Genomic DNA, 144,179 nt, shown 5'->3' with positions numbered 1-144,179 from the left:
CATATGGTTGGGTTATGTTTTCTGATCCATCCCCCCACCCTGTGCCTTTTGATGGGTGAGTTTAAGCCATTGACGTTTATTGATATTATGGATTTAATGTATTGTAGTGCTATTGTTCAAAAAAAATTTTTGTTTGCTCTAATATATTGCAAGTATTATAGTGATGTTCTTGTTTATAAGAGGTCTTTTAGAACCTCTTTCATGGCCGGCTTGGTGACAGTTGCCTCCTTTAACTGTTGTTTGTCTAAGAAGGTTTTGATCCCTCCATCTAGTTTGAATGAAAGTCTAGCAGGATATATTATCCTTGGTTGAGACCCTTTTTCATTCAGGGATCGATAGATATCTTGCCATTCCCTTCTGGCTTTTAGAGTTTGAGTGGAGAAGTCTTCAGATAATCTTATGGGTTTTCCCTTGTATGTGACTTTTTGTTTCTCTCTTGCAGCCTTTAGGATCCTTTCTTTATCCTTACTCCTTCTCATTGTGACTGTGATGTGTCTTGGTGTCTTCAGGTCTGGGCTGATTCTGTTTGGTACTCTCTGGGCCTCTTGAATCTTGATTCAAGAGGAATCAAGGAAGTTTTCTTCTATTATTTCCTCTAGAATGTTTCCTTCCCCTTCCTCTCTTTCCTCCTCTGGCAGGCCAATTATGTGAATGTTACTTCTTTTGAGATCATCCCATATGTCTCTGTTGTTGTTTTCAGTGTCTCTCAATCTCTTTTTGAGCTCTTTCACCTCTTTCTTCATTTTCTCTAACTCATCCTCTGTCTGACTAATTCTGTTTTCTGCTTCTGTTAGTTTGCTTTCCCTTGCCTCAGCTTCTTTCTTCATTACAGCTATTTCAGCTTTCAGTTCTCTAATTGCCTCAAGATAATCATTATTTTCCCTGGGGGTCTCAACTGTTGTTTCCCTAATACTGCCATTCCTTTCCTCCAATGTTGTTTTCATTTCTGTGATTAATAAGTTTGTTATTGCTTGCATACTTTTCTTATCTATGGTTACTTCTGGCTGATTTGTAGTTTCTTCTGGGCTCTTGTCTTCATTCATTGGAGTAGCAGTTTTATTTGTTTTTTATCTACCCATTTTTTTAATTTATGTGTTTCTCTCTTTTTTTTTATGCTCTGTTGTTCCTCAGTTGTTGTGTCTTGAGTACAAGTAACACTGTACAAGATACCCTTATGACAATTGCACTCACCAACCTCAGGAATTACAGTAGCTACTGAAGCAAGTATTGAAGTAGTTTGACCACTACCAGTTAGCCAAGCAATTTCTCCAGTCCGTGAAAAAATAGTAACCAAATCCCAGTGAAGAAAGAGAAAAGAAAGAAAGGATAGCAAGAATAGACAGTTATGCAAATCTACTATCCACTGTATATTCTAGGGGTAACAAGAGGTGAAAGGGAACTAGAGCAGAGATACACACATAGAGAGTCCACTCTGAGTCAGATTTCTTCTCCAAAATAATTCACAAATTCAGAAAGGCAAAGAAGAAGGAAGAAGTGTATGACAAGATTAAAAAAATTAATAATAAGAGAGAGACAAGAGAGAGAAAAGGGAAAAGATAAGAAAAAGAGCTGTAATTAAAGAGCAGTGAAAGGAAATTCCCAAATGTGTATCAGTGAATTCAAAAAAGCACAGTTTGGTGGTGTGGGGGCTTGGGGCTGTGACTTTGGAAGCTGTAGGATTAAGGAAGAAAGGATGCCAAAAATGAGAAAAAGAAAAATAAAAAAAAAGAAAGAGAGAGAGAAAAAAGAAAAAGATAAGAAAAAGTACAATCATAAAAGGGCAGTGAAAGGAAAGCATTTTTTTTTAATGTATTTATTTTTAATTATTTAATTAGCTATGCGGGGTGAGGTGGGGGGGTTGGCTGCTTAGAAAGAAAAAAGGCCAGAGGTTTCAGAAGGGTATAGACTTAGAATTAATGATACTCCCTGGTGGGACAGGAATTTGGTAAAGAAAAGGACCTCCTAGCAGGGGATCCTGCTAGGAGCTGGTCCCCAGGGACTGGTTATGGGGGGTGGGGGGCGGGAAGGAGGTATGCTTGAAATTTAAAAGGAAGAAAAAAAATTTTTTCCCCTTTTTTCCCTACTCTAATTCTTAACCCAAATTAAGTTATAGTCACCTCCTTGGTGTCACCACTAGGACCTCTTATTGGCTGGCCTGCTAAAGGCAGAAAATCCTACTGTTTCCAGGAGATGTGGTCAGACCTCAGCCACTAGCAGCTTCTCAGTCTGCCATCTTCCCCAGTGTTTCCTTCTTATAAATAAAAAAAAAGTGTCTTTTTTTTTTTTAGAAAGAACTTTCAGCAACATTGACAATTTAACACAACAAAAAGTGAAATGAGTTGGGTAAATTCAAAATAGTGAAAACAAGATATGAAGTAGTAAATATCCTAACATCTTTATGTTCTTAGTTATCTAGGATTAAAATGTAACCTGGGTCCATATTCCCAGAGAGTTAAGGAATAGGAAAGCTATCAGAAGAGGGGATAGGATACGGAGTTCTGGTGGTGGGATTTGTGTGGAGTTGTACCCCTCTTATCCTATGGTTTTGTCAGTGTTTCCTCATATGATAACTGTCTTGTTAATCATTATTTTTCAATAAAGTGATCTGAAGAAAAAAAAACAATTATTATTTATTTTCACTGGGGTTTTCCCTGGGGCTTCACATGTGCCCAATCCTAATTCCACCACACTAGGTGAACCAGGACCCCAAGGTTCCACCCCCTCCTTCCCCAGAGTCCTTTTCGTCCATGCAATAACCATGCCCAGTTTATGATTCACTTTGTGTCTTCCTTTCCTGTCCCTATGTATTAAGTTCCTCCTATAAGTAGGATCATTCATTATTTGGCCTTCTCTTTTTTGTATATGCTACGTTTTCTCAGATCACTAGGTTTTCTGGTATCTTATTGGAAGCTCTAATATTTTTAAGGTGAATTTTATAATGATGTACTAACAGATGTTGATTGACATAGACAAGTGGGGAGGCAGTGCTGCAGGTCTCTCTCTTTACATCTCTCTCTCTCTCTAGATTTCTTGCTGTCTCTATCCAATAAATAAGTAAATAAAATATTAAAGTATTAAAAATATATGTATTCATTCTAGTAGCAACTTGAACTTTAAAATAAAGAAATGGGAATATTGATACTAAATGCAGGTGCTTATATAAAAGTTTATTTCTTTTCAATTTTCTAGTTTCAGAATTTATCAATATTTTTCAGAGGCTATAACTAACTATAAAAATATAATTTAAAAATCCCCATCAGGACAGAGGTATATAGCATAATATTTATGCAATGAGACTCTTGAACCTGAAGCTCCAAAGTCCCAGGTTCAATCCCCCACATCACAAACAACTAAGTTTAAGATGAGGAAACTCAATTTTGAAGTAAAAGAGAAACAGAAACCAGAGTTGAGCAGTGCTCTGGTTAAAATAAATAAATAAATAAATAATAAACAAATAAATAATCTCCACCTGCAAATCCAGTATATCTATGGTAACTACATTATTACAGTTGATTTAACTTAAAAGTAATTCCCAGAAGAGTTATTAGTTACCATGGACTGTTAGAATAGTGATTTCATGTGTCCTAGAACTAGATGTCCTATAATTGCTGCTAGGTAGAAAAATGAGTCTTGTGTAATTCTTATATGCTTTAATATTCAATTTGTCATTAATTGTATTCTCTCAAAATAAAATACCAATAGGCTAAATTAGTTTAAAAATATTTCATTTCTATTCATCTGCAAACACATAGTTTTTCAAGAATGTGGATGACACAGTGGAGGTTCACACATGCACTTACATGCCACATTATACACACAGCTCAATGTTGACATTTCCAAGAGGGAATACATATACCTGACAAGCAGATTTATTTCATTTTAACTATTTGGTGTTGCTTCCATTGGAAAGGGCAGAACATTAGTTTCTGAAGGCACATTAAGCAAATCAAACATGAAAGCAGTTGAAATAGGTACAAAGTCACACATTTTCTAATTCACTCACTTACTTCACTACCAGAGTAATTCAGTTTTTGTTGTGGGCTCAGACTTTTAACTGGTATGCTCGACATAAACTCATGTATGTATTCCAAGACTACCTTTACAAAACATGCAGGCATACCTGGTAAATATTCATACCATATAATATAAACAATTTTCCATCTTTACTGAGCTTCATTGTTTTTGCTTCATTCATAGTTAACCTTTGTGGCAGAAGGTTCCTTATAAGATGGGTTATTGTATAGAAAAATTTTCATTTTAAATATTTTATCATTTCAAAAGACTATTTTGAGTTATCAGGGAGATTTCTAAGGAAAGCCTAAAACCATTATTAACATGTACACGGATACCTAGTTTAATATTTTCTTGAATGTTGGTAACTTTCAAGACTATAAGTCAACAGTGCTTTGAAAAGATACTATCTGGGTATAAAATATACCCATTAGTCATAGAATCTTTGGAAGTTGCTCTCTATGTTTTTCACAACAATCTTAGTCAGAAAAAAAAAAGCCTAAACGGAAACCAAAAAAAAAAAAAAAAAAAAAAACCAAAAAACACTCCCTAATATGGAAAGATACAGACCATAATCAAACAGAGAATAACATTTGTTTTCTTTCCAGTCGTTTGGAATGATCTAACACTTCTTATTTCTGGCTCAACCACTGGAGAGATCATCCAGAACTCTCTGAAATGAAACCTACTGTCATACTTTCCACTGGGGCAGAGTTTCCATATAAGCACATTGTTTTGCATTTAAATATATATTGCTTTTAAATTTTAAATGGTGATATGAGTGAGAACCCTTGGCAGCACCGAAATTAGATTGGGAAGTCAAGTGAGAAAACAAGAGCAGGCGAATATATTAAAATGGGTTTTTTCATTTGTTGTGTCTCAACTACCCACCTGGAATCCAGAATGTCTCTGCAGCTGCCTGATAGCCAGCTTGATGCTCTCGTGAATGTTGATGTCTTTCAAGATGGTAAGCTAGTAGTGTTTTCAAAACACACTCTCTGGGAACAAAAGGAAAACAAATAAAGTCACTAAAAGAAAAGCTGAAAATCTTTCCATCTGAATAATATCTTAGAATTACACCAAGTTGGGTGAGGCAGCTCATTTTCAGTTCTCTGTCATAACAAGTTCTCTTTGATAAAATTAAGAAATTGAGAACTTGCCTCTACTTATAAAATTTTTAAAAATCAGTTCATCTGAGATATATACAGAAGTTGAATCTTCTCACATGTGAATAAAGTTCCATTCTAAGCTAAGCTGGATAATGTACCATCTTTTGCATAGTGGAAAGCAGATGGTGTGTGTGTTTGTGTGTGTGTGTGTGTGTGTGTATGTGTATGTTCTTCTGGTTCATGTATGTGTGTGTTCATACATTGTCCTTTCAAAATGACATCCAGGCTAAATAAATATCAAAGGAAATTAAGCAGACTATTCGGTGGAAATGACAGATGAGGAAAATGTGAGAAAGCTGAATATATCTGCCAGAAAAATGATATTAGCAGGTCAGGAAATGAAAGCATTACATAAATACCTATATACTGAGCACAAACACAAGGTCAAATCAGGTCCTCAGAAACTCTGAGCTCCCACTCAAGGAAAATCTGTACTGAGAGCAGAGCACATGCACTTGAAGACACAGCTCAGCCTTAAGTAGCTGAGAGGTGAGAAGAAATATTTATTTTGGACAGAAAAGGCCAAACAACTAAGTTTAAGATGAGGAAAACTCAATTTTGAAGTAAAAGAGAACCTTTTTCACCATGAAGAAAAACAGATGCTGAAAGAGCTTGTCTGATGAGGTCATTACAGTAAACAGTAGGCATGCCTAATTTAAGATTAATTAGGCTGGTAGATGTTTTATGTTGACCTAGTTGGGGAATGCAAACACCCAAGGATCCTATTTCCCTCAAGCTAACTCCAGTGTGATAATATTAATCACTCTTCTGTTATAAAAACCTTGGAATACCTCTCACTTTCTCATTCTGGATACATTTGTGTTTGGTTTAGTTTTATGACTTAGAATATTTATATGGTCATGGGCTTGAAAAAAATATAGCACTAAAATAAAGTTTGTTGTTGACTAGATCTCAAAATGCAAGTGGATAAACTGATCTCTTCAACACAAGAATTCAGTCCATGGAAGAGTATTCTTTCACTGGTAGAGAAAGAAGGCTTCTCTTCTGAAAATCAGAAGAACTTGAAGGAGATTGATGGTCTGGTTGTTAGTATGGTTGGCTCCAGAGCCTGAGGAGGGAGAAAGATTCCAGATCACTGTACGTAAGCTCTTGCAGCTAGATTTCACTTGAGGACTTGAAAGGTGATCAACAATCATCACTACTTTACATTTCCTGTCATTTATGAGGTAAGGAAACTCCCTGAAGATCTTTGCAGAGCTGCTGGTGAAAGGTCCAGAGGTTTTCCATACTCATCAAAGATGAGGCATATTATTGAATTCATTGACATCTTTATTTTATGCACTGAGCATAGAATATCCTCTCCAAGTAGATGTAATCTACTGTTTTTACAATGTGTAATGGTAGGCAGCATAATTTTTTCTAATCCAAGAGAATGTAAAAAATAAATGGGCCAAGAATGAAGTTATTGAATTTAACATATAAACTGTGGCTGGTCACTAAGACCCATCTGTGACTTGTCAAAGAAATGTATGAACTCACAGGATCATGTTCCCACTGGTAGCCATCTGGTCATGTGCACAGAAATCGAGTGTTTCTGATTGGATTTATGAAAAAGAAAGAATTTTTAAGAAAAAAAATTTTAGCACTCAAAATACTAAAACAACAAAATTGAAAATTCCAGCACTTGCTTTCGCCCACCACTTCTTCACATAGCACAACACTTCTATAAGGCTCAAACTGCTTCTGAGGCAAGATTGATATTTACTTATTTAATTTTATGTGATATGACAGAGATAAATTGAAAGGGAGGGGAGATTGGAAATAAGAGAGAGAGAAGACAGAAAGACACCTGAAGCACTGCTTCAGTACTAGTGAAGCTTCTCCTACCCCACACCCCACACATGTGCAGATTAGGGGCATGAGACCAGGTCCTTGTGCATGGCAAAATATACACTCAACTGGGTGTGCCACCACACTCAGTATCAATATTGTTTAACAAATGAGGAAATTGTGGGGTAGCAAATAATGACTTCCAGATCATTTAGCTATTCTGACATAGACCTAGGAGAATGGAGATACCAGTTTCCTGTGTTTCTTCTGAAGCACAGTGAGATAAACAATTTACAGATTCAGAATTTCTACTTCAAAACTCACAGACTTTTTTTCCTGAAATTTTAAATTTTTGTTAGTGATTTAGTATTGATTTATAAAATTGTAGGGGAATAGGGGTATAATTGTGTACAATTTCTATCACCAGAGTTCTGTATCCTACCCCCTTCACTGAAAACTGTCGTTCTCGCAAGGTCCCTAATATGGGCTGATTCTGTAACTATCATTCTATATCTATGTGTTAAATATATACTTTACCCATTTTTTTTTCCAGTGGTCATTCCTTCATTTCTTTTCGAGTTCACCTACATTTATTACTACTCCCAAGTATCTTTCTTTTCTACCCCTCTTTCTTTCAGATAAGCAAAGCTGTGCCTGGATTTCTCTGGTGTTTTCAAGACTTGCTTCCCTTTCATTGATGGTATAAAAACAAGACTGTAGTAGGAAACACTAGTGGTCCTAGTGGAATGAGGGTTCAGAACCCTCTGGTTTACTTCCTCTATTATTTACTCCTCTGGGACCAAAATTCTTTATGGGGTACAGAAGGTGGGTCCCAGCTTCTGTAACTGCTTCTCTGCCAGACATGGGCATTGGTAGGTAGATCCATAACTCCAGCCTGTTTCTATCTTTCCCTAGTGGGGAAAGGTTCTGGAGAGGTGAAGTTCCAGGACACATTGGTGAGGTCATCTGCCCATGGAAGTCTGGTTGGAGTCATGGTAGCATCTTAAACTCAGTGGCTGAAAGGTAGAAAGATATAAAGCAAATTGTTCAATAAACAGGCACCTGGAACATGATAGCAGAGGAGGACCTAGAGGGAGTTGAAATGTTATGTGGAAAACTGGGAAATGTTACGCAGGTACAAACTACTGTATTTTACTGTCAACTATAAATCATTAATCCCCCAATAAAGAAATATAAAAAACAAAACAACAAAGAACAAAACAACAACAAAAAAAAGCAAGAAAATGCATCTAAAGGTAGGAAGAGCAAATGAAACTAGGGGTCTTCATGTGGAAAGAAGCTAGGAAGTCTATTTTAGATATGTTTCATGTGGCCCAGGGCTTTAGTAACTTTTGCCTGAGCCTGATAGCTAGAATGCAGGTGGACTAAAAGTGTTGTCTGGGAAGAGGGTGTCAGAGTTGAGAATAGGACTAGAAAGTTGGATAAGGGCAGAGAGTAAATTCCAAATATGAGGAAGTTATATAAATACCATTAAGTGTTAACCCTATCGATCTAACCTAAGGCCCATATATATTCATATTCAGCATAGGAGCCTAAGCACAGGTTTCTGAGATCCTGTCAGTATGAGCTCACAGTCCATGGTCACAGCTGGGAACATTGTAGGCTGCACTCATTTCAGAACCAGTCTTCCTTGAGTGGCAGAGTAGGATGACTCAGCTTCCCTTTGGAGAGTGAGGCAGTCCCTACCATTGCTAATCTACATTGAGGGCAAGGTCCTGGAGAAGTCCAGAAAAGGGCTTAGGATGATGTTCCTGACGGAAGTGACCAGTGATGAAAAAAGTCCACATATTTCTTACCCACCATCCAACAGGCTGCCAACCCATGTCTGGACCTAATCAACATCTACTTACTCTATAGCCAGCCTCCTAAGTATATGTTCTAGTCATAGCCGGTAATTCTGATGTGTCTTGTTCATCTTTAAAATGAGGAAGCTAAACTATAATTATCATCCACAAAAATCCTTGTTCAGATAAGAACAGAGCTAGAGAGGAGTAAGAGGGAGTAAAAAGATATTCACTAAATAGATTTTTTTTTATGTGCTACTTCTCCCAAGGCAAGAGAAGGGCAATAGCTAGGAAATGGGGAGGAAAAAAAGTAGAAATAATTTTCAGGTTAGGGAAACACAGCATAATGGTTATGCAAAAGATGTTCATGCCTGGGGCTTTGAAGTCCCAGGTTCAATCCCCAGCACCACCATCAGCTAGAGCCAAGCAGCATTCTGGTCTCACTCTCTGTATTTTTCTCTCCATATCTCTCTCGGTTAACTAAAATTTAAAAATAATATATATATTTTAAAAATGAATTGCCTTTCTCTAGCAGCATGGCTTTATTTATTTAGTTTTAGTATCTCCAGAGCATCACTGCTCCAGGCTGATTTTTTTTTTCAGGTTAAGACAGAAAGGCAAAGAGAAAAAGAGAGACATAGGCCACAATATTGAAACTACCTTCAATGTGATATGGGCTGGGCTCAAACCTGGGTCATGGACATGATACAAAAGCACACAATCCAAGTGAACTATTTTGCTGGCTTTCACATTTTGGTTTTACAGCATCATAGGTCAGATCAGGCATACTGAGAACTCCCCTGGCTCCTTCAGATAATACTATAATCCTGACAAGCTGCTTCTCCTCTACCTTGTTCTCTAGATGCTCTGCTCTAAGCCAGTAGTCACAAACAACAGTCCCTCATATCTACTTGAAGAATTTTTTGATGGTACCTCAAAAGACCTATTAAAGCTACTTGGATTTTAACAGCACTCTTGAAGATGCAATGTTACCCAAGAATCAAAGGAATATATCAGTGAACCTGGGGTTACACACACTGAAGACTATAGAAACACTATAGGTGGGGAGTCGGGCGGTAGCGCAGCGGGTTAAGCCCAGGTGGCGCTAAGCACAAGGACCCGCATAAGGATCCTGGTTCAAGCCCTGGCTCCCCACCTGCAGGGGTGTCACTTCACAAGCGGTGAAACAGGTCTGCAGGTGTCTATCTTTCTCTCCCCCTCTCTGTTTTCCCCCTCCCCTCTCCATTTCTCTCTGTCCTATCCAACAACAATGACAACAATAATAACTACAACAATAAAACAACAAGGGCAACAAAAGGGAATAAATAAATAAAAATAAATATTTTTAAAAAATTTATTAAAAAAAAGAAACACTATAGGTGGGGGTTGGGAGGTAGCGCAGCAGGTGGCGCAAAGCGCAAGAATCCTTGTTTGAACCCACGGCTCCCCACCTGCAGAGGGACCACTTCACAAGTGGTGAAGCAGGCCTGCAGGTGTCTATCTTTTTCTCCCTCTCTCTGTCTTCCCCTCCTCTCTCGATTATTCTCTGTCCTATCCAACAACAGCATCCATAAGAACAGTAATAATAATCAAAACAAAGATAAAAAGCAGCAAGGGCAACAAAAAAGGAAAAAACTAGCCTCCAGAAGCAGATTCATGGTGCAGGCATTGAGCCCCAGCAATAACCCTGGAGGCAATAAATAAATAAATAAGTAAATAAATACCCAAAGGTAGGACTAGAACAAATGAAACTAGGGATCTTCATGTGAGAAGAAGCTAGGAAGTCTTTATAATAGAGGTGCTTTTGTCCTAGCAGTTGAGTACACTGGTCAATTTAGATATATTCAACCCATGTGGTCTAGAGGGGAGGCTGCTCCAAACTCCAGAAGAACCTGTGTGATAAACACCCCAGGTTCTCTTGCTGAGGCAGTGAGTTCAGGACTGGGTTCAAATCTATGTCCATGAAATCAGAATGAATGTGATGTCAGTCTTACCCATTTGACTGTATTTGAAAAACAAATAAACAAAACACAAACAAACAAACAAGCAAAAAGAGGCTACAGCAAATGTAGCATGTGGAGCTGTAAATGACATAAACCTATGTACCCCAGGCCACAGAAAAAAAAAAAAATCCCAGTTCAGAGGATACCATTTCAAATCTGTCCTTCTACCTGAAGGCATAGTTGGTCCCAGACTTTCTACTAAAATAACCCAACATATTTCCTTTTTAAAAGTTGGTTTGGGGCAGGGCAGATTTGAGACAGCTCGCATAGGAGGGTGCCTGCTTTGTCAAGTGTGCAGCCCAGCTTTGAGCTGCTTGTCCACTAGAGGGACATATTAAGGCATTAGGGCAACCTCAGTACTGTGTGTTCTCTGTCTCTGTCTCTTTCTATTTGAAAACATCAATTCAAGGCATTAAAGCACCAGAAACTACCAAAAATAAAAAGTTTATTTAAACCAAGTTGACATGGGCTTTTTGTCACATTCAAGTGAACAACTCCTGCCTGATACTCTATGCTACTTTAATACATGGACAGGTGGTTTGATGTCAGGCTTTGCTCCTGTCCCAGGTATGATGCAAATAAACTTCCTGAAGACCTGATAACCTGCTCCTACAGAAGAGAGGCCTCATACTGATGCAATCTTCTTGTTAGGATTTCACCTCTCCAGGATGACTTATGTAGATAGATAAACAGAGAGAAAGGAAAGAGACAGAATGAGAGTGAGAGTGAGAGCAAGAGAAAGAGAGAGAGAGAGACTACAGCATTGAAGCCTCCCCTAGTGTAGGAGGGGCCAACTTGAACCTGGGTCACGCATATATGGCAAAGCACACACCTTTCCAGGTGAGTTAACTTGCCCCCCCCCCACATTTAGTCATTTCTCTCCTTTTAAAGGAAGTGTACTGGTGACAGGGGGATTGACTGACCATTTGTTTCCCCAACATTTTAAAGTTTGTCACATATAATCTCAACAAACAGTTGAGGAAAGAGCATAATTTTCAGGGATTTTAAACGTTATTCAGGAACGTTGAGAATGGCACATATTAAGCCAAGACAAAGAGAAAGAAAGGAGCCCTTTACTCACATATCATTGGAGGCCTATCTAGGCAAGAGAGTAAGAAAAAAGCAGAGAGAGAGAAGTCCCTCAGAGCTCTCTTACTCACATGTTGACCCCGGGCTCACCTAACAGAAAAGAGTGAAAGAGTGAAAAGCAACTTACTCACATGTTGACCTAGGTAGAGAGAGAGCAGCAGTGCCCACAGGTCTAGTTTTTAACACCCAAGCCCCGCCTTCACCTTTCCAAGCCACACCTATCACCACTCCCATTTCCAGGGCGGTACCCTCCAGGTACTTCCTGTCTTTCAACAGACCATTTACTATTTTCTTAGCAATATCCTCCTTTTCAGCTGGCTACTATGTGCTCTTTTATCAACTCATATTTCAACTTTGCTGTAATAAATTCCATCTTACCTAGGTTACTCTTTCAACTTTCATCTGAGGAATAAGTTTCTCCTCCAACTGTCTACGATCTTCTAACATGAAACCTTCTTGCTGTATTTGTGGGAGGGAGTCCAGCTAGGGAAAATACTAATTGATCCTTAAAGAGCATGAAAATTATTTCGTCACACTCTCTTGGAGCTAGACTTGTTTTCAAATAGATTGGCTTTTTGCTTCTTCTCTGTTCCCTTTCAGAAACAAGCAAGCAAACCAGCAAAGTGTGACCCTTCTGTCCTTGTGATCTAATTCCAACCTCACTATTGTGCTATTAGGCAAAAGCAAATATATTTTTAAGTAAATGTCACTTGCCATAAGAGACTTTCTTTCTTCCCAGAGAGCTCATGGTCCTGTAGCTAGGAGAATATTTTAGTAGTACTTACAAAACATTCAGGAGGAAGACAGGAAAAATACTTTCATTGTCCTACCCTCTAAATTTTCAAGTGATTTCTATAGAAAAGAAAAAAATGGTAGTAAGTATATTAGGGATGAGTGTCATAGTTTTCCTGTTTTACTACACTAAGGTAATAAAATATTAATAATAAGCACTGTTTTCTTTCCAAGGAGGAAATATTTGGCTGCAAACATTTTAGATGGGCAAACATTTTAGAAAGCCTTTAAAGTATAAAATAAACACAACAATTTTCTTTCTCAGGAAAGGTTATTTGATAGCCTTCTTCTTCCCCATCTCTGCATATTCTTTTTAATGAGGTAATACTGTCTGTTCATTTCCTGTCTGGGGACTTTGCACAGAGATAGATATATTCCAAGCATGTTTATTTACCAGCTACCATTACTTTCCTCAATTCCCAGCAGTATTTTTTCTTCCACCCAAGACTATAATAAAGAGGAAAATTTGTTTTAAAAAATACAACTTGTGTGCTTATAACCAGAAAGAAATTATGTTTATATATTTGCTTTGGTTAAAACATTTTTTACTAGCTGATTTCCTGAGTCCTCCTTCTGCTAGATTTAAGGCAAAGAAAAGTTCTGATTCCACATCATGTGATAGAATTTTCTCACTCAGCTTTCCAGGAAGAAAAGTGCAAACGTTTTTTTTTTTCAAGGGAGGTGATTTTTCTTTGTGAGTTGCCTCTTGATCAATCCTGAGTCTTTTTTCTTTGCCTTTCCTCTAACACCATTTTTTCCTTGTTACCACAAAATCCCAGAAAACCTATTGTTCATCGTCAGGTCAACAAGGAGCCAAATTAAAAACTAACAGCTTTTGAATTTCAACAGCCAAACAAAGTGAATGTTGACTAAGAAGAGGGGGTGGGGGGTGGAGGGGGGAGAGAGAGAGAGAGAAGAAGAAGGAGGAGGAGAAGGAGGAGGAGGAGAAAGCTTGCAAAGAGGGGGAAAGGCCTTAAGGAAAGAAAAGGCCAGCTGAGGGATTTGGAGGGCAGGCTCTGGAGAGGCAAGACAGCCTCCTTTGATGTGGGAGGTCTGCGCCCCACCTGCTGGGATGCTGGCTGGGACATCTCATTAACCATGTCATCAAAGCCCCCTCAGGTCCAGCGAATCATAACATTATCTCTGACATTACCACACAGATACAAGGTTCCTGAGGCAGTCTATAAACATGCCTGTACTAACCAATTCATCGTAGCTTGACACCCCAGCAAGGACTCCCTGAATTGCCCCAGTCATTCATCACAGGTTCTTGGAGTGCATTTCACACAGCATTAAATTTAATTAAAGCAACATTGGCTGCATTGTGAGCCTTGGGAGGCTCTTTGTCAGGAGATCAGCAACACTTTCGACTGGAAATAACTATTGTTTGCTGGAAGTTTTCCTTGGTCTTTGGGTTTAGGGTTGGAACTTCTTGTTTAAAGGCAAGCTATCTGAGTGAGACTGGAGAAGTAGTGGTGTTCCTTTTATATCCTTTTTTCCTTTTATATCCTTTTTTTTTTCTTTCCTTGAAGGCTTCTTTGATTGCTGCTGCTGCTGCTGCTGCAGCTTCTTCTATAGATTAACTTTCAGAAATAAATGCAAAAACCTGAGATTGCATTATTGCCATAGTTTTGAGATAATGGGTCAGTTAGGTGAAGTAACCCTGATCCCACAATGCCACTGTACACATTGTGAAGAAGGGAATGGGCGCCTCCCACCTACCCCCACCCCTGGCCACTCAGAGACATGACCATTGCTGCAGTGAAGAGGAAAGCCCATCCCAGAGCTGGGAGGCCCCAGGAAAGCATTTCCCTTCAGCCAGAAATGCTTGGTATACACTCCTTTCAATCTGAATGTCATGCAATTAGTGGTTAACTGGACATAATTCTCTTAGTCACTTGGTGTCCTTAGTGATGTTTTCAAATAAAAGCCCTTGGTAGGTGGAGACAGAGAAAAAAATGAATGTCCTTTCTTTTCATCAGCACAGAAAAGCCAGTGGCAAGGAGAGAAGAGCATACCCAAGCAAGTCAATGAGCTATTCTAATATCCTTTATTGCTTGTATGGTGGTTGAGTTATTTATGAGTGTGCAAAGCCCTATGTGAGTATGTGGTGTGATGAGGGCTAGTTAGGCAAGAAGAGAGAGGAAGGGAAAACTGAAGAATAAAATGTAACTTATGGGGAATTTTAGACAAGGTCTTTATCTGGTTATATTGTGAAAAGAAATGTATGCACAGGAATGCTTCTTTTTCTTTTCTTTCTTTTTTTGAAATATTTTTTAAATTATCTTTATTTACTAGATAAAGACAGCCAGAAATAAAGAGGGAAAAGGAAGATAGATGGGGAGAGAGAGTAACACCTGCAGCCTTGCATCATCACTTGTGAAACTTTCTCTCTGTGTATAGGGAGCAGGGGCTTGAACCTGAGACCTAGCACACTGCAGTGTATGCCCTCAACTAGGTACAGCACCACCTGGCCCCAGGAATGCTTTGTTTTCTAACCTACACTTACACAACTATGCAGAAAACTCCAAGGCTTAAGGTCAAGAGACACACTTTACATATGGTGATTCGGGGGCCTGTTACCTGGTTTCATCGTGATCAGGTTCGTCTCATTGCAGTTATCATTTTTTTGATTCTCTTTTCTGAGAAGACCCACACTGTTTTGTTGGCTCTCACTTTTGTGTGCTTGGATTCTGCTTGATTTCTTCACTAAGCTTCCATATGTTTGTTTCTATGAATTCAGTGAGTGGGCTGTAGCAGGAGTTGTAGTGTTAAGTGACATATGACAATCTATTTCTCAAGCAGAGGATAAGCTAAGTAAATTTACGTTTCACTTTCCTTGTGTAAAAAAACGAGGGAACTAAAAACTGGATTATTACTCCATCATCTAGGGCCCTAGTCAGAGAATTCTGGAATTTCCACATAGATATGATGGGCCTAGGCCTCTGACAGATCCCCTCTCTCTACCATCACTAGTTATCTCCATCAGAAACATCATAAACCCTCTTGTGGGCCTCTACAGGACCTTGCCCTCAATGTAGAATAACAGTGGTAGAAATTTCCCCATTCTACAAAAGGAGGCTGGTTCAACATACTCTGCCACTTCAGAAAGACAGGTGCTGAGATGAGTACAACCTGTAATGCTCCTAGCTATGATCATGGAATGCAAGCGCAGACTGACAGGGGCTCAGAGGTTACCCAGCCAGGCTCCCGTGCTGAATATGAATAGACATGGGCCCTAGGTCAGATTGATGGGGTTTAGAGTTAATGGTATTTATATACTTTTCTTATATCTGGGAACTACTCTCTGCCATGATCTAGCTTTCTAGTCCTGTTTCCAACTCTGACTCCATCTCCCCAGACAGTATCTTTAGCCCATCTGTATGTTAGTAGATAAAGCATTATATTCTCAAGCATGAGATCCAGAGTTCAATCCCTGGCAGCACATGTACCAGAGTAATGTCTGGTTCTTTCTCTCTCTCCTCCTATCTTTCTCAATAAATAAATGAAATATATTTTAAAAATTAAAAAATAAAATTAGTAAAGTCATGGGCCCATCAGAATACACCTAAAATAGATTTCCTAGCTTTTCCCAAAATGGGAACCCCAAATCTCATCTGCTATAGTATTACCTTTAGGTTCCTGATTATTAAACAATTTGCTCTGCTTTATGTCTTGGAAGGCAGCTATACTCACCACTATACCACCAACACCTCCATTGCTTTATATCTTAATGCTTTTCAGACACCAAGTTGGCAGATTCTACCATGACATCAACCTGACTTCCCTGGGCAGACGACCTCACCAATATGTCCTGGAACCTCACCCCTCAAGAGCCCTGCCCCACTATGGAAAGACAGAAATAGGCTGGAAGTAAGGATCCACCTGTCAACACCCATGTCCAGTAGAGAAACAATTACAGAAGCCAGACCTTCTACCTTCTGCACCCTGTAATGATCCTGGGCCCATACTTCCAAAGGGATAAAGAATAGGAAAGTTTCTAATGGAGGGGGTGGGATGTGGAGTTCTGGTGGTGGGAACTGTATGGAATTGTAACCCTCTTATGCTACAATCTTGTCAATCATTCTTAAATTTAAAAAAAAAGGATAATAGGAATTTAAAAAAAGAATTGGCTTGTTGAGGTCCTAAACACATTGTGATGATCATTAAAAAAGGTGTGTGGAAATTCTCTGAATAGAATATAATTGGAGAGATTTCAAATAAAATATCAGCTAATAAAAATAATGACAAATTTTAGAATTTTTTTAAATTACAAATTTTCTTAAAAATTCTCTAATTTTTTTTCTAAATTCTGATGAATGTTTTGGAATTCAAAGCTTTGAATTTTATTTTCTGAGTGTCTATCATATGGTAATGAAAAGGAGGTGTAGGAGGGAGTGAGAATAGGATACGAAATTAACTGAATTTATTTTGGGTCCTAAAGGAAAAAAAATGTAGATTTTACATCATATATCTATGTAGTGAGAAAAACAAGAGAACAGAAATAAAAAATATTGTTTTAAACTAAGCACATATTGACTTCAAAGAAACTCAAGAAGCAAATCTGCCTTGGAGTTAAAAAATACTTTCTCTGATTCTAAGTTACTGCAGATAGTTTATTCAGTATTACAGGAATAAACATAATCCAGCGCATAAGGCTTAATGTTAGGCAGGCCTAGCTGTAGACATTTATGCACTTTGTTTAGAGTTTAGAGCCTTGACATAAGGTCAGCTTGAAAATCACAAATCAACTTTATCATTTTTTGAACCATGAGAGTGTATTTCCCCAAGTACCCAATCCTCTGTCCAGGATGGCAGTGCAGTTTCACAAAACTTTTAGGTACACATTAATGGCATGTGGGAAAGTTACTGCCCTCTGGGAGTGTAGTAAATAAAATTAAAAGGACTTTGACTGCAGCAGGTAATGGCTTCAGCTGCGTGGCAGCTAGGAGTGGGTTTAAACAAATCAAGGTTTATTGGAGTGGAACATGGCTAAATAAGCTCATAAACCCACTAATTAGGTATCAGAATTGAGCCCCACGAGATAAACAATTACAAGTAGAGGCATAGGTTACTCATGGCTGTAGAGGACAGTCTTAAGAGTTTGCCGGCTAGCTGAGTCATACATGTTCAGTTCCCAGGAGTGGCAGCCATGGCGGGGACCACGAACTGCTTCCACCAAGTTGCATCTATCTGACCATGAGAAGAAACAGCAGCCAAAAAGGCCGCACTTCCAACTGGCTATGCTTTTAAGTCTGTTCGGTCCACCCACAATGCTTTGTGCGTTTGCACAGACCAGTTCTACCCACAGTCCATTGTGTGTTTGTGCAGAACAGATCATTGTTAGGCTCTGTTGCCAGGGATGAGATCATTGTATGCTCTGTCACCAGGGCTGACGTTAGCCAAGAGCTGTGTACGACTTCCTATGGTTGGGTATATTGAGTCACAACATGGGAGCTACTCACACAGAATGGATCAAAGCAAAGATATGTCAATATCATGGAATGAAGGTAGAAAGACACTTAGGCCTGGGCTGAAAACACTGGCATTACCAGAAGCACAGAATCCTCTCTAAAAGGAAGATATTTGGCATGGATGTTGAGAAAAGAGCAAGTCACAAAGGTAAATATTATTAATAGTTCTTTTTTATTTATAAATAGTTCTTTTAATATTTCCTGAATGACAGCTCTCTCACAAAGCCACTTACTTAAAGTATATCTGGTTCCTGTCAAGAGAGGAAGGGTCTCTATGGCACATAGATTTTTAAGGTCATCTTAGTCAAAGCAGTTCCATATCCAACTGCCCCTACACCCATCTCTGATGCCATAGATCTGGTGATGTGAGAATAGCTATGTGCCAATCATGTAGACTTTGATTATTTCTTTTTTTAAAAAAATGTTTTGTTATCTTTATTTATTGGATAGAGACCCCATAAATTGAGAGGGAAAGGGGGTGGTAGAAAGGGAGGGAGACAGAGAGATAGCTGCAGCCCTGCTCCACCACTTGTAAAGCTTTCTCCCTGCAGGTGGGGACTGGGGGCTTTAACCTGGGTCCCTGTGCATTATAACGTGTGCTCATCCAAGTGTCCCACCACCTGGGCCCAGACTTTGATTATTTTGAGTGTGTGTAATATAATTCTCTTACTGTCTATTGGCATTTCTTGTGTTTCCATGAATTCTTATGCTTTTGAGACTCAGGTCACTCTTAGTACTTTTGACATATTTTCTTCCTGTCATACTGAGGGATAAACTTACACAGATATGGCTTAACTAGAATCAGGAAAAAGGAAGACATGAGTGAAAGGGTTTTCTAAACACTAAGCAGAACTTGGGCTGGAGTTGGTGTATTGCACCAAAGTAAAAGACTCTGGGGGAGGGGGAGGGTAAAGGGGGAGGTTCAGGTCCTGGAACATGATGGCAGAGGATCTAGTGGGGGTTCTATTGTTATGTGGAAAACTGGGAAATGTTGTGCATGTACAAACTATTGTACTTACTCTTGACAGTAAAACATTAATTCCCTAATAAAGAAATTCTTAAAAAGGGTTTTCTATAAGAAAATCAGCATATAGGCTGGGCAGTGGTGCACCCAGTTAAGTGCACCACTTAACCAGTATGTAAAATTATGAAACTGGTGAGGCAGGTCAAGATCCACAGGGCAATTTATTGGGGGAAATGTAGACTAGAACTCTTGGCCCGAAATACAGCTGCTATCTACAGGCAGAATTCCTTTGATATTCAAGGAAGTGTCAACTCTGCTCTTGGGCTCTCCTTACTAATTTGGTCATACTCACCTAAACTCTTTAGGGTAATCTCTCTTATGTAAATTCAACCGACTATGGAGTTTATCCACATCTATAAAGTATCTTCACAGAAACACCTAAATGATATTAGCATTCAATAACTGGAAGTAGTTTTATTTGGATGACACCACTGGGATGACTCAAAACAGTCACTGGTAACTACCATGTCATTAAACACAGTGGGCATTTAGAATTCATCTAGAAGCAACAACTATCCCCATTGACCATTTCTTCCTTTTTTTTTTCTCACCAGAGTTATTACTGGAGCACTGTGCTTGCACCACCCACCATTCCCAGGGGGACGGGGCAATTTTTCCTTTCTCTTTTCATTTTGATGAGAGTCCAAAAATAGAGGGAGACAAGAAAAGAGATGCTTGCAGCACTGCTTAATCCCTAAAGGTGTGTGTGTGTGAGGGGGGACACCTTGAAACTGGGTTCTTAAATATGGTAACATGAGTCCTCTACTTTGTGAGTCACTACCTGACCCTTATCCATTTTCTCTTCCATTAGTTCTTTTTGTATCATATATATTTTTTCCTCATCCATACTACACTTCTGCTGATTCTCCACCTCCTATTATTGCTTATTTTTCTTTTCACAGAGTTGAATAGTTGGGCTTTTTCACATTTATTGTGAATCTTATTCTGGTTCCTAGGTCCAATTATCCTTATGTTGATATTTATCTGACTTATCACATTGGTTATGTCAATTAGAAAAGATTTTGCTTGCAAGAATCCCATCTGTCACAACAAGATAAACACAGACTTAAAGTGAAAGGATGGAAAACTATCATACAGGCTAACGGACCACAAAAAAGGGCAGGAACAGCCATTCTCATTTCAGACACGATAGATTTTAAATTAAATAAAGTAATAAAAGATAGGCAAGGACACTACATAATGATTAGAGGATCAATCAGCCATGAAGACTTAACAATCATTAACATCTATGCACCCAATGAGGGACTATCCAAATACGTCAAGCACTTACTGAAAGAATTTCAAAAATACATCAATTTTAATACAATAACAGTGGGAGACTTCAATACCCCACTCTCACACTGAGACAGATCAACAAAGCAGAAAGCCAACAAAGATACAAGAGAATTGAATGAAGAGATTGACAGACTAGACCTCCTGGACATTTTCAGAGTCCTTCACCCCAAAAAACTGGAATACACCATCTTTTCAAATCCACATAACACATACTCAAGGATAGACCACATGTTAGGCCACAAAGACAACATCAATAAATTCAAGAAAATTGAAATAATTCCAAGTATCTTCTCAGACTACAGTGGAGTAAAACTAACATTTAACAACAAACAGAAAATTATTAAAACTCACACAACTTGGAAACTAAACAACATACTCCTTAAGAACCACTGGTTCAGAGACTGAACCAAGCAGGAAATTCAAATGTTCCTGGAAACAAATGAAAATGAAGACACAACCTATCAAAATATTTGGGACACAGCTAAAGCAGTACTGAGAGGGAAACTTATAGCCATACAATCACATATTAAACACCAAGAAGAAGCTTAAATGAATGACCTTACTGCACACCTCAAGGACTTAGAGGAAGAGGAACAAATGAACCCTAAAACATCCAGAAGGACAGAAATCACTAAAGTTAGAGCAGAAATAAACAACATCGAAAATAAAAGAACCATACAAAAGATCAATGAAGCCAAATGTTGGTTCTTTGAAAGATTAAACAAAATTGACAAACCCCTAGCCAGACTCACCAAACAAAAAAGAGAGAAGACTCAAATTAATAGAATTGTAAACGATGGAGGAGATATCATAACTGACACCACAGAAAACCAGAGAATCCTGTGAAACTTCTATGAAGAACTATAGGCCACCTAGCTAGAGAATCTGGAAGAAATGGAACAATTCCTAGAAGCATATGCCCTTCCAAAACTGAGCCAAGAAGAACTACAAAATCTAAATGTACCAATCACAGACAAAGAAATTGAAACTGTTATTAAAAACCTCCCCAGCAAGAAAAGTCCTGGACCAGATGGCTTCACAAATGAATTCTACAAAACTTTCAGGAAACAGTTAGTACCCATACTTCTTAAGCTTTTCCATAAGATTGAAGAAACAGGAATACTCCCTTCCACTTTCTATGAAGTCAGCATCACCCTGATACCAAAAGCTGATAGGGACAGAACAAAAAAGGAAAACTACAGACCAATATCTCTGATGAACATAGATGCCAAAATATTAAACAAGATCTTGGCCAACCGGATATAGCAACATATCAAAAAGATTGTTCATCATGACCAAGTAGGATTCATCCCAGGAATGCAAGGCTGGTTCAACATCCATAAATCAATCAATGTCATTCACCACATCAATAAAAGCAAAGCCAAAAACCACATGATTATCTCAATAGATGCAGAGAAAGCCTTTGACAAAATCCAACACCCATTCATGCTCAAAACTCTACTGTTGTTTGGTGATTAGTTTGTCTTAGTTTATGAATTGTTGTTCCTGAATAAAGAAATACAGCTTCCCTGCCCAGCCGTTGTCTCCGCGTCTCTGTTACCCGCCCGTGAAGCTAGACCGGCCAGCAAGAGCCTCCGAAAATTTAACAACAAATGGCGCCCACGTGGAACTGACCTGCGCATCTCTCAGATAAGTAAAGACAATTTGGCTACCTATGCACTATGGCCTTCTCTTCTGCTTGTGAAGAGATCTCCAAAGGCCTCTGCTCTTTCTTCACGAGACTGTTTTGCTGTTTCTGGAACATTTATCTCTGGACCACTCTGTGGTTTCCACTGGCTCGGGCGAACTCAGAACAGCCAGCGGAAATAGCCAGCGGGCGGGAGGCGAGGCGCGGAGCTGCTTTTTCCACCTGGTTAAACAGCCAGCCAGCCGGCTGCGCCCAGACAACCCCGCGCACCGCACCCGCAGCCTCGCAGCCCCTCAGCCCGCAGGAGGCTGACGCCAGCACGCAGGAGCCCGATGCCACCACGCAGGAGCCCGATACCACCATGCTGGAGCCCGACGCCAACACACAGGAGCCGACACCAACACACAGGAGCCCGATGTCAACATGCAGGAGCCCGATGCTACCACGCAGGAGCCCAATGCCAGCACGCAGGCCAGCCCACAGGAGCCGGCTCTCCACCGCGTGGCGCAGGGCACTGGACGCATGATCCCTCCACGCTGCTCGGCCACTGCGAGCAGGGCAGCAGACATGGCAGGGCCATGGGGCAGGGCCACGGCGGCCTATCATGGCCGCCACCCCTGGGCACCTAGGCTCATGCTTTCTACAAAGATGGCCTGCCTGCCCTCTTTCTATGAATTCTGGAACCATCCCGGGCCTCCCGGACCCCCGGGCTCCCTGCCGAAACTGGGCACACGAGATCTCCAGCCGCTGGTCCGGTCTGAAGGCAGACAAGCTGGAGTACGCAGAGACTTGTGCAGAGATTGCAACCTGCAATTCCTAGAAGTGGAGCTGCTCGGGAATGGAGCTGCGTGGGAAGCCACCTCCGAATGGTGACCCCCCCCCCCCAACCACTAAGACAGTACAGATTTAAATTCGTGTTTAAAATGACATGTCTTCGTAACAAAGGTTTCTCTCCTTGTGTATTAATGACCATGTTTATGTGTATGTTTAAAGTTTGGTAAACAGTAGCTTTAAGGCTAAATTCTTACTAGTCAAAGTTAAATGAAAAAGGTTTTCAATGTAATTCTCATAAAGATAAAATTAACTTACATTTAAAGTCTAAGGTAAAAATTAGTTAACAATCAATATATTTTAACTAAGTTAGTCTAAACAAAAGGTTAAATAGACTTGTTGATATGTAAAACACTACCTTCTCTATTAGAAATGGTAGATCGCACAATGGCTATGCTAATTATTCTCATGCCTGAGGTTTCCTCTCCGGCCCACACCTAGGGTGTGTCTCCATCTTGAATGGGTGTAACAAAAGGTTAAAAGACGTTTTTGATATGTAAAAGTCTCAAATTCCTTCTCTATTAGAAATGTTAGATCGTGCAGTAGATATGCTAATAACAAGTTTTGTTTCATAGTAAGTAAGTTGCAGCCAGCTGCCTTTGGGACCCTAGGCCGTTCCCCGCCCCCTTGCAAATGTCGAGGCAAGTAGCCCCCGAGAGGCAGATATGGCCCCCTCAGGCCTTCCCTTGGCAACATGCTGGGTTTTGTTATATATGTTTCTGTTCACCCCACACCCTTGATACTATAGTCATTTAGTTAAAAAGAAAAGGGGGAGTTGTCGTATGCTTTACATTGGTTTGTTCTAGCCCTCCCCCGCCAAGAGAATTGGATGAGTCCTGTTAATTTCGCGGACCTGCTTGGCCCCGCCCCAAGGAACCCCGGGAGAGGGTTCCTGAGTTCGAGAGTGAGAGAGTTCCTGAGTTCCTGAGTTCGAGAGTTTCAGAGTTACAGAGTAAGAGAGAGTTCCACAGTGGAAGAGTTTCAGAGGGTTCCCCAGTACGAGAGTTCCAGAGTTCCAGAGTTGGAGAGTTCCTGAGTTCGAGAGTAAGAGGGAGTGCTTGTGCCGCCGCAAAGAGACAGCGGAGTTCTGTTTGGTGATTAGTTTGTCTTAGTTTATGAATCGTTGTTCCTGAATAAAGAAATACAGCTTCCCTGCCCAGCCGTTGTCTCCACGTCTCTGTTACCCGCCAGTGAAACTAGACCGGCCGGCAAGAGCCTTCCCGAAAATTTTAACAACACTCTACAAAAAATGGGAATAGATGGGAAATTCCTCAAGATAGTGGAGTCTATATATAGCAAACCTACAGCCAACATCATACACAATGGACAGAAGCTGAAAGCATTCCCCATCATATCGGGGACTAGACAGGGCTGTCCACTATCACCGTTACTCTTCAACATAGTATTGGAAGTTCCTGCCATAGCAATGAGGCAAGAGAAAGAAATCAAAGGAATACAGATTGGAAGGGAAGAAGTCAAGCTCTCACTATTTGCAGAAGATATGATAGTATACATAGAAAAACCTAAAGAATCCAGCAGAAAACTACTGGAAGTTATTAGGCAATAAAGCAAGCTATCAGGATACAAAATCAATGTACAAAAATCAGTGGTATTTCTTTATGCAAACACTAAATCTGAAGAAGAAGACATCCAGAAATCACTCCCATTTACTGTTTCAGCAAAATCAGTCAAATATCTACGAATAAAGTTGACCAAAGAAGTGAAAGACTTATATAATGAAAACTATGAGTTGCTACTAAAGGAAATAGAAACTGATAACAAGAAATGGAAAGATATCCAATGCTCATGGATTCGAGGAATAATTATCATCAAAATGAATATTCTCCCCAGAGCCATATACAAATTTAATGCAATACTCATCAAAGTTCCACCAATCTTCTTTAAGAGAATAGAACAAACACTACAATAATTTATCTGGAACCTGAAAACACCTAGAATTGCCAAAACCATCTTGAGGAAAAGAAACAGAAATGGAGGCATCACACTCCCAGACCTTAAACTATATTATAAAGCCATCATCATCAAAACACCATGGTACTGGAACAAAAATAGGCACACAGACCAGTGGAACAGAATTGAAAGCCCAGAAATAAATCCCCACACCTATGGACATCTAATCTTTGATAAGGGGGCCCAAAAGATTAAATGGAAAAAGGAGGCTCTCTTCAATAAATGGTGCTGGGAAAACTGGGTTGTAACATGCAGAATAATGAAATTGAACCACTTTATCTCACCAGAAACAAAAATCAACTCCAAATGGATCAATGACCTAGATGTCAGACCAGAAACAATCAAATACTTAGAGGAAAACATTGGTAAAACACTTTCCCACCTACACCTCAAGGACATCTTTGATGAATCCAACCCAATTGCAAGGAAGACTAAAGCAGAAACAAACCAATGGGACTACATCAAATTGAAAAGCTTCTGCACATCTAAAGAAACTATTAAACAAACAAAGAGACCCCTCACAGAATGGGAGAAGATCTTCACATGCCATACTTCAGACAAGAAACTAATCACCAAAATATATAAAGAGCTCAGCAAACTTAGCACCAAAAAAGCAAATGACCCCATTGAAAAATGGGTAGAGGATATGAACAAAACATTCACCTCAGAGGAGATCCAAAAGGCTAAAAACATATGAAAAACTGCTCTAGGTCACTGATTGTCAGAGAAATGCAAATTAAGACAACACTAAGATACCACCTCACTCCTGTAAGAATGGCATACATAAAAAAGGACAGCAGCAACAAATGCTGGAGAGGCTGTGGGGACAGAGGAACCCCTTTACATTGCTGTTTGGAATGTAAATTGGTACAGCCTCTATGGAGAGCAGTCTGGAAAACTCTCAGAAGGCTAGACATGGACCTTCCATATGATCCATTAATTCCTTTCCTGGAGTTATACCCCAAGGACTCCATAACACCCGACCTAAAAGAGGTGTGTACTCCTATGTTCATAGCAGCACAATTCATAATAGCTAAAACCTGGAAGCAACCCAGGTGCCCAACAACAGATGAGTGGCTGAGAAAGCTGTGGTATATATACACAATGGAATACTATGCAGCTATCAAGAACAATGAACCCACCTTCGCTGACCCATCTTGGACAGAACTAGAAGGAATTATGTTAAGTGAGCTAAGTCAGAATGATAAAGATGAGTATGGGATGATCCCACTCATCAACAGAAGTTGAGGAAGAAGATCTGAAAGCGAAACTAAAAGCAGGACCTGACCAAATTGTAAGTAGGGCATCAAAGTAAAAACTCTGTGGTGAGGAGTAGACATGCAGCTTCCTGGGACAGTGGGGGATGGGAGTGGGTAGGAGGGATGGGTCACAGTCTTTTGGTGGTGGGAATGGTGTTTATGTACACTCCTAGTAAAATGTAGTCATATAAATCACTAGTTAATTAATGCGAGAGGGGGAAAATTAATTGTATGTCTCGAAGTTTTTCAAAACACAAACTGAATCTTTTCAATATATAGGCTTTGTAATTGATATGCAGACTCTCTCAAAAGCCTAGACCAAGTAGATCAGAAGCAACCAATAGCACAGCTATATATACAAGATACTGAGTACTGTACAGCAAACCCTAACAAAAGGACTTTTCAAAGTTAACCCAATTACCAAATAATGTCATGATCACATTAACTATCGATTGTCTTTTGGAACCCCAAGACAGCAGGAACCTCACATCTCCACTATAGAGCCTCTACTAACCCAAGTCCTGGAACCCTTGGATAGGGCCCACTTTCCCATATGCCTCTCCCAATCCATATCAAATAATATTGCATCTGCTGATCACAACCTAACCAACGCAATGATTGCCACCTCAACATGCTTCACTTCAGACTGTGTCCAGAGACTTCACGTGTGGAATGACAACCCTTCAACTTCATTACTCGGGTGAGACCTTCCCTTTCATAGTATACTCTAATTTCATCTCAGGTGGTTCACTTTCTAACAAAGTTCCAAAACCTAGATATACACCAGTTTCTGTGAGAGAGAGTATATGTTCACACCTATCCGTAAACTACTGCAAAATATATGCCTGAAAGCAGAAGTGCACTAGTGTTTGCAGTGAGTACCCCCATAACATTTCCTCTCCACTATTCCAAGCTTTGGGTCCATGATTGCTCAACAATTTGTTTGACTGCGTATGTTAACTCTCTTTTCAGTCACCAGGTTCCAGATGTCATCAGGATGCCGGCCAGGCTTCCCTAGACTGAAGACCCCACCAATGTGTCCTGGAGCTCAGCTTCCCCAGAGACATACCTTACTAGGGAAAGAGAGAGGCAGACTGGGAGTATGGACCTACCAGTCAATGCCCATGTTCAGCGGGGAAGCAATTACAGAAGCCAGACCTTCTACCTTCTGCAACCCACAATGACCCTGGGTCCATGCTCCCAGAGGGATAGAGAATGGGAAAGCTATCAGGGGAGGGGGTGGGAAATGGAGATTGGGTGGTGGGAATTGTATGGAATTGTACCCCTCTTACCCTATGGTTTTGTTAATTAATCCTTTCTTAAATAAAAAATAATAAAAAACATTTGTGGATGTTAGATAGATAGATAGATAGATAGATAGATAGATAGATAGATAGATAGATGATAGACAGACAGGCAGACAATTATAGAAACTATAGTCATTCAATATCTATGACCTTGGGAGAACCACTGTAGTGGTTGTGGGAGTGGTGTAGAATTGTATGCCTGTTAATTTGTAATTTTGTAAATCACTAACAAAATAAAATGAAATAATTAGCAAAAAAGAAAAAGAAAAGAAAAGATTTTGCTGCAATTAATATTGAGAGAGTAACTTGGTGTAGTGTATCACATCAAAGTGAAAGACTCTGGAGAAGGTGGGGAGGAAGGGGATGGACATGGCATTGGGGTCCTGGTGCATGACAGTGGAGAAGGAACTAAATTGGAAATGATTGTGTTTTGTAGATGGGGATGAGAAATTTTACCCATGTGTCAAAAACTGTACTCTAATCCATTAACCCTCCCCCAATACAGTAATAAAAAATAAGGAGTAACTGAAATTAATGTAGTTTTGCTTCATAAAGTCTAGATGTGGTTTTGCTGCCAAGTTTAATCATCTCTGTGGCATCATGGTTGAAATTTTTAGGATTCTTTTGTCTTTTTTTCTTATGGAAGCAATTTGACTACTGGAGTTATAGCTGTTATATTCATATTCAAAGAGATCAAATAGTAAAGAGGTAAGATAGTATCTTGCAGTGTGTGTGTGACAATTCTCTGAGTAAACTCAAATTTATGTTTATGTCACATTGACCAGATCCATCACTTGACCATTCCTATATACAAAAGAGAAAAGACACAAAGTCTTATCTGTCCAGTGTATGTGAGGCTGGCAAATGTGAAAATAATTGGGAGTGAGTGAAGGGTAAGTCAAGTTATAGTTCTTTCATCTGTTGTCATACCTTCCAATGGGCTTCAAATGGTCTCTCCACTTGGATGTTTCCAATACATTTCAAAAGCAACATAACAAAAATGTAAGTCACAATATGTCATTCTAGAGGTAGCAATTACTAGTGCTATCTCAAGAAACCAAACTGTCATTCACTCAGATATAAGTTAATAATTTTCTGTTAATTATCCTTCACAAAAGCAAACACAAGTGCTTCTGATACACGACTATGTTCTACCAAGGTAAATTTCTATGTATTTTCCAAATATACTCCCTCCCTTTGGCTTTTTGCACTACCACTCCTAAGTACAAACTAACATCAGCCCCTTCCTGGACACCATCCTCTTATGCCCTCCTCTATCCAGTTCTCAGTGATACTTTCATAAGTAACTTTTTCCTAATCTCTTAACAGGACTTTAAGCTACTCTTAAAATTGAAGGGCTTAAAATAACTAGGAGGAAGCCAGAAAGAGAAGGATGAATATAGGATGATCTCAATCAAAGGCAGAAGTTGAGAAGTAAGAATATGAGGGAAAACACAAAGCGGAACTTGAACTGGATTTGGTGTATTGCACTTAAGTAAAGGCTTCTGTGGGGGTTCAGGTCCTGGAGCATGACGGTGGAGAAGGACCTAGGTGAGGGGTTAGAAGTGTTATACAGAAATGTTACACATATACCGACTACTGAATTTACTTTTGACTGTAAACCCTCAATGTCTCCAAAAAACAAACAACAACAACAAAACTAGCAAGGCCCAAAAGTTGTACCTGATTTGATAACTGCCTCATTTCTCACTCACATACCTGTGTCTTAAGCGCCACAACTCTGAGGAACATATTGCATCTTTGCACTGGAAGATCTTTATTCTTTTATTTTGTTTTTATTTTTTGTTTTACTATTATTAGCTGGAGTTCTCTGTTACTTCAAGCCTTTGATTCCCATTTACCTTCACATCTCAGCTCAAATATCACTTCCTTGGAGAAGATATTCCTGATACCTAGATCAAACTACATCCTCTTGTCAAAGTCAATATAAGTTTCTGGTTCATTTCTTTCATGGCCTGTATATCATTCTTTGCAACTAGAAACCTAATAGCATAACTATTTTACTAATGTCAGGTTTCCCACTAGAATATAGGTACATGGATATATATACAGAATTGTGTCTACTCATTGACAGATTGTAATTAAACATAGACATATTGATTTTCACTATGTACCTAGCACTATGATAAACACAAATAAAAAAGAACCCAAGAATTTGAAAAGGCAGAATTTGCTAATCCTCAGTTATGCATAACCTCAGAATATGCCTTTTGAGGGTCTTTGACATGTGTCTCGTGTCACCTGTTGATGAAAACTGGGAGATTTTAGTTTAAAACGAGCACATTCATGGCAACTTCTGCCAAAGGGTAGAGAGATGGTACTTGTTTATAATTCTTTTTAAAATTCTTGCTTTTAGGGGCCAGCTGGTGGTGCATCTGGTTGAGTGCACATATTACAATGCACAAGGATCTGTGTTCAACCCCCCAGCCCCAAGTCCCTAGCCCCCACCTGCAGGGGAAAATCTTCATGAGTGGTAAAGCAGGGCTACAGGTGTCTTCGTTTCTCTCACGCTCTAGTTGCTGCAGGTTCTCAAACTTGAAGTCTTGTAGGAATGAAAATTTTTAAAATTTTTATTTATAAAAAAGAAACACTGACAAAACCATAGGATAAGAGGACTACAATTCTACACAGTCCCCACCACCAGAACTCCATATCCAATCCTATCCCTTCATAGCTTTCCCATTCTTTATCCCTCTGGGAGTATGGACCCAGGGCCATTATGGAGTGAAGAAGGTGGAAGGTCTAGCTTTTGTAATAGCTTCCCCACTGAACATGGACATTGGCAGGTTGATAAATACGCCCAGCCAATCTCTCTCTTTCCCTAGGGGGCAGGGCTCTGGAGAAGCAGGGCTCCAGGACACATTGGTGGGGTCATCTTCCTAAGGAAGTCCAGTTGGCATCATGGTAGCATCTGGAACCTGGTGGCTGAAAAAAGAGTTAACATATAAAGCCAAACAAGTTGCTGACTAATCATGAGCCTAAAGGCTGGAATATTGCAGATGAAGATTTGGGGTCTGTTTTGAAAACAGCTAGTAGGCCTATTTTAGTTATAGTCCAGTGGGCCCATGACTATAGAAGTTTTTTCCTGAGCCTGACATCTGAACCACATTTATATCCTTAAATAATTGGGGAGACGTGAGCACTGCCTATCCAGAGAATGATATTGCTCTAGTTAAATTTTCAAGAACCTTCTAGTGTGTGCGTGTACATGTATTCATACGTATGTTACCAGAGTCATGAGCATGAGTAATTTCACTGATCCAAAATTTTCGTTCTTTTTATTTCAGATAAAGATAGAGAGAGGAGGAAGGCACCACAGCACTAGAGTTGTTTCCAATTTGGGGACTTGCTTTCAGACCACCGACATAAGTAGGTCCCGCCTTACTAGGTGAGCTACCATCTTGCCCTTAGAGCACCTTCTAGTAATGATTCCCTGCAAGACACTGGGAACTCAGAAGCACTTTTGCAAGAAGTTGTACTCATGAGGTCATACCTTGTGTATGTGAATGGGAAAGGAATTCTCACAGAAGAGAGTAAAAGGAGAGTTTATATTGTTAAAACTACCCAGACTGGGAGTTGGGCTGTAGCACAGTGGGTTAAGTGTAGGTGGTGCCACGCAAAGCACAAGGACCGGCTCCCCACCTGCAGGGGAATTGTTTCACAAGTGGTGAAGCAGGTCTGCAGGTGTCTGTCTTTCTCTCCCGCTCTCTGTCTTCCCCTCCTCTCTCCATTTCTCTCTGTCCTATCCAACAACAATGACAACAATAACTACAATAATAAAACAACAAGGGCAATGAAAAGGGATAAATAAAATAAATATTTAAAAAATAATAATAAAAACATTTTTAATTAAAAAAAAAACTACCCAGACTGTGTCTTTGGCTCTTGGAGTAGACTGAGCACAAACAGATGAGAAACCTGTTGTGTTTCTGAGGGAATGGCATGACTCAGGTGACCACAAACTCCATCTACAAATGTCTATCCAGCACCTAGAGGAATCACTAGGCTCTAACACCTGTATCAGCAGCAGGCAAGATCTAAAAACTGTAACACCCCAATACCCACTGCAGAGTCACCTCAAACACAGGCTCAGAGAAGAATGGAAGTCAAGGATGACTCAGGCTGCAGAACCAGAAACCACAGAGGAAAAAGGACAAAAGAGAGCTTCCCAGGGTCCAGCAAGGGGACATCCAGATTAGCTACCCAAATTATTTCTAACTCTTGTCCAGAGGGGCTTCACCATTGCCAGGGGCCAGTGTCTTTTGTGTTTCCCATTGTCCTTCCAAATACACTTCTTATCACTGCTGTTAATTCTATTTCATAATCATATTTGTATGATTGTGGTGGTGGTAGTGTGTTAATAAACAATAGGTACAGGTCTTCCAACTTTAAGTCCTTAAGTTTTTTTTTAACTTTTGACATCTTTTCAGACAAGAAATTTGCTATGTCAAACATACTTATTGGTCCACTATGCATAAAGCAGCGAGAGCATAAAATGGATTTTTTTTCTCTTTCTATACATAGCAAGTTAGTTATGTGTGGTAGAGTTAACTTGCTACTGTAAATGTGAAACAAAAAGAGAAAGCAAAAAAAAAAAAGAGGTTCATGAAGTTAAAAGTCTTGCATTCCATTATACTGTAGATGACCCCCTGCTGCTCTGAAGGAAAACACTCAGCACTATATTCTCTTCTCCCTTGGTATTAGCTTCAGTTTCCTTTCAAGCACCTCAGACATACAATAAGCTTTTGATTATCAAGATTTCAAGTGTTATCCTAAACAGCCAATGTGTATGTATGAATGGAGCCACTAAAGAAGCAACTCGACTCTGTCAAGGGAACAGACTCAGCAAGTCCTGAGCGGCTCTCTGTGACTGTAAAGGAAGCTGAAAAGAACCCCTTGGCCTGATTTTCACAATTGTGTTAGTGTCTCCAGGGATTGCACAAAGGTATTGCTGAGAAATGTATTATACATTGCTTATTTATTCAGATGCCATCTTATTCTACGGAGAATATACAATGGCTTAGGAAGATGTGTATGATAACATAAATTCACAAAAAGGTAAGAAAGTTAAGACAAAATAAAATGTGTAATAAGGGAAGATGCTACCAGGAATAAGTTTAGCACACAATCTGTGTCTATGCCTCTGGTGCACACTGCTTTTGTTGCTGCAAGTGGTCACTAGTTCATCTGATTTTTAAAAAATATGTTATCCAATGGGGCCAAAACCATTCAATGGGGTAAAGAAGGTCTCTTCAACAAATGTTGCTGAGAAAAATGAACAGCCACATGTAGAAAAATGATATTTGACTACAATTTAAAACCATACATAAAAGTCAAATCACAATGGATCAAAGATCTGGATATTAGGCCCAAAACTGTAAAATTATAGGAGAAAATGTCAATGGAATTTTTCAAGATCTTCATGTCAAAGATGTATTTGGGACTTCCAGAGGCTGTGCTATGGAGCAGCAGCAACTGTATTTCTCTCCTCTCTTTTCCTGGGACAACTAGGAATACCAAAGGAGACCACCTGGGACTGTAACAAGACAGGACTATAAAGACTTCAGGAACCCACCAAATCACTGCTGACTGCAAACATGTGTGTCTTGTGGACAGAGAGGAGGCCAGGGAGACATTAAGTTGTGTTCTTAGCTGAGCTAAGAACAAAACTAGCTGAACAAGCTAAAACAGTATCAGAACAGGTTAACAAGATAGATGAACTCCAGAAAACAGTAGAGGGGAGAGAGAATAGACTAAATGAGGCTGAAGATGGAATTAGCAAGATCAAGGATGAATTAGAGACAACTAAAAAAGAAGTAAGAGATCTCAAAAAGAGATTAAGAGATACTTAAAACAACAACAGAGACCTATGGGATGATTTCAAAAGAAATAATATACGCATTTTTGGCTTACCAGAGGAAAAAAGATAGCTGAGAACTTCTCTAGTCTAGACAGCATCAAAGACATAAAGGTTCAAGAAGCCCAGAGAGTCCCTAAAAGAATTAACCCAGACTTAAAGACACCAAGACACATCATATTTAGAATGGAAAGGGATAAGGATAAAGAAAGGATCCTGAAGGCTTCAAGAAAAAAAGAAAGACAAAAACCCATAAGATTAGCAGCAGACTTCTCCACACAAACACTACAGGCCAGAAGAGAATGACAAGATATCAAGTGCTCAATGAGAAAGGCTTTCAATCAAGACTACTGCATACTGCTAGACTGCCATTCAGACTAGATGGAGGCATCAAAACCTTCTCAGACAAGCAATAGTTGAAAGGATCAGCTATCACCAAGACTGCCCTGAAAGAAGTTCTGAAAAGACTCCTATAAACATCCAGACCACCATAAATAGGCCATGTATCAGAATACTCTGAATGGTGTTAAAATATCTTCAATCTTTGACATCAATAAATGTCAATGGCCTGAATTCACCTATTAAAAGGCACAGAGTAGGAAGACGGATTGCCGGGACGGCATCTCCAGAGAGAGAAGAGACCAGGAACTCGTGATGGAGCAGGAACATAAATCTTTATTCATGCGTGTGTTCCAGAGTCAGGTGTGAACACGGTGGGTTTTGGCCATGTGAAGCTAGCAAAATGGCCAACTCCTACTATGCATGCCAGCCCTTTTCCAGGTCAGGACGTGGAAGAGAAAGAGAGAGAAAGCAGAAACAGAAGTGACTTTTATAGGAAAATTCCAGAAGTGGTAAGTCGGGACAGAATTGGTTAGGAAAGCAGGTGGAGAAAATAAGGCACTCTGGGAAGGTAGAAAGCTTCCATAGCAATGGTTGCTAGGGTTTCAGTTGGCAGGAATGGTCGATACCCTGAGTGGGTAATATGGTGGTGGAGGAGTCATTTTTAAAACAAGGCAGAAGACTGATACGTAAATACTAATACTCACATGGAAATACAGTGGTTTGTGAGTCCTGCCTAACTCAACCACATCTGTACAATATCCCAATACCTCCCCCTTTCTTTTTATCTAGTGGCCATAGTATCAGGAAATTTAGAGTGGAGCAGGCTTAAATGTTTTTTAAGGAATGCCGGGCTCCAGTGGGAAGATGCAGGATGTTTTTGTGGGGGAGGGAAGACTTACATAGCCACCAACATTGTGAGATTTATGTGCCCCCCTTTTTGCTCAATCCCTCTGTAGAGAAAGAGAGACTTACCTGGAAGGACTCATCTCATAGGTTAAGCTCTGCCAGGCTCCACCATCTCCTCACAATATTCCTGCATCTTTCCCTTGTCTTCTTATCTAATTGTCACATTTGGGTCAATGTCTGTAAAAGACTCCATTTCTGTCAGGGGAATAGCAGTGTAGGGGTGAACAGAAACCTTTTGGGCAGAAACCTGAATGATATCATGCAGATCTGTTTTTTTTTTTTTTTTAAAGGACTGGAATAAGACAGGGAGTGATAAGTAAGAGTAGCAAGAGACAGCGTTAGACTGAAGAGAGGCCTGGTAGGCAGAGAGGGGGGCTGCCTGATGGGTGCAAGGGGGCGCTGCCTGATAGGCGGAGGAATGGGGGCCTGATAAGCCAAGGGGCGAGAGGGGTGATCTGGCATTGCAAAGTCCTGAGACAGCTGGCTGCAAGGTCCATGGACTGCTACAGTCAGTCCTCAAGAAGTCCAGTAGTGTAAACAGAGTATCCAAAGGTATACCAGCAAATCTGATAGAAGCGTTAGTCCAATGCCAATGACCAGGGGAAGAAATGCCACACGTCTATCTCGATGGGGGAGGACAGCACTGGAACTTTGCTTCTCTGTAGAGAGTGAGTTGGAACCACCAAAAGAAGACAGGTGAAGCAGAAGCAGGAAGGGCAGACAGCAATGGGCAAGAGAAAGGAAGTGAGAAAGTTCTGTCCTTGGAGTCTGTGAATCAGGTTCTTCAGATTGTGTCAGGTCATATAATGGGTTTCAGGGGGTGCACTGTAGTCCTGCCATATAGTGGGTGATGTCAGAGGACAGGGGTCCAGATGGATTTCCAGGGATTCCTGTCAAAAAAACACAAACAAATCTGCTTCCCATGGTTAGCAGGGCATCTGGTTTAAATTTTTATAAATATTAGAGGAGTTTTAACGTAGTTGGTGCCTTAGCCAACTGAACATTGGGAGAATTTCCATTTTTCTTTACTTAATTAGGTGTTGGGCAGGCTTTATCAACAACCATTTGTCTTTGGGGGTTGTAAGATGTCTGTGATATGGGTGATGTTATAAAGGGAAAAAAATCTTTAAATCATTGGCTGACAAAGGCAGGCCTATAGTGGCAAAACGAGATGCACCAGTTAAGTCTAGAAAAATATGTGAATGTTGTTGTTAATTTACATAAGTTGTATATGGGGGAACTTCTTATATAGTTTAATATATTACCATATTAGCAGATGCTTTTTCATGTGAAGACTTGACAGTTGTAATTCACTTACTTGTGAGAAAAAAAATTAAACAAGTTAGAAGTTTACTACAATTGATAACTCGATGATTATAATTGGTTTAAATATATATATTAATTTTGTTTAAAGGTCATTTTATGTGACCTTGTGTAGCAGTCTCTGTACAGCAGGATCTTCAGACCAAATTTAGTTAAAATATATTGATTTTTAACTATTTTATACTTTGGACTTTAAACAAACTCAGGTTACTTAGAGAGTTAACACATTAGTGACAATTTTTTTTAGAACATTTACAATGTCAGATTGATGCCAGATTTGTTGTGGATTAGTTTTCATAAGACTAGTTTACAGGGCATTTTGGGGGGCCCTCCAATTTGTATTTCAATTTGTATTTGTATTTCAATTTTGGAGATGATGAATTGTTACATTGAATATTTAGACTTTTACCTTAAATACTCAGTTACTTTAGCAAATTAGTTTTACCCTACCTGGTAATAATGTAGCATCAAAGTTACACTTTTAATGTTAAGTTAATATTTACCAAACTTCAAACACACACATAAACATGTAGTCTTTAACACACAAGATGAGAAAAACTTTTGTTATGAAGACATATCATTTTAAACACAAATTTAGATCTGTACTGTCCTAGCTGAACCATTTCTACTCACACAGTTTAAGAGTAAATGTTTCACATTTATACCAAGATGTAAAAAAAAAATTAAAAGAGGAAAAAACAATTTTTGGGACTGTTTCTGGATGTCTCCAGAAACTATGGCTGTGTCCAGCATATTTATATAAAGTCAATTAAATTTCAGAGTACTCTGAGCAAAATGGGTCATACAATAAATTTTGGTCATTCAACTCACTCAAAAATTATTATTATTATTATCTTTAGTCATTCACTCACTCACAAAACACAAGTGGCCAGTCATAGCATAAGATAATCACAGAAGGGGGGAGAAGAGAAGGCTCTGAGAACCAGATTTTTCAGATTCCACCATGTCATAATATGGGTCCTGGGGTGCATCCTGCAGCCAGTCCTCTTCAATGTTTCTTGTTCCTCAGGGATAGAAGCACCATTATGCGGGTATTGCTGGACATGGCAGGCAGGAAGCCACACAGGTTTTGAGTAATCCTGCAGCAACACGCATGCAAAACCCCTCCCCATGGTCAATAGTGGTTCAGGCCCTTTCCAAATGTTATTGAGTAGGTATTTCTATTTGACCTTAATAGCTGGGATGGTGGCTGGTGTTTGCCAATGAAGAATAATAGGAAGTTGGTTCGAGTTTTTGTAAATATTAAAGAGGTTTACTGTGGCTAAGGTTTTTGCCAGCTGGATATTGGGGGGTATATTCCTCCTTTTTCTTTATTTAATTGAGGCTTAAGGGTTTGAAGGGCCCTCTCAACAATGCCCTGCACCTGTGGATTATAGGGAATGCCTGTAGTGTGAGTAATGTTCCAGAGGGAACAAAAATCTTTAAATTGTTTGCTGGTAAAAGCAGGGCCATTGTCAATTTTAAGTTGAAGATGAATTCCCATTACAGGAAAATAGGAGAGCATATGGCTTATAAGATTTTTTGAGCTTTCTCCAGTCTGAGCTGTTGCCCCCATAAATTTAGAAAAGGTATCAATTGAGACAAAAACATATTTTTGTTTGCCAAAGTTGGGTGAGTGACATCAATTTGCCAAAAAGCATTGGCTTTTAAGCCTCAAGAGTTAACCCCAAGAGTTTGAATAGCAAATGTCTTGATTAGACCTGCACAGGAAGAACATGTAGCAAGAATATGTTTCAACTGTGCCAGAGGAATATCAGGAAACTGAGCTTGAAGATTTAAGATTAACATGGGTTAAGGAATGAAAGTCAGCAGGATTAGAGATAGAGGCTAGGAGAATTCCACTGGAGGCAAGGTGGTCAGTTGCAGCACTTCCTTCAGACAGGGGACCAGGAACAGGGCTGTGGGAACAAAGGTGTTGAACATACAATGGTTGAGTTTGAGAAAAGAACATAGAGGCAATTTGAATTAAGAGGGGAGAAAGTGGGTTGTCATCAATTCTCACATAAGAACTAGCAAGCCATGAAAGTAGGTTAACAGTATAAACACTGTTAGAAAAAAGGTTGAAGGGTTCTGGTACAGATTTTAATGCCAGGAAAACAGCATAAAGTTTTTTTGTACTGAGGGGAGTTATCAGGAAGCTCAGTAAAGAGAGATTTTGGATATTGCTTGTCTGGGTAATATACAAGGGCAGCAGCTCCCCTTTTCCCACCATCAGTGAAGACTGTAGGAACAGAGGGGATGGGATCTCAAGAGAAAAGCTTAGGTACTAGTAGAAGCAAAAGAAGTAAAGAAACAATCAATTTATTAGAAGGAAAATGATTATCTAATTGTCCTGTAAAACCCATTAAACTTATGGCAAGACAAGAATGGTGGCATATGAACCACTCTGTATCTCTGAGAGAAAAAGGAAAAATAATTGATCTGGCTTCTTTCCTAAGACCTGGGTAGACTTGCTTCACCCTTGGTGAACCATTGACGCTAAGGCATCAATCTTGGTAAGAAGTCTTGGTGCTCCCCCTACTGGTGTGTTAAGCCATTCAAAAACACCATGCTTCTGCCACTATGCCCCCACCACCGTGGGGGTGGAATTAAAGATTAGAAGATTTACTGGAGATGAGGGGGTGAACTGAATTAGATGCATGTCCTGGAGAGCCTGGTTAACCCTTTCCAGCGCCAAGGAGGCTTTGGGGGTTAACGTACACTTTGAGGAGGGCTGTTTGTTTCCTTTTAACAGATCAAATAGTGGTTGGAGGCAGCTAGTAGGGAGATGAAGATACTTCCCAAGCCAATTTAAATTTCCAAGAAAATTTTGTAAAGAAGCAAAAGTGAGATTAGAAGGAAAAGTAACACAAGGTTTTAAGGGACGAATCTGCATTAGAGAAGTCTCTGAGCCTAAGAAAGATATTAGAGGAATTATCTGTACCTTCTCAGGAGCTACATTAAGGCCATTTTTGTTTAAGGCAGGGATAAGAAAATCACATAGTGCAGAGAGATCTGTATCTAATTCTCCTCATATTAAGACATCATCCATATAATGAAAAACCTTAAGGCCCTTATGAACATATGGAAAAAGGGCAGATTTAACAGCCTCTTGACAAATAGTAGGACTATTGGCTATGCCCTGGGGTAGTACCACCCATTCAAATCTATCAGAAGGGTTGGCATTATTAATAGAAGAAACAGAGAAGACAAAGCATATACAATTTTGTGGGTGCAAGGGAATAGAGAAAAAACAATCCTGTATGTCAATAGCTATGATTGAAATTCCTGTGGAAAACACAGAAGCAAGAAGCAAACCCCTTTGGGGAAGCCCCAAACCTGCATGGTTTTATTAACTGCATAGAGATCTTGGAAGAGGCACCATTTTCCTGTGCACTTTTTAATCACAAAGACAGGAGTATTCCATGGGCTCCTGGAATGGTGGATGTGTCCCAAGGACAACTGCTCTTGGATGAGCTCTTTTAAAATTTCTAGCTTCTCCCTAGTCAAAGGTCACTGATGCACCCAGACAGGCTTGTTAGAAAGCCAATCTAAGTGGGAAGTTCTGTTACGAACAGTGGCAGTTAGTATTGTGGGTGCTGTGAGTGTGATGCCCTGCATAGCTGTGTAAGGATATTACCACAACAAGAGATTCCAGAAAGATTCTGCCCAATAAATTGGTGCTAATATCAGCTATCAAAGTACAAAAGCATCCAGTAGTCCCTTCCGGGTCTTCCCACACAAGCAAATCTCCTGTGAGGAAATCTTGTGTCAATCCTCCAGTGCCATGTAGACATGGTCCTGGAAGGAGTTCTGAACTCTGGGGAACCTTGCTTGCCTTAAAATTGCCTTGTCTGCTCCGGTATCAATCAAACACTTAAAAGTAATTTTTCTAATCCTTACTGTCATAGTAGGGTGACCCCTTTCTAAAACGGGGGTGGTCCACAAAATCTCAGGCTCTGAATCCTTGCTGTTTGCTTGCTAGAGCAGGCTATTTTTATGCTGGGTGTTCCCACACACCGTGTGCTCCTCCTCCCACTCACACTCTGCCGTTGTTACATAGCATGGTGGGTGGAGTGATGGGTTGGGTTTCAGCTGGGCTCTTGTTTATGGATAAAAGGTGAAGTGCCAAGTGGGTGACCACTTGACTCCCTCTTGAAGGCGGAACTGAGGGATACCCTGCACCTAGTTTAAATCCCTGTTAAATGGCAGGGGCGTGCTATTTCCATGAAACTTAGACCAACAATCTTTCCTCAAATGAAAATCTTTCAGGCATCTAGGACAAAGTGTTCAGGGCCTCTGGCTCCCTGACTGGAAGCGGGCTCACAGTTTATTTTCTGAGCATTACAGAAAATAAATAATACAGTGTGGTTACACCAAGCCCTTGGCAACCACACTGAAAGCAAGCCCCCTTTTGCTTATCTAGGGAAGCTGCAAAGGCCTGTGTCATAATGGTTGTCTGATATGAGCTTGATACAATCTCCTATGTTGCTAAAATCCAAGTGTCTGGCTGTTCGTTTTTAAGACTGATGCATGCCTGATGGAAGTCAGGAAGCATGCCATCCCATACAATAGAAAGCTGTAGGAGAAAACGGGTGTCAGGATCATAAATATTTCTCTCCAAACCTGTATGGACCCTGGTAATGAATTTAGCTAGGAATTCATCAGGTGAAGGGAGAGAATGGGAGCTGAGGCCACTCCCATGGGGGTTGTTAACCTCTCCCACGCTTGTAATGCTCAGAGGTGTACCTGATCAAAATAACCGGGTGGAAATTTGGTCTCTCCTGTTGAATTCTGGTTCCCAAATGACCAGTTCTAAAGAGTCTCAAAATCCTACTCAGGCTGATTCTGGCTATTTCTCCAGGATTGCTGTAAAACATTCATCTCTAAAAAATGCCTCCCACTGAAGGAATAGCAGGCTTGGGAATGTAGTGTGAGCTATGTACCTCCAGTCTTAGGGGGTATTAAGGTTCTGGAGAAGGCCTTGTAAAATGGATCTGGTCCATGGATGATGAACTCCTTCCTCCTTAATTGCCTGACGAAGTTCTAAAAGATCTGTGGAGGAATACGGTAAAACACCTGAGGTCTCTGTGTATTGAGGGTAACATTTGCTGGGAATGTGTACACTTGCTCCAGAGGAAAAGCTCTGTCACAAAGCCGACAAAGGTATTTGTCAGATAACAGCATAGTGGCGGTGGAAGGGTTGCAGAAGTGGTGGCAGTAGCCAGACATGTGCCTGCCAAAACAGGAGCCTCTGGGCAAAATGCAGACAGCTTAGGGTGGGTCAGGATCAGGGCAGGCTTTGCTTTCTCTAGAAAGCATGTATAATGCTGGGTAAGCAGAATGACCATCTACTTTAACTCTTGGATTCAGCTTCAAGGTCCCTTAGTGTTGGTCTGCTTCTAAATTCTGCTTCTAAGACCCCTTCTGTTTCATTGGTTTAATCCCCCCTGTTTAACAATGTATTCTATTTACATAACCACTGTTAACTAAGTACCGCCCTGCCTCCAGGGCATTGGTTTAATCCTCACTGTTTTGCACGTTTCTTCCTTCTCCCCACCCCCTATACTACATACATCCTCTTCAGACCTGACACTTCCACCTCAGGATATATATGGACAGGATTGTACTTAGAGATAGCTTAGATTGTGCTGCATTCCACATGAATAAAGACTGAACTGCATACCACTCAGCCATGAGTCCCTGGTCATCTCTCTCTACCACCCGTGAAGCCAGCCCAGCAAAATGGCACCCTGAACAGGGACTGGCATACGGTGCAACAATGTGAGACCTAACCTGCCCATCCCCCAGATAAGTAAACTTGGCTACCCATCCACTATGGGCAGGCTTTCTACTTATGAAGAGGTTTCCCAAAGCCTCTACTGTTTTATCATGAGACATTTTCTCTGTCTCTGGAACATTCTGCTCTGGGCCACACTTTGGTTCCCTGACCAGGAACTTTGGTTCCTTATGACTGTGATGGTAGAGCTTGGAAGATGCACGGAGATTTCTCCTTGGACTTTCTGGATTCCCTCTCCCATGTTTCCCAAGTAGAAGGACTACAGTTTGCTCCAGGCCACACTTTGGTTTCTTATTATTGTAATTGTAGAGCTTGGGAGATGCTCAAAAATTTCTCCTTGGACTTTCTGGACTTCCTCTCACATGTTTCCTGCAGAGAAGAACTACTCTAACTTGAAGAGCATTCTCCAGAACCCTGGCAGTCCCCAAGAGTGGAGGCACGTGGTTAGTTCTACCCTCCTGATTCGATTCTTTCTCCGATGGAAAGATGTTTTTAAAAATAGGTGCATGCAGCAATCTAGCAGGAAAAATCAGAAGAATCCTAAATGGAATTTTGAGGAGCTTTTTGGACTAGAACACCCTCCAGGGAACTCATGATGCTACATGGTGAGATCTGGATAATCTGGTTCAAGGTGAAAGAAGAAAAAACTGCCTACCACTTTTCTCTCGATTTCCCCCTCATTGTTCTCTCAGAATATCTTAAGTTTGCTGTCTGCTTTCAGTTGCGTTTCATGAGAAAGTGATTTGAATGACTGAAATTTTGTATAACATTGACTTTAAAAAAATGCTGGATGCAGCCATGATTTCTAAAGACATCCAGAAACAGTCCAAAAAATAGTTTTTTTCTCTTTTGATTTCTTACGTCTTGGAAACATTTAATCCTGAAAACTTTATGAGTATGGGCGGGGTAGAAAAAGAGCAATGGTTATGTTAATGATTCTCATGCCGGAGGCTTCTAACCATGGTTCTTTTATTGAGTTCAAACTGTTTAAACAACCTTAAAATAAAACTAGAAAGGACTTGCAATAATAATGGAGTTATTAATTATAGTAAACTTCTAATCTGCTAATAGTTTTGTTTGACAAGTAAGTGAATTTCAGCTGTCAAGTCTTCACATGAAAAAGCATCTGCTCAAATGAAATCCCCGGAAATCCATTTGGACCCTGTTCTCTAACATCGCCCACAAGATGGCACTACTACAGCAGTCTACCCCCCCCGAAACCAATGATGTGACCTGGCACAACCTGAAGAAACTGATTCACAGACTCCAAAGCTCACTTTCTACAGAAAAGTGGAATTCCAGTGGCTGACCTTCACCATCGAGATAAACGTGCAGCATTTCATCCCCTGGCATTTCTTCTGTGGTCATCTGCTTTGGACTGACACTTCTTTTGGACTTACTGGTACACCTCTTGGACACTGCACAACTTTATAGCAGTTTCCCTTTATGCTGCTGGGTTTCTCAACGACTCACCGCAGCAGTCCATAGACTTTGCTGCCACCAGCCTTGGGGACTACAGGCTCTGTCCCCAGAGTCATGAACACCCCCCCCTTACTAGGTCATGCTTACAGAGGCAGGAAATGCCCTTTGAGGCATGAAATGCCCCCAGAGGCAAAAGATGCCCATAGAGGCAGGAAATGCCCTTTGAGGCAATAGATGCCCCCAGAGACAAGAAATGCCCTTTTGCCTGCTAAGCCTTGCCCCTTGAGGCAGGAACTGCCCCCTTCAGGCCTCCCATTTGCATCACACTAGTTCTTGCTGCTCTCTTACTTGTTCCTCCATGTCTTCTGCTAGTTTTTTTGAAAATACCTGTACGATATAGTTTTCTATTCACCCCACACTACTGATACTATGGCCATTAGTTAAAAAGAAAAGGGTAAATGTTGGTCTGCTTCTAAATTCTACTTCTAAGACCCCTTCTGTTTCATTGGTTTAATCCCCACTGTTTAACAATGTATTCTATTTACATAACCACTGTTAACTAAGCACCACCCTGCCTCCATGGCATTGGTTTAATCCTCACTGTTTTGCATGCTTCTTCCTTCTCCCCACCCCCTATCCTACGTACATCCTCTTTGGACCTGACACTTCTGCCTCAGGATATATAAGGACATGATTGTGATTAGAGATAGGTTAGATTGTGCTGCATTCCACATGAATAAAGACTGAACTGCGTACCACTCAGCCATGAGTCCCTGGTCGTCTCTCTCTACCGCCCATGAAGCCAGCCTGGCAACTTAGCCTTTTGGGAGGGTCCACTGTATATCTCCTGAAAGCTGCAACCATGGTCAAGAGGATCCAAGGTGCGGCCTCGAGCAAAATGTCCCAGAGATATAAAAACTGTCTAAAGAAAAAAAAGTTGTGGGTTTGGGAAACCTCTTCCAGAGAAGGAAGGAAGGGCGCCTATAGTGGGGGACTCTCAGAGAAATAAGAAGAGGGAGAAAAGGAACAGCAGTGCCCTCATTAAACACAAGGCTGTAGAGACCCAAGTGGTTGTATGCTTATCTGGGGGCTGAGCAGGTTAGGTCCCACGTTGGTGTGCCAGAATGCCGGGCTAGGGTCGTGGTGGAGCGGGAATGCAAATCTTTACTCATGTGGATGTCCCAGAGTAGGGTGTGAGCACAGCGGGTTTAGGCCATGTGGAGCTAGCAAAATGGCCAACACCTGCTATGCACACCATCCCTTCTCTAGTTTGGGATGCAGAAGAGAAAGAGAGTGAGAGCGGAAACAGAAGTGACTTTTATAGGAGAATTCTGGAAATGGCAAGTCCGGACAGAATTGACTAGGAAAGTGGGTAAAGAAAACAAGGCACTCTGGGAAGGTAGAAAGCTTCCATAGCAATAGTTGCTAGGGTTTTATCTGGCAGAAATGGGCGATACACTGAGGGGGTAATATGGTAGTGGAGGAGTCATTTTTAAAACAAGGCAGAAGATTGAGATGTAAATAATAATACTCTCTTGGAAATACGGTGGTTTGTGGGTCCTGCCTAACTCAACCACATCTGTACAATATCCCAACAATGGATCAGAAAACACAACCCAACAGCATGCTGTCAACAGGAAACCCACCTAACTCAACAAGACAAACACAGACCCAAAGTGAACGGATGGAAAACTATCATACAGGCCAATGGCACACAAAAAAGGGAAGGAACAGCAGTTCTCATATCTGACATGATAAACTTTAAAATAAGAAAAATTAAAAAAGATAGGGATGGACACTACTTAGTGCTGAGTGGATCAGTTAATCAAGAGGACTTAACAATTATTAACATCTATGCACCCAATGAAAATTCATCTAAATACATCAAACATCTACTGAAAGAGCTACAGCAATGTATTAACAGCAACACAGTCATAGTAGGGGACTTCAACCCCCCACTCTCTCAACTTGATAGTTCACCCAGGCAGAAAATCAATAAAGACATGAGGGAGCTAAATGAGGAGATAGATAAACTAGAACTATTGGACATTTTCAGAGTCATTCATCACAAGAAACTGGAATACACATTTTACTCAAGTCCACATGGGGCATTCTTAAGGATAGACCATATGTTAGGTCACAAAGACAGCATCAGTAAGTTCAAGAGCATTGAAATCATTCCAAGTATCTTCTCAGACCACAGTGAATTAAACTTAACAACCAACAAATGATTAGTAATGGTCCCAAAATGTGGAAGCTCAATAGTACACTTCTTAGCAACTATTGGGTCAAAGAGGAGAAATAAAGGAAGAAATCAAAAAGTTTCAAGAGTTCAATGAAAATGACATAAGCCATCAAAATATTTGGGACACAGCTAAAGCAGTACTGAGAGGGAAGTTCATAGCCATACAAGCACACATTAGGAGACAAAAAAAAAAAAAAGCACAAATAAACAGCCTGATTGTACATCCTAAAGACCTAGAAGTGGTCAGGGGGGTGGTGCAGTGGTTAAAGCACTTGACTTTCAAGCATGAGGTATTAAATTCAAGCCCAGGCAGCACATGTTCCAGAGTAATGTCTGGTTCTTTTTCTCTCTCCTCCTATCTTTCTCATCAATAAACAAAATCTTAAAATTAAAAAAAGACCTAGAAGAAGAAGAAAAAAAGTCACCCTAAAGCAACCAGAAGGACAGAAATCCCTAAAGTTAGCAGAAATCAATAACATTGAAAACAAGAAAGCCATATGAACAACTATATGACACCAAGCTAGAGAACCTGGAAGAAATGATGATTTCCTAAATACCTACGAACTTCCAAAATTAAAGAAAGAGGAACAAAATAATATGAACAGACCCAACACTGCTAATGAAACTGAAACAGTTATCAAAAACCTTCCCAAGAATAAAAGTCCTGTCCCAGATGGTTTTACAAATGAATTTTACAAAACCTTCAAGGAAGAATTAATACGTATACTTTTAAAAGTCTTCTAGAAAATCAAAGACACTGGAATACTCCCTTCCAGCTTCTATGAAGCCAGTATCACTCTGTTACCAAAGGGACACAACCAGAAAAGAAAACTACAGATCAATATCTATGATAAACATAGATGATAAAATATTGAACAAAACTCTAGCCAACCGGTTACAGCAGTATATTAAAAAGATTGTTCATCATGACCAAGTTGGGTTTATTCCAGGGATATATGGTTAGTTTAATATATGTAAATCAATCAGCGTGATCCACCACATCAGTAAAAGCAAGACCAAACGCCACATGGTCATATCAGTAGATGCATAGAAAGCCTTTGACAAAGTACAACATCCCTTTATGATCAAAATACTACAAAAAATGGGAATAGATGGGAAATTCTTGAAATTTAATGCTATCTCCATCAAAAACCCAACCACAATTTTTAGGAGAATAGAACAATTGCTACAAATATTTATCTGGAACCAGAAAAGATCTAGAATTGCCAAAACAATCTTGAGAAGAAAGAACAGAACTGGAGGTAACACAACCACAGATCTCAGATTGTATTATAGGCCATTGTCATCAAAACTGCTTGGTACTTGAACATGAATAGACACACTGATGAGTGGAAAAGAATCGAGAGCCCAGAAGTTAACCTCCACACCTATGGACATCTAATCTTTGACAAAGGTGCCCAGACTATCCCATGGGGAAAGCAGAGTCTCTTCAACAAATGGTGTTGGAAAAAAATGGGTTGAAACATGCAGAAGAAGAAACTGAGCCATTATGTTTTACCAAATACAAAAATAAATTCCAAGTGGATCAAGGACTTGGATATTAGACCAGAATCTATCAGATACTTAGTGGAAAATATTGGCAGAACTCTTTTCCATATAAATTTAAAAGACATCTTTAATGAATGAATCCAATTACAAACAAGACTAAGGCAAACATAAACCTACGGGACTACATCAAATTAAAAACCTTCTTCACAGCAAAAGAAACCACTACCCAATCCAAGAGACCCCTCACAGAATGGGAGAAGATCTTTACATGCCATACATCAGACAAGAGGCTAATAACCAGAATATATAAAAAGCTTGCCAAATTCAACAACAAGAAAACAAATAACCCCATCCAAAAATGGGGGAAGGACATGGACAGAATATTCACCACAGAAGAGATCCAAAATGCTGAGAAACACATGAAAAAATGCTCCAAGTCTTTGATTGTCAGAGAAGTGCTAATAAACACAACAATGAGATACCATTTCACTTCTGTGAGAATATCATATATCAGAAAAGGTAACAGCAGCAAATGCTGGAGAGGGTGTGGGGTCCTGCACTGCTGGTGGGAATGTCAATTGGTCCAACCTCTGTGGAGAACAGTCTGGAGAACTCTCAGAAGGCTAGAAATGGACCTACCCTACTACCCTATGATCCTGCAATTCCTCTCCTGGGGATATATCCTAAGGAATCCAACACACCCATCCAAAAAGATCTGTGTACACATATGTTCTTGGCAGCATAATTTGTAATAGCCAAAACCTGGAAGCAACCCAGGTGTCCAACAACAGATGAGTGTCTGAGCAAGTTGTGGTATATATATGAATATTAGTCAGCTATAAAAAATGGTGTCTTGACTGTTTTCAGCCTATCTTGGATGGACCTTAAAAAATTCATGTTGAGTGAATTAAGTCAGAAGCAGAAGGATGAATACAGGATGATCTCACTCTCAGGCAGAAGTTGAAAAAAGAAGATCAGAAGAGAAAACACAAGTAGAACCTGAACTGGAATTGGCATATTGCACTAAAGTAAAAAAAAAAAAAAAAACTCTGGGGTTGGGGGTTGGGGGAAATACAGGTCCAAGAAGGATGACAGAGGACCTAGAAGGGGTCTTATTATTATATGGAAAACTGAGAAATGTTATGCATATACAAACTATTATATGTACTGTTGAATGCAAAACATTAACTCCCCAATAAATAAATTTTTAAAAAAAGATGTATTTGGACACTCAACCCCATGAGCTAGCAGAAATTAAAAACAGAAAAACAGTAAGTAAATGGTATTATATGAAATTAAAAAGTTTCTATACATTGAAAACCAACTACAAAAGTATAACTGGGCAGCCTAGTAAATGGGAGAAGATATTTACAGATCACACATACAACCAGCAACAAACATCTACACAGAATTGGCACAGATCTACAAAAGAAGCAAAAATAACTCAATGAAAAAGTGGGCCAAAGAACTAAACAGAAAATTTTCTAAAGAAGAGGTCCACATAGCCCACAGACACATGAAGATGCTCTACTTCACTAATCATTAGAGAAATGTGAAGTAAAATCATGCTGAGATACTATGTTACACCTGAGAGAATGGCTTATGTCAGTAAACCAGGAAATGACCGGTGTTGGAAAGGTTGTAGAGAAAAGTGAACTCTGCTACATTGCTGGTGAGAACGCAAATTGGTACAGCCTCTTTGCAAGGCTGTATGGAGAGTCCTTAAACAAATAAAAGTAGAAGTATCTTATGATCCAGCAATACTACTGTTAGGCATTTATCCAGTGGACACTCAAGCACTAATTAGAAGGGACATAAGCACCCCTACATTTATAATTGCATTATTCACAAGAGATAAAGAGCTGAAGTAGCCTAAATGTCTATCAATGGTGACTGGCTAAAGAAGTTATGGGATATATGTTCCATGGCATACTACTGTGAAATCAAAAAAAAAAAAAATGATATTGTGTCCTTTGAGACAAAATGAATGGAACTGGAGGTGATTAGGCTTAGCAAAACAAGTAAAGATATGAAAGACAACTGCCAGATGGGCTCACTCATGTGAAATCTATGGATATGATTTAAATGAACTTGCCAAAAAAAAAATTCAAGCAAAACAGAAGCAAGCAAACTGTAAGGCTTATGATAACTAAGGTTATCTTTAGGAGATTGGAGGGTGGGGATACAGAACCTTGGTGGTGGGTGTGGTGTGGAACTATACATTGTAATCTTACAATCTTGTAATAAACTATTAATAACAAATACAAAATTAAAAAATAGTAAAACAAACAAACAAAAAAAACCTGCACTGAGATACCATCTCACACCTGAGGAAATGGCTTCCCTCAACAAATTGGGCACTGATAGGCATTGGTGATGTTGTGGAGAGAAAGGAACTCTGCTTCACTACTGGTGGGAATGCAGACTGGTGCAGTACCTTTGGAAGGCTGTATGGAGAGCCTTTAAACAAATAAAATTGGAATTACCTTATGATCCGGCAATACTACTCTTAGGCATTTATCAAGTGCACACTCAAAACAGTAATTTGAAGAGACATATACACCTCTATGTTCATAGCTGCACTACTCACAATAGCCAAAGTGTGGAAGCAGCCTAGACACCCATCAACAAATGCCTGGCTAAAGAAGTTATGGGATCTATATAGTATTGATCAATACTATGCAATCAGAAAGATGATATTGAGTCCTTTGGGGAAAAATGGATGTGACTATGTTTAGCAAAATAACTAATGAAAGACAACTACCAGATGGGTCCACTCATATGTGGAATCTAGAGATCAAATACACATGAACTTATTAAAAAAAAAACCAGAAGCAAACAAGCTATTTGTTTTAATATTTGTGAGAACTATGATGGTTATCTTTGAGAGGTGGGAGGGGGGGACACAACTCTGGTGGTGAGTGTAGTATGGAACTATACACTGTAATCTTATAATCCTGCAACCTATTATTATCCATAAATTCAAAAAAGAAAAGAAAAAATAAAAAGATGTTATTGATTAAACATTCATTGTGCTTGTATGACAAAAACCAATCACTGGCTCCAAAGAAGTACAACTATTTCATTGAGGCCTAGGGCTCCTTATGAAATGATGTTCTGAGTTTGTTTCACTTTAAAAAAAAATATTTATTTATTTATTCCCTTTTGTTGCCCTTGTTGTTTTATTGTTGTAGTTATTATTGATGTTGTTGTTGTTGGATAGGGCAGAGAGAAATGGAGAGAGGAGGGGAAGACAGAGAGAAGGAGAGAAAGACACCTGAAGACCTGCTTTAGTGCTTGTGAAGCGACTACCCTGCAGGGGAGCCGGGTGCTCGAACCGGGATCCTTCCACTGGTCCTTGCTTCGCACCACATGCTTGATCCGTGGGGCTACTGCCCGACTCCTGGTTTCACTTTTTTAAAAATCTTTACTTATTTATTTGATAGAGACAGCCAGAAATTGAGAGGGTAGGGGGAGATGGAAATCGGGAGAGACAGACACCTGCAGCCCTGCTTCACCACTCGTGAAGCTATCCCCCTACAGGTGGGGGGTTTCACTTTTTTAAGACCATTTCTTATACCACTCCCATTATAAAATGATGAAATCATTCCACAGTACATTTAATTATGTAGTTGGTGGAAAAATTTAGAAAAGTATTTAGAACAATGAAAAGACGTGTGTTTTTGTGACAATCATTTTGTTCCCTCACAGGAGCTGAATGCCTATTATGCGTAGACTTTAGTGTTAAACTCAGGAAACAGAACCCTTGAAAGACTTAGCATCTATCTCTGTATCCAAAGATGACAGATGTTAATTGAATAATCTCAAGTGTAGAAATGTAAGTGTTAACTAGGATAAAAAGGTCAATGGGAATACCTATACAGCGAATAGCAGTTAGAGACAAGCCAAGTAGGATTTACCCAGACACAGAAGGGAAGGAGAGGATCATAGAAGTGGAGGGGTTCCCCATAGGACCTTGCTCTCAAAATAGGACCTCGGATCAACAATGGTATCGAATGTTCCATCCTCCAAAGGGAGGATGGACAACATACTCTATGCTACACCTGAGGAAGATGGGTCGATATTGGGGCAGCATGGAATGTTCCTACTCATGACCATAGAATGTAAACTCAGATCTACAGGGATGCAGAAATCACATAGGCTCCTAAACTAATTATGGGTCCCAGATCACATCAAATCAGTGGGGTTTACAGTCAACAATATTTATACACCTTTCCCATATTTGGGAGCTACTCTCTTCCATGATCCAGCTTTCTGGTCCTTTTTCCACCCATGACATCATCTCCCCAGACAATAATTTGGATCTACCAGCATATCAGATTTCAGGCTCAGGGGCAAAAAGAAAAAGGAAAAAAAAACTAGTATACCCACAGGCCCTTTGGAATTTAACTAAAACATGCCTACTAGCTATCTACAAAATGCAGGACACCCCCCCCCCCTTCATCTGCACTATTCTAGCCCTTAGGTCCATGATTGGTCAACAAATTGGTTTTGTATGTTAACTCTCTTTTCGACCACCAGGTTCCAAATGCTGGCATGATGCTGACCAGACTTCCTTGGACAGACAACCCCAACAATGTGTCCTGGAGCTCCGCTTTCCCAGAGCCCTTTCCCACTAGGGAAAGAGAGAGACAGGCTGGGAGTAAGGATCAACCTGTCAAAGCCCATGTTCAGCAGGGAAGCAATTACAGAAGCCAGACCTTCCACCTTCCACAATGACCTTGGGTCCATACTCCCAGAGGGTTAAAGAATGGAAAAGCTATCATGGGAGGGGATGGGATACAGAGTTCTGGTGGTGGGAACTGTGTGAAGTTGTACCCCTCTTATCCTATAGTTTTGTCGTTGTTTCCTCTTTATAAATAAAAAATAAATAATAATTAAAAATAAATTTTAAAAAGAAGGGGAGGGGTAAAAAAGCAGTTGGGGGACCAGGTGGTGGCACACCCACTTAAGCACACATAGCCATAAGCATAAGGACCCGGGGTTTAAGCTCCCACTCTCCACCTATAGTGGGGATGCATTACAAGTGGTGAAGCAAGTCTGCAGGTGTCTATCTTTCTCTCTCCCTCTGTATCTCACCTTCCTCTCTCAATTTCTGTCTTATCAAATAAAATGTGGAAGAAAATGAAACAGGAAAGGTGGCCATCAGGAGTAGTGGCTTCACCTGGAAGCAACCCAGGTGTCCAACAACAGATGAGTGGCTGAACAAATTGTGGTATATACTTACAATGGAATACTACTCAGCTATTAAAAATGGTGACTTCACCATTTTCAGACCATTTTGGATGTACCTTGAAAAATTCATGGTAAGTGAAATAAGTCAGAAATAGAAGGATGTATATGGGATGATCTCACTCTCAGGTAGAAGTTGAAAAACAAGACCAGAAAAGAAAACACAAGTAGGACCTGAACTGGAGTTGGTGTAGTACACCAAAGTAAAAGATTCTGGGGTGGGTGGGTGTGAGAATATAGGTCCAAAAAAGATGAGAGAAGACCTAGTATGGGTTGTATTGTTATATGTACAAACTACTGTATTTACTGCTGAATGTAAAATATTAATCCCCCAATAAAGAAATTAAAAAAAAAATTTTAAAAAAAGGAGGCAAGGGAGATAGCATAATGGTTATGCAAACAGACTCTCATGCCTGAGACTCCTAAGTCCTAGGTTCAATCCCCCACAACACCATAATCCAGAGCTGAGCAGTCCTTTGGTATTTCTCTGTCTCTCTTTGCTCTCTGTCTCTCTCTCTCTCTAAATCTCTCTCAAAAATAAAATAAATAAAATTTTTTTTTTTAAAAAGGAGCAGTGGCTTCATAGTGTCAGCACTACATCCCAGCAATAACCCTGGAGGCAAAAAAAAGAAAGGAAGGAAGGAAGGAAGGAAGGAAGGAAGGAAGGAAGGAAGGAAGAAAGAAAGAAAGAAGTTGGCAGGGCAAAGAACATATATGAAGGCAGTTGCTTGGTATAGAGTGGAAACATTTGAGTGCACTGAAGAGAATGACCAGACGGACTGGGAAGGGAGAGGACAGAGGTCAGCACTACACTGATTTGGTAGAACAGGAAGAAGACTTTAGTTTTTAATCTAAGAATAAGAACAGAAAGCTATTGAAGGCTTTTAAACAGAGGGTGACCCAAACAGATAGGCATTTCATCAAAATTGCTCAGGGCAAGGTGTGGAGGCTGGAAAGGTTAGGATAGGGGTAGTGTGGAAAGAAGAGTTAGAAAGCTTGTGAGATTTCCCACCTGCAGGGGGAAAGCTTCATGAGTGGTAAAGCAGGGCTGCAGGTGTCTCTCTGTCTGTCTCCCTTTCTATCTCCCCCTTCCCTCTATATCCTAAAGAAGGAAAGAGAGAGAATAAGAGAGAGAAAGGAAGAAAGCAAGCTTATGGGATGCAAGGTCATCATGGCTAAGGCTATAGCTCTGTCATGGAAATGAAGAGAAGATATTTGAGAAAGCCCTGAGAGTTTCCATCCACTGGCACAGCCTTTCCACTTTCAAGGGCCTGAAATAGTCATTGATTGACAGACATTTTGAGAAGATATTTCCAACCAAGTCTTTGACATGCAGTTATTTTATGTGGCAAGTTAACAGCAGAGCCATGTGCCTTAAAACCCAGCTCTTCTGGGGGAAGAATGAATCAAAGCTAAGCAACTGTGGATAGAGGCCACCTCATCTCGTTGAGGAGGAGTTCAGACCAGAGACAGGGCCAACATGGTTTCCTAGAATTTACCTAGCAGCAGAACCAATCAGGAAATTACTGATGTGTTCTGTCTTTGGTGTCAGTGGGGAGAATTTAAATGGGTTGTCTACATAAGCATTTTCTTCTCTTGTGACCATTACACACGTCTCGGTACTTGACCAGTTCTCGTTGTACTTTTGTGCAGCATCAAGTGACCTCAGCAAAAGGGGCAGCACAATTGTCCTTCATTTCTAGAAGTACAATTTTTAGAAGTACTACAGAGGTTAAGCAGATTGAAGCTGGGGTGAGTTTGCCGAGAATAATGACTTTGCTTCGGGAGGAGTTGGTTTTTAGATCTACAATTTAGCAATAACTAGATAGCAGGGCCAGTTGTTAAGATGACACCTAGTTTGTGACCCTATAATTAAGCCATCACACTTCACAACTTTTTATTACAAGGAATCTTTTTTTTTTACTTTTTAAAAAATATTTATTTTCCCTTTTGTTGCCCTTGTTTTTTAATTTTTATTGTTTTAGTTATTATTGTTGTTATTGATGTCATTGTTGTTAGATAGGACAGAGAGAAATGGAGAGAGGAGGGGAAGACAGAGAGGAGGAGAGAAAGGTAGATACCTGCAGACTAGCTTCACTGCCTGTGAAGCAACTCTCCTGCAGGTGGGGAGCTGGGGGCTCAAACTGTGATCCTTAAGCCGGTCCTTGCACTTTGTGCCACATGCGCTTAACCTGCTGTGCTACCGCCCGACTCCCATGCAGGAATCTTTATTGAGCTCAATTTCCATGGAACTTGTGCACGTGTGATTTCACCACCTGAGAGCAGAGTTTTCATTCAAACTGAGAGAGATAGAGACAGAGAGAGGGGAGAGAGAGAGAGAGAGACCACAGTTCCAGAACACCCTCCAAACTGTAGTGATACTCCCATGTGGTGCTAGGATTTGAACCTGGGCCATGTGCATGAGAAGGCAATCATCCTAGTTAGTGAACTCTCTTTCAGAGATTAAATTCCACAATCATTGTTTAGAATAATGCTGATTGCTATTCACAGAATCAAAAGTTGTAGCATTGAGATGTCTAGTCCCACCTCTGTCACATCCAAGAATGGCAGCTAAGATTTGTGGAAAATGATGCTAAGAACACTGTCATAAGAACATTATCGAGCTGCAAACTCAAGTTATTTTACAAATGAGACAGCCCTGGCACATAGTGTATTTGTGTCCCAGGTCACACAAAAAGAGTGCCATTGAGTAAGAGGTGAGCTGGGCTGTCTTCTTGGGGATTGTGCTAAGACATTGCTCTCAGATCCATGCTCAAGCAACAGCCAGTCAGAAACATGTAGCAACATGTCCCATTTGATTTCCCTCTCCTTCCCTCAATTTCAACCCTGGGTGGTGGTGGGGGAAACAATACTCACTTTGTTTTGGCAAAAGACAACTCAGTGAGGCACCACCACACACTGAGAGATTTCACACAACTCACTCATGATCAAGCTTAAAAAGGAAGATGGGACCCTTTCTTCCTGGGAACTTCTGTCATTAATTTTGCTGCAACGAAATATGACAGAAAGTTGGCAGAAGATTTAATGATGCTTCTCATCTGTTTTGAAGCTTTATTCAAATCCCAACACAAACTATTCAGACAGTGTCACAGAAAACTCTCTTATGCATAAATCAAGTAGCTATAGGTCTTGAGCCCCACCATGAAACAAGGCAGAGTCTTGAGCCTCCTCAGAGGGAACTTCACCCCCAGAGTGCCTCCCAGGTGCCTCAGAAAAGTCTGTTTGCATTAAGAAGCCAACATCTGCCTGGGGAAAAATGAAGACTGTTGAGGAAGAACTCTGTTTCTATTCTCCATTGCAAAAATCTATCTGTATTTCCTGTCCTTCCAGTCTCAGGAGGTTTCTATAAGATGAGCTAGGCATTGAGGGCCTGCTGATGCAAGAATAAACATATAAATGAGGCAGGAAGAAAGTCTACATGCATGGGGGGGGCAATGGCACACTGATTAAACACAGATAGGACTTGTGCGTGGATTCCAGTTTGAGCTTGCAGCTCCCCTCCCTATCAGCAGGGGTGTCGCTTCACAAACAGTGAAGCAGGTCTGCAGGTGTCTATCTTTCTCTCTCCCTCTCAATTTCTTTCTGTCCTATCCAAAAAAAAATGAGAAAATGGCCACAGGAGCAGTGGAGGCAAAAAGGAAAAAAAAATTACAGGCATTCCTGAAGCATAAAAATAGATAAAATGTATGTCTAAGCACTTATATTTAATTCCATGTGATTTGTTTATAATTATGTAAAGTAAAAATAATCATGCCCTGTAAAGCTTGTGTTCCTTTTTTCAATGTTTTATTTGTGTGTTGGATAGAGACAATTTCAGAGGGAAGGGGAAGATAACGAGAGAGAGAGAGAGAGAGACATCTGCAACACTGCTTTATGACCTCTTCACCACTGCAGGTGGGGACTGGGAGCTTGAACTTGGGTCTTTGTGCATTGTAACATGTGTGCTCACCTAGGTATGTCACTGCCCAACCCCCTAAGCTAGTATTTCAAACCGCTAGAAGCAGATATACACTACCTTGTCTCTCTTGTATATCTGAATATACATTTGGCCCTGTGAGTGGCCTTATTGAGCCCAACCACCCACACAAGATGAGGATGAATCTGGAAAAATCCCGGGAATTAAGGAAAGTAATATACAATAAACATTACACTGAACAAGAACGAAATATGAAGTAAATAATAGTAATAATAAAAACAACAGCAAAGGGCCATATTCAAGATGAATTTCCAAAGTTTGAAAGGGTCTCCATATCATTATTGTTTTAGTCATCTTATGAGACTTCACTCAACTCTTCCTTCCCCCATAGAAAACATGAGACAAGGAGGCAGAGAGAGGAGGGAAACAACTGAAGTTTCCTTTTATGCAGAACCTGGGTTGAGCAGATGGCAAAATAGCACACTATCAAGGCAGGCTTTATTTATTTATTTATTTATTTATTTATTTATTTATTTTTGTGGCCACCAGGGTTACCACTGGGGCTCCATGCTAGGACTACTAATCCACCATTCCCAACAGCCATTTTTTCCCTTTTTTTTTTTTTAGATTTCATTTTATTTGATAGAACAGAGAGAAATTGAGAAATTGAGAGGAGAGGGGAAGGAGGAGAAAGAGAGAGAGAGAGAGAGAGGGAGACAGAGAGACCTGCAGCCCTACTTCACTGCTCCTAAAAGTCTCTCTTGTAGGTGGGGAGTGGGAGTTCAAACCCTGTTCCTAGAGTTTGGTAATGTGTGTGCTCCTACTGGATGTGCCACCACTGGGTCTCCTATTTTAACCCACTGCATTACCGCCCGACCCCCGTTGGGTCTCTAATTTTAATGGCAAGAAAAAGAGAGGCCAAAGCAATGCTCAGCTCTGGTTTACTAGTGGTGTCAGGAGTTGAACTTGGGATCTCTGGGGCCTCAGGCTAAAAAGAACATGAAATCTCTCCAGCCTCGAAAAATATTGATACTCTTTACACTGCCATAGAACCAATAGAGCTGTGACCGGGTAGCCACAACCATCATAACTGATTTCATGTCAGTGATTTTCATATCACTGGTGGGACAATGAATCTCTGCCTGGACCCTGAAAAATGACACTGTCACTCAGGTGGGGCCCTAAAAAAGTGGGGGTGGGAGGAGAGTTCTATTTACTGCATCTTGTCACACCCCCAGCTTTAGCCCTGCCAGCCTCCCACTTGGTTCTACTCTTTTTTTCCTAAGGAACAACGTATAGACAAAACAACTCCTCCCTGGGCAGAAGTGCTTCCATAGAGATGCTAAATGAATCCTTTGAGCCACCCGCTCCTCCCAGCCCTCTCCCTCAGGCACCCCCACCCCCTTCCTCACTCTGCAGCTGCCCAATGACTGCTACATCCCCTGTCATTGTAAGTGACCAGACTAGGCAAATAGGAAGACGGATGGTTGGTCAGGGAAATTTGGGCCACCGTGATGGGAAAGGTGCAGAGGAAAACATTATGGCCGAGTCCCTTTGAAATCTTTGACACTTGACAGATGAGCAGCCATAAAATGACAAAGGCCTCCCTGTATAAAGGAACTTGCCACCAGTGCTTCTAGCTGGGAAACTAACTGCCCTCAACTGTCAGTGAAAATATTATTTTTTTTCCTGGTCATTATTTCTGTTCCTGTTTCTCTAAACACAGACTCACCCGTATCTTGCATACATGGCATCTCTCAGTTCTGGTGATGGCAAAGCCCTTACCCCCAACCCCACCCCCAACCCCCTCTCAGAACTATTTGTCCTGTTGATTCATTAGCTGTAACCAGGAGAAGAGTAAACAGAAAAGTGTAACCTGCTGTAGGACCTAGATTTCGTTTCCAGATACATACTGGAAGAATTCTAAGATTTTTTTCTCTCTGTGTAAGCACTATCAATGATTCTTAAAGGGTCAAGAAAATTATCTGCATGCATATATAAAGCTTCGCATCAGCAGCAGAAAATGGGTGCTCAAAACTGAGCTGGATACATCCTGCCAACAGCCCTGTTAATGGGACTGTGATTGCTTATTCTGTTGGTTTTGTCTGTCCCGTGCTTTCTGCAACCGAGAATGTCAGTCAGGGAGGGAAGGAAAGAAGATAGGGGAGCCTGAGCAGGTTGACTAGTTAGACAAATTATGGTCACTCAATAATGAAATAAAGGGGGAAACCTTCCTTTCTGCAGGGTCCCTTCATCTTGGGAATCCTCCCAGGCATCTAGCTGCAGGAGGTCTTTTCCCATTTCAAGGCCAGCTTTGGATTCTTAGTCTTCTTGATCTTTTCTTCCCTTGGTAGTAGTGATACCTAATAGGGTTTTCTGTGATGAGAGAAATGTCCTTTCTCTCTGTGTGTCAGCCAATAGCTGGTCTAGTGTGGCTATTGAGTACTGGAAATGAAGTTCATGTGACTTAGGAACTAGATTTCCAGTTTCATCTCATTTAATTGCTTTCACTTTGAATTTAATCTAGCACGTGTGGCCATAGATGATGCTGCCGGAGACCTCCCTTTAAGTCCAACTCATTGTTGCATATGAAATAGCCAACTGCCTTGGGAGGAAATGTCTGAGAGGTGCTCAAAACTAGACATAAAGCTAACTTGAAGTACAAAATCTAACAAAATTTAAGCCAGCTAACAAAAATGCTAAGGATTGATGGAGACATTCAAGAGATGCCATACAGTCGAATAAGACTTTCTGGCCACAAGTCTTATTCATTTTTACATTTTATTGGGGGTGAGGGTAATGGCTTCCACTACAATTGTTGAAATGTGGGTATCACTTCCCATCTCCTCCTTAAGAGGTGTTTACAAAATATCCACACACCCCAACTTGGGTCCTCTTCCATCATCATACATCAAGACCAGCCTAACATCCCTCCCTCCACAAGAATCCCCCCCTCAGGCCCCCAAAGTCCATTCCCTTCTCTCCTTCTCCAAAGTCCTTTGCTTTATTAGTGCAATACACCAAACTAAACCCAAATTTAACTACTACAAGCTCTTTTCTTAAGAACTTGGCACTGGAATGTTTACTTTTGCCCCCAACAAACTGAACTCTACTTCAGACATCTGTCTTGGAGAAAGAGAGTGAATCCTTTACTGTTTGGGAACCAAATGCATTTTCATAGGCTAAAAATGAGAATGTCCTCCCTTTCAATTACCTGATTCCCCCAGCCTAGTCAGTGACTGCAGGTTTCTGAGTCAAGGACATGCCTGACTAGTTTTTCTCAGCTTCACAATTTGACCTCCATCTTGATTAGTGGTATCAGCAGATCTTTCATCTCTCATCTTCCTGTGTTTTTTCCACCTTCCTGTTCTTGCTCATCTGGTTTTACACTTCCACCTGCCTTCTGTTTTCCTCCTTCTCTCATCTTGATTGGCTTTTTACATGCTCTAGAATCCGAGTCATGCATGTAGAATGATCTATTTCTTGGGTGGCTTCAGGGTTCAAGTGCACGCTTTGGTTTGTGATAGAAAGCTCCTTTCCAAGTCTCTAGTGCTGCTTGCTCACAAATTTTTACAAATATTTAACTCCACCACTTATATTTTTCACATTTGCTTCCAGTCTTCAAGGTTGTTTTTCAGGTTACTGCTGTCTCTGAGAAGATATTACCAATGGTTTTCTTCTTTTTTTTTTCTTTGTTTTTATTATTATTGCCTGACCTCCCCCAACATTCACACAAACATACATATAAATAAATATTATAATAATTCATTAAACCATAATATAAACCCAGTGGACAAAGGCTGTTGTTTTAAATATTTGTGCCAAGGGCTGGGGAGAGAGCATAATGGCTAGGCAAAAAGACTTTCATGCCTCAGGTTCTGGATATCCCAGATTCATTCCCCAGCACTACCATAAGCCAGAGCTGAGCACCAGTCTGGTCTTTCTGTGTTAATTTGTCTCTCTTACTCTCTCTCTATCTCTCTCTTCTCTCTTTCTCTCCCTTTTTCTCTCCTATTTTCCTCTCTCTCTCTCCTCTTTTTTCTCCTTCTCTCATCTCCCTCTCTCTCTCCTCTCTTTCCCTACCTTTCTACTCTCTTTCTCTCTCTCTCTCTCATTAAAATAAAATATTTTTGGCTCGCTTTCTCTTTCCCTTTTCCCTCTCAATCACTGTCTCTAGCCAATAAATAAGATAGCAAACATTTATTCAATATTTAATTAGAGATATTTTATTAGTACATTATATATTATGTATATGTATAAAATTTGTGGTTTTCTTCAAGCCCACTTATTTCTTTTGACTTCATTGATAACAGTTAACTTTTGACTTCACATCTATTTTATAAATAAAAAATACATTTCCAGTCATTGCATCTTCAGAGAAAGGGAACATTTTACACTAACAAGATAAAAAGAAATTTTAGCTAAAAGTCTACAGGGGGAAAAAATCTAAATGAGTCTATTAATGACAACTAAAAAGTCCAGTCCATCTCAAATGGAAAAGGCAAGTAAACAGTCACATGTAATGAGATCTAGTTAAGGAAATAAATCACTCTCTACTTCTCTTTTCCCCAATGTCAATGTTTCATGACTAGGTTTTGGAAACCAAGTGTTTGGAGATAAAGTTAATTCTAAATGTGGTTTCTCACTATTCAAATAGCAAGTCTTTCTCCCACGTTTACTTAAATGCACACACAGAGCCGCATGAAGTCCAAACACTGAGTGCTTTATATACTAAGATTATGCAGTATCAGTGCAAATGAGTCTATGTGATAAGGAACATCATGCTTATTCCCCATCTTAATCATCTGTCACATGATTAAACCCAGGGTCTCACACATTCAAAGTGGGTTCTGCATCTACTGAGTTACTACTCAGGCCTTCCCATAAGTTAACTTTTTAAAAAAAGTTTAATTTTTTTTATTGGGAAATCAAGGTTTAACAATCAAAAGTAAATACAATAGTTTGTACATCATAACATTTCTCAGTTTTCCACATGACAATTCAACCCCCACTAGGTCCTCCTTCACCATCATGCTCCAGGTCCTGAACTCTCTCCCCCAACCCACCCGACTTTTTTACTTTGGTGCAATACACCCACTACAGTCCAAGTTCTGCTTAGTGTTTTCTCTTCTGATCTTGTTCCTTAACTTCTGCCTGTGAGTGAGATCATCCCATATTCATCCTTTTGTTTCTGACTTATGTCAGTTAACATGATTTCTTCAAGCTTCATCCAAGATGGGCTGAAAACACTGATGTCACCATTTTTAATAACTGAGTAGAATTCCATTCCATTGTGTATATAGACCACAACTTGATCAACCACTCATCTGTTGTTGGACATCTGGGTTGCCTCTAGGTTTTGGCTATTACAAATTGTGCTGCTATGAACATAGATACACACAAATCTTTTTTGGATGGGTGTGTTTGGTTTCTTAAGATATATTCCCAGGAGAGGAATTGTAGGATCATAGGGGAGGTCCAGTTCTAGACTTCTGAGAGTTCTCCAGTCTGCTCTCCACAAGGGTTGGACTAATTGACATTCTCAGCAGCAGTGCAGGAGGGTTCCTTTGTTCCCACAAACTCTCCAGCATTTGTTGCTACCTTTTCTGGTGTATGACATTCTCACAGGATGAAGTGTTATCTCATTGTTGTCTTTATTTGCATTTCTCTGACAAACAGTGACTTGGAGCACTTTTTCATGTGTTTGTTGGCCTTTTGGATGTCATCTTTGGTGAATATTCTGTTCATGTCCTCTACCTATTTTTGGATGGGGTCATTTGTTTTTTTGTTGTTGAGTTTGGCAAGCTCTTTATATATTTTGATTATTAGCCTCTTGTCTAATGTATGGCATGTAAAGATCTTCTCCCATTCTGTCAGGGGTCTCTGTTTGGGTATTGGTTTCTTTTGCTGTGCAGAAGTTTTTAGTTTGTTGTAGTCCCAGTGGTTTATTCTTGCCTTAGTTTTTTTTTTTTTAATTGGATTTGTATCATTGAAATGCCTTTAAAATTTATATAGAAGAGAGTTCTGCTGAGCAGAAAAGAAAACACAATTAGAACCTGAACTGGAATTTTGTATTGCACCAAAGTAAAAGACTCTGGGATGGGTGGGTGGGGAGAATACAGGTTTAAGAAGGATGATAGAGGACCTAGTGGTAGTTGTATTGTTATATGGAAAACTGGGAAATGTTATGAATGTACAAACTATTGTAGTTACTGATGAATGTAAAACATTAATTCCCTAATAAAGAAATTTTTAAAAAAGTGTTCTGCCAATATTTTCTTCTAAGCATCTGGTAGTTTCAGGTCTAATACCTAAGTCCTTGATCCACAACTTAACTTTCTTACAGTTAAATTAAAACAAAGCTGACAATTAGCATCTCACACTATAGATTGGAGGTAATATATAATATATATATATATTCATATTTAGGTCATTTGGAAGCCATTTTTTCCCTAAAGTTTAAAAAATATCCTGCATTTTCATTAAACAAATATTTATAGAATGTTTGTTAAATGCCAGTTGATTTTTTCTTTTTTTAATAATTCCTTTTAAATTTTTTATTATATTTATTTATTGTATAGACAAAAAGCAGATATTGAGAGGGAAGGGGGTGGCAGAGAGGGAGAGAAACAGAGAAACACTTGCCACACTGCTTCACCATTCACAAAGCTTTTCCCCTGCAGGCGAGGACTGGGGCTCAAATTTGTGTTCTTGCACATTATAAGATGTGCACTCAACCAGGTATGTCACCACCCGGCCTCTGCCAGTTGCTTTTTAAAGCACTAAACTGTATCTGTGAGAAAAGGATAATATTTTTTAAAGTGGATGGTAATAGGAGGAAATGGTTTTTTTATTTAATAGAAGGAAATAATTTTAATAAGAAGGAAATATTTATTATTTAATAGAAGGAAATAAATTTTGTGGGGGGTTAAAGCTTTACAGTGCAGTCATTGATATATGAGTACAATTTCATTATATACCAGGATCCCACAGTTCTCTTCCATTGCTCCCTCCCTTTTTTCCCTCCAAGTCCTTTGCTTTAATGCAATACACCATACCCAGTCCATGTTCATTTCCTATTCTTCCCCCGTTCCTATTTATTAAGTTCCACTTATAAGTGAGATAATTTGGTATTTGTCCATCTCTTTTTGGCTTATCTCACTCAACATGATGTCTTCTAGATCCATCCAAGATAACTCAAAGGCAACGACCACGCATCTGATGTTTGGTATCTGGGTTGCTTTCAGTTTTGGGCTATTACAAATTATGCTAATATGAATATAGGTGTACACAGATCTCTTCTGTATTTATTTTTTCATCAATATCCCAGTGATACCCATAGAGAAAAATGTGTTTTTCCCAGAGATACAACTAGTTTCATGAAGTGAAGTTTCTTCCCTAAGGCCTCACAGATACAAATGTCTATCATTCCTGAAAACATTGTTTTCAGTGTCTCTCAATCTCTTTTTAAGCTCTTTTACCTCTTTCTTTGTTTTCTCTAACTCATCCTCTGTCTGAGTAATTCTGTTTTCTGCTTCTGTTAGTCTGCTTTCCCTTGCCTCAGCTTCTTTCTTCATTACAGCTATTTCAGCTTTCAGTTCTCTAATTGCCTCAAGATAATCAGTATTTTCCTGGTGGGTCTCAACTGTTGTTTCCCTAATACTGACATTCCTTTCCTCCAATGTTGTTTTCATTTCTGTGATTAATAAGTTTATTATTGCTTGCATACTTTTCTTATCTATGGTTACTTCTGGCTTATTTGTAGTTTCTTCTGGGCTCTTGTCTTCATTCATTGGAGTAGCAGTTTTATTTGTTTTTGATCTACCCATTTTTTTATTTATGTGTTTCTTTCTTCTTTTTTTTATGCTCTGTTGTTCCTCAGTTGTTGTGTCTTGAGTACAAGTAACACTGTACTAAATACCTTTATGACAATTCCACTCACCAACCTCCGGAATTACAGTAGCAACTGAAGTAAGTATTGAAGTAGTTTAATAGTTACCTGTTAGCCAAACAATGTCTCCAGTCCGTGAAAAAATAGTGACCAAATCCCAGTGAAGAAAGAGAGGATAGCAAGAATAGACAGTTATGCAAATCTACTATCCACCATATATTCTAGGGGTAACAAGAGGGGAAAGGGAACTAGAGCAGAGATACACACATAGAGAGTCTGCTCTGAGTCAGATTTCTTCCCCAAAGTAATTCACAAATTCAGAAAGGCAACGAAGAAGGAAGAAGTGTATGACAAGATTAAAAAAAAAAGAGAGAGAGAGAGACAAGAGAGAGAAAAGGGAGAAGATAAGAAAAAGAGTTGTAATTAAAGAGCAGTGCAAGGAACTTCCCAAATGTGTATCAGTGAATTCAAAAAAAGCACCCTGTTTGGTGGTGTGGGGTATGCTGCTAGGAGCTGGTCCCCAGGGACTGCTTATGGTGGGGGGGGGAGGTTTGCTTGAAAATTAAAAGGAAGAAAAAAGAATTTTTTTCCCCTACTCTAATTCTTAACCCAAATTTTGTTATAGTCATCTCCTTGTCACCGCTATGATACCTTATTGGCTGGCCTGCTAAAGGTAGAAAATCCTACTGTCTCCAGGGGATGTGTTCGGAGCTCAGCGGCTAGCAGCTTCTTAGTCCGCCATCTTCCGGGAACCCCCCCCCCTCCAGACTTTTTTAAAGGATTTCTAGAAAATGAAAACTAGCTCCAAGTCCTTTGATCCAATGAGAGCTATACTTAAGAAGTCTTTGGATCTGCTCTCAGGGTCACGGTGGCCCCTGGAGACTCCCAAGAGAAAGCCCCCGAGCTACAGTGCTCCCTCTGGGTCCTCTGCGGCTGCCCAGCAGCGCTCTGCAACTGGCGGAGGAGCCACCTTCCCGGGCGGAGGACAATGCCCATCGCACCCGCCTTGCCCGCCGCTGCCTGAGAAGTCTGGAGCAGCCCACCCGCTAGTCCGTGCCACCTTTACTCTAATTCTTAACCCAAATTAAATTATAGTCACCTCTCTGGTGACTATGATTATTGACTGGCCTGCTAAAGGCAGAAAATCCTACCGTTTCCAGATATGATCAGAGCACACGCTGCTAGCAGCTTCTCAGTCCGCCATCTTCCTGAATTCCTCTGTTCTTTATTCTTAAGTTCCACCTCTAAGTGAGGTCGTTCAGCATTGGTTGTTGTCTTTCTGGATTGTCTTACTCAACATGATCTTTATGATTCACCATCTACCTTACTGGATCAGCATATGGATTTAATGATCATGCTCACCAAATACAAAACACAAACCTTGGAACCTTGCAGACTATCCCTTCCTTTTTCTTTTATAGTTTTCTTGATAAGTCATTGCATTTAATGTATATGTATAGCTGTTAGCTAACCTTTTATGATTTACTTGACAGACGCTTTTTCTTTCCATCACTAATCAGCTGTCTTTGAGACTGGTAATGTATTTCTTAATTTTTATGTGAACCTGTGAACTGCCTTGTTCTTCTACCCTTTCTTCTGCCATTTTTTCTAAACACATTTGTACACCCATTTGTTTTGTGGGTCCTGAGAATGTTCTTTTCATATCTGTGAAAACAGCAAGCTGACAAGCTTCTCCCATGGCACAACACAGCATGTGTGATTCTATGTCCTGTCCAACAGACTTTGTTCATAGTTAATTTGTAAAATTCCTTGAGAGAACAGACATGACGTTCCCCACTGAGTGATCAGCACAGCTGAGGAGCCAGCAGCGACCAGACGGAACCCAGTGTGAAGTGTGTATGTACAAATAGCAGTCATGGCTGAGCCCCTCAATGCTTTTTTTTTTCTTTTAAGAAAAACACAGAATAACTCATCCTGGAACCCACATAGTTCATGGATCTTAGGGTGTGGAAGATGTGTGATTGTGAGGGATTAATAGATACAGACAAACAGAAGGAGACACCCTGGGATAACTCCACCTATCTCTATTCCCTAATTTCTTCTCCTTCTTCTTCTTCTTTTCTTCTTCTTCTTTTTCTTCTTCTTCTTCTTCTTCTTCTTCTTCTTCTTCTTCTTCTTCTTCTTCTTCTTCTTCTTCTTCTTCTTCTTCTTCTTCTTTTTCTTATTTTTTTCCCCCTGATATTTCCCAACTCCAGATCTCCTTTGATCTTGGCATGGTGCTTCTTTGACAATTAAGTGCTGCAGGCTGCCCCAACAAGTCATTATAAAGGGAACCAGTCTTTAAAAAGAAATAAACCAAATCTTAAGTGCCACTTCTCATGAGTCAGAAGAGATTGCATGTTACTATTTTGTCTTAAGTGGACTAACATGAAAGTGTGTGCAGAACCCTCAGGAAGCAATCCTAATAATGTTCCCTCCCCAGCTGAGATTATGAAGGGCTACTTTTGTCAAAGCTGGCCTGTGTAATGAGCATGGGGACCTGAGTTCAAGCCCCCAACCCCTGCCTGCAAAGGAGAAACTTCAGGAGCAGTGAAGCAGGACTCCTTGTATCTCTCCCTCTCTATCTCCCCTGTCCTATCAAATAAAAGTAATTTAAAAAAAAAAAAAAGATAATCTATAACATGCCTCTGAACAAAAGCAATGGTAATGGATCTGAAAGAAGAAATGTCATAATATTTGGAATTTGGAGTGGCCAAATATGGGGACTGACAGTAGTATAACCAATGTTGCAAAGGACTGAAATTGACTCCATGTAATCTGGAAGGTGGAAGAGTGGATAAAGCATAGACTTTCAAGCTTGAGGTCCCAAGTTCAGTCCCCAAAAGCATGTATCAGGCAGTGCTTTGATTCTCTTTTTCTCTTCTCCTATCTCTCTCAATAATAAATAAATAAAAATATTTTTAAAATAAAATAAAAGTAAACTAACTCCATATTTTTGGCCAGTCATCTAGGGTATTCAGTGATGCTTTTACTGAAATGGGGACCATAGAAGGAGAATCAAATTTCAAATGGAAGACAGCTGGCTTGGCTGAAAACATACTAAGTGTAAGAAGTATGTGAGACCCACGAGAATTTTCCTTGGAGTTAGGAAAAGTCCATGGTTTCAGGGATTTAGGAGAGATGTAACTATCAGCTAACAGCCTGGGTGAAGATGCCACCTCTGAAAGAATGCTAGCCAAGACAGGAGCACCCTTAGATCTAATCCCAACACCCACAACTCTCTCTATGAACAATGTTGCCATTACCCAAAGGTAACATCTACTTATTTTATTTTGTTTTGTAAGAGCACTGCTTAACTCAGGTTTATGGTGGTGCAGGAGACTGAACCGGTGACTTTGGGGCCTCAGTCATGAGAATTTCTTTGCATAACCATGGTGCTATCTACCCCCCCTGCCAACATCTACTTATGATTATGCTGTTTTTGTATTTGTTTTTGTTTTTTTTTTTAAACCTAGAACAAAATTTCTCTTCATCAGTATATCCAGAGATCCTAGCTACTTTTCAACCCATGTGCTATGTGCCATACAGGATCCCCCAGAGTGTTAGAGTCTGCATTGATCTATTCTTACCCATCCTTCAAGTCAGTCATCCTTCAATCCCTCAAATATAGCACTATCAACCTAGACACACCTTGGAGGATCTTGCAGAGTTACAGAGTCCAAGGATAACTGTTATGTGACCATTTCTTAACTCTCTCCATGAGTAATTTCACCACTTTCTCTATAATAATTCTTTTTTTTAGATTGCATTTATTTATTCATGAGAAATATAGGAGGAGAGAGAAAGAATGAGATATCATTCCGGTACATGTGCTGCCAGGGATCGAACTCAGGACCTCATGCTTGAGAGTCCAATGCTTTAGTCACTGTACCACCTCCCAGACCACTTCTCTAATAATTTTATATGCAAACAATCCATACTTTTAAAAGGCAGCCCATATATTCATTTGATAGAAAATTTTCCCTATATCCAGACCTGTATTTTAAAATTTTATTACTGATTTAATAATGATTAACAAGCTTGTAAGATAATGGGGGCATAATTCCATACAGTTCCCACCACCAAATTTTCATGTCCTATTACCTTCATTGAAAGCTTCCCTATTCTCTATCCCTCTGGAAGTATGGACCAAAATTCTTTATGGGGTGCAAAAGGTGGAAGGTCTGGATTCTGTAATTTCTTCTCCACTGGATATAGTTGTTGGCAGGTGGATCCATATTCCCAGCCTGTTTCTGTCTTTCCCTAGTGGAGTAGGGCTCTGGGGAGGTGAGGTTCCAGGTTATGTTGGGGAGGTCTTCTGTCCAGATAAGTCAGGATGGAATCATAGTAGCATGTTCAACTTGGTGGCTGAAAGGTGGCAAGCTGTAAAATAGAACAAATTTTTATATCCACTTTGATCACTTGACTCCACTTCTGGCTCACATGGCAGCCCATCAGTTCCTTGCAGACATTTATCACGTAAATATTTTATTATCCTTCCAGGGCTAAGCATGCTCAGTTCCTGAAACCGGTTTTTGGTTTTGTCCATTTCCTCACCATTCTTTCACTTCGATATCAAATCACTTTAGATTATCTACATGCCTCTGAAAATGTAATACTCAAAACCCAACCCAGCAATACAAACGTGACTTTAACCGTCACCAGCCAGAGCAAAACAGTGTGGTTAGAGCTCAATAAATGTCACACCTTCAAACTGGCATTGCCTGGGGTAGTTTTCTAAAATGTGTTTTCCTTTAAAAGTCACAGCTGAAACATCTACCCATGTTGTTTGTAATTGAATAGGAAACTTTTGTTGAGTATGCTTGATTTAAAAAGGGGGCTTATTGAAACAATGTTCTGTAAGAAAAGATGAACTTTAAATTTGAATGTAGACTGCATTTTTTCCATGACAAATTGGAATTGATGCCTCAGCTTTTTGAGTAGCCAGCCCAAACTCAGCTTTTATTTCTCTGAATTTATAAGGGCCCTGTCTGTCTTTTTCTATAATTAGTTTTGAAGTCAGTGAGGAGTATGCTCTTCTCATCTGTCTTCCTGGGAAGACACTTTCTTAACACAGAACAGAATTATGGCAGAGGAATTGTCCTTGGGTTCCCAAGAATAGGAAAACTACAGTATTCAAAAGTAGGATGCAACGCACAATAACTTGGGGGTCAAAGACTCAAATGAAAGGAATATATTTGAGTAATTGAAGAGTGTTTAAACATGAATGTAACTATTCATGTGCATCTAAGTGGAAATGAAGAATATGATCATATTTTACCAAACACAAAAGTAAATTCCAAATGGATCAAGGACTTGGATGTTAGACCTGAAACTATCAAAAACTTAGAGGAAAATATTGGCAGAACTTTTTTCCATATAAATTTTAAAGGCATCTTAAATGATACAAATCCAATTACAAAGAAGACAAAAACAAAAATAAACCAATGGGACTATATCAAATAGAAAAACTTCTGCACAGTAAAAAAAAAAAAATCACCCAAAGAGACCCCTTACAGAATGGGGAAAGATCTTTTCATGCCATGATTTGAGCAAGAGGTTAATAGCCAAAATATATAAAAAGCTCACCAAACTCAGCAACAACATCAAAAAAAAAATGACCCCATCCAAAAATGAAGAGAGAATATGAGCAGAATATTCACCAGAGAAGAGATTCAAAAAGCCAACAAGCACATGAAAAGGTGCTCCAAGTCATTGATTATCAGAGAAATGCAAATAAAGACAACAATGAAATATCACTTCACCCCTGTGAGAATGTCATACACCAGAAAAGATAGCAGCAACAAATGCTAGAGAAGTTGTTGGAACAAAGGAAGCCTCCTGTACTATTGCTGAGAATGTCAATTAGTCCCAACCCCTGTGGAGAGCAGACTGGAGAACTCTCAGAAGGCTAGAAGTGGACCTACTGTATGAGCCTAAAATTCTTCTCCTGGGGATATATACTAAGGAATCAAACACACCCATCCAAAAAAGATTTGTGTATACCTATATTCATAGCAGCACAATTTATAATAGCCAAAACCTGGGAGCAACCCAGGTGTCCAAGAATAGATGAGTGGCTGAGTAATTTTTGGTCTATATACACAATGGAATACTACTCAGCTACTAAAAATTATGAATTCACCTCCTTTACCTTATCTTGGATGGATCTTGAAGAAATTATGTTAAGTGAGATCAGCCAGAAAGAGAACTCATAGACAGAAGTTGAAAAATAAGATCAAGTGGTCCAGGAGGTGGTGCAGTGGTAAAGCTTTGGACTCTCAAGCATGAAGTCCCGATTTCAATCCCAGGCAGCAAATGTACCAGAGTGATGTCTGGTTCTTTCTCTCTCCTCCTATCTTTCTCATTAAAAAAAATCTTTAAATAAAAATAAGATCAAAAGGGAAAACACTAAGCAGAACTTGGACTGGAGTTGGTGTATTGTACCAAAGTAAAAGTCTCTGAGGTGGGGAGGAGGGTTCAGGTTCTGGAACACGATGGTAGAGGAGGACCTAGTGGGGGTTGAATTGTTATGTTGAAAACTGAGAAATGTTACACATGTGCAAACTATTGTACTTTACCATTTGTAAACCATTAATCCCTAATAAAGAAATTTTAAAAAATAATCTTGTGTTTATCTATAATGAAGAATCCCAGATTGCCCATTTTAAAAGCCACAGCATGTCTTCTACGCTGAGACTTTAAGTAAAGATTCCATTCCAGACATCCTTACCTATGTGATCTCACCTCCAAGAACTAGCAGCACCTAATACTGCAGTATAGAGAGGTGGCTTTTAATTTCTTCTACTCCTAAAGTTTAGATTCTTTACCTGTGTTGGACTTAAGATCATCCTGACCTGTCTTCCAACCTGGTAGTGTAGGCAGAATAAGCCATTTCCATTTTGTTTTCTGTACAAGTTACTCCGTGTGCAATCCTTGAGACAAAAGTTTTTGTTAAACACAAAGGTAATAGATATTTTCCAAGCTAAACTGCTTAGAACTTGAAGCCAAACTGCCTAAGATTAGCCTCTTCATTATATTTTTGGGCATTGTCCTGGGGAGGTAGATGAGCATTTGAACACTGATAGACACTAGGACCAGACCAACCTTCTTTCTGCATCTAAGTTACACAATGCAAATTTCAATACTGTATTTACTGCACAATTTTTGTAACACTTAGAAATATTGCTTCCTATAAGCCCTTCCCCTTCAGAAATTTTGGAGTCCTCACTGAACTTTTCAGATTCAGTTAGAGATAGGTGAGGGACTTCTATTAATATTATAATGCTAGTTAGCAATAGAATCAAGTATTGGTATAATTGAAAGGCTCACATGAGAGTAGGCTGAGTCTTGGTCTCTTTCTATCACCTTTTCTAATATGTAATCAGTTCACATTAACATCTACCGGGTTCTCTGTAAGAGATGGATGAGTGGTCATACCTTTGTGATATGAATACCTTGCTATTTCCCAAATGAGGAAATGAAGTATTTATTTGCTAAGCATTCACTCTTCTGCTGTATGTGAAGCTTCCTGTTGGCTAAGTTCTTCACATTCATTAACTCAATTTTCTAGAAACCTCTTTTAATGAATGTAAAGTCAAACATTTTTAGAAGTGTCACAAAGTCAAATCCAAATAAGGACAAAAATTTTGAGCAGACAGTAATGCCTCTGAGTTTTAATGCCACTTTTGCCTTTAGTGGTCGGAACACCATCTCCAAGAATGAATCAGTAATTTGCTTGTGATACTACAGTGCTAATTGCCAAAGACCCCTTGCTTATAGGGAGGTGTTGGAATCAGAGAAGATGATAAAGATTAATAGGAAGATCTAAAAATAAAGAGTGATAGCAGCATGAATATGTGTATTGAATAACATAGCAGATATTGATATGTATGTGTCAGACACAGGGTAAGGCACTGGGATTTTAATGGTGTAAAACAAACTGAGTTTTGGCCCTCAATGAACTTACTATAGTAAGTGATCATTAGACACAAAGTCATAAAGACCTGGATTCCAATCCTGGCTTTGCATCTAGTTACCTTCTCTGCTAGCCAACAGGTGAATTGGCTAATGTTAGTTCTTCATTGATTTGCAGTCCTATGGATTTTACTTTTTTCTTCTGAAAAATGATTTTGTCTTTCTGGTATTTGGTGCCTTCCAGATCTTTGACCTTATAATTTGATGAAGTCTTTCTGTTGGAACTTCTTCCTAGTAGATAAATGTTTCCATGTACAGATCTTCTTTATCTCTTTTTTTAAGAGTCTCTAAGAGAAGTTTAAGGACCTGGCTGCTAATTAAAATAACTCCTACTAAGTTTATTCCTATGGCATACCAAGTTTTTTTGGTCTAGCCTTGCATTCCAGTGTTCTTAGCTATAACTCCTAATTGATTTTAATTAAATATCACATTCTATGTCTAGCCAAACAAAAGCAATTTGAGTGCAAAATATTCATGATACGTAAGGTATATGTTTATATTACTATCTGAAAGTCATCTTATTGTATGTCTAAATTATGAATTCTTTGATTTTGCAGTTTTATGAGATTTAATAATTTTAAAAAATATTTATTTTCCCTTTTGTTGCCCTTTTTATTGTTGTTGTTATTGATGTTGTTGTTAGATATGACAGAGAGAAATGGAGAGAGGAGGGGAAGACAGAGAGGGGGAGAGAAAGACAGACACCTGCAGACCTGCTTCACTGTTTGTAATGTGACTCCCCTGCAGACTCCCCTGCCGGGGCTCGAACTGGGATCCTTAAGATGGACTTGTGTTTCACGCCACGTGCGCTTAACCTATTGTGCTACCACCTAACTCCCGAGATTTAATAATTTTTATTGTATTTCCTTATCAAGTATTCTAGTTCCTTTGGGTCATTTAATGACTCTAATGTACATATAGTGACAAAAATCATAGTTTTCAAATTCTTTTCTTGAATTTGTTTATATTTTCAGTTTCCCATTCCCCTCTCTTTGCCCTCAATAAACCTCAGACTTTTTGAAAACAGTATTCTTCAGGTTAGTAACTTCATTATGTCTTCACCTTTGGACTCGAAAATGTCACCCTGATTTATTCAAGTTTCTAGGCATTTTTTTTTTATCTGCATTATATTAATAGCTAGTTTTACAAGGTCTTCATTACTTCCTAATTCTGCAAATTCCATTTCCTTATTTATCTTGCCAAAGACATAGTTGAAAAAGGAGTTCATTATCTCAGCTCTTTTAGAGTCATTATTAATTTCACTCCTTTCCTTATTTGTTAATGGCTCTACATATGCTCAAATATTTCTTTCCCCTGGTACAGTTGTAAAATACCTTCTCATTCTCATTAATGTATTTGGCTAGCATCAGCTCATTATTCCTTTTGGCTGTCCTTTCCATTCTGTTCCTGGGAGTCCTGAGAGGACTTTTTTTTTTTTTTTCTCTCATCATCTGACAGCAGATTCAGGTCAGTGAGGCACCTTACTAGAAAAGATTATAAAATCAAGTTTAAGTGTACTTGTTATAAGCAAAGCTAGTAAGTATAATAAGTATCAGAAACATTTGAAAAATAACCATTACTACACATAAATTAAATGACTAAAAATGTAATAGGGAAGAATTACCCTGTTTGCCCATCTCTGAGCCATAAAGTCAGCTAGCTAGAGCTATTTTTACCTGTGTATTTATCATTCTTGATCAGAAACCACTTATTTATATCATGTCTATATCTAAGCACCTAAACTCTTTATGGAGTTTTAAATCAATCCTACTAAAATCTGGTTGTGGTGACTGAAAGGCCTGCCTCCCCATAATCTTGTTGTGGAAATAAGTGCATAAGTGTAAATTGGAGTTTAGGATCCCCACTACCCACTTTACTAGGAATGACTGCTGAAATGTAGATGGGGTTCTTTTTAAATTTTGTTTGAGATGTAAATGCTTTGGTAAAGGGTGATGGTTTATAGGGAGAGGAGGCGAATATTCTACAGTGCTGACTAGCTGCATAGTTCAGGCAAATCCTCCACAATAAGAGGGATGGGGCTGCTTGGAAAGAGCTCTCAGCAACTTTTGTCTTATGCTTCTCTCAGGGAAAAAAAAAATCATGCAGTGCTGATGATGTCCATATACTTGGGGTAGGACAGACCAGGGACATCTTTGTTCTGATTAAACAGCAAATGCAGTTAACAGCTGTGCCAAGATTGGTTAGGACCAACTACAAACTAATTTGGGCTGTACAATGTGCATTTATCCAACTTCTTGTTTTTTTTTCCTGAGAAGAAAATAAGTCTTCTCTTCAAAAAGGAAAAAAGAAAAAAAAAAAACCCAGTTATTTTCTGAACTAATTGCTTAACATACTTCTATAGTACTTTCTTCCCTGCCTTTTTGGCTACATACTCTCCAGTTGTCTACTCATATGTCAATGATTTTCCAATTTATTGGGTTGCAGAAATTAGCAAGTACAAAAACAGGATGTTTCATTACATCACAAGTCAATGCAACATTAGGAACATTTTCACTAGTAATTTTTATCTGAAATTCAAAATAACTGGGCATCTTGCATTTTATCTGGAAACTGATAACATTTTCTAGAAAATAATAGAAAAGTATGTTAGTTTCTCCTCTGTAATAGTCAAAGAATTTTTAATTAACTGTCAGTCTACTTATTTTTTTAAATTTTATTAGTGACAAAATCACATATCAGCAGGGGTATAATTCCATACCATCCCCAGCACCAAAGTTCTGAACCCCTAGTCTCCCTACTGCAAGCCACCACAGTTCCCTTTAGGTTGTAGACATCTCTATAACTGTCCGTCTACATTTGCACATAATTGTCTCCTTTTTTTTTTTGGACCCAGTCCTCTCTTCCCCTCTAAACCACTGTGACACCATTACTACATCCAACGTCCCTCTCCTTTTCTTCCTGTCTCTCCAAGTACTGATAGAGCTAGAGTTCAGAGCCCTCTTATTCTCTTCCTCCTATCACTTCTCCACTGGGAGTATGGATCAAGATTATTTTTGTGGTACAGAAGGTGAAAGTTTTGGCTTCTGTAATTGCTTCTCCACTGGATTTGGGCATTGGTACATGGACCCATATCCCAGCCTGTTTCTATCTTTCTCTATTGGGCTAGTACTGTGTGAAATTATAGGGTCAGCACTGAGCCCCAGCAATAACATTGAAGGCAAATATATATAATAACATAATAGTAATAAGAAAAACCATTGTGCTACCAATTACTGAGCATTATTTAATTTAATCCTCACAATAAACCAGTGAAGTAGAAGTTATTCTCCCCATGTTATTCCCAGGAAACTGAGACTGTGACAGTTTTCTCAGTCATGAACACAAGCAGTGATTTAAACCTTTAAATTCCATGCTTCAGTAAGCTCACGGTGAAGCTGGATGTGGAGTGGGACTGGTCATTTCAAATATATAAAATTGCTAGTTTAGAAATTTGTTGACAATTCCTGCCTTCTCAGAAAGAAATTGGCACTTGATTTGGAACAGATCTTTTTTCATGCTCCTCAGCATACAGGGACTGTAGAACTTTGAAGCAGGAGACATATACCTCCTACAGTGGTCTTTAATTCTAGTGAAAGAGCCTAACTGTAGTTTATCATACTAGGATAGTAAGAGATCTCTTTAGCAACATGACTTAGGGGGTTGGATAACTCACTTTTGAAGAAGGCCAACATTTTTATTTTATTTATTTATTTAATTTATTTATTGGGGGACTAATGGTTTACAGTTGACAGTAGAATACAATAGTTTGTACCTGCTTAACATTTCCTAGTTCTCCACATAACAATTCAACCCTCCTCTGCCATCATGTTCCAGGGCCTGAGCCCTTCCCCCATCTCCATCCCCCCCACCCCAGAGTCTTTGTTTTTCTTTTATTGGGGGATTAATGTTTTACATTCCACAGTAAATACAATAGTTTGTACATGCTTAAAATTTTTTAGTTTTCCACATAACAATACAACCCCCACTAGGTTCTCTGTCATTCTTTTCCAGGACCTGTGTTCTCCCTCCCACCCACCCCAGAGTCTTTCACTTTGATGCAATACACCAAAAAAAAAAAAAAAAAAAAAGCAAGCCTACTTGATAAACAGAGGCAAGGAATAAGGGCTGTCTAAAAACAAATGTAAGGTCCTGAAAACAAATGTTGGCCTACGGAAGTTGAAAACAAGATCAGAAAGGAAAACACTAAGCAGAACTTGGACTGGAGTTGGTGTATTGCACCAAAGTAAAAGACTCTGGGGTAAGGGGGTTCAGGTGCTGGAACATGATGGTAGAGGAGGACCTAGTGGGTGGGGGTTGAATTGTTATGTGGCCTCACTTGTCACTGTATTTGGTTCTCCTAGCACTGTCTGAGTCCTCTTGCTCTGGAACAATGGGTCAGGGGTGGGGTATTTTTTTTTACCTCCCCTTACTAAGAGGTGCTCACATGGTAACCAGTCTAGAATTGTCTATAGCTTTGAAACCCTCAAAATTCTACTTAAAAACAGAAGGATTTTAGTGTAAGAAGGAAGAATATTATAGAGGTAGAAATGAAGCAATTCTGACATGAAAATAGGTGACTGCTATTCTTGTGGGGGAAAATTTGTATGATAGGGCTTCTGTTAAATTAGACATCCATTTACTTTTTCAGATTATCTTCTTATTTGCTCATTTGTCTACAAGAGTCTGGACCCTACGACCAAATCATCAGGGAGGTTGCACAGGCCCATATTCTTTACATAACAATGTTATTGGATTCAGACTGAGTTTAAAACAGTATGATCTAGATCAAAATACACATATGGAAAATGTCAAAATGTTAAAACTTAGCAACCAAAATTTAGAGAAAGTTATTCTATTTTAATTGTACAATTCTTTTTCTTTTCTTTTTTTATATTTATTTTATTTATTTATTCCCTTTTGTTGCCCTTGTTGTTTTATTGTTATAGTTGTTATTATTGTTGTCGTTGTTGGATAGGACAGAGAGAAATGGAGAGAGGGAGGGGAAGACAGAGAGGAGGAGAGAAAGGTAGACACCTGCAGACCTGCTTCACTGCCTGTGAAGCGACTCCCCTGCAGGTGGGGATCCTTATGCCGGTCCTTGTGCTTTGCGCCACCTGCGCTTAGCCAGCTGCACTCCCAGTTGTACAATTCTAAGGCAAGTGTCTAAGAAACAATGTACAATGATATCAAGTTTTTTAGGTAGAGAGCTGACTGGCTAGTGTACCCTTAGCCCTTATAAAGTCAAGTTTTCTCCTAGAAGGAACATATCTGCTAATTGTCAATCTTCTTGTGACTAGGTTATCTTTAGGGCAATGTAGCTTGGATTTATGGAAGGGAGAGCTTCAAGAAGCTCTTTCTCCTCGCCGTAGGGTAATGGGGATGGAAGTTTACTGGGGGTCAAACCAGAAGCTGACACACACATGTTCCTTCTTTGCTGTAAGCATGGCTACCCACATGGGAGATGACTCTGGCTAAGGTAGGTGATGACATCCTGCAAAATCAGCAGCTTTAGGAGAAATACAGATGATGTTCATCAACAACAGAGACAACCATGCAAGATGTGGAAGGTAAGAACAGAGAGATGTGAAGGGTAGCTTTCTCAGTATAGCCTTCTAGGAAATTCAGAAATAGAAAATGAAGCTTTCAAATGAGTTTTTGGATAAGGGGCAAGGAGGGGCTCTGAGAGAAAATAAGTATGAGTTTGTTTTGTATGCAAAAACTTCTTAAATGACCTAACCAAAGTAAAGCAATTGAAAGTGGCTGGCTCTTCTCTCAGGAAAATCCTTCTGTTCATTTTTGGGGGGTATTCTATATTTATAACAGTAAAGTGACCCTTCTTTCTCTGTGCCCGTATATCTAGCTATCTGATTTCATTTTGGATAGGTCATTTAAGAAGGTTTTCAAGTAACTAGATTCAGTCGTGTTCAATTCAAAATGCTTACCTGGGTTTCTCTGGAGCATGCTGAAGCGGCTTATTTCCTCACTAACTTTAAGTAATCCTTTCACTGCTCCTTCCTCAAAATCTTCCATGCCAGCAAGCAAGCACTACTCTTAACCCACTGTGTGCAGGAGGGTGGAGATCATCAGCTGTGAATCAGCAAAAACAGACAAGATGGCTCTTGTTAAGATCCTCTGCCTATCAGTTGGATAGTGCACTACTTTGCCATGCACATGACCCAGGTTCAGTCCCATGCTCCACAGGTTGTGCTGTGGTCCAACCCCCCTCTCTCTCAATCCCTCCCCACATCTCTATCTTTAAAAAAAGAAAATAATACATGAATAAAATTCTCTTACTTGACCAGATATAGTGCCCCCACCACCACCACCCCACCACCCCCCACCCCGGTTCTCCTGTGTGGATCACAGGAATTAAACAAACTAACATAAAATTTGAATTGGAATCATGGACAAGTTGACTAAGAACCTATATAAATCTGGAAATAGGCTCAGACCATGTGATTCGCACGGGTAAATGTGGGTGGATATTGTATTTGGCTATAGGTCAAAGGTAAGCAGTCCAGTCATTCATCAGGTAGGTTTCTGCCATCTTGTCTCTTTGCTGAGTCATTGTTCATGACTTCTATCATCTTTGGAACAGTCCCATAATCTCTACCATCTTTATATCTGCCTCCATGGGTACTGCACTAACACTAAGCCATAGTTTTAAACTTGAATTAATATGGAGATTGTGTTCTTTAATCTTGAACTGTGAGTTGGTTATGTGGCTGGTATTATTTTTTTTTTAAGGAAAGTAAATGAAACTGACATTTTCATTCTTAGTATAACTAGCTTAGATTACTTTTTTCAAATTAACTCTCTGCCTAGAAACTCTCATTGGTAAACTAATTCTTCATTTATAGTAATGATCATCACACACAGTGTTTGAATTAATATTTACAGAGTTCTCAGGTGCTGTATTTATTTTTTCTTCTTCAATATCCAAGTGATGCCCATAGGGCAAGATTTCTTATTTTTCTCAGTGACACAACTAGTTCAATGAAGTGAAGTGTTTTCCCTAAGTCCACACAGATGCTAAATAGTGTTTCCAAGTCTTTGGAATTCCTATTCTATTCTCTTTTCATTAGGTTCTCTTTTTTTCTACCAAGTTTTTGTTGGTAGCACTTATTTGTAAGTGACAATAACCTTATCATCTTATAATGTCAGAGATTCTATTTCTGCTTCTTTAATTTGATCATCACCTAGACTTCACTGCTCTGGGATGAGTTTTTGAGAGAGACAGTGCATGAGTGAGAGCACCAAAGATTCCTTCAGTACTGTAGTACTCCCATGTGGTGTACCTGAAAAACCAACTGGGGTCTAGTGCACATTAAAGCAGATGTCCTCCCAAGGTGAGCTATCACCAACCCCAGAGATTTCATTTTTTTTTAAATTTTTTATTTAAGAAAGGATTAATGTACAAAAACATAATGCAGGAGGAGATTTCATTTTTAACAACACATGTGATTATGTACAGTACACTTGTTTTTGCAGTCAACCAGGAATACCTTTGTGTCCTTGGTTTCTAGCACAGTGTTTTCCATATAGTATGTAATTAGTGCCTAGAAGACTTTAATGCAATCTGATTCCCATCAGGAGAGGAGAGAGAGAGACTGAGCTATAAGAAAATTAACCTTTCTTTGAACAGGGGCCTGGGAAGACAGCATAATAGTTCTGCAAAAGACTTTGATGCCTGAGGCTCAGAGGTCCCAGTTTCAGCTTCAGCAACACCCACCCCCAACCCTTGTAAGCCAGAGCTGAGCAAACTCTGGAAAGCAAAATATAGGAGAAAGAAAAAAAAGGAAGAAAAGAATTTCTTTAATTAGGAGTGCAGATGGTCATTTAGTGAGCTTTGTATCAGAATTTATGCTTTTTATGTCTTTCCACAGGCCACAGTGATTTTGTAAGTTAAGTACAACTAGATTTTTATAATTTTAACATATTTATAGCTAAAAAACTTGACATTTTGATGATTAACGATGCTTTTATGATTAATAACATACTTCTTTTAAAAATATTTTAAATTATCTTTATTTACTAGATAGTGACAGCCCAAAATCAAGTGAGAAGTTGGTGATAGAGAGGGAAAAAAGGAAAGTTACACCTGCAGCACTACTTCACTACTCATAAAGCCTCCCCCCTAAAAGTGGGGAACAGGGGCTCGAACCTGGGTCCTTGCACATTGTACTATGTGCACTCAACCAGGTGCGCCACCACCCAGCCGCATGACATATTCCTTTGCAGCTTTTTTTTTTTTATGTCCAGAACTTCATATAAATCTAGATCTTCTATTGCTTTCTTTCTTTTTTTTATTTTTTAACTTATAAGAATATATTTACTTGATAGAGAATGCTGTTTTGATGATGATGGCTTTATAATATAGTTTAAGGTCTGTGAGTGTAATGCCTCCATTTCTGTTTCTTTTCCTTAAGACGGTTTTGCCAATTCTAGGTTTTTTCAGGTTCCAGATAAATGATTGTAGTGTTTGTTCTATTTTCTTAAAGTTGGACTTTGATGGGTATTGCATTAAATTTGTATATGTCTCTGGGGAGAATATTCATTTTGATGATATTTATTCTTCCAATCCATGAGCATGGGATATCTTTCCATTTCTTGGTATCAGTTTCTATTTCCTTGAGTAGCGACTCATAGTTTTCAGCATACAAGTCTTTCACTTCTTTGGTCAACTTTATTCCTAGGTATTTGATTGATTTTGCTGAAACAGTAAATGGGAGTGATTTCTGGATGTCTTCTTCTTCATATTTAGTGTTTGCATAAAGAAATGCCACTGATTTTTGTACATAGATTTTGTAGCCTGATACCTTGTTGTATTGCCTAATAACCTCCAGTAGTTTTTTGCTGGATTCTTTAGGTTTTTCTATGTATACCATCATATCATCTGCAAATAGTGAGAGCTTGACTTCTTCCCTTCCAATCTATATTCCTTTGATTTCTTTCTCTTGCCTCATTGCTATGGCAAGAACTTACAATACTATGTTGAAGAGTAATGGTGACAGTGGACAGCCTTGTCTAGTCCCTGATCTGAGGGAGAATGCTTTCAGCTTCTTTCCATTGAGTATGATGTTGGTTGTAGGTTTGCTATATATAGACTCCACTATCTTGAGGAATTTCCCATCTATTCCCATTTTTTGTAGAGTTTTGAGCATGAATGGGTGTTGGATTTTGTCAAAGACTTTCTCTGCATCTATTGAGATAATCATGTGGTTTTTGGCTTTGCTTTTATTGATATGGTGAATGACATTGATTGATTTATGGATATTGAACCAGACTTGCATTCCTGGGATGAATCCTACTTTGTCGTGATGAACAATCTTTTTGATGTGTTGCTGTATCCGGTTGGCCAAGATCTTGTTTAATATTTTGGCATCTATGTTCATCAGAGATATTGGTCTGTAGTTTTCCTTTTTTGTTCTGTCCCTATCAGCTTTTGGTATCAGGGTGATGTTGGCTACATAGAAGATGGAAGGGAGTATTCCTGTTTCTTCAATCTTATGGAAAAGCTTAAGAAGTATGGGTACTAACTGTTTCCTGAAAGATTTGTAGAATTTGTTTGTGAAGCCATCTTGTCCAGGACTTTTGTTGTTGGGGAGATTCTTAATAACGGTTTCAATTTATTTGTCTGTGATTGGTGCATTTAGATTTTGTAGTTCTTCTTGGTTCAGTTTTGGAAGGGCATATGTTTCTAGGAATTGTTCCATTTCTTCCAGATTCTCTAGCTAGGTGGTGTATAGTTCTTTATAGAAGTTTCGCAAGATTCTCTGGATTTCTGTGGTGTCAGTTGTGATATCTCCTCCATCATTTACAATTCTATTAATTTGAGTCTTCTCTCTTTTTTGTTTGGTGAGTCTGGCTAGGGGTTTATTGATTTTGTTTAATCTTTCAAAGAACCATCATTTGGCTTCATTGATCTTTTGTATGGTTCTTTTATTTTCGATGTTGTTTATTTCTGCTCTAACTTTAGTGATTTCTGTCCTTCTGATTGCTTTAGGGTTCTTTTGTTCCTCTTCCTCTAAGTCCTTGAGGTGTGCAGTAAGGTCGTTCATTTGAGCTTCTTCTTGGTGTTTAATATGTGATTGTATGGTTATAAGTTCCCTCTCAGTACTGCCTGAGCTGTGTCCCAAATATTTTGATAGGTGGTGTCTTCATTTTCATTTGTTTCCAGGAACATTTGAATTTCCTGCTTGAGTGAATCTCTGACCCAGTGGTTTTTAAGGAGTATGTTGTTTAGTTTCCAAATTGTGTGACTTTTAATAATTTTCTGTTTGTTGTTAAATGTTAGTTTTACTCCACTGTGGTCTGAGAAGATACTTGGGATTATTTCAATGCTCTTGAATGTATTGATGCTGTCTTCGTGGCCTAACATGTGGTCTATCCTTGAGTATGTGTTATGTGGATTTGAAAAGAAGGTGTATTCCAGTTTTTGGGGATGAAGGACTATGAAAATGTCCAAGAGGTCTAGTCTATCAATCTCTTCATTCAATTCTCTTGTATCTTTGTTGGTTCTCTGCTTTGTTGATCTGTCTAAGTGTGAGAGTGGGGTATTGAAGTCTCCCACTATTATTGTATTACTATTTATGTATTTTTGATATTCTTTAGTAAGTTCTTGACGTATTTAGATGGTCCCTCATTGGGTGCATAGATGTTAATAATTGTTAAGTCTTCTTGGCCAATTGATCCTCTAATCATTATGTAATGTCCTTGCTTATCTTTTATTACTTTATTCAATTTAAAATCTATCGTATCTGAGATGAGAATGGCTGTTCCTGCCCTTTTTTGTGGTCCGTTAGCCTGTATGATAGTTTTCCATCTTTTCACTTTAAGTCTGTCTTTATCTTGTTGTGACAGATGGGATTCTTGCAAGCAGCATATGGTTGGATTATGTTTTCTGATCTATCCCTCCACTCTGTGCCTTTTGATGGGTGAGTTTGAGCCATTGACATTTATTGATATTATGGATTTAAGGTATTGTAGTGCCATTGTTCAAAAAAGATTTTTGTTTTCTCTGATATATTGCCAGTATTATAGTGATGATCTTGTTTATAAGAGGTCTTTTAGAACCTCTTTCAGGGCCGGTTTGGTGATGGTTGCCTCCTTTAACTGTTGTTTGTCTAAGAAGGTTTTGATCCCTCCATCTAGTTTGAATGAAAGTCTAGCAGGATATATTATCCTTGGTTGAAACCCTTTTTCATTCAGGGCTCGATAGATATCTTGCCACTCCCTTCTGGCTTTTATTCTTTGAGTGGAGAAGTCTGCAGATAATCTTATGGGTTTTCCCTTGTATGTGACTTTTTGTTTCTCTCTTGCAGCCTTTAGGATCCTTTCTTTATCCTTACTCCTTCTCATTGTGACTGTGATGTGTCTTGGTGTCTTCAGGTCTGGGTTGATTCTGTTTGGAACTCTCTGGGCCTCTTGAATCTTGATTTCCTTTCTGTTATTCAGGTCTGGGAAGTTTTCTTGTATTATTTCCTCTAGAATGTTTGCTTCCCCTTCCTCTCTTTCTTCCTCTGGCAGGCCAATTATACGAATGTTACTTCTTTTGAGATCATCCCATATGTCTCTGTTGTTGTTTTCAGTGTCTCTCAATCTCTTTTTGAGCTCTTTCACCTCTTTCTTCATTTCTCTAACTCATCCTCTGTCTGACTAATTCTGTTTTCTGCTTCTGTTAGTCTGCTTTCCCTTGCCTCAGCTTCTTTCTTCATTACAGCTATTTCAGCTTTCAGTTCTCTAATTGCCTCAAGATAGTCAGTATTTTCCTTGGGTGGTCTCAACTATTGATTCCCTAATACTGCCATTCCTTTCCTCCAATGTTGTTTTCATTTCTGTGATTAATAAGTTTATTATTGCTTGCACACTTTTCTTATCTATCGTTAATTCTGGCTGATTTGTAGTTTCTTCCTGGCTCTTGTCTTCATTCATTGGAGTAGCAGTTTTATTTGTTTTTGATCTACCCATTTTTTTAATTTATGTGTTTCTTTTTTTATGCTCTGTTGTTCCTCAGGTGTTGTGTCTTGAGAAAAAGCAACACTGTACTAAATACCTTTATGACAATTCCACTCACCAACCTCCGGAATTACAGTAGCAACTGAAGTAAGTATTGAAGTAGTTTAATAGTTACCTGTTAGCCAAACAATGTCTCCAGTCCGTGAAAAAATAGTGACCAAATCCCAGTGAAGAAGAAAGAGTTAAGAAAGAAGGGATAGCAAGAATAGACAGTTATGCAAATCTACTATCCACTGTATATTCTAGGGTTAACAAGACGGGAAAGGGAAGTAGAGCAGAGATACACAAATAGAGAGTCCACTCTGAGTCAGATTTCTTCCCCAAATAATTCACAAATTCAGAAAGGCAAAGATGAAGGAAGGAAGAAGTGTATGACAAATTTAAAAAAAAAGAGAGAGAGAGAGACAAGAGAGAGAAAAGAGAAAAGATAAGAAAAAGAGCTGTAATTAAAGAGCAGTGAAAGGAAAGTTTTTTGATTACTTTATTTTTAATTTAATTTAATTTATTTTAATTAGCTAGGTGGAGGAGGAAGGGGAGAGTCTGTAGAGGAGGTAGGAGTAACGAGACAAGTTCCTCCCACAATAGATAAGATGCCCACTACCCTAGCAATGAAAGATACCCTAAGAGTTAATTCTGATAAACCTAAAGCGGGGGGAAGATATATGCCTTTATATAATATTAATAATAAAATAGAGCAGGGTAAAAAAAAAAAAAACCCTGTCCCAGATTATCTCAAACCTTGTGAGCAGAGGCAGCTGATGGTTATGTAAGAAAAAATAAAACAAATAAAAAAAACCCCTCAGGACTAGACAAGTATAGCTGGAATAGACAGTTATGCAAATCTACTATCCACTGTATATTCTAGGCGTAGCTAAAGGAGGAAGGGAAGTTGAGCAGAGATCCTCACAGTGAGAGTCCACTCTGAGTCAGAATTCTTCCCCAAAATAATTCCCAAACGTTTATCAGTGAATTCAGTGAAAGTACACTCTTTGGTGGTGTGGGGGATGGGGCCTGTGGCTTTGGAAGCTATAGGATTAAGGAAGAAAGGATGACAAGAATGAGAAAAAGAAAACAAAAGAAAGAGAGAAAAAAGAAAATGATAAGAAAAAGAACAGTAATAAAAGAGCGGTGAAAGGAAAGAGTTATTTATTTATTTATTTTTCATTACTTAATTACCTATGTAGGGGGTGGGGTGGGGGGGTTGGCTACTTAGAAAGAAAAAAGGCCAGAGGTTTCAGTAGGGAATAGACTTAGAATGAATGATACTCCCTGGTGGGACAGGAGTCTTGGTAAAGAAAGAAGCTCAGCAGGGGAGTCTGCTAGGAGCTGGTCCCCAGGGACTGGTTATGGGAGGGTAAGGGTGAGGAGGTGCGCTTTGGGAATAATAATTTAAAAGAAAAAAATTTTTTCCCTTTTTTTCTATTCTAGTTTTTAACCCAAATTAAGTTATAGTCACCTCCTTGGTGTCACCGCTAGGACCCCTTATTGACTGGCCTACTAAAGGCAGAAAATCCTACCATTTCCAGATGATGTGGTCAGAGCTCAAGCCACTAGCAGCTTCTCAGTCCACCATCTTCCGGGAACCTCCGTGCTCCATGACCATTTTTTTCTCTCTCTCTTTCTTTCTTTCTTTCTTTCTTTCTTTCTTTCTTTCTTTCTTTCTTCTTTTTCCTTCCTTCCTTCCTTCCTTCCTTCCTTCCTTCCTTCCACCTTCCTTCCTCCTTCCTTCCTTCCTTCCTTCTTCCTTTCTTCCTTTCTTTCTTTCTTTCTTTTTCTTTCTTCTTTCTTTCCTTCCTTCTTTCCTTCATTCCTTTATTTTTTCTCCTTCCTTTCTTTCTTTTTTTATTTTTCCTGCAGACCTGCTTCACCACTTGTGAAGTGACCCCCTGCAGGTGGGAGCTGGGGGCACTAACCTTATGCTGGTCCTATCACTTCATACTATGTGAGCTTAATCCAGTGTGCTGCTGCCTGGCCCCCAGGGGATACTCTTTATATTTTACCATTCCCATCCTCAATATCCTTCTCCAACATCATCATGAAAAACACACCAATATTTATTTTGCATTATAGCACTTCTCTTTAAATTAATTTCTAGCACTTAAACAGTATTTTGGCTTTTTTTACTCTAAAGATAACATTATTTAATTGATCTTGAATCTACGTCTTATTTTAATCTGCTTTACACATTTGAAAGGCCTTATGAAATAGATTGAGATCCAAAAACCACTTACAAACTGCTTGTGTGGATGGATATGCTTCCAAACCTCTCTACACGTAGAAAAAAAAAAAAAAGGCCCTGAATATAATCCTACCTGTCCTGTCCTTCCATTTAGGAGCCACCGATGCTAATTCACTGTTCCTTGCCAAGTCCTTGATAATCTGTGGCAGGCATTATTTCTTCAGTGTTCTGGAAGGGGAAAGCAAGGTCAGAGCGGTTCAATGATGTGCTGAAGCTTTTCAGCTAATAATCGCCAGATTTAACTTACAGTCAGAAGAGCTGAATTCCAGTCAGCAATTTTAAACAGTCTGGAGGGGAGGTGACACTTCTTTTATTTTCAAGAAAAATCAGCATATTTTGCACACTGATATTGTAGAAACCCTGTTCTTTAGAACTGTTGATGACTTGCTGTTTCCTAGTTATCATAATTAAGCATGGCCCAGTCAATTTCACTGGTCCTTTAGACCAGGAATAGTCTCTCATGAAGCAACTATGGTAGTAAATTATAGATAAACCAGCTAGAGATTGCAAATGGCATTGGATTGTTTATGAATAAATTGCAAAGCCACAGTTTATACTCTGGATAAATTCTTTGATTTGGCATAAATAAAATGTTGCTTTATGGCATTAAACTCTTAAATGAAAAAGCAGTATGTTTTTGTTTGACTTAATTCAAAGCATACTAAATTGTACTCTATTTCTACGAGGAGTGGCTAGCGAGAATGTTCAAGGAGCTCAGCCTATTTCTTAAGCTGTCATTAGAAATGATTAATATTTAAGAGAAATCAATAAAAATTGAATTTGAAAAAAATCAATATTTAAGCAAAAGCATTACAAATCACATGACTAACATTGACACCCTTCATATATTAAAAAGGTTTGTTTTTCTGTGACATGTGGGCAATGCTACAGCTGTATGAAGCAAAATTTCCAAGTGGTGATATATTAGTATGAACCATAGGGATAAATCATCTTGAAATCAACCTCAGTACTTCAAGAGAAAGAAAATACATTGAAGTAAATGCCAGCAAATATTAAATCTCACTGTCAAATATATATTAAATGCAAATACATATGGATTTCAATATCTATATCTATTTCCACCATTTTTTCTTTCACTCCTTATTCACAGGGAAGCTGTCTAAAAAAAAAAAAAGCAGATGCAGTTGTTTAATATTGTATATATGTTCAGTTTCATTTTAGTAGAGACAGTTGAAAAGAATATCTGTATCCCTAATTTCAAAAATCATGTAATAATCACAACCTCAGAGGATACTTCAAGCAAATACACATTCTCTCCTAAGTTATAACTTTATCCCCAACACACTTGCAAGATTTTTTGTCCTGTTAGACTACTCTGAACCATGCATGAGCTTTATAAGGTCTTCTTGTTCCTTTAAGCATCCTTGTCTCCCAAACTGAGTCCTTCTTTAATTCCAACTGTGTTGTTCAAGACCAGCCTTGTCTCATTCCAAGTGAGCTAAGAACCAAGAAATACCATGCTGTGTTTACTACCTGCTACATCTGACCCAAGAAAAACAATGAAAGAAAAACATTTGACTAAGTCTTCTTTTGAATGCCATTATTTTATTTCACCTTATTTATATTTCTTACAACCTCACCCTTATTTAAGATTACTCCAAATCTAAAATTAAGAAACTTTTTTCCAGCCTTGTACAATTCTACACTTCCCCATGTCTAGTCTGTTTTTTTTAAATTTAATTTTATTTATTTATTCCCTTTTGTTGCCCTTGTTGTTTTATTGTTGTAGTTATTATTGATGTCGTTGTTGTTGGATAGGACAGAGAGAAATGGAGAGAGGAGGGGAAGACAGAGAGGGAGAGAAAGACAGACACCTGCAGACCTGCTTCACCGCCTGTGAAGGGGCCTGCCTGCAGGTGGGGAGCCGGGGGCTCGAACCGGGATCCTAATGAAATGTCATCCCTATTAACAAGTAGACTAAATGTTTACAGAAATACTGAAATAAACAGTTTAAAGAAAATTAAATGGTAAATATAATGATAGATAATTACAATCTCTTATATTACAGAGCTTTCGCTCATAATTGAATGATTATGTGAAAAGCATAAGAGATTGAACAAATTACGAATATGAATCTATACAATTTTAACAAAACTTTAAACTTCCTTTTAAGTGCATTCTAGAAGTGAGCTCTGTAACTTCCTGACAAATATTACACAGTTAGGTCAGCCCAGTCTCTTTAGTCTGAACCTAATATTTGAGCTACTCCAATGGCTTATTTGAATGGAGCAAATTTCTAAGAACTTACATAATTTATATGATACATAATGTGACAAAATTTAAAGTTGTTTGAATGAGTTGCTTGTCAGGAAAAATATGAATAGCATTCTATCTCCTGAAATATTGTTGTGTCAATGCTGCTCAGAGTTTACTGAAAACAATGTGGACTGGGATTTCTTTTTCTTTTTTTTTTTTTTTTCATCCAAGGCAAAGACTATCAGTCACCAATCCTGGGAGCTTATATATAGACAGTGGTAGAAGACAAAAGATACCTGTTCAGCTAGCAAAATCAGACACATAGAATCTAGTGACCTGATGACTATCATCAGATACTTGTGTGTCCAGAATTAAATTAAACTTAATTTTATTGTGTATCCTTGTTCCGTGCACAATGTTACTACTATGTTAGCTTGTGCATTAATGATCTCACTAAACATATTTCTGAGGGCCAAATATAAACATATATACATATATATAAACACACATAATTATATTTAAGAATAGAATATGATGAGTAAAATGGAAAGAAAATTACAATATATTCTGAAAGCTAAAGAAAATGGTATTACTCCATCCTGGAGACAGTGTTGGGGAATCTTAAAAGAGAAGAAGCCTATTAACTTTTAGACAAGGAAGAAGGGGCAGAGTAAGCATTAGTGAAGGCGTCGATATGAGATTCAGCAAACTGTATGTGTGAGAACAGTTTTCTATCACTGAACCACACCAATCTCAAGGCAAGAAGATGAAACTGGTCCACAGAACCAGGCATTTGGTTACAGGAGTAACATACATCATGTTCTGTCAATGACATGAAATAATTGAATAGTTTTAATTAAGGGAGTTTCATGATCAGATTGGAAGTGTAGACTACCTCCCACACTCAATGGCTTGCACAAAAGAATGTTTTTTGACATAAAGCAGAGCAGGGAAGAGGTACATAAATTGTGTAGTAACTCAAATAAAAATGGAAGATGATTGGGGAGGTGACTCAGAACTAGAGCTCAGGAATTGTACATATGGGTTCCAGCACTTCATATGCAAGGACTGAGCAGTGCTCTTGTTACTCTCACTCATAAAAAAAAGACAATAAATTAATGAAGCTTTTTAATTAATGAATCTTTTAAAAAAATTTTTATTTATAAAAAGGAAACATTGACAAAATCATAGGATAAAAGGAGTACAACTTCGCACAATTCCCACCACCAGAACTCCGTATCCCATCCCTTCCCCTGATAACTTTCCTATTCTTTAACCCTCTGGGAATATGGACCCAAGGTCATTGTGGGATGCAGAAGGTTGAAGGTCTGGCTTTTGTACTTATGGATACATGCTCTATTTAATGGGACCTGGCCTATATCTAGGTTTTAGGACTTTGTTAGGAAGTGAACCTCCTGAAATGGAATTAGAGAATACCATGAAAGGAAAAGTCTCACCCGAGTGATGAGGGTGAAGGGTTGGCATTCCATGCCTGACATCTCTGGACACAGTCTAAAGTAAAGCATGCTGAGGGGGGTACTTGTTGCATTGATTTGGTTGGGATTAGCTGATGCGGTATCATTTGGTATGACATGAGAGAACCATACAGGAAAGTGTGCCCCACCCCAGAGGTTCCAGGATTGGGGGAAATATAGGCTCTATAGAGGAAGTGGGAGGTTCCTGCTGACTTATGGTTTAAGAAGACAATAGATAGTTATTGCTATAATCACATTGTTTGGCAATTGGGTAAACTTTTAAAAATCCCTTTGTTAGGATTTGCTGTATAATACACACCATCACCATATTTTATGTCCTTGGTATTATTTGCATATAGCTATGCCACCAATTGCTTCTGTTCTCCCTGGACTAAGCTTTTAAGAGAGTCAATATATCAAAGACTCAGCCTATGTATTAAAAAGCCTCAGTCTGTGCTTTAAAAAGTTTGAGACATCAAACTTTTTTTTTCAGTTTTTCCACTCTCATATTACTTACTGATTTATACAACTACAAATTAATAGGACTGTATATAAACACCATTACTACCACCAAAAGACAATGTCTAATCCCAACCCCCTCCCCTCCTCCCCCCAACTGCCCCCACCCCATGAAGGTGAACATCCACCCTCACCCTCAACTCAGGGTTTTTACTTTGGTTCCCTACTAAAAACTTTAGTCAGATCCTGCTTTGAGTTTCCCTTTCTGGTTTTCCTTCTTAACTTCTGTTTATGAGTGGGATCATCCCATACACCTCTTTATCCTCTGACTTAGCTCACTTAACATAATTCCTTCTAGTTCCATTCAAGATGGGTCAGAGAAGGTGGGTTCATTGTTCTTAGTAGCTGCGAAGTATTCCATTGTGTATATATACAACAGCTTTCTCAGCCACTCATTTGTCGTTGGGCACCTGGGTTGCTTCCAGGTTTTAGCTATTATGAATTGTGCTGCTATGAATATGGGTGTACACATATCTTTGTGGTTGGGTGTTATGGAGTCCTTGGGCTATATCCCCAGTAGAGGCATTACTGGGTCATATGGAAAGTTAATGTCTAGCCTTGTGAAAGTTCTACAGAATGCTCTCCAGAGAGGCTGGACCAATCTACATTCCCACCAGCAGTGCAGAAGGGTTCCTCTGTCCCCACAGCCTCTCCAGCATTTGTTACTGCTGTCCTTTTTGATATATGCCATTCTCACAGGAGTGAGGTGGTATCTCAATGTTGTCTTTTTTGCATTTCTCTAACAATCAGTGACCTGAAGCAAGTTTTCATGTTTTTTAGCCTTTTGGATCTTCTCTGTAGTGAATGTTTTGTTCATAACCTCTGTCCATTTTTTGATGGGGTCATTTGCTGTTTTGTTGCTAAGTTTGCTGAGCTCTTTCTTTGTATATTTTGGTTATTAGTCTCTTGTCTGATGTATGGCATATGAAGATTTTTTTTCTGTGATAGTTTTTGTGTGATACTTTGTGTAATAGTTTCTTTGGCTGTGCAGAAGCTTTTCAATTTAATGTAGTCCCATTGGTTTGCTTCTGTTTTAGTCTTCCTTGCAATTTGGTTTGTTTCATCAAAGATGTCCTTGAGGTTTAGGTGGAAAATATTCCACCAATGTTTTAGTCTAAGTGTTTGATAGTATCTGGTATAACATCCAGGTCCTTGATCCATTTGGAGTTGATTTTTGTCTCTGGTAAGATAAGATGGTTCAGTTTCATTCTTCTGCATGTTTCAACCCAGTTTTCCTAGCACCATTTATTGAAGAGAGCCTCTTTCCTCCATTTAATACTTTGGGCCCCCTTATCAAAGAATAGATGTCCAGAGGTCTGGGGTTTATTTCTGGGCTTTAAATTCTGTTCCACTGGTCTGTGTGCCTATTTTTGTTCCATTACCAGGCTGTTTTGATGATGATGGCCTTATAATATAGTTTTAGATCTGGGAGTGTGATGCCTCCATTTCTGTTTCATTTCCTCAAGATTTTGACAATTCTGGGTGTTTTCTGGTTCCAGGTAAACGATTGTAGTTTTTGTTCTATTCTCTTAAATAAGCTTGGTGGAACTTTGATGGGTATTGCTTTAAAACTGTATATGGCTCTGGGGAGAATATTCATTTTGCTGATATTTATTCTTCCAATCCATGAGCATGGGATATCTTTCCATTTCTTGGTATCATTTTCTGTTTCCTTGAATAGTGACTCATAGTTTTCATTATATAAGTCTTTCACTTCTTTGGTCAGCTTTATCCCTAGGTATTTTGTTAATTTTGCTGCAACAGTGAATGGGAGTGATTTCTGGATGTCTTCTTCAGTTTTAGTGTTTGCATAAATTATATTCCTCCATGAGGATAATTTCTGGAACCATCCATTCCACCCCGGTTCCATGGCTGCCAGTTCTTAGCAATATCACCCCACCAGATATTCGTTGGGATGCGGCATCATCTAAGTTCATTTCCCACGTCTACGCTTGACCGGACCTGCCAATATACACGGATATCTCCGCCCACCCTGTTCAACGCTTGATGTCTCGTCACCCAATCTGGTCCCCTACGCCTAAACTGAACTTCTCTTTTCCAGTCTCTTTGAAACAGAGCTGGCAGTCAGCTGAGGTAAAGAACAAACACCTCATCACAGACCCCTGCAAGCGTCAACCCAGCTTTGACCTAGCACGTTATGATTGGGCTCTCCTCAATTGCTATCGAACAGGCCATGGCCAGTGCGCTGCTATGTTCCATTGCTGGGGAGCCAGAGACGACCCAAACTGCCCCTGCGGCTACAGACAGACTATGACCCACATAGTCAACGACTGCCACCTCTCCAGATTCAAAGGAGGTCTCGAATCTTTACATCAGGCTCAACCTGATGCTGTTGACTGGCTACGGAAGAAGGCCAAACGCTAGAAGAAGAAGTGTTTGCATAGAGAAATGCCACTTATTTTTGTACATTTATTTTTAGCCTGACACCTTCCTATATTGCCTGATAACTTACAGTAGTTTTTTGCTGGATTCTTTAGGTTTTTCTATGTATACTATCATATCATACTATCATATCATATGCAAATAGTGACAGCTTGACTTCCCTTCTAATCTATATTCCTTTGATTTCTTTCTCTTGCCTCATTGCTATGGCAAGAAATTCCAATACTGTGTTGAAGAGTAATGGTGATAGTGGACAGCCCTGTTTAGTCCCCGATCTGAGGGGGAATGCTTTCAGCTTCTGTCCATTGAGTATGATGTTGGTTGTAGGTTTGCTATATATGGACTCCACTATCTTGAGGAATTTCCCATCTATTCCCATTTTTTGTAGTGTTTTGAGCATGAACAGGTGTTGGATTTTGTCAAATACTTTCTCTGAATCTATTGAGATAATCATATGGTTTTTGGTTTTACTTTTATTGATGCAGTGAATGACATTGATTGGCTTACGTATGTTGAACCAACCTTGCATTCCTGGGATAAATCCCACTTGTTTGTGATGAACAATCTTTTTGATATGCTGCTGTATCTGGTTGGCCAGGTCTTGTTTAATATTTTGACATCTATGTTCATCAGAGATATTGGTCTGTAGTTTTCCTTTTTTGTTGTGTCCCTATCTGCTTTTGGTATCAGGGTGGTGTTGGCTTCATAGAAGGTTGGAAGGGAGTGTTCCTGTTTCTTTGATCTTGTGGAAAAGTTTTAGAAGTATGGGTATTAACTGTTTCCTGAAGATTTTGTAGAATTCATTTGTGAAGCCATCTGGTGCATGACTTTTGTTGTTGAGAAGATTCTTAATAACTGTTTCAATTTCTTTGTATGGGATTAGTGCATTTAGGTTTTGTAGTTCTTCTAGGTTCAGTTTTGGAAGGGGATATGTTTCTAGGAATTCTTCCATTTCTTCCAGATTCTCTAGCTTAGTGGTGTCTAGTTCTTCATAGAAGTTTCACATAATTTTCTGGATTTCTGTGGTGTCAGTTGTGATATCTCCCCTATCATTTACAATTCTATTTATTTGAGTCTCCCCCTCCCCCTTTTTTTAGTGAGTCTGTCTAGGCGTTAGTCAATATTTTAAAATTTTTCAAAGAACCAACATTTGGCTTCATTGTTCTTTTTTATGGTTCTCTTATTTTTGATGTTGTTTATTTCTGCTCTAATTTTAGGGATTTTCATCCTTCTGGTTGCTTTAGGGTTCCTTTGTTCCCATTCCTCTAAGTCCTTAAGCTATGAAGTAAGGTCGTTTATTTGAGCTTTTTCTTGTTGTTTAATATGTGATTGTATGGCTATGAGTTTCCCTCTCAGTACTGCTTTAGCTGTGTCCCAAATATTTTTATAGCTTGTATCTTCATTTTCATTTGTTTCCAGGAACATTTGAATTTCTTGCTTGAGTGCCTCTCTAACCCAGCAGTTCTTAAGCAGTATGTTTTTATAGTTTCCAAATTCTGTAAATTTTAATAATCTTCTCTTTGTTGTTAAACGTTAGCTTTACTCCACTGTGGTCTGTGAAGATACTTGGGATGATTTCAATGCTCTTGAATTTGTTAAAGCTGTCTTTGTGACCTAACATGTGGTCTATCCTTGAGTATGTGATTTGTGGATTTGAAAAGAATGTGTATTTGAGTTTTGGGGGGTGATGAACTCTGAAAATGTCCAGGAGGTCTAGTCTGTCCATATCTTCATTTAATTTTCTTGTTGATTCTCTGCTTCGTTGATCTGTCTAATTGTGAGTGTGGAGTTTTGAAGTCTTCCACTATTATTGTATTACTATTGATGTATTTTTGTATTTCTTTCAGTAGTTGTTTGATGTATTTAGATGGGCCCTCACTGGGTGCATATATTTTAATAATTGTTAAATCTTCTTTGTTGATTGATCCCCTAATCATTATGTAATGACCTTGCCTATCTTTTATTACTTTGTTTAGTTTAAAGTCTATTGTATCAGAGATGAGAATGGTTGTTCCTGCCTTTTTTGTGGTTCATTAGCCTGTAGGATAGTTTTCCATCCTTTCACTTTAAGTCTGTGTTTACCTTGTTGGGTCAAGTGGGATTCTTGCAAGCAGTATATGATTGGGTTGTGTTTTCTGATTATCCTCCCAGTCAGTGCCTTTTAATGGGTGAGTTTAAGCCATTGACATTTATTGATATTATGGATTTAATGTATTGTAGTGTCATTATTCAGCAATTTTTGTTTGCTCTGATATATTTATTGCAAGTATTATAGTGATGTTCTTGTTTATAAGAGATCTTTTAGAACCTCTTTCAGGGCAGGCTTGGTGATGTCTGCCTCCTTTAACTGTTGTCTGTCTGAGAAGGTTTTGATCTCTCCATCTAGTTTGAATGAAAGTCTACCAGGATATATTATCCTTGGTTGAAACCCTTTTTCATTCAGGGCTCGACAGATATTTTGTCATTCTCTTCTGGCTTTTAGAGTTTGAGTGGAGAAGTCTGTTGATAGTCTTATGGGTTTTCCCCTGTATGTGACTTTTGTTTTTCTCTTGCAGCCTTTAGGATCCTTTATTTATCCTTACTTATTTTCATTCTAACTATGATGTGTCTTGGAGTCTTCAGGGCTGGGTTGATTCTGTTTTCTCTTGAATCTTAATGTCTTTTCTGTTGTTTAGGTCTGGGAAGTTTTCCTTTATTATTTCCTTTATAATGTTTACTTCCCCTTACTCTCTTTCTTCCTCTGGCAGGCCAATTATACAAATGTTACTTCTTTTGAGATCATCCCATATGTCTCTGTTACTATTTTCAGTGTTTCTGAATCTCTTTTTGAGCTATTTTACCTCTTTATTAGTTTTCTCTAGCTCATCCTCTGTCTGGCTAATTCTGTTTTCTGCTTCTGTTAGTCTGCTTTTATAGTATTAGCTTGTTCTGCTAACTGACCTTTTAGTTCAGCTATTTCAGCTTTCCGTTCTCTCATTACCTCAAGGTAGCTAGTATTTTTCTTGAGGGTCTCATCTATTGTTTCTCTAATTCTGATAGCCATTTCCGCCATAGTTGTCTTCATTTCTGTGATTATTTGGTTTACTATTGCTTGCATACTCTTCTTATCTTTGGTTAGTTATGACTGATTTGGAGTTTCTTCTGGGCTCCTGTTTTGATTTATTGTGGTTGCAGTTTTATTTGCTGTTGATTTAACCATTTTATTTATATTGTTGTCTTTTATTTTGCTGTTCTGTTGTTCTTCCGTTGTGTTTTGAGTACAAGCCACACTATACTAATATACTAAATACCTTTATGGCAAATTCAGTCACCATCCTCAGAAATTTAACAATATTTACCTGAAGCAAAAATTGTTTCAGTTTAACCAATACCAGTTAGCCAAATAACACCTCCAGTCCAAGAAAAAATAGCAACCAAATCCAAAAGAAAAAGAAAGAGAAAGGGAAAAAAGGAAAACAACATAGACAGTTATGCAAATCTACTGTCCACTGTAAATTCTTGGGATAGCATAATGAGAAAGGGAAGTAGAGAAGAGAGACACACATGAAGAGAGTTCACTCTGTGTCAGATTTCTTCTTCAAAATAATTCACAAACGAGTATCAGTGAATTCAGAAAGCTGAAGAAGGAGGAAAGAAGAAAAGAAGACAAGAACAAGAAGAAATAAAGAGCAGTGAAAGGAAAGACATTGTTTTCCCTTTTTCTTTTTTGAATTAGCAAGGAGGAGGGAAAAAGGGGAGAGTGGAGGTAAGAGGTAGAGTGAAACAAGTTCCTCTAACAATGGGCAGGACACTAAGTCACCTAGTAATGGAAAAAACAGCAACAGTTAATTCTGGTCAACCTGAAGAAGGAGGGGGGAAAGGGACACACATATATATAATAGTAATAGTAAAATATAATAGAGTAAAAAAAAACCCTAACAGTCAGTCCGCAGCTTGGACAGCTCCAGATTGGCTCAGGTAGCCTGAGCAAAGACAACCAATTGTAAGAAATATCCAAAAAACAAAACAAACAAAGAACAAACAAACAAACAAATAACCCTCCAGGTAGTTTTTCCCAGGCAGGGGTGAGGCTCTAATTGGTCAGATATTTTGTCACTCAAATAGAGCTCCAGCCACTTAGAAAAAAAGAGTAGAAAATCAGAAAGGAAAAGGATTGGAATGACACTCCTAGTGAGCCAGGAAACTTGGTAAAGAAAATAGCTCAGTGGGAAGCCTGCTAGGAGCAGCTGTGTAGCCCCTGGGGTCTGGTTATGGGGTGGGGGGAAGGGGTGAGCTTCAGAAATAATCAAAAGATTTCATTTCTTTTTCCTCCACTTTCTAACCCAAGAGTGAGCTATAGGATCCCCTCCTTGGTGTCACACTTAGGACCCCTCATTCACCTTCCTGCTGTCGGTCCAGTATCCTACCCTATCCTTTCAATCCTAGGTCACAAGCTGCTGCTTGTTGGAGCTCATGCCAGCAGCTGCCTCCAAGTCACCATCTTGGCTCTGCCCCCCCAATTAATGAATCTTTTTAAATGATATAGGTAGAGTCAGAAACTGAACAAAAGCAATAGGGCTGAAGAATTTGGAATTGATTCAATAAATCTTTTACTTCTAAAACACTGAAGGACTAATGAGTCATTTAAAAATAGTATACTTATAGTATGATGAAAAATGCAGAGTAAATAGTAATAGGGTTCTAACTTAGGTGTCAGTTTAGATGAAATACAGAAAAAGAGACTTCTCACTAGAATCCAGGTTTAGGGAGAAGACTCTTCAATCATTTCAGTTTTGACCACTATGATTTTACTTGGGGAGTACCTCATTCTCCAAAAGCAACTGATTACAGAAATTTAAAACAATAGAAAGACTAGATTAAAGATAAATTGTGGAAATTATCAGAATTATAGTAGTTTAAAATATGAAAATAGATAAGATTCAATTTTATACTTCTTCTGACAATGATAATACACCTGAAAAAAAAAACAGAAGATAAAGTTTTCGCATTATAAGTAACCACCATCAGCTGATCTTTAAGAAAATCTCTTGGACAATAGAAATTATAGACTTCCTCAATTTCTCATCCCTTTTGATAAAAATATCTAGTGAATATTTTCAGAATTGTGTATCATTTTATTGTCCTATTGGTGAATTGTGTAATTAATTTAGTTGATTGATTATTCATCTGAACTGAACAGAAGAGAATAAATTAGACTGGATCACAGGTTCAAGCTTCCCAGTTCCCATGAAGCAGTGCTGCAGGTGTCTCTCTGTCTCTTTCTGCTTTCTCCTTCTCTATCTTTCCCTTCTTTCTCAGTTTCTCTGTATCCAATAAGTAATATAAAATGTAAAAAAAAAATTAGACTGGAACAGAGGAGACTAGAGAACATAGCATGCATCATATACATGAAGTGTGAGCATGTGTGTGCTGTAGTTATTAGATTATGGGGGAAAAAAGCATTTTAAACATTTGGTTCAATCTAAGAGAATTTCAGAGAAGTCTCTTTTTTGATGGAGAAAAAGAGAAAATAAAAGAAACTCTAAATGACAAGTTAGTACAGTTTGTCTGAATTTGGATTTAAGGAAATGAAATTAAGGCAGAGGCAACTTGTTCATGGGGGAAGAGAAGAACCAGAACTTCAGTACTATGCATAAAGATCCAGGTTCAAGCCTCCATTCTCCACTGTAGGGGGAAGCCTCATGAATAGTGGACAAGTGCTGCAAGTGACTCTCTGTGTTCCTCTCTGTTTTCCCCTCCACTCTCAATTTATCTTGGTCTCAATCAAAATTAATTAAAATAAAAAATTCTTATAAATTCAGTTTCTTCCAAGCCTAAATTCAATATACTTCCCCAATTCCAAACATTTTCTTTCTAAAGCCCTGGCACTGGGCTCTACTTCCTTCCACTCACATTGGCCAGGACTGCAGGACTTTTGGGCCCCTGCTGTAGTTGGAGAGGTTTGGACCCTGAGGCACCCTCCACAGGCAGTTAATTGCTAAAAAGTGCATTTACACAGTAGTAAAGTTTGTTTCTCTTTTTTCTGGTAGCTTTGTTTTAAGGAACAAGATGTTCTGTCTGTAATTTCTCCCAACAACTTTTACAATTCTGATGTGAAAAAACCTTGGAAAAATGGGGAAAAAATGCTTAAAAAAATAGAAATTGCCCTGTTTTACTTCTTTGACTGTTCCTTCTTAGTGTTCTATGCTAGTTCATCTCTCTACTTTCTTCTTTATGTTGAGTTTTCCAAGTTGTTGTCAATCCATAATCTCCCCCCTAGATGGCAACATCAGTGTCTGTGATTTAATTCATGAACATAATGAATGGATTCTAAATTTCTAGGAAATATGTTTCCAGTCCTGAGCAATTTTGTGCATTCCAACTACTTGACTGATATTTACTCCCAATTTCTCAAGGTCATGCTGCTTGTATCTTTCCAAAAGTCAAGTCATGTGTTTTACCTACCACTTAGTTCTAACTCACTGGCTATATCAGTTTCCTCAATTTTTTAGTTTTTTTTTTTAATATTTTTAAGTACCAGGGTAATTGCTGGGGCTTGGTGCTGGTACTATGAATCTATGGTTCACGGTGGCCATTTTTCTTTCTTTTTTCTTTCTCTCTCTTTTCTTTCTCTTTTTAAAATTGACTTAATAATGACTGACAAGACTGTAAGATAAGAGGGGTACAATTCTACATAATTCCCACCACCAGAGTTCTGTATCCCATACCCTCCACTGGAAGCTTTCCTATTATTTATCCCTCTGGGAACATGAACCCAGGATCACAGGTTAAGACAGAGAGAAACTGAGAAGTACGTGGAGATAGAGATGGGGATATCTGCACATCTCCATCACTACTCAACTGTTTGTGAAGCTCTGCCCCCTCTGCAGGGAGGGATCAGGGCTTGAACTAGGGTCCTTGTGCATGGGAATGTATGTTCTTAACTGGGTACACCATCACTCGGCCTCATATTTCCTCAGTTTTCATATATAAAACGTCTAGCAGCTATATGTGCAACAGCTTCTCACCGTACCCCTCAATCTAATCCATCAAAAATCCTTGATGTCTATTTTGTTCTCTTGGAAATCTAACAACATCTGTATTTTGACCAAAAGTTTGAGAGAGAGGGCCAAGCTTGCAAGTGAAGGTCAAGTGTCTGCAGGCTGTACAGAAAGAAAGTCTGTAAACTCGGAATCATGTCCAGGCATGATCTTACCATGCCATCTGACTTTACACACGGGAAAGCAGTTAGCCCACTGATAGCAGTACATGGAATTACTCTCCTCACCCCAAAACTTCTCAAGTCTCCTAATCCAGAGAGCACGTGCAAATTAAAAAAGCAAAAGAAACTCGATTTTTCCATCAAACATTTTACTGTGCAATTTTGTTAAATTGAAAGTAAGTATATTTTAAAGTGCCACCCAGCAAAAATACAGTATGAATTATAAATGGCATCAAATAGTGTTGAAGTGCCTATTTGTCTCCTACTTACATATTATGCCTTATGTCTTGACCCTCAGAAGACAAATAGCCAACAAGGGACCTAATGGCTTATATCAGGTCCATTCTCCACTAGTGCCAATGATACTCTAATTCTAAAATGCTGATGTCAATAGCATTGTGTTGGAGTTGATGTTGTTATGCTGACATTGGCATCATTTGTTGGCATTAAGCCTATTGGCTTAGTTCCTTCACAGGCAATCATTATAACATCAGAAGGACTTATCCGATGACTCTTGCAATGCCTCTGATAGGCCTGTTATTTAAGACCTGATAATATGCATCAAATAATAATGGTGTTCAAAAACTCAGAAAACAAATTCAACTTTTGATAAGTATACGTGTATGTGGAAAGGGAAATGCATGTATAGTAATGTTATGGCTGAATAAAAAAGTGTTGAAAGTATAAAGATTAAGGAAAATCTGATTTTTTTTGTGATAAACCAAGAATGTTCTCTCTTAAGTAGAAACATTTTAGAAATGGACCAAATACAAAGTGCATGATAATTCCCAAGAGGTTTAGAGGTATGATGGCTAAAGGTGATATATTTATCAAACAATAGTCTAGTTGTGTATAGGGGAGAGAATGGGAAACAATTACTCCCATTTGTAAATGATGTCTCCAGTTGACTAGTAGATCCTAAGTACATGTCCATCAGACACATGGGTCCCTGCTACTGGATCACGACCTTATATGACATTACTGCAATTATTTGAGAAAAGTATATAAAACAACTGTGGTGTTTCATTACACAATCACTTTTATCCTGGTATTGTTTTGAGTTTCATGACTAGGGAATTTTTTTAAAATGTCCATTCACCTCAGCTTATTCTGAGGTAATATGATAAGTTAAGTTTATGTGCACAAATACGTTCCTTCTCCTTCACAAGATCCTATCATCCACCTTTTTTTTAACAACTTTGGCATATATATATATATTTTTTTTCTGGGTGGTCTTAATTTTAGTATTACAAAAATAGAAGAATCAATGATCTCACTTGTAGGTAAAACTTAAGAACAGAAACAGCAAATACAAAGTAAAATGTGGACTGGGTTTGGTATATTGCACCAAAGCAAAGGGCTCTGGGGAAGGAGGGTAAGGAGGAGACTTTGGGGGCTTGTGCATGATGGTGGAAGGGGCAGAGGAGACAGCATAATGGTTATGCCCCAGGTTCAACTCCCCCGCACCACCATAAGCCAGAGCTGAGCAGTGCTTTGGTGTTTCTCTCTCTGCGTGTGTCTCTCTCTACATCTCTCTCAAAAATGAAATAAATAAAATTTAAAAAGAAAGTTAAAAATGACATTGGAGTTAAAGTGAACTATGAAAAGGGGAGGAGTAGTTTCACAGTAGTGTAAAGTGGCAAACATTACTTTAGCCAGGTGATCAAGGTCAATACAAAATCATAATTATCTTCATAGTAACAGAGTTCCCTTGACAGGATGAAGATAACAGTGGACCACTCTCTAAAACCCATCATCTCAGTTTCATAACGAGGAAGGCCATCATCATGTCCTAAGAGAGAGCCATTTTACAATATACTTGGCATGTGCTCTTCAAAACTGTCATCTAAAACAAAGAATGCTCAGAAACTACGGCAGCCAAGGGGAGCCTATGGGAACTTGAACTTAACTTCAGTGTGGTATCTTTTATGGCTACTGGAACAGGAAGAAGGACATTGTGTAAAAATTAATACATAAATAAAACTACATAGACTGAATTTGACTTAGTTATAATGTATCAACATTTAATTATTAATTATAACAAATAAACAAGATATATTACACTATAACACAGAATATATGGTAAGGAAATCTATTGGGTTACCAGTAAAATTATCTGTGAGTTCTCCTGTGCCCTGGCTACTCAGTTTTCGTGCTCAAGGACCAGTATAAGGATCCCGGTTAGAGCCCTCCGGCTCCCCACCTGCCAGGGAATCACTTCACAGGTGGTGAAGCAGGTCTGCAGGTGTCTATCTTTCTCTCTCCCTCTCTGTCTTCCCCTTCTCTTTCCATTTCTCTCTGTCCTATCCTGTTGTATGCTTTACATTGGGTAGTTCTCCCCCGCCAAGAGAATTGGATCAGTCCAGTTAATTTCGCGGGCCCGCTTGGCCCCGCCCCTAGGAACCCCGCCAGAGTTCCAGAGTTCCAGAGTTAGAGAGTTCCAGTGTTCTGGGGTTGGAGAGTTGCAGAGTTAGAGAGAGTGTTTGCGCCACCGCAAAGAGACAGCAGAGTTCTGCTTGGTGATTAGTTTGTTTTAGTTTATGAATTGTTGTTCCTGAATAAAGAAATACAGCTTCCCTGCCCAGCCGTTGTCTCCGCGTCTCTGTTACCCGCCCGTGAAGCTAGCCCAGCCAGCTAGAGCCTCCGAAATTTTTAATAACAATTGGCGCCCATGTGGACCTGACCTGTGCATCTCTCAGATAAGTAAACACAATTTGGCTACCTATGCACTATGGCCTTCTCTTCTGCTTGTGAAGAGATCTCCAAAGGCCTCTGCTCTTTCTTCGCGAGACTGTTTTGCTGTTTCTGGAACATTTATCTCTGGACCACTCTGTGGTTTCCACTCGCTCGGGCGAACTTAGAACAGCCAGCAGGAATAGCCAGCGGGCGGGAGGCCAGGCGCGGAGCTGCTGTTTCCACCTGGTTAAACAGCCAGCCAGCAGGCTGCACCCAGACAACCCCGCGCACCGCGCCAGCAGCCCCGCAGCCCCGCAGCCCGCAGGAGCCTGACGCCAGCATGCAGGAGCCCGATGCCTCCACGCAGGAGCCCGATGCCACCACACAGGAGCCCGATGCCAGCACGCTGGAGCCCGATGCCACCACACAGGAGCCCGATGCCACCATGCAGGAGCCCAATGCCAGCACGCAGGCCAGCCCACAGGAGCCGGCTCTCCACCGCGTGGCGCAGGGCACTGGACGTGAGATCCCTCCACGCTGCTCAGCCACTGTGAGCAGGGCAGCAGACATGGCAGGGCCATGGGACAGGGCCGTGGCGGCCCATCATGGCCGCCACCCCTGGGCACCTAGGCCCACGCCTTCTACAAAGCTGGCCTGCCTGCCCTCTTGCTATGAATTCTGGAACAATCCCGGACCTCCCGGACCCCCAGGCTCCCTGACAAAACTGGGCACATGAGATCTCCAGCTGCCGGTCCGGTCTGAAGACAGACAAGCTGGAATACGCAGAGATTTGTACAGAGATCGCAACCTGCAATTCCTTGAAGTGAAGCTGCCCAAGAGACCACCACTGGACAATGCACCCCCCCAACAACTAAGACAGTACATATCTAAATTCGTGTTTAAAATGACATGTCTTTGTAACAAAGGTTTCTCTCCTTGTGTATTAATGACCATGTTTATGTGTATGTTTAAAGTTTGGTAAACAGTAACTTTAAGGTTAAATTCTTACTAGTCAAAGTTAAATGAAAAAGGTTTTCAACGTAATTCTCATAAAGATAAAATTAACTTACCTTTAAAGTCTGAGGTAAAAATTAGTTAACAATCAATATATTTTAACTAAGTTGGTCTAAACAAAAGGTTAAATAGACTTGTTGATGTGTAAAACTCTCGATTACCTTCTCATTAGAAATGGTAGATCGCACAATGGCTATGCTAATTATTCTCATGCCTGAGGTTTCCTTTCCTGCCTCCATCTTGAATGGGTGTAACAAAAGGTTAAAAAGACGTTGTTGATAAGTAAAAGTCTCAAATTCCTTCTCTATTAGAAATATGCTAATAATAAGTTTTGTTTCATAGTAAGTAAATTGCAGCCAGCTGCCTTTGGGACTCTAGGCCGTTCCCTGCCCCCATGCAAATGCCCGTCAAGGCAAGTACGCCCCCCAGAGGCAAGAAATGTTTTTTTAAGCTGATAAAGTTTTGCCCACAGAGGCAGAAATGGCCCCCTCAGGCCTTCCCTTGGCAGCACACTGGTTCTTGTTACTTGCTTACATGTTTCTCCATGTTTGTGCCAGTTTCTTTTTTAAAAATGCCTGTATGATATATGTTTCTGTTCACCCCACACCCTTGATACTATAGTCATTTAGTTAAAAAGAAAAGGGGGAATTGTTGTATGCTTTACATTGGGTAGTTCTCCCCCGCCAAGAGAATTGGATCAGTCCAGTTAGTTTCGTGGGCCCGCTTGGCCCCGCCCCTAGGAACCCCACCAGAGTTCCAGAGTTCCAGAGTTAGAGAGATCCAGAGTTCCGGGGTTGGAGAGTTGCAGAGTTAGAGAGAGTGTTTGCACCGCCGCAAAGAGACAGCAGAGTTCTGCTTGGTGATTAGTTTGTTTTAGTTTATGAATCGTTGTTCCTGAATAAAGAAATACAGCTTCCCTGCCCAGCCGTTGTCTCCGCGTCTCTGTTACCCGCCCGTGAAGCTAGCCCAGCCAGCTAAAGCCTCCGAAATTTTTAACAACACTATCCAACAATGACGACATCAATAACAACATTAATAACTACAACAACAACAAAAAGATAAGGGCAAAAGGGGAAATAAATAAATTAAAAAAACACACACAATCTATACCTTTAGTGGCAATAAAAGTATAGTATACATGTGTTGAACTACAAAGTCATAGAATATATATATAATATATACATAATATATAACCTATATAATGTTTTAGACTAATGTCACCTTAGTGCATCACTTTTTTAATTAAATAAAGCCTAGTAACAAAATATGTTTCAAATATATATATATATATATATATATATAACAAGAAGTAATTAGAAATTAACATTAAAAATACAATTTACTATTATTTTTCATTGCCGCCAGGGTTATTGCTGGGGTTTGGTGCCAGCACTATGAATCCACTGCTCCAGGTGGCCATTTTTCCCTTTTATTTTCTTTCTAACTTTTATTAGATAGGATAGAGAGAAACTGAGAAAGGATGGGAGATAAAGAGAGGGAGAGGCAGACACCTGCAGGCCTACTTCACTGCTCTTGAAATAGATCCCCTGCAGATGGGGAGAGGGGCCTTGAACCTGGGTCCTTGTGCTTGGTAATATATGCACTTAACTAGGTGTGCAGGCCCCCTTGATATTATTTATATAATGTCAGAAACATGAAATATCAACCACTGAAATGAATGAAATACACACATAACATGTACACTGAAAAGTATAGAATATTATTGGAAGATATTAAAGAAGTCCTATAAGATGGTCTCATTCATATGCAGAGAACTGACACACATAAACTTGCAAAGAGAAAGAAAGAGAAAAAGAAAGAAAGGAAGGAAGGGAGGGAGGGAGGGAGGAAGGAAGGAAGGAAGGAAGGAAAGAAGGAAGGAAGGAAGGAAAGAAAGAAAGAAGAAAGGAAGGAAGGAAGAAGGAAAGGAAAGAAGGAAGGAAGGAAGGAAGGAAGGAAGGGAGACAGACAGACAAGAAAACTGTCTTTATTTGTAGGTACTACAGTAATTATCTTTGAGAGGTGAGGACAGAGAAATTTGGTGTTGGGTGTGGCATGGAGCTGTACTCTATAATCAATCTTAAAAACCACTATTAATCATAAATTTAAAAAGGAAAAAATAAAGGTGAAAAATAGAAAAATCATTTCAGTGCAACAAATAAGACCCAAATGATTGGGAATATGCCTTATTCTTAGAAAGAAATTCAATTATTCACATGTTAATTCTCCTCAGATTGTTCTAGGGATACACATCAAAATATCAGCAAGTTTGTTATTATATAGAAGCTGACAAGTTGAATCAAATAAAAATATAGAAATGAAAATACCCAGGAAAACCAAGACAATTTTGACAAAGCAGAATAAAGTTAGAATACTGATATTCAGAATTACTCTGAAGCAGTAATAGATAGCATGTAATAAGAATAGATACAGAGATTAGTGGGATGCAGTAGTGAATTTCAGAATTGAGCCTACATTATGTATATAGTCAATTGATTTTTCTTAAACAAAAATGCCTGTGTAATTAAATTGAAAAAGCACTCTCAATTCATAGTGTTGCAACAGCTGGATAACCAAATACTAAAAAATATGACATATGATTCACATCCTGCACTGTATATAAAAATTGATTCAAAATAAATTATAGGTCTAGATGTTAATATAAAGCAATAAAATTTCTAGAAAAAAATAATTAAAATGGAAAGAGTTCTACACAATACATATAGAAGCTGCATTCACAATTCCCCCAACTAGAAACAGCCCATATATCCCTAGTTAGGCAAATAGTTACTATACAGAGCAGGAAGACCAATGCTTAACAAGAACGGACTACTGATACATTATCTAAGAGCCGTTATGCTGAACAAAAACAAGAATATCACAAGTATACAAAATGTAGAGTCTCCTTTGTGTAAGATGTGAGAAAATATGAGTTAATCTGTAGTGACCGCAAATGAGTGGTTGTTGGAGCACCCAATGGAGATGGCAAGCAAAATGGCTGGGGCACCAAAGGAGCCTGTGAGCTGGGCTGGGGGTAACCAGAGGCTTCTCCTTTCTCCTCTCTCTCATGAGTACTCCCAGAAGCCCCCTGCCCCACCCCAAGGATGCAGCCTCGAGAAGGTGTATAATGGTGTGAAATGTGCTGATGAATTCATCTAGACTGTCTGTGTAACTAACCACAATGAAAGTCTCTATAGAGCTTTGTGATTTGACAAGGCTGAGACAGAAAACTTTGTCTTGCAACTATCCAAGAGAATGCCGCTAAAAAAGTCTTGTTTTTCTCTGTGAAAAGTGGATATTTCAGGGGTCGGGCGGTGGCGCAGTGGGTTAAGCGCATGTGGCGCAAAGCGCAGGGACCGGTGTAAGGATCCCGGTTCAAGCCCCCGGCTCCCCACCTGCAGGGGAGTCGCTTCACAGGCGGTGAAGCAGGTCTGCAGGTGTCTATCTTTCTCTCCCCTTCTCTGTCTTCCCCTCCTCTCTCCATTTCTCTCTGTCCTATCCAACAACGAATTGCGTCAACAAGGGCAATAATAATAACCACAACGAAGCTACAACAAGGGAAACAAAAGGGGGGAAAAATGGCCTCCAGAAGCGGTGGATTCATGGTGCAGGCACCGAGCCCAGCAATAACCCTGGAAGAGGAAAAAAAAAAAAAAGAAAAGTGGATATTTCTCAGACCACTAGAAATGGACCCACCCTATGACCCAGCAATTTCTCTCCTATGGATTTATCCAAACACCAGAAGCACAACCATACAAAGAGAGCTACGTACACCTATGTACATAGCAGCACAATTTGTAATAGCCCAAACTTGGAAGCAACCCAAATGTCCAACAACAGATAAATGGCTAAGAAAGTTGTGGCATCTATCCACAATGGACTACTATTTAGCTGCTAAAACTGATGCCATCTCCATTGCCTCATCTTGGATGGAGCTTGAAGGAGTCATGTTAAGTGAGGTGAACCAGAAAGAGAAGGACAAATAAAGGATGATATCACTTATAGGTTTATACTTTAAAAACAAGAACAAAAAGGGAAAACTGGACTGGGTGTGGCATATTGCACCACAAGAAAGGACTCTGGGGAAAGAGGAGAAGGGAAGAGGTAGAGAGTGTGTTAAGTGTCCTGGTGCATGATGGTGGATAAGGACCTAATTTGGGGGTGAAAGTGTTCTGCAAACAATGATCATGGGGAGATAAGAAATTGTACCCATATGCCCAAAACTGTACTGTAAACCATTAACCTCCCAATATAATTTTTAAAAAGAATAAAAGTTTCAAAGTTCCTTAAAATGGCTACCTCCCGAGCTGGTGCAGCCCGCTTCTCTCATAGGTCTCTCCCTGCTCTGTTTGAGGAGGCTTATGTTTGATCCTACCTGGACTCTGTAGGGTGTGCCATGATAATCTGGGCTGGGTGTTGTGGTTAGAAATCGCCTGTGATTGGGACTAACTAATGCAACTTTTTACAAGACAAAGTTATTCTGTAAATTGTGGTGATTATTTCAAAGTTCACCAAATTACACCTAAAATTAATGCATTTGTAATTGTATGTGCACTTTATCCTTAAAAGCTGATTTTGAAAAAATAAAAAAAGAAGCACCGAAAAGCCTTTTCTATTGCTACTTTTGAATTTAAAAGGGAAGAAAAAAACCAATGAAAGTCTGAGAGTTAAACCAGTTTCTACCACCCAGCAAGCTTACACCACTAAACAAGACACGTTTTACAAATCAGAGAAGCTATATTTAATTGGTATCACTTCTTCCATAAGGTTCACTGGCAGATATTTCTACCACAGTGAGAACTTTTCAATGCTACCCAGATAAGAGGAAAATTTTTATTTAGTCTATTTTAATAAGGCTAAAGTTTTTGTTTTTATTTTATTTTCCTCCAGGATTATCATTAAGACTCGGTGCAGGCACTATGAATTCATTGCTCCCAGCAGCCATTTTTTCTAGTTTATTGGATAGGACAAAGAGGAATTGAGAGGGAAGTGGGAGATAGAAATGGAGAGAGAAAGGGAGACACTTACAGATCTGCTTCCCAGCTTGTGATGAGTACCCCCTCCAGGTGGGGAGCCAGGGGCTTAAACCAGGTTCTAGCATGGATCCTTGCACTTAGTACTATGTGCACCTAGCCAGGTGCACCACTGCCCACTCCACCCCCCACCCAAACCTCCTTCCTAACCTCCTGCAAGGTTTTTATTTTGGAAGCAACAGTATAGAAAATTCAAGACTCTTAAAACTATATGATATGGGAAATAAAAATCAGGATTTTTTTTTTTTTGTGGTAGCAAAATACATTTGCTCTTAGACTATTAACAACCTATGTTAGAATGGCAGCCATTGCTGGTGGAGACTTGGAACCAGAAATGAATCATCTGTCTTTCCACACAGCCCTTTACATACAAGGGAACCTTCCTCTTCCTTCTGCAACCTAGGAGCACATGTGGTTAATCATAGTTTCTGGTGTTAAGACTTTGTTTCAGAAGAAGTAAGATCACTGGGGAAATGGTTCAGCTGGTAGAGTGCAGGACTTTGGTGTTTGAGGCTCTTGGTTCAATTCCCAAAGCTCCCTCTCTCTCAGATGAAAAACTTCTTTGCTCTCTAAATGTGTGTAGGTCTTTAAAGTAAACAAATAAATAAACTAGAAGGATACATAAGCTTAAGAAAAAGAAGTGTCAAAAAAATAATATAACATGTGGCCAAGTCTGCCAAAAGGAGGCCTGCCCACAGAAGGAGGACATGGTGCTAGGGAGGAGTGAAGAACAGGCGCCATTAGCAAGTTGAACATACGTCCATCAGCCTTCCTAGATTCTGTTAAGAAATTTAGACAAAGATAGAAACAGGCTGGGGGTAGATTGACCTATAAACGTCCATGTCCAGCTCAGAAGCAATTATAGAAGTCAGTCCTCCCACCTTCTGCACCACATAATGATTTTGGGTCCATGCTCCTGGAGGGATAAAGATTAGGGAACCTTTCAATGGAAGAGATGGGATGTGGAACGCTGGTGGTGGGAACTGTATGTGGTTGTAGCCCTCTTATCCAACAGTCTGGTTAACTTGTTGATCATTATTAAATCACTAATAAAAAATAAAAAGAAATAAAAAAACTTGGGAGTCGGGCGGTGGCACAGTGGGTTAAGCGCACGTGGCGCAAAGTGCAGGGACCGGCGTAAGGATCCCGGTTCGAGCCCCCTGCTCCCCACCTGCAGGGGAGTCGCTTCACAGGCGGTGAAGCAGGTCTGCAGGTGTCTATCTTTCTCTCCCCTCTCTCTCTGTCTTCCCCTCCTCTCTCCATTTCTCTCTGTCCTATCCAACAACAAAGCAACGTCAACAATGGCAATAATAACCGCAACGAGGCTGCAACAACTAGGGCAACAGAAAGGGGGAAAAATGGCCTCCAGGAGCGGTGGATTCATGGTGCAGGCACTGAGCCCAGCAATAACCCTGGAGGGAAAGAAAAAACAAAAAACAAACAAAAAAAGAAAAGAAATAAAAGAACTTTATGTCCCTCCCACACACAAAATCTGCGAAGACCCATTCCACAATCCACAAAGCTTTTCCAGCTATGGCCTTAGGCTCAAAACTTCTAAAGCAAGTCATGTGAGTTCTTTGAATAACAACTTCATGTGCCTCCCTCTCCAGTGCATTTAAAAAGGTCCATAGCCCTCTTCACAACCAGAGCTTGACCTCCCTTTCCAAAAATTAATCCCTGTGTAGGCTCCCACCACCTCTAGCCCATTTTATTGACCTAGCCTTTCTTTATTACTCTAGCACTCTGTTCTTTTATTTGTGAATTCTGCTTTATTTATCTGTCTTCCACCATTACTTCCCATCTTTCTCATCTGTTAGCATATCACACTCTTATGTGCTTCATGACTCACAATGACTTCTTTTTTCTTCTTCCTTTATTCCTCCAGGCAAACAACAGTTCATTTCTTTTTTTATGTTTATTTATTTATTTTCCCTCTTGTTGCCCTTGTTGTTTTTAAAATTATTATTATTGTAGTTATAATTGTTGTTGTTATTGATGTTAGATGTCATTGTTAGATAGGACAGAGAGAAATGGAGAGAGGAGGGGAAGACAGAGGGGGGAGAGAAAGATAGACACCTGCAGACCTGCTTCACTGCCTGTGAAAAGACTCCCCTGCAGGTGGGGATCTAGGGGCTCAAACCAAGATCCTTAGCCTGTCCTTATGATTCACACCATGTGCACTTAACTGCTGCTACTGCCCTACTCCCAACAGTTCATTTCTATCATTTTACTTTGAGCTTTGTAAGAATAAAGCTGGACTAGTTCCTATTTGTACCCATGTTGCCTGGGACAATGAATGTATATTGTATAAATGCATGTATGCAGGGAAAGAGAGAGAGAGAAAGAGAGAGAGAGAGGGAGAGAGAGAGAAGTACAAAAGTTTCCTTCAATGCAGTGGGGGCTGGATTTGAACCTTTGGACCTGATAAAGCAGTACACTACGTGAGCTAGTTCATCAGCTCAAAGGTCATAGCTTCTCATTCTTAGCTCCATCTGGAATTCCTGAATTAGAAAGGGAACCCCATTCTGGATGTTGTTTAGTCAGTAGGACAATCAACTCATAATTTATGCCGCTAGATAAAGACTCTACTTTTGCTGAAAAAGTATATCTATATTCACACTGTTTATTATTTAATTTAGAGAACTGAGGATCAATTTGCTAGAATTCCACTGTGTTTTATGATTCAGTATGCAAGGCCAGAGGTAGGAATTGGAGAGAGATGCAACAGTTATAACATGACATAAGAAGAACGGGAACAAAAGAATGTGTAGGGATGATTAAGTGCTTCTGAATTTACACAGTGAAATATGGACAGTTTAAATGCCTTTGTTATTTGCTTCACCCTCCATGCTGCTCCAAGATTAATTGAGTCCTGCATGCTTTTGGCTTGCTTCAGGTACCAAGGAGAAAGGATTTCCAAAGACTGTGCATTTGCCAGAGCAAAGAGAGTATCTCATTAATGTATGATGAATAGCCATTTGTGAAGTGATTAATTAGTCATTTTAAGAATAAACTGAGCCCATGTATTTGTCTTTGCTTGGCTCCTAAAAAAAAGTCTTGCTTCTTATTGCTTCCTTCCTGCACCAATACTGGAAAAATCCAAAGGCCTTTGCATATTCCAGTCTTGTCTGATTTCATCTGGTTTGTCTTTAAGAACAACAGCCCTGAAATGGAAGCTCTCTAGCATGATTGATGACTTTTCTTTCTATCTGCAAGTTGGAAATACAGAAAAGCCCCCCACACACAACCCCCCCCCCCCCGTAGGTCTTACTGCTTATTGGTACAAGAGTTATTTCCACTTTGCTGCAGAATTGATTTGCAACATTGGTGTATGAGTTTGTATATTTTTCTCACTGGCCCGTCACAAAGCATAAGTCAGCAAGTCCTGTGCAGTATGATGGATTATGTAGCCAGGAGCCTCCTGGTAATGTTTCTATTAAAAGGATGAGCACATTGTCATTAGTTTTGGGGGACCAGAACCATCCAGATTCTATACCTTGACACTTTACAAACTGTATTATCTAGTAGCGCTCATTTTTCCCTACACCCAATACGAGCCATTGGACCTGAGGAAGATTCCTGTAACTCTCATTGCCCACTCTATATCATAGAAACATCAGAAAAACACTCTAGGATCAATAGTAATAGGTCTTAATTTGCATCCTGCTTCTTTCCAAATAGCACAATTTATTTAATTCAAAGAAAAAAAGAACAAGGAGAGTGGAAAACACCTGTTTATCTAAGCACTAACTAGGAGTCATTCATTTCAAACTGCAGGGTAGCATCTTTTTAATGAGGTACAAGTGACACATTACATCTGTAAAAGGCAGTAGCCTTGAAATTCCCTTTTTATGCAGTTGTTTGTTAAGTGCTTTTAGTATGAGTTGCTTGTAGTATGAGGTGTAAAATTCCTTGCCCCTTCCCCCTTGAATAAGCAGGACCTAATCAGTGAAGGCCACCCATTGTTCGAAAGACCCTGCCTGGGGACAAGCCTTATCAGGACCTTTGAACAGACTTTGTGGTGTGCTGTCTACCGGATGGGTGGTCATAGCCAATGGCAGGAGGATGTGGTGACCCTGCCTGGTTGAATTCTATTGGTTGTGTGATCTTACTATATTTGAAACTAGCCCGCGCTTTGCTTTGAATGGATCATGCTTTTGCTAAGTTTGAAATGATTGGATCTTGTGTTTGCTATAGCCCGTTATTGGATGTAGGTTGATAAGGTGATGTGCTCCCCCTCCCTGAGTGTAGTCTGAATTCCTATAAATTGTATGGTTTGAGCCCTGTTCGGGGTCGAGCTCGGTAGACTAACACCAGTCACCATCTCGGCCCGGATTGCAATTCGTCAATAAACATCTTTGCTTCCTTACAGTGGATGGTGGTTTGATTTATGCTCGCTAACATTTGGAGGCTCCAGCGAGATCCCTCAGACGGGTATTCCTGAGGACACCCCATCCTGGGTCCGGACCCTCGGAGGCCTTGGAAGTCCTGCCCGGCGCCGGTAAGTCAGGCCTGAATTTTGTATGGTACCATTTCTTTTCTAGCTCTGTGCCTCCGGAGGACCAGTGAGTCAAGCTTGATTTTTGTGTAAGTCCCCGCGGGGCCTGGGGGGTCTGTGGATTGCACGACGCCGCATTAAAAATCCCAGACCGCAGCGCTGGGGAGTGACGACTCCCAGGCTGCTGGGGTAAGGATCTGAAACAGGGTCCGCCCCGGGACCTGAGACAGGGTCCACCCGGGACCTGAAACAGGGTCCACCCGGGACCTGAGACAGGGTCTACCCGGGACCTGAAACAGGGTCCCCTAAGGATCTGTAACAGGGTCCGCTTCCGAACTGTCTCTCGTGGCCACTCTGTGTTTGTCTCCTTTACTCTCCTCACTTTGGCAATTCGCAAAAAGGCTGAGCCTATTAGTGCAATTGAGGGGGTCTGGCCAGAGCTACTCTCCGGTGACTCCTGAAGGCCTAACTGGCAACATTCCTTAGTAGCGGCGGCCGGAATGGTAATTGCCCAATCTTGACTGAGTGACTGATCTGCTGCATGCGTTGTGTGTGTGTGTGTGAATTCTGCGTGCCTCACGGCCTTAAGGCTACGGGGCCTGAGTGGGCCCTAACCTGCGTGTCCGTGGAGTCGTTTCAGCTAAACGGGGATTCTCAACTTAGTTGAGACCAGGGCCGGGGATTATACGGCTACCCTTAAAGCTAAGACTCCTTAAGGTCCCGCGAGGGGCCCAGCCAGGGGGGCACAGTTGAGTGTCTGATGTCCTTCGGATGTCAGTTCCATTTTCCCCACTAACTATCTGTCTTGTCGGCCTTGTAGTCTTAGCTGGTTGTCTCTTCGTTTGTCTCCTTCCCTTATTTTGTGTTATGGTACCACAGGAGGTTAAAGGTTAAAAAATTTTTAGAAAAACTGGAGTCTCCATTAATAAAAACTACTTGCAACCTAAAAAGGGAAGAAGGTACCAAGTGGACACCCTTTGGGTTGATAGGGAAAAAGTGTGTGAGAATGAGAAAACGGTGTGCCAGTTGGCTGTAAGAAAAGTATAAAAAGAACCCGTGAAATCTGGGGTGTTAGGTATTGTCTGGACATTTGTTAAGCGCGCTTGTCTGTCTGTGTGTGTCTTGTCTGTTTGTCAGTCTGTGTTTCGTGTTCACTTACTTCCACTTTGCAGGAATGGGCCAGGCGGCATCTACCCCACTGGACCTGGTTACTCATAGTTTGGGGGTAGGAGTGCATAAATATAAACTCATGACTTTTTGTTCCTCAGAGAGGCTCACCTTCGATGTAAGATGTGTTTCTGTGCTTTTTTGTGTCCCTGTGTCTTTTTGGTCAACATTAAGAAATCATCTCAGAGCGACGGGACCAGATTTGGTTCCGGCCTGAAGTTGCCAGCTGAATTTTGCCTTGTCTTTGTCTCTCTTTTAAGCCTGAGTAGCAGAACCATGTCCTCAGGCTAGTCCAGGCAGGACCCTGAGGGTGCCACCCCGCCCTCACAGGAGTCAGGCTGGCTGGTCACAGCAGGGGCCTGGAGCCGGGCCAGGCAGCAGCTCTAGTGCAGGGGTGACACCCCGCCCTGCCTCGGTGTGGCTGTGACCTGGGACGGGCCCATGGGTGCAGATGGGTGATAGTGCTAGCATGTGTGTGGCTTTACCCATGCCCCCGGAGCTGACTGGAACTGTCTAAAAACTGTCCTTGGTCCTCTTGGGCTCCTCGTGGAGAGAAGCTGAAAGAATTTGTTTCTTCCTCTTTGTTTATTTAGGGCTAGTTAAGGTTGTCCTAGGAACTATTGGATAAAAGAAAAATCTTAGTATATAAATGTGAGATGTTTCATCTTGAAAAATTGTGTGAGTGCAGATCTAAATTTGTGTTTGACCAGGTATGTTGCTAAGATGTGTCTGTACTGGTTAAAAGCTGCTCTTTTCCCCTAAGCAATCAGCCCAGATATATAAATGATAAAAAGGTGGCTATGAGATGTCTTACATGTTTATATGTGTGTTTTAGGTTTGTTTTTGTGGCCTAAGAAACGTTAATCTTAAGGTTAAAAGTGTAAGTAACTTTAAAGCTGCATTCTTATCAAAGTTCTTTAAAAAAGAGTTTTCAATACAGTTCTTATGTGGTAATATAAGGGTAAAAATTAATTTGCTAAGACAGCTAAAGATTTAAAGTCTTAAGTATTTAATGTGACAATTCATCTTCTCCAAATTGACATGCAAATGATCTATTTTATAGATATTGGTCCACAGCAAATTTGGCATTTGTCTGACATTGAAAATGCTTTGAGAAGTCACTAGTATGTGTTAACTCTCTAAGTAATTAGAGTTTGTTTAAAGTTTAAAGAAAAATTTAGTTAAACTGAATTTGGTTTAGAGATCCTGGTTATGGAAATTGCTACAGGAGGTTAAAAAAATAGCTTTTAAATGTATGCTCTTTAAAATTCAAACAGAGTCTCTCAAGTTAGGTATCACACACTGAAGATGTGTCTCTATCTCTTGTGTGAAAAATGGCAGGAAGGTTATTGACATGTAAACGTTTTAAAATACCTTCTCAACTAAAGAAGTAGAACTGGCTTAGGTGAGTGAAAAATAACACAGTGGTTATATTAATGATTTTCTAGCCTGAAGCTTTTGCTCTGGTTTTCCTCTTTATATCTTTCTGCTTTTAGAAATTATCTGGTTTGTTTTAAGACACTGTCAGAGATTTATTCTTGACAAATGGTATTTTTGGTCTGATAGAAGATTTGTTTTGGCAAATCCTGATTTAACAAAATTATTATTTTGAATATTTAAGTTATGAGGTTTATTTTAGCCTTTTAAGTTGCCATATTAGAGTTCTAAGGGGTAAAATCTATTAAGAGTTTTATATCTACACTTATTCATGATAGCTTTGTGATGAGTAAAGATCTTAACAAAAACTGTTTTGATATTGCGCTTAAATTGTCCAAGCAGTTTAAAATAATGCTAAAAAATGGTGATCATTTTATTATGTCAACACATTAGATATTGACTTTATATACTATACTGGTATATCTGTTTGTTAAAAAGACCTTCTAAAATTACATAGAGATGTATAGGCAAATTCTGGTCATTAGATTGTCAGTTTTGGTAAGCTCTTAATCTGGTTTTGTGTATGTCTTACTGGTTACAAATGTACGAGTACGGCAGTGATACCCCTTCAATCATACTGCCAGGTTCTCTTAGGGGTCTCCAAGAGGCAGTAAAATGGCCCACAAATTTCTCTAAGGTAAATAGAATGACACTAAATTTGGCGTTTTGTTGCTCAAATCTGCCCCAGGTGTTAGAAAAAAGTTACAGAAGACAGAAAGATTTTAAAGAAAAGCTGAGAGATTGCTCAGAGGGTTTTTAAGAAGTTGGTAAATGTTTTGACATTAGACTTTGGAAAGAAAGAAAGGAAGGAAGGAAGAAAGAAAGAAAGAAAGAAAGAGAAAGTTGGGGCCGTGCCCAGAGGGAAAAGGAAAGTCAGAAAATTGGGGCTAAGGGTAGAGAAAGATCAGTGATGTTACTGCAAAGAAAAAGGACACTGGAAGAAAGGCTGTTTTATCAACAAGCCATTTAGACTGCTGGTGGATGAACTTAAAGGCATAAGCCGGGGAGTGCTGACCCAAAAACCTTGGGCCATGGCACAGACCCGTTGCCTATTTGTCAAATATTGGACCCTGTAGCTGCTGGATGGACAAAATGCCTGAGGACAATAGCACCTGTGGCACAGCTGGTAAGGAAAGCAGACAAGCCATCACTGGGGCAAGTCCAATGCCCACCTAACCTGCTACCAAGTTCTGTTCCTAGACCAGCCATGAGTGAAATTCAGTGCTGCCACCAGCCTGAACCCTGCCACCTTGATGTTGGAGACGGATCCTGAGGCTCCCTACAAATGCATGACTGCCAAGAGGTATGCCTTTGCTACATGGTGTGTGCATGGAGCATGTGGGGAGAGAAGATTCCTGACTCCCACCGGGAAGATGATCCAGCAAAAGAACCTACTGGAGGCTGCATGGACCCTGCAAGAAGCAGCCGTGACCCATTGTTCCGGACATCAGAAAAGAAACTAGAGGGCAGATGAAGCCACTTGTGCAGCTACACAACAAGCAGGGCCAGCCTTGACATTGATTCTACTAGGCTCCCTGCTTCCAAAGGACCCTGGATACAGTAAGGAGAAATAAGATGGGCAAGAGATTAGGACTAGAGACTAAATAGATTTTACAGAAGTAAAATCAGAGACTTTTGGGTATAAGTACTTGCTGATATTTATAGACACATTTTCAAGTTGGGTAGAGGTTTAACCAATAAAGTCTGAGGGGGCATAGATGGTGAGCAAGAAAATTTTAGATAAAACAGTGCCCAGGTGGAGAGTTCCCTCTCACCATTGGTTCTGGTAAGCAGACATTCACTGTTTTTGTGTCTCGGTTAGTGGCCCGAGAAATGGGAACAAATTGGGAATTTCATTATGCTAACGAGTCCCATATCCCTGGGCAGGTAGAGAGATAAATTAGACCTTAAAGGAGACTTTAACTAAATTAACCCTTGAAACTGGCAGGGGATGGGTATCGCTCCTGGCTCAGGCCCTTCTGAGAGTACACTGTTTCCCATTGTAAACAAACTGTCTCCCTTTGAAATGGTTTTTGGCAGACTGCTGCTGTCATGATCTGTGATGCTCTTGTCTCTGATCTATCCCACAACTGTTACCAAGTTTTTACAGATCTCCAGCCTATATTGCAGGACAATTAGAATGCTGTGCTACAAGCCTTTGGGAAGGACCCTGTCACCTGCTGCCTGCTCCACAAGGCACACCCAGTGAGAAAGACCTTATATTGTGATCCTGAGTACACCAACTGCTGCAAAGGTTGCCGGAAAGTGGCACTAGATTCATCACACTCCTTTGAAGAGGACAGTTGCTGATCCCACTGACCCAAAAGAAAAAAAAGATGAAGATGAATCAAAGATTTGATTCTCGGCTAAGACAAGTGGGGAATGTAAAAGGCAGTAGCCTTGAAATTCCCTTTTTATGCAGTTGTTTGTTAAGTGCTTTTAGTATGAGTTGCTTGTAGTATGAGGTGTAAAATTCCTTGCCCCTTCCCCCTTGAATAAGCAGGACCTAATCAGTGAAGGCCACCCATTGTTCGAAAGACCCTGCCTGGGGACAAGCCTTATCAGGACCTTTGAACAGACTTTGTGGTGTGCTGTCTACCGGATGGGTGGTCATAGCCAATGGCAGGAGGATGTGGTGACCCTGCCTGGTTGAATTCTATTGGTTGTGTGATCTTACTATATTTGAAACTAGCCCGCGCTTTGCTTTGAATGGATCATGCTTTTGCTAAGTTTGAAATGATTGGATCTTGTGTTTGCTATAGCCCGTTATTGGATGTAGGTTGATAAGGTGATGTGCTCCCCCTCCCTGAGTGTAGTCTGAATTCCTATAAATTGTATGGTTTGAGCCCTGTTCGGGGTCGAGCTCGGTAGACTAACACCAGTCACCATCTCGGCCCGGATTGCAATTCGTCAATAAACATCTTTGCTTCCTTACAGTGGATGGTGGTTTGATTTATGCTCGCTAACAACATCACATCAGATATACAACACAGCGATGCAAATAGTCGCATATAATGCAAAACGAGTTTGACAAGTCTAATTAGCATTCATCGCCACAAAGCACTACAATGTTTTCTTGTGATGAGAACTTTAAAAACTTACTTTCAGCAACTCTCAAATATGAAATACAGTCTTATTAACTCTGCCCCATTGTCACTGTGACCTCTGTCGAGGACTTATTGTCTATGTTTCCTAGTAGGAGTTTTATAGCTTCAAATCTGACACTTAAGTCTTTAAATTTTGTGCATCATAAGAACATAATCAAAACAAAATCAGGAGCAGTATAAGCATACTTAAAAGCAGCCAGTTTCCAGTTTATTGTTAAAATCATTTAGTGATGCAGACACATTCATCTCCTATCCTTCTCTCATTCTTGTCCTCTGTTTCTGTATTTTCTTATCTATGTGGTGTGTGGCAAAATGGGGTGGAAGGTTAGACTACTAAAATTTCTGAAATTTGAGTAAAATAAAATGACTAGAACTATGTAGCAAAACATGAAAACAAAATACAAATATATTGTGTCTGGGTAAGGCATCGTAGTGGCTACATAAACAGTGACAGAAATGGTTTTCAGTCTCGGTTTTACTAGCTCTAGTTGCCAGCCCAAACAAATAACAATTTCCTTAAGCCTAGTTGTAAAATAGACTACACCATTGGTGGTAGACATTATAAGATTAAATGTCTAAAATTGCCTGTGATGTAACGAAGGCTTTTTAAACAGATGCTAGATATAGAACGTCTGTGTGTACACAAAACACTGTCAAGGCCATCACTTCCCATCCTTTAGAGATGCAGCATGCACACATAGCATGGCTTGCTGTATAATCTTGCCAGCATTCAAGACTGTGGACAGATATAGAGTCCTCAAAATAGCTCCAGAGTCTTTGAACAACTCAGACTTAACATGGAAATAAGGTTTAGTGTTCAGAATGTCCTGTTACATTGACCTAACTGTAGTTGTAAGCTTTCTATTCATAACTGACATTATTTTTCATGTTAACAACACAAGCATTCAATCACCAGTTATACTAAATAAACATGGCCATATTACCATTTTCCAAAGTTGAACAGCTTGAGAGAGAGAGAGAGAGAGAAGAGCTTAAAGCTTAAAACTAAAGCTGGTATGTTTTCTTATTCTTTGTTTTCTTTTCATATTTGAACATCTCTGATTGAAATCAAAAAATGTTTTATAACCAGTGGTGGGTCTTAGCTTTCCTGGCTGCACTTTTTATTTCCTAATAGATTATAAAATATTAGTGGGTCTTAGAACTAATGAAGTCTTACGTTTGATGAAATATATTAAGTGGCCTGTGTAAATCAAGAGTAGATAATGCCACCAGGTGTCTCAATAGCTGACCATTGAGGGGCACCACTCTGATGACTACTACTAATGTCCTGCCATATTTCAGTCAGTATTGTAAAATTGAAGAGAAGTGTATTATTAGCAGAATACACTCCAATTTAATAATTTTTCTGAGTATTAGAGTGGCAATTTTTTTCAGAGATATAGCAACAATTTCTGTGTAAATACCCAAGGGTCATAAGCGCCAGCTTACAAAATAAGTTTAGGAAACTTAGCAGGAATTAATAGACTGCTTTATTTTTACTTGACAACTTCCATCACCAAATTCACCATAAAACTAAATTAGCGATCTCCAAGAAAACTCAATCATACCACATCCAAGTCATGCTGTTGTTTTACGTAACTTCAAACTAGTAATAAATATCTTTCGAGATTTTGACTTGTTGTGTTCGAAATCATGAGAAATATTACCAGTAAAGCAGCTAGTTGGCATCTTATATTTTATTCATTTGGATTTCTAATTCTTTAAAATACTTATTCCCCAGAAAGGGGAAGGGAATAACACCAGGGGAGGTTGGGGCCCTAAGTCCTTGTGGTGAAATAAGATGATGGCTTAGGGTGAGGGTGAAATAAATGTACTAATGCTTATCTTGGAGAGATGTAAAAATATACCCTTTTGGCAACAAAAATCAATACTTCCTCAATAAAATGACATTAAAGTTAGAAAAAAAAGTCAAGAAAAATTTTTTTTTAAGATTTTATTTATGAGAAAGATAGGAGGAGAGAGAAAGAACCAGATATCACTCTGGCACATGTGCTGCCAGGGATAGAACTTGGGACCTCATGATCGAGAGTCCAAAGCTTTATCACTGTGCCACCACCCAGACCACAGAAAAAAAATTAACTTAAGGAATTTCTAGTTCAATCTTTTAAAATACTTTATTGATGACTCTTTAGTCACCATCAGGCCACCCCATCATCTCAGGCCCTAGTCGGGGATTCCTGAGATTCCTAAACAGACAGGATAGTCCTAGACCTCAAATCGATCCCTCTCTCCATTGTCACTGGTCATCTCCATCAGGAACAATACAATAGATGCCTTTATGGGCCCCCATAGGACCTTGCCCTCAATGTGGATTAACAACGGTAGAGAAGATTCCATCCTCCAAAGGGATGGAATAACATGCTATATCTACCACTTAAGGAAGATGGGTCCTGAAATTGGGGCTACTTGGAATGATCCTACTCATCACCACAGAATGTGAGCTCAGACCTACAGGGATGCAGAGGTTACATATGCTTCTAAACTGAATATGGGCCCCAGATCAAATCAATGGGATTTACAGTCAACAATATTTATATACCTTTCCCATATTTGGAAGCTATTCTCTTCCCTGATCCAGGTTTCTAGCCCTTTTTCCAGCCATGGCATCATCTCCCCAGACACTAACTTGGGTCCACCTGCATATCAGATGTCAGACTCAGGAAAAAACAAACAAACAAAAAACTAGTATAGCCATGGACCCTTTGGAATGTAACTAAAATAGTCAATCTACAAAATAAAATAGCTATCTACAAAATGGAGACACCCAAATCTTCATCTGCAATATTCCAACCTTTAGGTTAATGATTAGTCAACAATTTGTTTGGCTTTATATCTTAACTCTGTTTTCAGCCACCAGGTCCCAGATGCTACCATGATGCCAAGCAGACTCCTCTGGGCAGTCTTGGAGCCCTGCTTCCCCAGAGCACCGCCCCACTAGGGAAAGAGAGAGACAGGCTGGGAGTATGGATTGACCTGTCAATGCCCATGTCAGCAGGGAAGCAACTACAGAAGCCAGACCTTCCACCTTCTGCATCCCATAATGACCCTGGGTCCATACTCCCAGAGGGATAAAGAATAGGAAAGCTATCAGGGGATAGGATGGGATACGGAGTTCTAGTGGTAGGAATTGTGTGGAGTTGTACCCCTCTTGTCCTCTGGTTTTTGTCAGTGTTTCCTTTTTATAAATAAAATTTTTTTTAAAAATGTAAATACAATCAGATAAGACAGATAGGCATTGAGAGGGAAGAGGAGATAGACAGGTAGATAGAGGCAGAGAGATACGTTCAGCACTACTTTAGCACTTATGAAGCTTCTTACCTGAAGGTAGAGACTAGGGGGCTTAAACCTAGGTCGTTGTGCATGATAGCATGTATACCACTGCCAGGTCTCCTACTATTTTTTTTTTGCCTCCAGGGTTATTTGCTGGGGTTCAGTGCCTACACTAAGAACCCACTGCTCCTGGAGGCCATTTTTTCCCCATTTTGTTGTCCTTGTTGTTGTCATTACTGTTGTTGCCATTGATGTTGTTATTGGATAGGACAGAGAGAAATTGAGAGAGATAGGGAAGACAGGAGGTGGGGAGAGAAAGATAGACACCTGCAGACCTGCTTCACCAGTTGTGAAGCAACCCCCCTGCAGTTGGGGAGCCAGAGGCTTGAACCAGGGTCCTATGCCTGTCCTTGCGCTTTGCGCCACGTGCGCTTAACCCGCTGTGCTACCACCCAACCCCCATTTTTTTGTTTCTTTTTACCTAAGTAAATGATATGACAGGATTAAATCGAATCTGTATAAATGGATAAGAAAATGAGAATTGTTTCATATTGTTTCATAAAATGGGTCCTGCCTTAATATAAAATGAATTTTATAGCAATAAAGATATTATAATGATGAGACAAGTTACTGGGGATGTGTTTAGTAATTCTTTCTTTCAAGTAGAAACCAATTTTCTTATCTACTACTTAGAATGTGCCTACCTGCAAGTAGGAATGAAAAAACAGATTCTAAGTCTTCAGTCATTACTACATATCAATTTGATTATAGATCCCTAGTAAGCAGAACTCTCAGAAAACAAAGAATACAGTTTGTCTTTTCAGTATCATGTAACTTACATCAATACCGGGCAAGTCAAATGCACTTTAAGTTTACATTATTGACACTCCTCAATTTTTAATATCTTCAGAGACAGAGAGTAGAAGGGAATTTTCTGTTTATCAAAGAAGCAATGATAAAACACAGTAAGTCAATATATTCTCATGTCTAAAAGGAATTTTTAAATGATAATAAAATAGGATGAATGGAATGACTAGCAAGAAAAAAAAAGAAAGAAAGAGAGAAAGAAAAAAAGAAAGAAACCAAACCAAACCACACCAACCAACCAAACAAAAACCTGCCACTATCTGGAACCAAAGTGAAATTCAGGAAAATGGAAATTACAAAGTTCATTTGTAATTTAAATAATTATTTACAATGGACTTGAGTTCTTTTATAGTACTATATTTTCCTAATCTCAGTCATCTCCACTCACAAAGGTACTCTCAGGAAATATTTACTATTGTGAATCACTATATATTTTAAGTCACATTAACCATAAAAAGATAAAAAGCTGTATGCACCACTCAGAAAAACCACCTGATTTCCCACCAAACACCGACAGTCAGTGACAAATAGTAGACTTCAACTCAGTTGTGACTTTGTGATATCTATGTGCATTAATTACACTTTGTACATTAGAATTCTCTTATATGAATTTTTACTGAAATTAACTAGTTTTAGCCTATCTAGGTTCATATCCTTCTTTGAGATTATGATGAAATTAAGGAAACCTTTCATTAAAGAATGTGCCTAGGTATTAGGTATCACAGTATCTCACAAAGTTATAGATACATAGGCTAGGGTTTAGGGTAGTGGGTACAGTTGTAGATACACAGGCTAGGGTTTAGGGTAGTGGGTACAGGTGTACATAAACAAGAGGCTATTTATGTAACTCAAAGTGAAACACATAATAGTCCTCTGTGATCAGACTTAAAAATGGACTTCCTATCTTCCTTCCACCCTAATATCCCTATTCTCATCTGCTCTGTTCATACTTTTTGGTTTCTATTCATTAATCATTTTGTCCCACTTTGTATCTTGCTGCCTTTCAGTCATCAAGTTTCCAAATACTACTATGATTTCATCCTGATTTCCCTGCGCAGACAATCTCACGAATGTGTCCTGGAAACTCACCTAACCAGAGCTCTATCTCACTAAGGAAAGACAGAAACAGGCTGGGGGTATGGATCAACCTACCAATGCTCGTGTCCAGCCGAGAAGCACTCGCAGAAGCCAGAACTCTCACCATCTGTATCCCCAAAAATATTTTTGACCTCTACTGTCTGAGGGGGACACGTGATAGGGGGAAGATGACCAGAAGGCTCTGAACTCCAACTCCATCAGGACCTGGAGAGAGAAGAGGAAAAAAGGAGGGCCATTTGGATATAGTAATAAGTGTATGTGTGACTTGGAAAGGAAGATGGGACCTTGAGAAATGGGCAAATATATACAAATACAGACAGATAGTTGTATAAATAATAGTCCATATCTGCAATCTTGGGAGAATTGCTGTAGCTTCCAATAAAGGGTTTGAGGATACAGAACTCTGGTGGTGGGAACAGTGTGGGGTTGAATCCCTGTTATCTTGAAATTTTGTGAATCAATATTAAATCACTAATAAATTTTTTTAAATATGCCATGTTTCATGTAAACCTGCATACAATCTCAGTTTAACATACCAAGAGAGAAAAGGGAGATGAGAACAATGGGTCTGTGGGACATAATAGCAGGTGACCATGTGATTTTGCCATGTCAGAGTGAGGTGCTAGTGTTACCATTTTTCTGTGAGACAAGGCAGAAATTCAGATTGTTATATGAAATTTCATATTTTCAGTGTTATCATTTATGCATAGAATAAGCTAACCAAATAGCTTTTAGAATTCATTTAGGCTAGTGAATCATCAGTCAGCTCTAGTTTATGAGATCCCTTATCTAGCAACAGAATTGCTGCAATCATTCCTAAAAGTACCATTCTCTCCTGTCATTTACATTTTTTCACATTTTTAGTGATTTAATAATGATTTCTAAGATTATAGGGTCACCATATCCACCATCAAGTTCTGTTCAACCTTCATACTATTTCTCAATTTTCTTTCTAATTCATTCTTTTTTTTTTTGTATGTTCATGTTTCAATTATCTATATTCTACACATGAGAAAAGCCATTCAGTAGTTGTCTTTTCACCTGCTTAATTACTTCATTAGGAATAATCACCTACAGTTCCACCCCTTAACTGTCTTAAGAAGAGAGCATTCACAGCAGCACAATTTGTGGAAGCAACTCGGGTGTCCAAAAACAGATGAGTGGCTGAGAAAGTTTTGAGATTATATATATATATATATATATATATATATATATATATATATATATGTATGTATACAGTGGAACAATATTCAGCTATTTAAAAATGGTGATTTCACTTTCTTCATTTCATCTTAGATGGAACTTGAAGAAATCATGTTAAGTGAGATAAGTCAGAAAGAGAAGGATGAATATGGGATAATATCACTCACAGACAGAAATTGAAAAATACTCCCATGATGCCAACCTGCCTTTCTTGGGCAGACAACCTCACCAGTGTGTCCTGGAACCCCACCTCCCCAGAGCCCTACCTCACTAGGGAAATATAAAGGCAGGCTGGAGGTGTGGACTGACTTGTCAATGCCCTGTGGAGAAGCAATTAGAGAAATCAGGCTTCCCACTTTCTGTACCCCACAGAAATCTTTGGTTCATACTCTCAGAAGGACAAAGAATAGGGAAGTGCTTTTTTTCCTGTCTAGGCTGGGCAGAATGGCTCCTGCAATGAAAGGTGGCAAGAAGAAGGGCCGCTCTGCCATCAACAAGGTGGTGAAATGGCAATATACCATCAACATTCACAAGCGCATCCACAGCATGGGCTTAAAGAAATGTGCTCCTTGGGAACTCAAAGAGATCCGGAAATTTACCATGAAGGAGATCGGCACTCCAGAAGTGCACATTGACACCAGGCTCAACAAAGCTGTCTGGGTCAAAAGAATAAGGAATATTCCCTACCGCATCTGGGTTTGGTTGTCCAGAAAACACAATGAGAACGAAGATTCACCAAACAAACTATATACACTGTTTACCTATGTAGCTGTCACCACTTAAAAAAAAAAACCTACAGTCAATATGGATGAGAACTAAATATTAATTGTCAAATAAAGTTACACAACCAAATCACTAATAATAGAAAAATAAGTTGAAAAATAAGAAAACACAAAACAGAACTTGGACTGGTTTTAGTATATTTCACCAAAGTAGAATACTCTGGTGTAGGTGGGGAGTGTTCAAGTCCTGGAGCATGATGGTAGAAGAGAACCTAGAGAGGGCTGAATTGTTATGTGGAACACTGAGAAATGTTACACACGTACTAACTACTGTATTTTATTGTTGACTATAAATCATTAATCCCCCAATGAAGAAAAGTGAAGGAGGAGGAGAAGAAAGCATTGAGATTAATAGGTTCAACTTAGCAACTTGAGGATGATGTCTAAAGTTTCCTCTAACACATAACCCAATATCACTGACATGCTCTGTCCTCTCAATATACCACAAATATCTTCCAAATTCCCAGAACAGATATGTAATATGCATTTGTTCACGCTCTTCTAGATTTGGGCTCTGTGTGAGGCACTAGAGAATCACTAACAATAAACACCAAGGACATCAAATTAGCTCACTTAGATCCTGCACTGCTATGCCATGTGTGCTGACCCAGGTTTGAACCTTCCCCCCTCCACATTGGAGGAAGCTTTAGTGCTATGGCCTCTCCCCCTGCCCTCCTCTGCCTTTCTTTCTCACTGTCTCTAAAATTTAAACAAACAAACAAACAAATAAACACTGCCTTTTCCTTGTAGGAGGTCCCAGCCTAGTAAGACCTGAGTCACATAAAGAGTTGGTTGGATGATGTGAAAAAAATTATTGACCAAAGTACAATTGGGATCTGATTCACACTCAATGAAAAGTCCATGTATATATATATTTTTTAAATGTGATTTTATTGTGTTACCACTAATTTACATCAGTTTCTTCATGCATCTTTAATGTAAATTCCTCCCAAGCATAACTACTGATTGTAATAGCATGCTATCGACCAAAAGTCTTACTGACAATGCAGTCAACTAACACTTATCTTTGTATGTTATATGTATCCTATAGTGTATACTTACAATAAAGTAAGCTAGAAAAATGTGTTACTAAACAAATCATAAAGATAAGAAACTATACTTATGGTACTCTGTGGTATATATTGATATTTAATTCTCATTCATCCATCAGTCTATCTCAACTGTTTAAAGAAAATCCATGGATACATGAATATATACAGTTCAAACTGATTTTGTTTAAAGATCAACTCTACAATAGCCATAGGATAAAGAAGAAAATTCAAGTGGAGATTCATGAGAAGAACAAGAGGAAATCCTTGGGGAAAGTCAACAGGCTGAGAAGTAGAGCAAGTATATTTCAGGCTGAGAGAGGACAACAGGAGAGCAACACTGAGCTTTTTGCAAAGTAGCAAGGAGCTTACTGTGGCTAGAGAAAAGATCCAGGATGATGCATAAGTGGGGTCTTACATGTTTTACATGCCATCTTTAGTTGATGTTTTCCTATTCAAGATGGTTAGAGGTATGGTAGTAAAAAGATGATGGCAGGCTATTCAAACATGATGACTTACATCTTTCTTCATAGCAGGAGCACTGAGTCCCTTCATAGGCCATCCTCTCTTGGGGTGTGTTGGTATGCTTCTAAGACCCCTTCTGTTTTATTGGTTTAATCTCCCCTGCTTAACACTGTATTCTATTTACATAAACCACTGTTAACTAAGCACCGCCCTGCCTCCAGGGCATTGGTTTAATCCCACTGTTTCATACTCTCTTTTTGCTCTGCCCCCTCTCCTTGTCACACCATGATTTCCACCAATCTCTTTTTGCTCCACCTTCTCTACGTCACATCCTGTTTCCACCCTACTTGGCGAGTATATATACAGCTGCTCTGTCACCAGAAGCATGAGAAGCACTTCACCAGGACTTCTGTCTCTAACAGGCTCTGGAAAGAGCCTATACACTGATCTGCACTGGCAGCCCCAGGATATATAAGGACAAGATTGTGATTAGAGATAGCTTAGACTGCGCTGCGTTCCACATGAATAAAGACTGAACTGCGTACCACTCAGCCATGAGTATCTGGTCATCTCTTTTTCCCACCCGTGAAGCTAGCCCCTGGCCAGGGTGGCCCATCTGTGCACACAGAAACATGGACAAGCAGCTTGGCCTTACACAACTGAGAATTCCCCTCCTTGAGCTTCCTTTCAAGCAACTGAAACCAACGCAGCTGCAAACTGCACTTTCACATCAGAATGAATTAAGGGAGGGAAAGGAAGTAAATGCAAAAACAGCTGTATTTGAAATCAGTGAGAGAGGAAAGTGCTGTTAAGCTAGTCCACATGGAGAGACATTTGAAATAAAACTCAACTGACCTCATATATAGAAAGACACAAGGGGCTGGGGAGATAGCATAATGGTTATTCAAAAACAAACAAACAAACAAAAAAACTCAAAGCTGAGGCTCTGAGATTCTAAGTTCAGTCTCTAGCACCACCATAAGCCAGAGATGAGCAGTGTTCTGGTCTTTCTGTCTGTATCTTTCATTCTGCATCTCTCTTTCATTAGAATAAAAGAGAGAGAATATATCCTGATATCCTTTGTCTTGCCTGATTACTTCTGAAATAACTTGCTATTTTATTTAGAAATCTCTTACTTGCATCCATCAAGTACCAGCACCATATAAATGATGATAAGCATTATAGGAGCCAGGTAGTGGTGCACCTGGTTAAACACACACATTACAGAGTGCAAAGACCCAGGTTCAAGACCCTCATCCTCACCTGCAAGGGAAAGGCTTCATGAGTGGTGAAGCAGGGTTGTAGGTATCTCTTTCCCTCTCTGTCTCTCTCTCTTCCCTCTCAATTTCCATGTCTATCCAATAATAAATAAATTAAAATATTGTTTTTAAAAAAGCATTATAAAGCAACAAACAGTTATCTGCCTCTATGCATCTTAATGATGAACTACCATCTTGTTGTGGTTCAGGACTCTTGAGGGGTGTTCTCTGTGCCAAATGCACAGTGGCCCAGAATAGGTACCATGTATGCAATCACACCTTTAAAATAAATGTAGTTCATTCATCAAATATGACCCAGGGAAGCAAGGAGAAGAAATCTTCAAAATATGATTTTTATTTTATTGCTTGCCCTTCTACTCCCTGCTGGCCTATGATGGAGAGCTTCTCTCTGTGACAAGGAGACTGGAGCTGAATGGTGTTTCTTCAGTTGCTCTAAAAAGAATGAACACAGCATTCTAAAAGTCAGCTGAGCTTAGTTGCATAGGTAGACAGCCTGCATTCCAGTCAGAGGAGTTTGTATCCAGAGTAAAGGGAGAGGAGATCACTACAAGAGCCAATGATATTTCTCTCTCTTTCTTTCTTTCTTTCTTTCTTTCTTTCTTTCTTTCTTTCTTTCTTTCTTTTCCCTCTCTCTCTCTCTCTCATTGCCTGCAGGGTTATCGCTGGGGCTCAGTGCCTGCACTGTGAATCCACTGTTCCTGGAGGCTATTTTTCTCCCCTTTTGTTTCCCTTGCTGTTTATCATTGTAATTAATGTTGTTGGATAGGACAAAGAGAAATAGAGAGAGGATGGGAAGACAGAGAGGAGAAGAGAAATATAGACACCTGCAGACCTGCTTCACCACTTGTGAAGCGAACCCCCTGCAGGTGGGGAGCCAGGGCTCAAACCAGGATCCTTACATAGGTCCTTGCACTTTGGCCATGTGTGCTTAACCCACTGTGCTACTGCCTGGCCCCCGAGTTAAGGGTACTTCTAGAGTCAATTCATACCCAAACACCTAAATATTTGTCCTCACTGCCATACTGTGCTTTTATGTTGTCTTTCCAAAGACAAGATCTTTCCCACAGTTGTTTAACCTGATATAAAGAAGGCAGCCAGTTAAACTCTGAAGTTTCCTCACTATTGCCTGCAAAATAAAATTTGGTTGACACTAGGGGCTGGAGTTTACCACAAACTGTATTCTAGACAAGAGGATAAATGTTCTCTCGTGAAAAATTTGCTTGGAATTTAAACTTAAACAATAACTAAATAGGCTTAAGAGGAAATAAAAAAAAAAAAAAAGAAAAGGGCCAAATAACAAACTAATCCTCTAGAAAAGAAACAACAACAAAAAACAGTAACAAGACCAACAAACCTGAACTAACTGGCATACAAGTAAAACATCTGATAAATGCCTACACATCCCTTTTCAAAACTTGCATAGGAGACTTACCAAACTGAAACTTAAAAGCTAACCAGAACATAGACCTCAATACATATGCAATAAATTAAATCTGTCAGAATATGTTCTGATAGCACAGTAGAACTAAGATAGAAACTATTGATAGATCCATATGGATCAACCTGCCAACATTCATGTCCAGCGAAGAAGCAATTACAGAATCCAGACCTTCCACCTTCTGTATCCCATAAAGAATTCCTGTCCATACTTTCAAAGAAGGATAATATTCCTTATCCCTTACTCCCTATTCCAGGAAGCTTCCAATGGAAGGGATAGGACATGGAACTCTGGTGGTGGGAACTTTATGAAATTGTACCTCTTTTATCTTACAATTTTGCTAATAATTATTAAACCACTAATAAAATTTTTCTGGAAAGTCAAAAAAAAGAAACTATTGATAGAATGAGAATAATAAGTTTTTAAAACCCAGTGCTTGGGGGCCTGGGTGGTGATGCATCCAGTTGAGTGCACACAATACAATGGAGATGGAAACAAGTTCCAGCCCCCAAGTCTCCATCTGCAGGGTGAGGCTTCACAAAGTGGCAAAGCAGTGCTTTAGCTCTCTCTCTCTCTCTCTCTCCTCCCTGTTTTTGTCCCTCTTCCCTCTCAATTTCTCTCTGTTTCTATCCAAATAAATAAATAAATAAATAAACAAACAGGACAAAAATTTCAATGCTTGGATATCAAACCAGACACAAATAGTTTGTGAATCAAAACGAAACTACAATGAGAGTTAGAATGTGTTTTGGACTGATTAAACATAGAGAAAAACCTATAGGATATAGCTACATCTTACAGATGATATCCCATTTATGAATGTGTCAACTCCACACATTCCCAGTGTCTGTGTGAATGATGTCCAGTGTCTTGCTCCATCATTCACATTGCTCCATAGTACAGGGCAGTTTGTCTCCTCTACTTTTACTTTTCTTGGTGCAGGGACTTGGCACATTTGCATCACTACCAGAGGAATCTGAATTTTTTTTTCTCTTGATTTCAGATAGAGCCAGAGAAGTAGAGAGAGAGAGAATGGGAGAGAGAAGAAGAAGTAGGGAGAAATATCACAGCACTCACTAATCATATATACACATTCCTATTATCTAAGGCGGTAGATATACTTTGACTTTATAAATCAGAGACTGTGAACTGGAAAACGGTTGAGTTTCCAAAAGCCTCTCCCAAGACCCAGGGGGGTAAGTCAATACTCTTCTTGGTGCATGATGGTGGGGAAGAACCTAAACTAAGGGTGAGAGATAAGAAATAGTAGTCACATGTCAACAGCTGTACTGTAATCCACTAACCCCCAACAAAGAAAAATAAATCAACTCTGACTATTCTGATGGTGGCAAAAGTTATGAATGTAAGATGTTTGCCCCAATTTTTCAGCCATGGTATGTTGGCTTACTGGGGAATTACAGACTTTTAGAAGTGAGACTCTTCATCTTGGAAGGATCCTTCAGGGAGGCCCAAAGTCTAGTTCAAAGCATTTTCTATTAAGTACTTCTTTATCTTATAACTGCACACTCTTGACCCTATCATTTAGGTTCACAGCAATCGTCAGTCTCAAATATTCCACAGCAGTCCACTTAGGGAGAGCATCAGTGTAAGAATAAAATATTTTATATTGGTTGGTTTAGATGTGGTGGTAATAAAAAGCAGAGAAGTAGGATCATTCTCTGACCTTGATGGAGTGGAAGGAAGCCATTGGTTTTAAGGGTGATGAATCAACTAGAATTCTCACTTCAAGAAGACATGTCACTTAGATTTTCTCTTCTAAGAAATTTTATGTTGTCATAGTCATCGTTGAACTTTTAGGTAATCAAAATAAAATAAAAAATCGTCCATAGTTTCAGTCAACAGAGATAACATACATTAGAATATCCAAATATTCTACAACAACAAGGGCAACTAAAGGGGGGGAAATGGCCTCTAGAAACAGTGGATTCATGGTAAAGGCACCGAGCCCCAGCAATAAACCTGGAGGCAAAAAAAAAAAAAAAGAATATACACACATATGTATGTGTATGGATTCATATGGACATATATAGTGAATAAACACATGTAAAAATCCATACAGAATCATCTCTCAGCAGACTAGAGGACTTGAGTATACAGATGCTGATTATATACAAATAAATACATTCAGCACCTCTCTTGCTTGCTTGAAAGATCAATCAAGCGAGCAAGAGAGGTGCTGAATGTATTTCAAGTCAGTGCAAAATGGATACGATTTATCTCTTGCTTCAAAAGGATAAAGCTGTGTCTCCCAGCTCTAAAAACACAAAACCTTACCTAGCCAACTTCTTCTCTGTGAAAAAGAGCATAAAGAACAACAACAACAAATCCAAAAGAAAAGTTACAAGGTAGACATAGACATATGGGATAATTTCCTGCATCTAAAACTATCAATCAAGAGGTTAAGCACTCACAACACATTTCTATCAAACTCATGTGAAATTTGGCACTTCTGAGCCCCACTCCTCTCACAATCATCTGCTCCTGCTCCCTGTCAAACTGTCTCCAGCTTCATGGGGGTGACATCTGTACCTCCAGATGTTCATGTTTTATCAGGCCCTTCTCAGTCATTTTGATCAGGGTACATGTACACAAATTGTATCATAAATCTTCTCACACTTCATAAAGTATATCAAATAAGAAAACCCACCAAATTTACACAGAGCTGTATTAACCCTCGGAAATGTAACTGGAGATTTAACACACCATTCGTTAAGAATGTGCTATTACTCTCCATCCTCGATTAATACGTGCTTGCACTACTGTACAGATTTATCATGGACCATATGCTCTTTAATTATCACCGACTCCCAAAGTTACTACTCTGCAGATCTGCAGCCCTATGTGCTACTGTTCCTTTGCCCCTGCCTCAGCAGGTTCTGAGGACCACTTTTCAGCCAGACAAAGAGACAATCCCAATAATGTCTCAGAAAAACGGTTATAGCAAAATAAAGAAAAGTCAACTGTTTGTGTGTGAGTATGTAGGGTGTGTGTGTGTGTGTGTGTGTGTGTGTGTGTGTGTGTGTGTGTGTGTGTGTGAAAGGTGGGGGAGGTCCACCTTCAATGATGAACCTCTTCAGTATGATTTCAAATCAGCTGAAATGTTTTCTGAATGTAGGATGTGAAGTTTCTGCCTCTGAAATCCAGCTGTTGCAAATGAAGTTAAGGAAGAGTCCTTCTTTCTTTTGTGACAACAGAGCTCACAGGCACTAACAGCCCTAACCTTGAATCACAGTTGGATCTTTTCACCCCAGTCCAGATGCTGTCTTCAGAGATGCCAGCCCTGGCCTTGCAGCCTGATGTACTTTTGTACTGCCCAACACTAACCTTCAACCGTGTTATTCACACTGCTTTACTCCACACTGTCCACAGTGCCCTCAATAGTGTAGTCTTAAGCAGAGGCCCAATGAATACCCATAAGAGAAACAAAGGAGTGGTTTTGCCAAAACAGACACAGTTGAGTTGGCCTGCTCTCTGCCTTTGCCACACTGTCCCTTAGCACAGGTCTCCACTGGCTGTGTTCATTCATTAACATGCCCTCGCCCCTCCGTGCCAGTGGACCCCTTGTCTACTGTGCTTTAATGTGCCTTGTTGATTAAAATCCTTTGGACTATATAAATGAAGGAAACATAAGCATAGGGATTTGGGTTCAATGTTTTAAAGACCTACACTACAATTTTTAAAAAAGTTCTGGTTAATTAAGCAACTCCACATCACAAAGAAACAGCCCTTCTATACGATTTCTACCTCTATTAAAATTTAAGTTCTGTGAGGTTATATACATTTATCACCACAGTATATGCAAAAGCCATGTATCAAAACAAATGTTTGCTGAAATACTGCAGGCATGATTAAAAGTGTGCAAGGTTTGGCAGAAAGAAATTTGACATATGAATTAGGAAGCAGATACTGTAATTCTGCTTTCAGGTATATATTTTTCCCCTAGTTTATGGGCACGGGTGAACCTATGCTCTATCTCAGGGGACCTGGACTATATCTAAGTTTGGGGACTTTACTGGGGAGTGGCACACCTGGAATGGAATTAGAGAATACTATGAAAGGAAAGGTCTCACCCGAGTGATGAAGCTGAAGGGTTGTCATTCCACACCTGAAGTCTCTGGTCACAGTCTGAAGTGAAGCATGCTGGGGTGGCACTCATTGTGTTGATTAGGTTGCGATCCACGGATGCAATATTATTTGATTTGAATTGAGAGCAGCATGCAGAAAAGTGGGCCCCACCCTAAGGTTCCAGGACTGGGGGAAATATAGGCTCTATAGTGGAAATGTGAGGTTCCTGTTGTCTTAGGGTTCAAGAAGACAATAGATAGTTATTGTTATCATCACATTATTTGGTGATAGGGTTAACTTTGGAAAGTCCCTTTGATAGGGTTTGGGGTATAATACCCAGCATCTTGTATATAGCTGTGCTGTCGGTTGCTTCTGTTCTCCCTGGTCTAGGCTTTTGGGAGACAACGTATCAAAGACAGCCTATGTATTAAAAAGACTCAGTCTGTGTTTTAAGAGGTTCTAGACATATCAGTTTTTCACCTCTCATATTAATTAAATAGTGGTTTATATAATGTTTACACTTTAATAGGACTGTACATAAACACCACTCCCACCACCAAAAGACTGTGTCCCATCCCCACCACCCACCCCGCCCCCTCCCCTCCACTGTGCCGGGAAGCCCAATGGACACCCTCCCCTTCACCACAGTGTTTTTACATTGGTGCCCTGCTCTCGATTTAATCAGATCCTGCTTTTAGTTTCCCTTTCTGTTCTTCTTTCTCAACTTCTGTTGATGGGTGGGGACATCCCATACTCATCTTTATCTTTCTGACTCAGCTGACTTAACATAATTCCTTCTAGCTCTGTCCAAGATGGGCCAGATAAGGTGGGCTCATTGTTCTTAATAGTTGTATAGTATTCCATTGTGTATATTGTGTACAGAAGTACACAAGAGCATGCAGGGAATACCCCCCAACACTTCATCTGCACTATTACAGTCTTTAGGTCCATGATTGTTCAACAATTTGTTTGGCTTTGTATGTTAACTCTCTTTTCAGCCACCAGGTTCTGGATTGTTGTATGCTTTACATTGGGTTCTAGTTCTCCCCCGCCAAGAGAATTGCATCAGTCCTGTTAATTTCACGGGCCCGCTTGGCCCCGCCCCTAGGAAACCCGCCAGAGTTCCAGAGTGAGAGAGTTCTGGAGTTCCTGAGTTCGAGAGAAAAAGAGAGAGTGCTTGCGCCACCGCAAAGAGACAGCAGAGTTCTGTTTGGTGATTAGTTTGTCTTAGTTTATGAATCGTTGTTCCTGAATAAAGAAATACAGCTTCCCTGCCCAGCCGTTGTCTCCGCGTCTCTGTTACCCGCCCTTGAAGCTAACCCACACGGCAAGAGCCTACGAATTTTAACAACACTGGATGTTGACCAGACTTCCCTGGACAGACGACCCCATCAATGTATACTGGAGCGCCACTTCCTCAGAGCCCCACCCTACTAGGGAAAGAGAGAGACAGACTGGGAGTATGGATCGACCTGTCAACGCCCATGTTCAGTGGGGAAGCAATTACAGAAGCCAGACCTTCCACCTTCTGCAACCCACAAAGACCCTGGATCCATATTCCCAGAGAGATAGAGAATGGGAAGGCTATCAGGGGAGGGGGTGGGATGTGGAGATCGGGTTATGGGAATTGTGTGAAATTGTACCCCTCTTATTCTATGGTTTTGTTAATGTCTCCTTTTTTAAATAAAATTTAAAAAAAGAAAGAAAAAAAAAAGAAAGGAGACAGATACTGAGAAAGAAAACCTTGCCATTTTTGTTTTATTTTTCCACTTGTGTTATCAAGGGCTTGAGTTAGGTAACCCTACAAGTTTCTCCCCTCTCTAAATTAGTGATACTGACTCATGTGTTTTGAATTCAGGAGACTCATAATTATTTGTGTTTCAGCCATGCAGTCATTCAAATAAGTTGATGGATACATTCAGTCCTGTTTTTATCTTAAATTAGAATGTCAAGAATCCATTCATTTACCAAATATCTTACAGCCAGAACTAGTTTGATATGCTGGCTCTGGAAACTTACTTATTCATTCTCTTTTTTTAAAAAAATTATTTATTTATTATTGGATAGAGACAGAGAGAAACTGAAAGGACGGGAGATAGAGAGGGAGAGAGACATAGAGACACCTGCAGCTCTATTCTACCACTTGTGAAGCTTCCCCCCTGCAGGTGGAGACCAGGGGCTTGAATGCAGGTCCTTGCTCACTATACTGTGTGCAATTAACCAGATGTGCTACTGCCTGCTCCCCTTACTCATTCTCAAATTAAAGAAATAACTAAAAATATTTCAAAAGAAAAAAAATGTTTCAAATGCCTCTTTACAGAAATATATAGGAGTTTGGGAGTCGGGTGGTTGGGCAACGGATTAAGTGCAGGTGATGCAAAGCACAAGGACTTGTGGAAGGATCCCTGTTCAAGCCCCTGGCTCCCCACCTACAGGGGAGTCTCTTCACAGGTGGTGAAGTAGGTCTGCAGGTGTCTATCTTTTTCTCCCCCTCTCTGTCTTCCCCTCCTCTCTCCATTTCTCACTGTTCTATCCAATAATGATGACATCAATAACAACAATAATGACTACAATGATAAAACAACAAGGGCAACAAAAACGAATAAATAAATAAATGTTTTTTAAAAGAAATATATAAGGGTTAGAATAAAAAAAGAATATCTAGAAGATGAAGAATAACCCATCTGTAGAACTTGCTACTGGGGTCCAAGACATCGGAAGACAAATATAAGGAAGAGGGAGAGGTTTCTGCCAAAGAAGAGGCAGGATGGACAGTTATGAAATGTTCCCACCTAGACACAGTTGCTTATTTACAGAGTAAAGGTCTCACCACAATCCAGTGGGGTGGAACAATCTTTTCCCTAGGTGAGATCAAAGAACCTTGACCTCTACCTCACACTTTGAACAAAATTTTATTTCAGACAGATTGAAGATTTAACATATACACATATCGGTATAGAATAAATTTTCTGGAAGAAAACCTAGGGGAATATTTTCAAAATCTTGAAATCTGGCCAATATTTTGTTAAACTAAAAAAAGAAAAAGTATTAACCATAAGAAAAAATTGCTCTGCATGTAGTTTAACAGCTCTATGTTTTGAAGATGCCAAAAAGCAAGCCACAAGCTACAAAAAGTAAAGTAAAAATTAAAAAAAAGAGTTTCATCCAATAAGTAACTCCTGTTTAAACTGTATGAAGAATAACAAATCAACAAGAAAACAGACACAACCACCTTTTTTTTTTTTTAATGGGGAAAGACTTCATCAGGCACTTCATAGAAGTGGAATCTATGACCCATAGACATATGAAAAGAAGTTAGACATACTTGGTTAGCTGAGACATGCAAATTAAAACCTGTGAAAAAATAGCATGCCACAGCCAACACAATGAAAGGTAAATGGGTCTGCTCCTGCTAGTGAAGATGTAGAGCTCTCATATATTGCTGATGGGAATTTAAACTTGAATGGCCCCTTTGGGGAACACTTGGGAGATCTACTAAATTTAAGCATGCATTTATCTTATGATCCAGCAATCCTTACAACATCTCTAGGACATTACAGCTATGGCCACTGAAAATATTTACTATGATGTTCATAGCAATTTTATTTACAATAGCTAAAAACTAGAAACAGCTCAGATGCCCAGCAAATATAGAAAGAATACCTAAGCTGAGTTAGAGTCATATAATGAAATGACTTGCAAATAGTGGAAAAGAGGAAGCTAATGCTTCACACCCAACATGACTAAAAACTCACTGGTATAATGTTGAGCGAAGGAGGAGAAGGAGAATAAAAAAAAGAAGAAGAAAAAAAAAAGAAGCCAAAGGTAAAAGCATGCAAACTGTATGGCTATCATACACAAATTTTAAAAACAGGCAAAAGTAATGTGTGGTAGTATGGTAACACTAGAGTGGTCACCATTGGGATGGGAGTGGAAGAAGCTGTTACAAGTGCCTAAAAGTCTGCTGGGAATACTGTGATTTGGGCACACTATTGTTTCAATATATCTCAGGAGAGAGGATTAATAATGCATTAATAATATCAGTTTGGATCCTTTCAGAAAACAGAAGTGAGATCATATTTTTTAATTATTTAAAAAAAATTTTATATATATTTATTTATTTTCCCTTTTGTTGCCCTTATTTAACATTGTTGTGGTTATTGATGTCATTGTTGTTGGATAGGACAGAGAGAAATGGAGAAAGGAGAGAGAGGCAGAGAGGGGGAGAGAAAGATAGACACCTGCAGACCTGCTTCACTGCTTGTGAAGTGACTCCCCTGCAGGTGGGGAGCAGGGGGATCACACCCTGATCCTTCCGCTGGTCCTTGCGCTTTGCATCACATGCACTTAACCTGCTGCACCACTGCCTGACTCCCGAGATCATATATTTGTGGGTAGTTTTAATTTTCAGTAAATCTAAAACATATCTCTGAATATATACCAGAAACCTGGATTTTTGTGAGAAGCAATGAAGTGAGTTTCTTCAGTGTGATGGGCATGTTGTCCTTTCAACAGATGGCGTATTATTTAGTTGTCTACAATGCCATGAGGCACAGGGGGAATGTTTAAGGTAGGAGAAGACAGGTAAGCATATGTGGAAGTAGAAATTTATATCCTCCTATGTCAAGTGAGTAGTACTCTGGCAGAAATGGAAACATATTGAGGCAGGCTAGCTAGACAGATAGAGATCATGGGACGGCTGTGTTGATCAACATATATAATAAAATACATATTTGAAGGCAACAGGAAACAACATGAATACAGAACCTTGCCTTCTGCCCCTAGCCCTCACCCAGCTATAGTGGAGCCCTGGTATTGACAGTGATGGTGCCAAAGCAGTGAGAGGCAAGAGAAGGTCATTCATAAACAATCAGCTCACAAGGGCTGGAGAATGGTATACCCGGTTGAGTCACAAATTACCATGTGCAAGAACCCATGTTCAAGCCCCAGTCCCCACCTGCTTCATAAGCAGTGAAGCACTCCTTCAGGTGTTATTCTCATTCTCTCTCTCTCTCTCTCTCTCTCTATCTTTCTCTCTCCCTCTCTCTCTCTCCCTCTTGGTTTCTCTCTGTCTCTTTCTTAAATAAATAAATATTTTTAAAGTATAAGCTCACACCTTGTTTTCTTCAAACACAAAATACAGAGACAACTCCATTTGAAAAAAAAAATCTTTGGAGCCACAAAAACTAGCTGTTCCCCAGTTCCAGGTAAATTTTTATATCCCATGTGATCCACTGGAGGAGAAAAAGGTTCAAAGGAACCCAACTGTTTTAGAGTCCTATCTCAATTCACCTCACATGGGCAAACTCCTTAGGAAGTAGCAGACTTTGTTGGGACCATGTGTAAGCCTTTTAGAGATTAGGGAGAACCACCCCTGTCTTTGGATGGAGGTCTGAGAAGATAACCTCTTGGTAAGTCTCTCTCAACCGAGGTGAGCATAAGGGGGGAAACTCGGACTTGGCTCTTTCCTTCTCGACTCTCAGGCCCACAGAAACCCCAGTACTTCCCTCCATTAACTGCAGGCCACATGGCCACAGATTCACTTATTCAAAGTCACCTTCTGATCACAGAAGAACACACCTTATCACACACTTCATCACACACCTCAGACCCCAGACAAGAGAAATTCCAAACTATATGGCCTTTTGATATCCATCTTCTTTCTGTCTCACCCTACGGGTTTAACCCCTATGCTTCTCTCAGATACCTTTGGATAATTAAGTTGCTTGTGTCATGGAGAATAACTGTCTTGTATCTCATCAATTCCTGTCATACCAGCCCCCTACCTTAGGGGCATGCTGACTGTTAAGAAACCTGTAATTTCTGTCATATTTCAACAATAATTAACTTCATTGCTTTTCTATTTAACTCATGTCCACTTTGCTAATAAACGGACTCAGGATTCTGGGATTCTAGGACTCAGATTCTAGGCATGCTAAGAGTCCCCTGGTGTCTTTTACTTCGTGTCACACCTGTCGTGTGCGAGAAAGAACCAGCCCGTTACCTTTCCCCTGGAGACCAACCCACCGGAGAGGGAGAGAGCTACCCCAAAAAGACTTGCTATATTTTTTCCTTCTCTCTTTCCAGTAAATATGTCCTTTATATGTTGCATGTGGAATTTTTTTTTGCACAAGGGTTTACACAGGTTATTACCAGTGCCTTAACAATGGCTTCACTATTCTCAGTGATATTTTATTTTACTGTATTTTTTTCTTTTTCTGACAGAGACAGAGAGAAATAAAGAGCAAGAGAAAAGGAGAGAGAAAAAGAGCATGCAGCTCTACTCTACCACTTGCAAAGCTTATCCCCTGCAGGTGGGTATCAGGAACTTGAACCTGGGTCTTTGTGCATGGTAATTTGTGTACTCTACTAGGTGTGCCACTGCCTAGTCTCCTGTGTGGAAATTCTTATTCTAATTTCATGAGAAGAACCCACAACAAGGCAGTTACAATATCACCAATGAGATTAACAGTTTGAGATCATGAGTGTTTCTTGTGAACTGAACTGAATACAGAGCTAAGTTATAAAACCCCTAGACAAAGTTTTCTTCAAAACAGAAATAGGCAAAGCAAATACTAGAATGTATACCAGGCTCAACTGTCACCAAACTAGATTCAGAACAAAGTGACATCTATCTTCTACTATTTTTAAAGGACTTTTCCCTTTGCTACTTCAGTTTTGTCTTCTAAGTCCTATTGGTGCACACTGAAAATTTTACTTAATTAAAGGTTTGTTTCTTACTATTCAAAATGCCAATAAATTAATAGGCAAGAGTTGATGTAAAAAAAAAAAGTGAGTTTATACCAGGTTGCTAGTAGAACTTTGAAGATGGCAAATTCCTATCTCAATGAACCATCTTACCTTAGCTGAAGATTGTGCCTGGGCTGAGTGGTGGTGCACTGGGTTGAATGCACATGCTACCAGGCACAAGGACCCTTGTTCAAGCCCCTGCTGCCTACCTGCAGGGGTACACTTCATGAACAGTGAAGCAGGTTTCAGTCTCTCTCTCTCATCTTATCTTCCCTTCCCCTTTCAATTTCTCTGTCTCTATCCAATAAATGGGTAAATACAATAAATAAAAAAGATGTTTTTAAGTCCAATGTGCCAGTGGGGTAGGAGGATTTTAATCTCATCACCATCTGGCTGATGCAAAGGAAATTGTCATGAAGTTGTCCATATTGCTGTCTTATCACAGTTTATTTTTCTGTCTGGATGGTGTCACCAGAAACTAGTGGTCTATAAAACTGAGAGAGAACCATTAAGGAAGACCTTCTCCCCGAGGTCTGCTTAGCAGGTTCATTTATTCTGGGAAGTCTAAATGACGAGTGTGGAGAGCAAGATGGAGTCAGCAATGCTTGTCCACTTGTAACAAATGGCAAGAAGATGGTTCTATTCTTGGATCTAATTAGCTCAAACAGAAATAGACTCCTCACAGAAGATCTGAAGTGAGTCCTGAAATGATCTGATTCAATGTACTTGTTTCATACATGGGAAGCCTGAGATCTAGGGAAGTGACAAGGCCATTGCCTAGAGCCCCCAATTTTAAAGCATTTGCTTGTGAATACAATATAATCCAGATGCTACTGCTACTTGACTTTCCCCTCCATGGACTGAAAGGAACTGAACACTACCTTTAGCAAATAAAGTTGCCATGAACAATCAATATTTAAAGACAGACAAGACAAGTTCTGCCACCCTCAAATGGCTTCCCATTTAAAACCAAGATCTGAACTCCTTGACTTATTTCTTTTTCTTTTTTTTTCTATTCCTTGACTTATTTCTAACTATATGATAGTTGCTACTAACCTCTTTGAAGAAATGGGGAAGCCGAAATGAAACTGCCCTTACAGTTCTACATGTCAGAACATCAAATAGATATGTCAAGAGTATTATGACAGCTTGTTTCCAAGCTGATAACAATATCTGCCCTTATGTCATTTCTGCTAACCAAAGGCCAGACTCTGCTTCTAAACCAGACTGCTCTCAACACCTGTGTGACTCTACACAAGTAACATAACTTCTCTAACTCAGTCTTCTCATTTGTGAAGTGGAGATAACAGTAGCACCTGCTCCACAAGTTATTATGTCCATGCAAAACACCAAGCACAGTACCTAGGAACATTCATGTTTGCTACTGTCATTATCATTATGAAGATGTAATGATGATGTGTTCTAATATATGTGAAAAAAAAGAGGCAGTGGGTATGATTTATCCATCCTTTTGGTCATTAACAAACTGATTTAATTTTAAAGATTACTTCAGAATTGTTTTTAAAATTAGTCTTTATATAAGTTCCTTTTTCCTCTATGTATTAAATAACTTTCTGAGTATATTATAGTGCCTGGAACCTTGCCTTACTCATATCAGCTGCTCAATTGGCATTTGTAGAATTAATGAGTGAAGGTTTAAATAAACCAAATTCAAAGGAAAAAAGAGATGGCTTCCCACTGCCTTTCCCCTCCACACACACACATCAACCCTGTCCAATTTATTGGAAGTCGCCCAAATCGCTGATGAAACATTTGGCTCAAGTCTTCAAAATAGTACACAAATAGATAAATGGGCCTTTTCCCCCCCTCTTATAGCTTTTAATATCCTGTTCTTTATAAATGACTTTCAGACTCATTTTATATTACGGTTATCTTCTGAAAATGTATTATATCCTAATAGCCAGTCTTCTTTTCCTACCTCCATCCCTAGCTTTTTGGTTTGGTGCTGATTTTTTTTACTTTGAGACATTAATTTAAGTATTCTGCTTGTCAGTGGATGAGTGAATGAATTATTCATTTTATTATGAAACATAAATTTTAAGGAACAGCATTATAACTTCTTCTTATATGCCAAAAATAATAGATCATTCTAGAAGCCATTCTGGCACCCTTATCTAGCAGAGGGTGCACTTTCAAAATCCATGCCAAACTAATATGTTTTAGTATAACTGAAACTATGGAAACTTAAGAGAAGACAGCTCAATTGAGTTTCTAAGTAAAAATATAAGCTATGCTTTTAAAAAGAGGAACTAGGAAATATTGCTAAATTATGCAACACTCCAGCATACTATCTTCCTTGATTATTTTGATTATTAACCAGAATCTATTTTGTTATTGCCAGGGCTCCACTACTGTAGGTCAATTTTGAGAGAGAGAGAGAGAGAGAGAGAGAGAGAGAGAGAGAGAGAGAGAGAGAAAGACATCAAAGGAGTGAAGTGTCCCCCAGTGCAGTGGGGGTAGGCTTAGACCTGAGAGGCACACTTTGCAAAACAGGCACCTTTCCAGGTGAACTATCTTGCTACCCCAAACCTAAGCAGTTTTGTTTTTTTTTTAAAAGCAAAACTGATATGGCAAACACTGTCTCCTACAATAACCCAAGCTCTCACCTAATGTTATCCCCCATGCAATAGAACAGATATAAACTTTCAAAAAGGACTGATGTAAAGAAAAATAATAATTCATAACTAATCTGAGTTACAGTCAACATCCATTAAGTGTGCCATGTGGAACTTCTGAGTTTTAACACCACTTTTTGGCATGAATAGTTTAAAGATGGTCTTTACATTTATAGCATACCTTGTGGTAATTGTTTTTGTTCTCTATATGCCATGGCTTCTGTTTCAAGGAATGACAAAAAGCATTTTTAATATATTATTAAAATTCCTGTCTACA

The 144,179-nt window shown here is 39.5% G+C and overlaps 1 protein-coding gene across 1 annotated transcript; it reads left to right on the top strand.

The window, feature by feature from the left end:
• The first annotated feature begins 125,860 nt into the window (after window positions 1-125,860).
• On the top strand, window positions 125,861-126,356 carry LOC103115274 (large ribosomal subunit protein eL31-like). The gene has a single exon (XM_060188598.1). The coding sequence runs from the start codon at window positions 125,861-125,863 to the stop codon at window positions 126,197-126,199; it is 339 nt and encodes a 112-aa protein (XP_060044581.1). The 3' UTR covers window positions 126,200-126,356.
• The last annotated feature ends 17,823 nt before the right edge of the window (window positions 126,357-144,179 follow it).

Source organism: Erinaceus europaeus, chromosome 3 (genome assembly GCF_950295315.1).
Source record: "Erinaceus europaeus chromosome 3, mEriEur2.1, whole genome shotgun sequence".
Taxonomy (NCBI): Eukaryota; Metazoa; Chordata; class Mammalia; order Eulipotyphla; family Erinaceidae; genus Erinaceus; species Erinaceus europaeus.
Note: the sequence above shows the minus strand (reverse complement) of the source record. Positions and strands in the feature narration are given on the sequence as shown.

Coding starts and splice junctions, on each gene's coding strand:
- LOC103115274 (XM_060188598.1), top strand. CDS start 125,861: ATGGCTCCTGCAATGAAAGGTGGCAAGAAGAAGGGCCGCTCTGCCATC.